At 43.0% G+C, this 121,896-nt stretch overlaps 2 protein-coding genes across 7 annotated transcripts; one reads left to right on the top strand and one right to left on the bottom strand.

Moving 5' to 3' along the window:
- The first annotated feature begins 478 nt into the window (after positions 1-478).
- Positions 479-67,902, top strand: rhobtb1 (Rho related BTB domain containing 1). Of its 6 annotated transcripts, none has more exons than XM_068002599.1 (10): positions 479-601; positions 28,490-28,691; positions 29,554-29,657; positions 39,870-40,055; positions 54,690-55,675; positions 56,898-57,016; positions 59,859-60,009; positions 62,147-62,235; positions 64,793-64,898; positions 66,843-67,902. In XM_068002599.1, exons 2-10 carry the CDS (start codon positions 28,500-28,502, stop codon positions 67,007-67,009), a joined length of 2,100 nt encoding a protein of 699 aa, XP_067858700.1. In that variant the 5' UTR covers positions 479-601; positions 28,490-28,499; the 3' UTR covers positions 67,010-67,902. The 6 variants fall into 6 exon arrangements, with proteins under 6 accessions (XP_067858700.1, XP_067858702.1, XP_067858699.1 ...); XM_068002601.1 differs by lacking the exon at positions 479-601 and adding an exon at positions 13,014-13,264 and having other exon boundaries at positions 66,775-66,860; XM_068002598.1 differs by lacking the exon at positions 479-601 and adding an exon at positions 13,017-13,264.
- An 11,928-nt stretch (positions 67,903-79,830) lies between these two features.
- Positions 79,831-98,149, bottom strand: cdk1 (cyclin dependent kinase 1). Its single transcript, XM_068002765.1, has 9 exons — positions 97,912-98,149; positions 92,490-92,666; positions 89,893-89,956; positions 88,295-88,451; positions 86,631-86,754; positions 84,659-84,829; positions 83,717-83,880; positions 80,987-81,125; positions 79,831-80,203 (listed from the first exon to the last, which is right to left on the bottom strand). Exons 3-9 carry the CDS (start codon positions 89,927-89,929, stop codon positions 80,090-80,092), a joined length of 906 nt encoding a protein of 301 aa, XP_067858866.1. The 5' UTR covers positions 89,930-89,956; positions 92,490-92,666; positions 97,912-98,149; the 3' UTR covers positions 79,831-80,089.
- Positions 98,150-121,896: the final 23,747 nt, after the last annotated feature.

Raw genomic sequence — 121,896 nt, 5'->3', positions numbered from 1 at the left:
TTATCAGCCAATAGTCATTTGAATGATCTGCTTTGTGACTGCAAGCCTAGAAATCGCTTCGAACAAAAATTAAGCAGGCCGCATTTTTGTTGCTGACAGTCAGAAATTGGGCTGCTTCACATCCAGCTGAAGGACACTGAATGTGAGACCTACTAAATTTGCCTGTTGTGCAGCAATATCGAAATAAAACGGCCATCTTTACCTATATTAGAATGGTATGCAGGAGTGCAGTAATCTTTTGAGTGTGAAGTCTAAATGTGCAGGTTTTGCAAGGAGTTGGATAATGGGGATGTGTAGTTACGCGCAGAATCGCTAACTTTTCAGCAGGCTGGTGCAATAATGTAACCTCAGCTTTTTTTTTACCGGCAAATGTCAATTTGTCCTAGGAAAGGTGCAAAAACCCCTCAAACGGGACCCGTTGGTTTTATAGTCAGCAGAGACTAGCTATTGACGTCACTGGAGGAACTGATGTCCCAGACCACATGTGGAGATTATGTCCTCAGCTTCAGGCAAAAGGAGAAATGACAGGACGGAACAGGCTGCACTTAACACAAGATGCTTATCGGGAAGCAAACAAAAAAAACCTACTAACATTTTTCAGGTCTGTTTTTTTTTTGGGGGGGGGGGGTGGAATGTAAATGTTTCCGTTGGAAATAGGGTGAAATTGACATAAATTGGCACACGGCGCAGTGCACTTGCTTATTCATCTCGCAGTATATTCACCTCTCGGCGTATTTTACTGTATTGTTCATGAAGTGTATAGTACAAGAATGAATGAAAAGTAAATATAGAATGAAATGGAAGAGTAAACATTCTTACTGTTTGTTGGTGGAATAAAATATAAATGAACTGTAGGAAGATTTGTGAATATGGGGACATGGTCAGAAACTGACTGAATAATCATTTGCAGCATTTTGGAATATGCTGATTTGCCCTTTTCAGGGTCAGTTTAATGCACAAGAGTATTGTATTTCCAGCGCCACTTACATTTAAATAATTAAGATATCAGCTGTATGTCGAGGAACTTATAAAAGTCCAAAGAACAATTCTCCCAGGGTCTCAAAACAGGCCTGTTCAAGTGAGAAACATTTTGATTTTTAAAATATGTTTTTACACAACTTTCTCTCCTCCTGGGTTACAGTTCCACCCGCTGGGAATCGTCCAGTGTCTCGCCCATAGGGGTTTCATTTTCCATGCGTGAGGTTAGACCGAACGCTATTCAAACCTGACAGGGGCAGGCGAGCTTGCCGTTATCCACACTCACTCTTTTACAAGGAAAGCTGCAGGAGGGAGACTGGGATGGGGGAAGGCAAACCTGGCTGATTTTCGCTTTTCCTAGTCCTGGGGCTGATTGAAGCGCCACTTTCACGGCTCCATGCTGGGATCGAACCTGTGGCTTAGTACCACATCGGGCAGATGCATTTATCACTGAGCTCCTAGCGTAGCTTCTCCCCCAATGTCATGTCTTTTTGATTAGATCAATAAGGGTGGCACTAGGTTGCCCCAGTGTCATTAACAGAAAATCACTTCTACAAGGACCCCCTCATCTGAGGTGGCACCACTAATATAGTATAATAATTTAAACATGAAGTCTAACTAAACTAAAACAAACTTATAATTCTAAATTGTAATATTATTATCCATGTCAATTAGATATTCTATGCCCTGGGGTGCCCACCGGGCACGGAAGGTCCCTAGTGTACCGGAGGGCACCGCATGCCCCCTCACCAGGGCCACCCGGGCACGGACAAAAGATAGGCAGCCAGACCGACCCTCCCCGTGGGCCGCGCCCATCCTGGACCTGGACGGCTGCTTTAGCCGGGACCAGGAGCTGACCCATGAGAAGGCCCTCCGATTTACCCGCCCGCGTCTGTGGCCAAAGATCAGAAGTGTGGGGCTGAAATTCAGCCAAAAAATTGAGGAGGGCCCCCTCGCCTCATGTGATTTCTCATTAAAAGGATGATCTCATCCTACCCAAGTAATTGGACCAGAATCCTTCAGTGCACTGGGACTTCCAACAGACCAGGGTTTGGTACAGTGAGATCAAATATTGGATGGCATTATGTATTTGCACTTTTTTTTTGAATATCCAAATTTTTGTTAAAGTATTAGCTACCTGATATTGTGGTTCACACTGGTACTTGTTTTGACAGAGGAAATAGCTTGGAGTTATATTGTCCCGCCTGCATCATTCTCTGGTCAGGGAAGAGAGGTCCATCAGCTGTTTTCTGACATTAAACACCCCTCTGCCTCTCCAGTAGAATTTTAAAAATCAGGTTTGCTATGGTTGTAGTTAAATGGCAGCTGGTTAAGGCTACATCACTTGAAGATGGTCTCTCATTGCTCCTGATAAGCAATCTTAGCATTAATTGATTTGATAAAGATTGGATTTGTGCTATAAATTCTGAGACGGTGCGATGTGAAACTTGCATTGACTCCATGCAAAATATGTAGTAAAACTAACCCATAAATGCACATCAAAATAAGGTTAATAGTGGATGTATTCCACTGACTCCTGTATAACTTACACCTATACTTTTATCTCACTGCCTTCAATAACATCAAATTCCACTTATAAAGTACCTTTCATGTAACAAATGTCCCAAGGCACTTTACAGGAGATCAGAGGACACCAAGCAGGAAATTCAGTGAGAAATTACAACAGGTAACTGAGGATGCAGTTGAAGTGGTAGCTTTCTAGGAGGCTTTTGTCTTCAGTCCCCGCCACAAACTCCGTTCCTTAGCTACCGACTCCATCTCTCTCCCTGGCCACTGTCTAAGTTTGAACCAGATTGTTCGCAACCTTGGCGTCCTGTTTGACCCTGAGCTGAGATTCCAACCCCATATCTACTCCATCACCAAGATCGCCTACTTCCACCTCCGTAACATCGCCCCGTCTCCGCCCCTGCCTCAGCTCAACTGCTGCTGAAACCCTCATCCATGCCTTTGTTACTTTTCGACTTGACTATTCCAATGCTCTCCTGCCCGGCATCCATCTTGCACCCTCCATAAACCTGAGCTCATCCAAAACTCTGCTGCCCGTATCCTAACTCGCACCAAGCCCTGTTCACCCATCACCCCTGTGCTCACTGACCTACATTGGCTCCTGGTCCGGCAATGTCTCGATTTTAAAATTCTCATCCTTGTTTTCACATCCCTCCATGGCCTCACCCCTCCCAATCTCTGTAATCTCCTCCAGCCCTGCAACCCTCTGAGATCTCTGCACTCTTCCAATTCTGGCCTCTTGCGCATCCCCGATTTTCTTCGCTCCACCATCGGCGACTGTGCCTTCAGCTGCCTAGACCCTAAGCTCTGGAATTCACTCCCTAAACCTTTCCGCCTCTCCACCTCTCTCTCCTCTTATAAGACCTCTTTAAAACCTACCTCTTTAATCAAGCTTTTGGTCACCTGTCCTAATATCTCCTTATGTGGCTTGGTGTCAAATTATATTTGATAATCGCTCCAGTGAAGCATCTTGGGATATTTTACTACTTTAAAGACGCTATATAAATGCAAATTGTTGTTGTTTTGAAGATTGGGAAAGAAGTGGCAAGATAGAGGGGGTGAGGGAGAGAGTTCCAGAGTGTTGGGGCATGTTGGCTGAAGGCTCTGTGAATGGATTGGAAGTTGGGATGCAGGGGGAACAAGGTAGACCAGAGTCAGAAGAACAGAGGGTGCATGCTGGATTGTAGGTCTGGAGAAGGTAGCTGAGGTAGGGTACAGCAAAGCCATGGAGGGATTTGGAAACTTGGATTAGACTTTTAAAGTTGATGCAATGGGGGGGTGGAGAGCCAATGAAGGTCAGTGAGAACATGGGCGATAGGTCTGGGCATTGTGTATATGTAGCAGAGTTCTGGATGAATTGTTTCTCCACGTTGGAATTCCCTGCCTAACCCCTCCGCCTCTCCACCTTTTTCTCCTCCTCAAAAGTCATCTCTTCTACCACACTTTGGGTCATTCATCTTAATTTCTCTTTCATAGCTCAGCATTAAGGGCATTGTATAAATAGAAGCTGTTGTTTGTGTAGGATGGAGCTTAGGAGGACAGCATGAGAGAAATCAGGAGAAGCCACCTCCCATAACTTCTCTCCTACTCTCTTGCTAGGTGTCCTTCAGCCTCCTGTAAAGTGAGTTGGGACATTTGCTACGTAAGAGGGTGCAGTGTAGTGTGGATGAGGGTTTCAGTAGCAATGGGGTTAAATAGAGATATAGGCAGGCGATATGACACAGGTGACACAGGCGGAAGTAGGCGATCTTGATGATGGACCCAAAAGGTAGGGCTGAAGCTCAGCTCAGGGTTGAACAGAGCTGAACAGAATGTCTTGCACATTGCCAAAAAATGCAAAGTAGTTATTTATGCTGCATGCATCGTTTGAGTTTTTGTTATGGTGCGAGAGCCAGATTCCACCAACGATTTTTACAGTGAGATCTGCTTGATGCTTAGTTCCATAAAGTCTTTCTAGTGTTGGCCTTCAATCATCATATTTTCAAAGAATCAAGACATGATAATATATTGCTTTAATTAGGTATGGACATGTTTAGTTCCAAACAATGTAACCTCAGTACATTATTTTGACTGGCATTTAAATGGCAAGATACCATTTCCATCTGTTCATATTTGATACGTCTCAGTTCATCGTATGAAAAGAAAGGAGCACGTTCATTTATATAGTGTTTTTCATCACGATAGGCTTGGAGAACTGGGTCTTTTTACTATAGAAAAGTGTAGAATTTGGGGAGATTTGATTGAGGTCTTTAAAATAATAAAAGGGACTAGATTGTGTCCATTTTGATAGAGTATTTGAATTGGATAAGTAAGGGAGAACCATGCGACATACATATAAATTACATAAATATTGAACGAGAAGGTTTTCCTTTTCACAGAGGGTCATAGACCTTTGGAACAAGTTGCTGGCTTGTACAGTGAGTGCAGATTCACGGGAAATGTTCAAAAAGGAGCTGGAAGAGTTCCTGGCTACGGCTGATAACACAAAAGGTTCGCAGAGTATTGGGTGATGTGATTCATGGACTCTGTGGAACTCATTTTGATCGCCTACGGAGAGCTCGGAGAAGAATTTCCCAGATTTTTACCCCCTGAATTGGCCTAGGTTTTTTTAATCTCATTTTTGCCTCTCCCGGGAGATTACAGCATTAGCTATGGCTCAGTGGTAGCACTCTCGTCTCTGAGTCAGAGGGTTGTGGGTTCAATCCTCACTCCAGGGACTTGAGTACATATTCCAGGCTGACACTTCAGTGCAGTACTGAGGGAGCGCTCCACTGTCAGAGGTGCCATGTTTCAGATGAGAAGTTAAACTGAGGCCCCGTCTGCCCTCTGAGGTGGACGTAAAAGATCCCATGGCATTATTTGAAGAAGAGCAAGGATTGCACTAGAGTAAGAAATAGTACAGTATTAGGTGGGATCAGACTAAGAGAGAATACGAGAAGGTCTAAGATAGGTTTAAAGTGCATGTATGTAAATGCATGAAGCGTGGTAAATAAGGTTGATGAGGTGCAGGCCACATGGGAATATGATGTAGTGGTGGTAACGGAGACCTGGCTCAAAAAAAGGGCAGGATTGGGTACTAAATATTCCTGAATACTAGGTGTTCAGGAAAGATGGGGAAGGAAAAAAAGGAGGTGGGGTGGCAGCATTGATTAAGGAGAATATTGCAGTGCTGGAAAGAGAGGATTTCTTTGAGGGGTCAAGGACAGAGTCTATTTGGTTAGAGTTAAGAAACAATAGAGGTGCCATTACACTACTGGGTGTATTCTATAGACCACCAACTAGTGGGAAGGATATCGAGGAGCAAATTTGCAAGGAAATTACAAAGAGGTGCAAGAATTATAGAGTAGTAATAAAGGGGGACTTCAACTATCCCAATATAGACTGGATAGTAATAGTATAAAGGGCAAAAAGAGGAGGAATTTCTGAAGTGTGTTCAGGAGAACTTTCTTGATCAGTATGTTTCCAGCTCAACGAAGAAGGAGGCATTGCTGGATCTGGTTCTGGAGAATTAGAGGGTTGATGAGGGCTAATGTGGTTGATGTTGTGTATATGGACCTTCAAAAGGCGTTTGATAAAGTGCCGCATAATAGGCTTGTCAGCAAAACTGAAGCCCATGGAATAAAAGGGGCAGTGGCAGCATGGATACAAAATTGGCTAAGTGACAGGAAACAGAGAGCAGTGGTGAACAGTTGTTTTTTGGACTGGAGAAAGGTATACAGTGTTATTCCCCAGGGGTTGGTACGAGGACCACTGCTTTTTTTGATATAAATTAATGACTTGGACTTGGGTGTACAGGACAAAATTTCAAAATTTGCAGATGACACAAAACTTGGAAGTGTAGTAAACAGTGAGGAGGATAGTGATAGACTTCAAGACGACAAAGACGAGCTGGTGGAATGGGCGGACACATGGCAGATGAAATTTAATGCAGAGATTTGCGAAGTGATACATTTTGGCAGGAAGAACGAGGAGAGGCAATATAAACTAAATACTACAACTCTAAAGAGGGTGCAGGAACAGAGAGACCTGGGGGTATATGTGCACAAATCTTTGAAAGTGGCAGGACAGGTTGAGAAAGCAGTTAAAAAAGCATATTGGATCCTGGACTTTATTAATAGAAGCATAGAGTACAAAAGCAAGGAAGTTATGTTGAACCTTTATAAAACACTGGTTCGGCCACAACTGGTGTATTGTGTCCAATTCTGGGTACCGCACTTTAGGAAGGATGTGAAGGCCCTTAGAGAGGATGCAGAAAAGATCTACTGGAATGATGCCAGGGTTGAGGGACTTCAGTAACGTGGATAGACTGGAGAAGCTGGTATTGTTCTCCTTAGAGTAGAGAAGGTTGAGAGGAGATTTGAAAGAAGTGTTCAAAATCATGAAGGATTTAGATAAAGTAAATAAAGAGAAACTATTCCCATTGGTGGAAGGGTCGAGAACTAGAGGACACAGATTTAAGGTGATTGGCAAAAGAACCAAAGGTGACATGAGGAAAAGTAGTTATGATCTGGAATGCATTGCCTGAAAGGGTAGTGGATGCAGATTCAATTGTGGCTTTCAAAAAGGAATTGGATAAATAGTTGAAGGGAAAAAAATTGCAGGGCTACGGGGTAAGAGCGGGGGAATTGAACTAACTGGATTGCTCCTACAAAGAGCCGGCAGAGGCTCTGTGGGCCAGATGGTCTCCTTTTGTGCTGTAACGATTCTATGATTCTATGATTCTAACATTTATCCCTCAAAAAACACCTAAAAGAGATTATCTGGTCATTTATCTCATTGCTGTTTGTGGGAGCTTGCTGTGCACAAATTGGCTGCCGCATTTCCTACATTACAACAGAGACTACACTTCAAAAGTAATTCATTGGCTGTAAAGCGCTTTGGGACATCCGAGGTTGTGAAAGGCGCTGGACAAATGCAAGTCTATCTTTACATGGCTGCTGGTGGGTGCATTTGTGGGGGAATCCAAAACTAGAGGTCATAAATATAAGATAGTCGCTAATAAATCCAAGAAGGAATTCAGGAGAAACCTCCTTACCCAGAGTGGTTAGAATGTGGAACTTGCTACCACATGGAGTAGTTGAGGCGAATAGCATGGATGCACTTAAGGGGAAGTTGGATAAGTACATGAGAGAGAAAGGAATGAAAGGATCTGCTGTTAGGGTTAAATAAAGTAGGGTAGGAGGAGGCTCATGTGGAGCATAAACACCAGCATAGACTAGTTGAGCTGAATGGCCTGTATCCGTGCTGTAAGTTCGATGTATTTCTATGTAAAATTCTGAAGCATCAGCCTAGATTATTTGCTTAAACCCTGGAATGGGGCTTAGAACCCAGGATCTTCTAGCCCAGATGCATGAATGCCACCACCAAGCCAAGCTGCCACTTAAGGGTTAATCGTATTAGGGCTTGAATTGTATGGAAGAAATTCAACCGTAACTATATCAAGAGGATTATTGAGTATAAGCAGGTCGTCTACACTAAGCCGATTACACCACACATTTTATATCATTTTGCAGGTTGTCGATAATGACTGGCCCTTCAGCTCTCCACTAACATTAACATTTGGCAGGTATTTGGATGGCAGCCCGCAGAGCTCCACTTGCACAGAGCTCTATTTCCCCTAGCCAGAGATTGACACAGGACAGTATACCTCGGCTCAAACAAAACAAAGTTTTCTGATAAAATAAAGAAAGCTCTTCAATTTATATAGCGCGCCCCAAAGTGCCTCATATGCAATGATGTACTTTTTTTTGAAGTGTAATCACTGTTGTAATGTAGGAAACACAGCAGCCAATTTGCACACAGCAAGCTTCCACAAACAGCAATAAATAAAAATGACCAGATTATCTGTTTTTAGATGTTGGTTGAGAGATAAATGTTGGCCAGGACACCAGGAGAACTCCCCTACTATTCTTCCAATAGTACCATGGGATCTTTTATGTCCACCTGAGAGGGCAGATGGAACCTTGGTTTAATGTCTCATCCAAAAGAGGGCACGCCCTGAATTTCTTGAGTGCATTCTAGATAGTTTTCTGGAGCAATATGTTCTAGAACCAACGAGAGGGCAGGTCATATTAGATTTAGTAACGAGTAATGAGCCAGACTTAGTTAATAATCTAACAGTAAGGGAATATTTATCTAACAGTGATCATAATATGATTGAATTCAATGTTAGGTTTGAAATGGAGAAACTTAACAGTTACTAAGATTCTAGATTTTGGTAAGGCTAATTTTAACGGGATGAGACAGAGACTGACGACAGCAAACTCGTCAAAACTGTTATTGGGTAAAACTACAGATGAACAGTGGGAGGTGTTCAAAAAAGAATTGAGGTTAATACAGGATCAGTCTATACCCCTAAGGGACAAGAGCTCTACTTACCAAATAAAACAGCCATGGTCAACAAAAGAGGTGAGAGATAACATAAAGCTAAAGGAAACAGCATTCAAAACTGGAAAGAATAGTGTAGATCCAGGGGACTGGAGAGATATAAGGAACAGCAAAGCAAGACAAAAAAGATAGTAAGAGCTGCAAAAAGGGAATATGAAAAGAAACTTGTGAGGGATATCAAGATTAACACAAAAAGTTTTCACAATGATATTATTCAAGGATAATGTGGGCCCTTTAAAAACAGATGTGGGTAATATTGCAAATGAAAATAAGGAAATGGCAGACTTGTTGAATAATTATTTTGTATCAGTTTTCACAGTAGAGGAAGAGATATACCTGACATTCCAGGGAAACTAATAATGAATCAAGGACCGGAATGCACTAAAGTTAATGTAAGCAAGAAAACAGTATTAGAAAATATGGTGGCACTAAAGGCTGACAAACCCCCAGGACCTGATGGTTTCCACCCCAGGATTTTAAAGGAAGTAGGTGAGGAAATTGCAGATGCTTTAGCCATAATCTTCCAAAGCTCTCTCGATTCAGGAATTGTCCCTTTAGATTGGAAAATTGCAAATGTAATTCCATTATTTAAGAAAGGTGAGAGAGAGAAACCAGGAAACTACACACCTTTAGTCTAACAGGTGTGTAATTTGTTGTGGGGCAGTTATTGGAATCTATAATTAAGGAAAGTGTGACTGAGCACTTAGAGAAATTTGAGCTGATTAGTGAGAGCCAACATGAATTCGGGTAGGTCCATGTGTAGGTCATGTCTGACAAACCTAATTGAATTTTTTGAGGAACTAACTAAAGTAGTAGACTGGGGAATGTCTATGGATGTAGTTTATATGGACTTCCAGGAGGCATTCGATAAAGTTCCACATAAGAGACTGTTAGCTAAAATTAAAGCTCATGGAATTGAAGGCAAATTATTGACCTGGTTAGGAGGTTGGTTGGGCGGTAGAAGATAGAGAGTAGGGATAATGGGTATGTACTTGAATTGGAAGGAAGCGACTAGTGGTGTCCCACGAGGATCTGTGCTGGGGGCTCAACTACTCACTATATTTATTAATGACTAAGATAACAAAATAGAGAGCCATATATCCAAGTTTGCCGATGACACAAAGATTGGTGGCATAGTAAGTAGTGTAGATGGGAGCATAAAATTACAAAGAGACATTGATAGATTAAATGAGTGGGCAAAACTGTGGCAGATGGATTTCAACGCAGGTAAGTGTGAGGTCATCCACTTTGGACCAAAAAAGGAAAAATCCGAGTATTTTTTAAGTGATGAAAAAGCTAGGAACAGTGGAGGTCCAAAGAGATTTAGGGGATAATGTACACAGATCACTAAAATGTAGTAGTCAGGTATAAAAAATAATCAAAAAGGCTAATGGAATGTTAGCCTTTACAACTAGAGGGCTAGAATATAAAGGGGAGGAAGTTTTGCTACAGCTATACAAAGCTCGGATTAGACCACATCTGGGATATTGTGCACAGTTCTGGGCACCACATCTTAGAAAGGGTATATTGGCCTTGGAAGGAGTGCGTCGCAGATTCATCAGAATGTTACCAGGGCTCCAAGGGCTAGATCATGAGGAGAGATTATATAAACTAGGCTTGTATTCCCTGGAATATACAAGGTTAAGAGGTGATTTGTTTGAGACTTTTAGGATTTTGAAAAGGTAGATAGAAACTTTTTCTGCTGATGGGGGAGTCTAGGACAAGGGGACATAACCTTAAAATCAGAGCCAGGCCATTCAGGAGAGAAGTTAGGAAACACTTCTTCACGCAAAGGATGGTTGAAGTGTGGAACTCTCTCCCACAAGAAGCAGTAGATGTTAGCTCAATTAATAATTTTAAATCTGAGATCGATAGATTTTTGCTAGCCAAGGGTATTAAAGGATATGGAGCTGACGCGGGTGGTTGGAGTTAGGATACAGATCAGCCATGATCTCATTGAATGGAGGAACAGGCTCGAGGGGCTGAACGGCCTACTCCTGTTCCTATGTTCGCTCAGTACCGTGCGGGAATGTCAGCCTGGATTATGTGTTCAAGTCTCTGGAGTGGGGCTTAACCCTTGACGTTCCAGACTATTGACGCCTGAATGATTAACATGAAATGACTTGACCTGGAAATACTTCTCTTTTTAGAACTAACCAACAAGAGATGAGATACTGAATGAATTAGCAATTCCAATGAATCAGAATCACTCCGTGTAGCTGTCTAACAGGAGAACAAATCTAAACATTTGTGGGGAAACAAACTAGCAGTTTATGCGGAAACGGTGTCAGTCCCACATCTATTTTGTAAGCACAATGGATTCAGGGAGGAAAACAGGTCACTGCTCAAATATTTAAGCAGTTTATAAATAAAATATATGTGCAGTCTGAAGAATAGTTGATTAGATGGTGTCACTTAATCTTTGTGAAGCTTTGATAAAATGTGCAAACTTTGACCCGTTTTAGTGACACTGCCATTTGATAATTGCTTTAAGATTTAATTTTTGCCCTGGGGCGTTAATAATTATTTTTTTAACCTGGATTTGTTTAACATGGGACAGCTTCACCTGCATTCGAAACCCGGGTCTTTTGCAAAGTAAATCTATAAAGCATTTGGACAGTTACATGGGGAAGATGGGTATCGAGGGATATGGGCCAAGTGCAGGCAATTGGGACTAGCTTAGTGGTATAAACTGGGCGACATGGACATGTTGGGCCGAAGGGCCTGTTTCCATGTTGTAACTTCTATGATTCTATGATTCTATGATTCTATAAAGTGCGCTGGAAGAAATCGCATTTACAAAAACTAATCATAAAAGGTGGTGATATCAGTAACAAACTGAAAGAGGTAACAATTAATGGGTGGATCGTGATAAATGAAACCTATACTCGACTTTCAATCCAGTCGAAAGACTTAACTGAGGAAACACTAATCCTTTTAATGCCTGTGGGTGACAGACGTGCTTCGACGAGTCCAGTCCATGACTGCAGACAGAACTTTGCTTCCTAATGAAACTCGACATTAACAGCCTTTGGTGAAAAGGGTGACTCTTGGATATTGGCATAAGTGAATGAAAAAGTGGATTGCCATGGGATAGTAGCGTGACTGCACAGAAGGGACAATAGCTTGGGCACTGCTTACTGAAATGTAGCTGCATGCATCGTGCACATTTATTCCCACCCCGCTCCCGCAAATAAAACACTTCACATTTGCTTTACTTTTGAGCAATGCTCAATTGCCCTAGGGCGTGCTGATCAGACTGGGAGCGTCTCGATTTGATTCTCTTCTAAATTGGTACAGTCTGATGGTAAATGTCACAAATTATTAACGCAGAGTAAAATGACAAATCCAATGCAACGTTCCTCCTATTTATTAGTAATCTACGTGGATAAAGTCACTCAGTTTACCCAAAAATAACAGCCCCGTTCGGCTAACTGGACCTAAACAAAATGCAACTTTCCACATTAATTTAGAATATATTCATTTGCAACAAATGCGGAAAGTACCAAAGGAACCTGGCTTTTGAGTACACCTTTGAAAAAAAGCCCTGAATAACAATATATTGCGTTTGATAAGGATGGATGTTGATGTTTCTTCTGCTTTTCAGGACCAGCGATGCTGGAAAATAACGCCCAAAATTCCCCCGATTTATGCACTTGCATTTGTGCACTATTATAAATGCACTATTGTTAATCTGTAGGTATTGTTAGACCCGATGGCTTCACTTCATTGGGTCTAACAAGTCCTGCCGATTAACAGTCATCTGCACTTTATTAGCACGCAATGCACAAATGTGAGAGCGTAAATCAGGGAAATTTCGGGCTTTGTATTGTCCAACACCGCTTGTTCTAAACAGCAGAAGCAGCGTCACCTATCTGGTGCAATATACTGTCACATTCATGCCTTGTCACAGCCACTCGCCACCCCACAGCAGACCTGCTGCACGCACGCTTTTCATGAATGGAGCGAGATGGCGGGTTAGAAACAAGAAGGTGGCGGGCACTGACGTCACAAATAGTCGCGCGTCTGGCGCTTGGTGCTGAGTGACGGCAGAAGCCGCGTGCGCCGGGTCGCGCGGGGGGGGGGGGGGGGGGGCTGGAGCTCGTTCTCCCACACCCGCGCGCCCCTCCCCCCTCCCCTCACAGAGCCGACAGGACAACAGCTCGCGGAAGCCAACCGTCCACCTCTCACTTTACAGCGGCTGAGGGGTGGGTGGGAGGCAGGCAGGGCAGGGCAGGCAGGCAGGCGAAGGGAATCGAGAGTGGAGGTGGCGGAATGAGCAGGACACGCTGACTTGACACCCACCCGCTCGTTACCGTGCTGTGGTCCGAAGCGGGGTGAAGAGAGCGCGTCGCGGACTGAGGAGACGACGGTAAGGCGGGAGTGAGGTAGGGGAGCGGCCGCCTGCCGAGAGGGGGGCGGGAAACCCGCCGGCAGCTACTCGACTGAGAGAGAGAGAGAGGGGGGGTGGGGGGTGTTTGATTGTAAAAATTGTTCAAAGTTTGTGCTGTTGCTCGAAGCAGTGACTGAGCCGCGGAGTCCTCCCGGTAAACTTGTTGCTGTACGGGATTCGAGAGGCAGCGCTTCAAGAGCCCTCTTCACCCCCCCCCCCCCCAATGGGACTCGGGTGGCCGGCAGGTCGGCCGGAGAGGCGCGCGCTCTGTTGTGCGTTACTGTGGCAACCGCCGCCGGGCAGCGGTCGCCATCCGTCCTGCAAGCTGGGCTGCTGCAGCCCTGGACCACAGCTGGGCGGGTGCATTGCAAGCGCTGCCTGCCCAGTTTGGCCGTGTCTTGTTCGGGTTGTCATTGCGAAGGGGAGATCGCGGGCATTGTGTGTGATCGGCCTGTTTGAGTTGACGGACACTGTCCGGGGTAAAGCCCAAGGCGATTTCAATAAGTTGTAGATAGTTTTTTAATTTTATCTCTTGGTTTATTAACCACTGGGTTGTCGGCAGATGCAGGGAAATTCTAGTCGATTCAGACCAGCCACTTTTTAAACTTTTCAGCTGGCACGCTGACCTTTAAATAAACACTTCTTCCAGCAACGAAGTTTCTTAAATCAGGTATAACTTGTTATTGTAAGCATATGTAACTGAAATCATTTTAAACACTTCTGCTACCCCTTTCTATTTTTCCTTGATATCTAATGTAGCTATTCTATCTATTTTCTTAAAAACAATCAGCTTAAAATATTGGAGTTACTTTTTTCTGATCCTATGGGATCCCGCTGTCCATTTTGGAAGTGGCAGCAACTTTTTGGGAAAAAGTAAAGACCGGATGCAAAGGTCCAATTGCATTTGTCAATTTGTGGCGAGGTGACCCATGGTACACCAAGAGTTAAATTAAACTGCAGATAATATTAAAGTTGCATTCCCCTAAAGGAACTCTAGAAAATAACCAGCCTCTGGGAAAAAAATTGTGACAATATTCCTTCTCGCTCTTTGAGTAAAACCCGTGGGGAAAAAAAATCCACCGGGTTGACCCAGTGTCGAGAACCCCAAAAATCCGTATTCCTTCTCAAGTCATGTGCTATGTTTAATATAGTGAAGATAGTTGGAGGTAATTCTGCAAGACATTGTTTACAAAGAAAGATTATTACAAACCAAATCAAATACTTAATGGAAAGCAGACCTACAGTTTTTTTTAAATGAAGGCTACAAATGCCTATATTAAAGGTGAATTTGTTAACTTGAGAGTTTTCATTTGAATCTCACTTTATATTTTTAGAGTTTAAAGTTCAAATCGGTTTTGCTGTAATAGACACACAAATGTGATGTTGGTCAAACCATAGTTTTTTTTAAGTAAAATTGTTGTGATTAATATGTTGGTCTTGAAGTTACTGTGGGATGATGATTGCGAGTGTTTGGCGTATTTGAAATTCCTCTTGCTATTTTAGCAGCGACGTTAATCCATTTTTTAAAAAATGGGTTAATGCCTCCACTAAAGTTGAGAGAGGAATTTCAGAAGAACATGTTGAGTGTCTGCACCCATTGCCCTGCAGCATAATTTAAAGGCCATTGATTTTTTTTTTGGTGATATTTTTTCCTACTGTGGAGTCTGTACTGCAAGTGGCAGAAGTTGAAACAAAATGGTCCAAACTTAAACTGCAAAAACCTTCTAGCAGTACTGGTGGGTATAGATTAGCCCTTGCAAAACTTGGGGCTGATGGAAAATCAGCAAAGTCAAACAATAACGTTCATGAGAAACAAAACATGGGATTACAGTTGGTGTTAAGTGTGACACCTGTGCTATTGGTGGGTTATTGAGCAGTAAATTTGGGAGTGCTGTGTATCACACACTTTCCATCTATTGTTTTTCTGTCAACTTGCTCTTCAGGGGAAGTGTGTTATGTGCAGTTCACCAATAAAGGTTTCCATTAGGGTAATCAAATGTTATTACTGACATAATGGTTAAAGTTGAAAGCAAGCCATATTCAAGTGCTAATGCATCACACCTTTGGTGCATTGCTAGCCCTTATGTGACTAGTGTTGCTGCAGAGGCTGTAGTCAGTTTACTTGACTGATTACTGAAAGACAAGCCCAAACCTACACTTTTTTTGGATGCAACGGGAATTGGATTCAGTGCTCCATTAGCACTGCAACTGTCGAAGCATCAAGAGTAGGAAATGACTGCGCGTGATGTCAGGTGGCAATCCAGTGTACAGTTTGCTCCTGTCGGTATACAACACCAGGTGCAGTTACTTGGGAATAAAGGAGCAATGCCTCGATCAAGGCTGAGGCTTAGCAAGGAGCTGTGTCATCTCATTTAGGAGGACCCATGAACAAGATGTAACATCAAATGACACTGCTAGTTACTGTTAAAATCACTGGCTATCGATGTTTGTGTCTGCTAGTTCTAAGGATATCTGCAGCGTTGACCAGTTTGCTGTCCACAGAAGATCAGGGAGGTGACAGATGCATTATTCAGCATAGCCACCAACCTCATCACTATCACAACTGTCCAACAGCAGCAATGCGGTGGGGCAAACACATTCCAACAGATCTTTCTCAGAGCTAGGTGATCATCAATTGCACCCATTTTGCCATTGCCCTATATGTACTAAAAATGATTTTATTCTGTGTCCAGCTGGCATATGACCACTAACACGTCATACAGGAACTCTCTCAAAACGTTTTTTAAGGAAATCATCTGTGTTACCCTTATTTGAAGGGGAGGAAAGAGTGGAAGCATGGCTTTTGGGAGACCAAGACTACTTTCTGCAGCTACCGCTTATGATACTTTTACATCAACCATGGACAGAGACAGAACGTAGGTAAAATAAGGCTGATACTACAAACAGAATGATTATTGAACGTGCCGATGGGATCTTAAAGCAGAGCTTGAGATGTCTTGACTGAGCAGTATAGCCTCTCCAGGGCCTCGAATGATTGTCATCTGCTGCTTACTCCATAACATCGCCCTACAGAGGCCTCATCCTGCATGTCAAAGAACAGGGTGGTTAACTTATGGTTGAGCAAGAGAATGAAAGTGACCATGAGGAGTTAGCTTCTGAACCAGCAATGATGCACAAAGACTGGTGAGCCTTTTGATAAGTGCCACAGCTATTTCTTAAAGCTGCAAACCATTATTGCAAAGTAAAGTACCCAAACCACCACCTCCTACGCTATCCTGTGCAGTTCCTCAAATGCTATCTATTTCCATCTTTTGTTGGGCTCCTGCTTTTATTCTAACCAATAACACATAAATATTCAGTACAATGTTCAAATCTAGTATAGGGCTTTATTTCATCCATTGTAGTCATCTAATATAGTCAGCATGATTTTCAATGATGCTTCCCCTTTCTGTTTGTGCATTGATTTAGTCGTATGACCTAATTTACTCCTTGCAGAATACTGTGGTGCTTCTTCTTGCAGATGATATTGTGTTGGGGATCTAGTGTGCTCTATCCACCATCTTGAGCAACGGGCTAAACAGTGGGATATGGCTGCGGGCACCGGCGAGTACTGTACTATAGTCTTGCATGACTTGAGAGGGTCTTAAAAGTTATTGGTTGTAAGATTCATGGGGCACTAGTCTTAACTGAGAATTCATTTTGATACCTAGTGGATGCCTGGACACGGTCCTCTGGGATTTGGGAGGTGAATGAGTGGAGGACACTTATGGCATTTCCTTCAGTAAAAGTTTCAGTGCAGGTTAAGTTTGTGGCATATAAAATGTGTCCAGACTTTTCTCCTTCATGATTCAGAACTTGAAGGCATGCAACAGAAGAGCCCATGAATGAGATCCAGGACCAAAGATTTGGGGAAAGGGGAAGCAGTTGTAGGGAAGAAGACCTCTGGCCTACAACAATCTGTCACCAAGTATCCTGGAGAGGGAGAACATCCTCACAGTGAGCACGCCTTTTTGCCAAAACAGTTCATGAAGACCTGTGTTAAGAAAATAGTGATAAGTAAAGCTGGTATGCACTGCTAGAATTGGACATCCAGAACATTGAAGTGGCTGGCACAACACAAGCTGCCTGAAGGTAAATGTCCATCATATAGCCAATGAGGAAACTCTGAGGCTTGGGGGCGATAGCTGCTGGAAGCGGCCAGGTATGAGAACATGCGCTTTTATATCTAAGGCTTGACATCTGCCATGACTGGGTCGCAGAGAGGCAAGTGGATGCAGCCACAGCACCACACTTCCAACTGGTAGAACCACCGTTCAACAGGGCATGGTTTGTGCCCTTTCCTGTAGTCAGGAGTGGCAACATACGCTCACATTTTATGGTTAGTTGTACTGCACAGCATATGACTCATGAGGAGCTCCTACTACCTGCTGATCACTTAGTAAGAGCATGTCAGTTGTCTAATGACCAACTAGTAACCCTCCCCCTTGGGAGGCAGGTAGCTGTTTCTGTTTGGGGTGAAGGTGACTCCAAGGTGAAGCTTGGCAATAGAACTTGAAATCTAAGTCAAACCTGCATGGCTTCAATTGCTTTGGGCCATATCTGTTCTCGCTGGTTGAAGGCCATTTTGTCCTGCTAGTAGAAAAATAATACGGAGGTGTTGAAAGTACAATGGCAGTGCCATATGGACACATGTCTTTGGAGGCATACTGCATTGTATAGATTGAAAATTTATATTCCTTGTGTGAAACTCCTTTAAGAATTGTTGTACACGTTGGTTGCCATATGCTCTTGATAATTGTAGCCATATATTCTCAGTCTGCCCATTCAAACCATTTATGTATTACCCTTGTTCTATTATAACACCAACTTGCATTTATATAGTGCCTTTAATGTACAAAAATGTCCCAAGTTTCATAGAGATGTAATCAGACAAAAATGGACACCGAGCCAAAGAAAGAGGTCGAATGGGAGGTGCCCAGGTGGGAGATCGGTGGGGGGGGGGGTTTAGGGCTGGAGGAGATTACAGACATAGGGAGGGTCAAGGCAGTGAAGGAATATAAACACGAGTGAGCATTTTGAATTGGAGGTGCTGGGGGGCCGGGAGCTAATGTAGGTCAGTAAGGACACGGATGATGGGTGAGCAGGACTTGATGCAGCCTAGGATATTGGCAGTGGGTAAGCTACTGAGCATGGAGGATGGATGGTTGGCCAAAAGAAAATTGCAATAGTTGAGTCTGGAGGTGACAAAGACATGGATGAGGGTTTCAGCAGCATATAGGCTGAGGCAGGGACGGAGGCAGGCGATATTACGGAGGTGGAAGTAGGCAGTCTTTATGGTGGAGAGGTTACAGGGTTGGAAGCTCAGCTCGGGGTCTACCAGAACATCGAGGTTGTGTGGTTTACCTGAGATAGGGGAAGGGGATGGAATTGGTGGCGAGACAACAGAGTTTAAAGCAGGTGCAGATAACAATGGCCTCATCATTCCCTGTGTTTAAATGAGGAAGAAGAGGGGGCCATGGATAGATCTTTGACGGACTCCTGAGGAAATGAGGCAGAAGCCGAAAGAGAAGCCATTGCTGGTAATGTTCTGGTTACGATTGGATAAGTAAGAGTGGAACCAAGGGAGGGCAGTCCCACTGAGCTGGACAACAGAGGAGAAATGTAGGAGAAGGATGGTGTGGTCAACAATGTCGCAGGCTGCAGAGAGGTTGAGGAGCACAAGGAGAGAAAATACACCATGGTGAGAGTCACAGAGGATGTCATTTGTGACTTTGATCAGGGCCGTTTCAATGCTGTGGCAGGGCAGAAACCTGATTGGAGAGATTCATACCTGAAGTTGTGGGAAAGTTGAGCACAGATTTGGACGGTGACATGTTCAAGGACCTTAAAGAGGAAAGGGATGCTGGCGATGAGTTTGTAGTTTGGCAAGGACTGAGAGGCCGAGGGTGGATCTTTTGAAGAGGGAGTGACGATGGCTGGTTTGAAAGAGAAGGGGATGGAATCTGAGGAGAGGGAATCATCTATAACGTCAGCTAGCATGGGGAGCCAGGAAAGGAAATTGGTGATCAGTAGTTTAGTGAGAATGGGGTCAAGAGCAGGAGATGGGGCTCATGGACAGAATGGGCTCAATTTTGAAATGGTGGCAGGTTGGCAGCGGGGAGGTGAAGGTGCACGTGGCAAACCCAAATTTTAAAAAAACTTGCCATTTCTGACGCGATTGCAATGTAATTTATAGTGATTAATGTTCTTTCCGGGTTTTGCGCCAGGTGCTGCAACACCGAGGGGGCGGGGGGGAAGAGAAAGAGAGAGAGCGAGACGTCATCCGCGCTGGAACAGAAGATCGGTGGGGGGGGAAGAGAGAGGGGAAGATCGTGGTGGGGGGGGGAGGGAATGAGAGGGGAAGATCGTGGTGGGGGGGGAATGAGAGGGGAAGATCATGGTGGGGGGGGAGAGAGGGGAAGATCATGGTGGGGGGGGAGAGAGGGGAAGATCATGGTGGGGAGGGGAGAGAGGGGAAGATCATGGTGGGGGGGGAGAGAGGGGAAGATCATGGTGGGGGGGGAATGAGAGGGGAAGATCATGGTGGGGGGGAGAGAGGGGAAGATCATGGTGGGGGGAGAGAGAGAGGGGAAGATCGTGGTGGGGGGGAGAGAGAGGGGAAGATCGTGGTGGGGGGGGGAGAGAGGGGAAGATCGTGGTGAGGGGGGGAGAGAGGGGAAGATCGTGGTGGGCGGGAGAGAGAGGGGAAGATCGTGGTGGGGGCGAGAGAGAGGGGAAGATCGTGGTGGGGGCGAGAGAGAGGGGAAGATCGTGGTGGGGGGGAGAGAGAGGGGAAGATCGTGGTGGGGGGGAGAGAGAGGGGAAGATCGTGGTGGGGGGGAGAGAGAGGGGAAGATCGTGATGGGGGGAGAGAGAGAGTGGAAGATCTTGGTGGGGGGGGAGAGAGAGTGGGGAAGATCTTGGTGGGGGGGGAGAGAGAGAGGGGAAGATCTTGGTGGGGGGGGAGAGAGAGAGGGGAAGATCTTGGTGGGGGGGGAGAGAGAGAGGGGAAGATCTTGGTGGGGGGGGAGAGAGAGAGGGGAAGATCTTGGTGGGGGGGAGAGAGAGAGGGGAAGATCTTGGTGGGGGGGAGAGAGAGAGGGGAAGATCTTGGTGGGGGGGGAGAGAGAGAGGGGAAGATCTTGGTGGGGGGGAGAGAGAGGGGAAGATCTTGGTGGGGGGGAGAGAGAGAGGGGAAGATCTTGGTGGGGGGGAGAGAGAGAGGGGAAGATCTTGGTGGGGGGGAGAGAGAGAGGGGAAGATCGTGGTGGGGGGGAGAGAGGGGAAGATCGTGGTGGGGGGGAGAGAGGGGAAGATCGTGGTGGGGGGGGGGGAGAGAGGGGAAGATCGTGGTGGGGGGGGGAGAGGGGAAGATCGTGGTGGGGGGGAGAGAGAGGGGAAGATCGTGGTGGGGGGGAGAGAGAGGGGAAGATCGTGGTGGGGGGGGAGAGAGAGGGGAAGATCGTGGTGGGGGGGGAGAGAGAGGGGAAGATCGTGGTGGGGGGGAATGAGAGGGGAAGATCGTGGTGGGGGGGGAATGAGAGGGGAAGATCGTGGTGGGGGGAGAGAGAGGGGAAGATCGTGGGGCGGAGGGGAAGATCAGGGGGGAAGATCGGGGGTGAGAGGGACATCGGTGGTGGGGGGGGAAGAGGGGGAGATCGGAGAGGGAGACATCAGAGCAGGGTCGAAAGGTAGGTTAATTTTGTGTTTTAATTTTTGCTATGGTTTGTTATTTAATTTATTTCGGTTTTTTGCCCGATCCGGCCCTTCATGCCTTAAGTACCTCAATGAGGTACATTTGGTTCTTTAACTATCATCCCGACTTCCGGATTCAGGACGATCCCGCGCACAGAGGTGTGTCTGCGGGAAACTCTGAAGTCGGCGGGTTGGAGCCCTCAACGCCCCCAACGCACCTGCAATTTAAATTTAAAATTGAGCCCAGTGAGTCCAGAGAGGGCATATCGGAGAAAAACACCCGGCTTTGGCTTGAGCAAGGGGGAGCCTAGGGGGAGGTTTGTCTTGGTGGGCAAGGGGAAGAGGGGTGGAAGCAGCAGAGACAGCTGAAGGGGGGACAGTCTCAATCTTACTGACTGGACTGTAACCTACTTTACTGCTTAGCATTTTCCAGCATTAAAGGATTAAACTGTTAGCAATTTTCTTGCACCTGTACCTGGGACAGTTGCTTATCAAGTAAAACGGTATTGCTGGCTTACCTTGGTCCGATGTCTGGTCAGCTCCTGTAGATCCTGGTCACTGCATTCACTCTTTCTGTTACCTCTTCCCATGTATAGTGAATCAGACTTTTCTTTGAGGGTGGGAGGAGATGGACATCAGTCCCATAAAGTGTATCCATCCCTCCCTGATTCCTTCCAGTAGGGTTTCCAGCACCTGGATAGTAAACCTGGCTTTCCTTATTCTAAGCTGCTCCATTCTTTAGTAATATTGTTCAATAAACAGCTGCTGTGGCATTATTTCAGCAGTTAAATGGCTCATAATTGCAGTTCACAGCTGATTGTCACGAAAATTGTTTCAGCCACTTTGTTGAATGGCTTGCTGTCAGATGTTAAAGTGCATGTTTTAGTTTAACTCTGAAATGCATTTACACTACAACTGTAGTCTCTGTCCAAAGTGGTTCCAATTTGCACCCGCACTACAGCTATAGTGTAAGTGCAACCTGAATCTGGAGTTGGGGCCCAATCTGACACACAGAAAGCAGAATGAGACTCCTAGAGGAGTGGGATCTCACTCCATTTTGCTTTGTTGTAAGTTTGGGCCTTAACAGATTTATATCACACAAGTTTAGCATCAGCGTGAAGCCACCTAACTTGTGGCGTGAATGTACCCTAAAATACCTCTTGACATAACAAGTCATTTCTATTCTTAGAAAACTATAGCCTGGAAATTAATAAGTGATATTGCACTGTGTGAGATTTCTTTCTCCGATATTTTAATGGAAGTGCGAACTGATTTATTTAAATACATTAATACTTCCTAAAATAGAGGAAGTTTATGTAATAACATCTCTCACAATAACTTGCAGGTTTGCAAATTGTTTAAACGAGAGATTAGTCTTTTACAAGATTAATAGAATTTTGGAGTTCTGAAGACTGAACTGAGTCTCAATCATGCAGTTTATGACCCCGGAGTACTTGTGTGTGCTGTAAATCTGTAACGATACCCTCATCCATAGTTTATACTTTGTGTAACATGATCATATTAAACCCAGAGGATTTTTCAAAGATGACCTGTCAATTATTAACAATGCAGATTATGCTGATATTGTTGTGCTGCATGACCTAGTCAGAAATAGCTTTCATCAGAGAGAATTTTCCAGAAGCTACTTGGTAGGTATATATGCACAGAGGAGATTTTTATATGATCAGAAAATTTTAAAGGCAGTAAAATGACTGTACTATGCTAACTGATTCTAATAGTGATACATTTGAGCACAGCACACAATACTAGGCTGATGTCTCTATTTAGGACATAGAAGCTACTTTCTGTGGCAATACTCTGGAGGGGAAAAGACTATTTGTGGCAGTGGGAATGTAATGAGACTTTCATTGTGTGAAACAATTTCTACCTAGTTATGTCATATTGGAAATATATTGAGACTGTAAGTGAATCAATTTATTGTTTGCTTGCATGGAAATTCTGTGATGCAGGTTTTAAAATTTATTGCCAGCAATTATTGAAAGAATTTAACGTTATTGTGCCAAATATTTTATTCAGGGAGGGAGCAAAGTGGTGATGAACCATTTTGGCACCCTAACATGCCTGCATTCTTTTGCACCTTCAAATATTCCATTATAGAGCAATATTTGCAGAATCCAGTGAGCAGGTCACTTGCTTATTTAAAGCATTACATAATCAAAATTCTTTCTAGAAGAATTTTAGTGTGTTTTTTTAATCAGATACTATGCTTAATTTTTTTTTAGTGTTGCCAGGGTTGTAAGCTGTTAAATGTCATGTGTAGTGTTTTTTTAACATAGTTATCTCTTTTTTGAAATTGTCAAATCCCTTGCCATCAAATTGTGACATCCAGGGACCAAAACTTTGCAATGCCCTTGAAACAGAAAATGTATGTCATGAAAATCCTCAGAATTAATACCCAGTGACAGTTCCCAGTAAAACACAAAATGAAGCAACTTTGTTAACTTAGAAACAATGAATTCTGGCAATGAAAGAGCAGAACTGTATTCTCACGGTTGGCATTGGCCATGGTACTAACTCAAGTTTCACAGCCATACAGACCTAAAACCACTTTATGCCAGTGTCCCTCAGTGTTATGCGCAAATAATTCATGTAATCTGTTGGCTAGTTAGCAAGTAACCTTTTTTTCATTGTTTTCTTCCCTCTTCTACTAAATGACTTGTGCAGGAATACAGTTCTGTGGGTACTACGACCCTTGTAATACTATGTCTAAGCAGCTAAGCTAGTGAGTGTCTGCAGAATATTCAATTGTAGGGGCATAGCAGCCAAGCCTGATGCTGTTCTTTCACCTGCAGTTTCTAGAAGAGGTCACTGGATAATAACTAGGAGTGGGAAGTCTGCACAATTTTTACCCCCTTCCCAAGCCACGTGACCCAAAATCAATCATATAGCACCTCACTGGTGTTCTGGCTGAGTTTGGCTGAGCCAGCAGAGAGCAGGGATTGAACCTGGCTAAGTGCCACACCATGGAATACATTTACCCACTCAACTGCTGGTTCCTGTTTACACCATTACTGCCAACTCCTTCCTGTTGGAGCTATGACTAGACCACCTGCCCACAATTAAACAGGCCATTTTTGAAAAGGAACAGAGGTCTACCGTGATTTGGGCATTTGCAGACATTCATTAACTTAGTTACTTAGACATGGTACTGCAGGGGTCGTAGTACCCACAGAACTGTACCCCTGCACAAGTCATTACCTTTAGTAGAAGACGGAAGAAAACAATTAAAAAAAAATCATTAGCCAACAGATTACATGAATGGGGTTTCTTATTGCACAATTTAAGGAACAAGTTCTGGGTAGCCAAACATGGCAATAGTAGTGTAACTTCTGTTGCTGGTTTTAAGATGGATTTATCAGTGCTATCGGGCTGAGTCTATGCAGTAGCAGGAGAAAAAAAAATCAAAGAATTTGCGTTGCTTCTGCATCACATGAATATAAATTTGCCTGTTCCTTCTTGGGGTAAGGAAGAAGGGAATTATGATTTTGCATGATGCTAAATTGTACTGCTAGGACACACTAACATGCCCTCTATTTTGCATTGGTACAACTGGAACACAGACTTGCTCACATATCTTCTACACCCACTACTCCTTAAGAAAATTTGCATTATTAGTAACCAGGGGATGGAACACACTGGCAGAAAACTTATTGGTTCCTAAGAGTCATGTGTCAGCCTTGGCTTAATGGTTACACTCTCTCTCCTGAGTCAGAAGGTTGTGGGTTTAAGCCCCACTCCATAGACTTGAGCACATAATCTAGGCTGACTCTCCAATGTAGTACTGAGGGCATGCTGCACTGTTGGAGGTGCTGTCTTTTGGATGGTGCATTAAACAGAGAACTTGTTTGCCCTCTCAGATGGATGTAAAAGATTCCATGTCGCCATTTGAAGAAGAACAGAAGAGTTCTTCTGGTGCCCTGACCAATGTTTATCCTTCAACCAACATCACCAAAACAGATTATCTGGTCATTATCTTATTGCTGTTTGTGGATATTGCTGTTTGCAAATTGGCTGTTGCATTTGTATAGATTACAACAGTGACTGCTCTTAAAAAGTACATCACTGGCTGTGAAGTACTTTGTGATGTCCCGAAGATGTGCTGGGTGCTATATTAGTTTAGGTTCTTTTTTTCTTTACTGTGTGTGTAACAGGCTATTTTGCAAAATTATGGGCCTGCATTATGGGTCTTTTATCCCATGTATTGATCAACAGTGAGATTTTATAAGCGCCAATAATAAGGCTAATTGCAAATACAGAATGATTACGCTAATAAAAATCTGCCCTGATATTTTCATTTTATTATCATTTAGCTGCCTTTCTCTATTACTGTTACTATTAGTTACTGACAATTACCAGTTGCAAGTTGACCTTTTCACAGTTGTACCCAGAACAGATGTATGATTTAATCACCGCAAAATCAACAGTGCTTGCAGATGGGGAGCACTGAGCTCTGTGCCCAATCTTAATCCAAGCTCCCTTCCATTCACCAAGGTTTGGTGCCGGGAGTGGAACCTAGTGAAATCTACCCATGAGTATGAAGTATTTAGCTCTGAAGCTCTTTTTAAAAAAAAAGTCCTCGAAACCAAGAAGAAAAGCTTATCAAAGAGCAATTAGGCTTTGAAATTATGTACTCTTTTTGCCAAGTTAAATTGTAAATAGATTTATATGTCTGATACTACAAAGGACATTTTAATAGCAAGAGGTTTGCAATTTTCTTTGCCTGTAGTGAGACCCAGTAACGTCCTAGTAACCAGTTTGCAATCATAGCCTTAGTGGCAGATTTAAAATTAGTACAGGATAGGAACCAATGATTTGCTGGGAATTGAACCACCCAAAAGATTATACAATAACTCTGTTGCAGCCCAAATGAGTTATTGGCTGAACTCTGTGTAGTTTCAACCCTGGTAAACCATTGCTTCCAGTCATGTTTCTTATTTATACCACACACACAACTGTTGTTTGTTTTTTGTTGGTGATTTTTTTTTTGTACTATTCAAGGTGAGGGTGTTAGGGAAAGGATCACTTTTTCCATTGAATCTGGGTTAGTACAACTTCCTTTCACCACCTGCAACTTGGCCTCATACCCAGCCCAGTCTGATGAGAGTAAATGGGCAAATAAATTATTTTTTAATCCTATACTTACCAATGTATCTCAGTCACTCCTTGTTATCCTATTATTATGCTCTGGAACTGTTGGGTCAGTTAGCTTGGGAAATATTTTGTTGTAGCATTTCTCCTGCTGTGACATCATAAAGCTCATTTTGGTGACATCATAGATGATGATTGCTGCCGTATTCACTGTTCCCATTGGTGATGTCACTGGAACAGAACTTCATGCTGTCACAGCTAGAGGAATTGTGCACAAAATGTCCACTCGTGCAGCCTCTAACTAGCAGTAAATCTACAGTTATCTTCCATTACATTTAAGATTATGGGGACATTTTAGCAGATAAAGCAATTCATAAAATGCATACAAATACTTAATGCTCTTCATAATCAGGGAAACAATTTTAGTGGGTCATTTTTGGAAATTGCTTGAATTTCAGCTCTGATCTGACTCTGTGTGTCTCTCTCTCTCTCTCTCTCTCTCTCAAGGAGATGCTTTGCTACACTTGACCTATGTGCAAATTTAGCATCACACTGGCATCTAATTGTCTGAAATTTCATATTCACCAATAGCAACAAATTGTGGAAGGCAGTATACCAGTTAGACGAGGGCAAAACAGGTAGCTAAATTTCCAATGAAAAACAAAGCATATATAAAAACAACCAATAACAATGACAAAAGCTCCTAGTTTATATTATAAAAGGAGATCCAAAGAAATCGCTCAAATTATGTTTTGAAATTTTTTTTTTGGCTGCCTTCTCATGAAGATTTACTATTGTAACATATTGTAACATAATAAAGAAATAAAAATGAGAAAACGTACAAGAAAATGATTAAAAATACCTATGCAATAGTATTTTCTGTTTTCTTTTAAATGTCTCTCACATTCTATTCCAGCAGAGGCCTGTGCCTGACTAACAAATTTGAATTTTCAATACTTGGGGTTTCCCAAAGCCATCACCCTCAGCTGAAGAGACTCAACAGGATAGCAAGCTATTGTTCTCAGCATGCATTGTCTTGTTTTTTTTCATGATTCACAGTAAGACTGGCCTTTCAAAGTGTGCTAGCACTTCTAGTTTGTAAACCCATCCCTCCCTTGGGATGGACTATTACTGACAATACAAAGACATATACAAATCATATCTTTGGGACTTTTGAAAGTAAATTTGTTGTACAGAAATATCAGGATGGTGGGAAGCATGAACATTTTATGAGGCAGTTTTTGACACAGAACAGTGAACATGCAAAGAGGCTATTTATTCATGAAATTTTGAGCATTCAAAGAGTTGCTCTTTGTAAGACGAGCCCTTTCCCCCCATTCCCCTCCATCACATTCTCCCTTTTCATGTTACCACAAATTATTGGCAGCACAAAAACAGCCATTTTCGAGGCCTTTCTTGGCGAGGGGAAAGGGGAAATCTTGGCAGAGGTCCTGAATGAGTCAGCAGCGGGCTGGAAATATTTAGGGGCCCAGAAGGAGCAGAAGTGCTCCTGGGACCAGCAAAATAGAAAATTAAAAGTTTACTGGGCTGTTTTTTGAACAGCCTCCAGTGGTCTCATTAAGGACCGTTGGTTTGGCTGCTCAACACCTGGTACAAATGGGCAGAGTATGCACAGTGCACACTTTGCCAATTTGTACCTGAAAGTTGCCTACTTAAGCAGCGGTGGGCTGTTCTACCATTTACAGGCCTGCTTGAAAATTGCATCAATTGGGCCTTGGCCCTTGGGCATCAATAGCCAAGGTGCCCCCTCCCCTCTGTTTAATGCTGGCCGCCCATTTTTCAGGCGAGAAATAGGAAAGTGACAGTTGAAAATTACCCCCTACCCCCATTTGAAAGTACACATGATTAAAGCCACAGATAGTTGCCATTGACATGGTCACAGGTTCTGATTATTACACTGTGGGTCTTTAACATGAGAGTTCTTGAATATAAGACCAGCTAAGAGATTTTCCCTTCTGTGTTGTGGTGTTTCCATTCCCAACACAAAATCATAAAATTTGTAGACTGATATAAACAGAGATGACAGGTTTTGGTCAGTAGGATGTGGTTGGAACCTATATCTATCTGGCTTTTTCCACTTCCAGGATGGCAACTAATCCAGCCTAGTTAAACAGTGGAGTTTTGTTTATGTATGACAGGCTTGTTTTTGTAAAGACTAAAGGATACTGGCAGGATTTGGCTTGAATGCACTGAAAAATACCAGAGTAGTTGCAACATTTGCCTATGGATTAATATGAGCCACAGTATAAATGGATGAGGTATACTCAGCTCCAAATTAGATCACATTTGCTGTGCTCTGGTCGTTTTGCTGAATGAAGTAGCTTTTGTTCAAACGTAGTTATGTAAGTACTCGACATTCTTTTGTTTGTTCCAATGCAGTTTACTGTAAATGGACACTGCTATGGATTATGAAAGGCCGAATGTTGAAACTATCAAGTGTGTTGTTGTCGGAGACAATGCTGTGGGAAAGACACGACTCATTTGTGCGAGAGCATGCAACACCACCTTGACACAGTACCAGCTGCTGTCCACCCACGTTCCCACTGTCTGGGCAATTGATCAGTATCGTGTTTGCCAAGAGGTAAGAATATTTTCCTGCTCCAAAAATGTGACTTAATAAACTCCTTGACTTTAAAATATTAAATATACATTATACATAAAATCCCACATTGAATGTACTCCAATGGAAGTATTATTTATTTAATTTTACTTGGTTCTATGATTAATCCAGAGAGCCCATACAACATAACTGTCATCCAAAAAAAGGTTTATTTAATTGAACAGTGCAATTGGTTGGAAACAGCATGCATGCACTTCATATTTTTTCAAACAGTAGGTCTTAATGTCATGTTTAGACTCACTTGTAGAAGTAATGGACTTCTGAACATGAATTTAATAAAACATTTTTAAAACCATATAGCGTGTAATTAATTTTGAACTGAATAAATTCAGCTTTGGATACAAATTGAAAAAACTGGAATTGAAAATCCATTGGAAGAAAAAGTTTGCTTTTCAATTTTTTTTTAAGGATTTGAATATTTTTTAATTTAAGTTTTATGATGAGACACGAGCTGAACTATTTGAAGATACTGCCGTGATCTGACTAATATCTTTACAGCTACCTTGAGGTTCTCAAAAAAAACATCTGTTAATCCATGTAGTTGATAAATTGTTGGTTGCGCTGCATTTAAGATATTATGCAGACTGGAGCAATCGAGCTGCAAATTCTAACCTCAAATGTAATGAATTCTGTTCTCTTTGCTCAGTTACAACTATAGCATTGTAATTATGTTCCCTGTGTTTGGTGAAGTGCAGCATGATATGTTTGAGTTACTCTCTCTGAGAGCGACATTAATGTAACACACTCAAGTTTGGTGCTGAAAATACCATAATTGTACTTTTAATTGTTTCAATCTATTATATTAAATGTTGCTTTCATTTAGGTGCTCGAACGTTCCCGTGATGTTGTAGATGAAGTTAGCATATCACTCAGGCTGTGGGATACGTTTGGTGACCACCATAAGGACAGGCGTTTTGCATATGGCAGGTAAAAAAAAATACAAGTGGAAGAAAGAAGCCACATGCACAACATACGTGTGTGTGTGTGTTTTATATATTTCTCAATCTTACAGTAAAATAATATTGAAAAGACCAAGTGTAAGATTGTACGATTGTACGAGTGGCCAGATGTACCAGTACTAAAAATTTGAATGTCCAAGTTTAGTTTCAGTAAACTTTGCAAAGGAATACAGATATATTACAAAATGAGAACATGCTGTTTGGTTTCTAGAAACAGCTTTTCAGTAGGACTGGCGTGCTGCTGCAGATTTAACATAGAATGTTGGCAATCAGCAGAAAATTGTTAGATCTTTTATTGTATAACTTTTGATTCTATAAACCAACAGTCTTTTAATAAGCTGTCAATAATATATGAATTACTTAATGTTCTTTTTCCTGGTCAAAAACCAATAGCTTTTGACTTGGCTTTTAGGATAGATGTAGTACCATCATGTGGTTGCTAATTGCTTATTGGGGCAGACATAAGCCTTAATTTCCAACCCCTTTTTGCTTGCCTGTGCTGTCTAATATTTTAGTTGATAGTTGCCAACATTTTTGTGGGATTAAGATGTAAGTAATGCTGGTGGGTGGAAAGCAGAGCAATGATTCCCTATAACCCCCTCCTAAATTACACAGCTGCATTTTGAAAAATATTTTCTTGGGGATTTAAAAAAATTAAAATGATTGTTGGGAATCATAGGCAGACATGGGTGGGAGATGGGAGGAGGTGAAGCTCATTGCTCCCCAGAAAACACACCAATGATGTGATTTCATAGTATGTTTCTAGATTTTAAATCTAAAGTGTTGTGCAGCTGAAGTTTTAGCGTCCATGTTGCCAGTTCTCCAAACATGGAGATGTCTGTAATATCAATACAAAAAATGCATGGCAAGTCATTCAGCACCTGTAAATAGATTAAATGAGAAGGTGGAAGAGCCCCTTTAGAAGACTGAACAGAGGAAAGAGTCGAACAATAGGTAAATACAAGTATAAAAATAGCCTATGAAGAGATTTTTTTCTTTTTTAAAATGTTGGAAAAAGATGAAAAGTGCTTGATGATATACAAAGGTCTTCCAGTCGGGCAGTGAAAAGGAGCAAAGTGGAATGTGAATGGGGGAATTGGCAGGAAATGGGGGAGATAGCTAGGGTCTGAAGTTGCAAAAGTCAGTTATTCAGACTAGAAGACTGCAGCGAGGCCAGTAGGAAGAAAGATAAGAGTTCCCATTACAGCGAGGAGCTTCATCCACTGGCAGCGCCAATTTGGACAAGCATTGCCTGTGATTGCGAACCAAATGGTTAATAAAAAAAAAAGGGCAGTTCAAATACCAAAATTCCAATTTGAGTCAGGGTTTGTGAAACTTCTCGTTGGCATCCAAACTTGTAAAATTACTGTTCCTGGAGGTTTTTGCGTTGCCCTGGCACAGGTCAGGAGACCGAAGAGGGAAAGGTCGGAGTGGGACTGAGGAGCGGCAGAGACGGAATAAAAAAACTGAAGTGTTGGATTTAGTTGTTGTTCAGAAAAAGCTGAAATAATTATGACCCTATAGGTTGTGAGTAATTAGTATTAAATCAAAGCAATGTGTATCGGATTTTCAATTCAGTTCAAATATTTATGAATAAGATACCTCCATCTATTTTATGGTTTTCACTGGAAGGACTATATATTATGTGTGTATCTTATTTGTTAAATCCATCTCTGCTGCCAGCTTACTTCCATGCAGTTCCCCTTGAAAAATGAGGGTGGAACCATCTGGGCTGTGACTTCTCCAGAGCAATACTGCTAACTGACAGGAGCTGTGTGTTGCAGGGCTGAATATTATATGATAGCTCCTGCTGGTATTTATTTTGTTCGTTCCATCTAACATCTCAATAAAATGTCATACTTGCTTATAGCTGAGCTAGGCCCAAATTTGTAAGATTGGCAAACTATTTGCATTTAACTTGCTCCTTTTTTGAAGTGTGTGTGTGTGTGTGTGTGTGTGTGTGTGTGTTTAAACTGATTCAGAATTTGTGTATATGCATGTCTGAAGGATACTAAATAGCTTACTACAGAATGCTACTTCTTAAAATCCCATAAATGCAGAAGACTGAATAATTAGGTCAATCTGAGAGTCAACCTATGAATCACAGTTACTTGTGACAATTTACTCCTTAAAGCTGTTGCCAGTGTAACAAGACCTACATCATGGGTTGATTTGGACAAGTAGCAGTAAACCTACAGGCAGCCACGAGCCACCAAAATCCCCATTGCCTCCGCACCATGGTGCAACAAGCAAATTCCTCCATTCCATCTAATACATGCTTACTCCTTTTTAGCTCATTTGCACTACCTTCATAGAATCATAGAAAATTTACGGCACAGAAGGAGGCCATTCGGCCATCGTGTCTGCGCCGGCAGAAAATAAGCCACCCAGCCTAATCCCACATACCAGCACTTGGTCCGTAGCCTTGTAGATCGCGGCACTTCAGGTACACATCCAGATACTTTTTAAATGAGTTGAGGGCTTCTGCCATTACCACCCTTTCAGGCAGTGAGTTCCAGACCCCTACCACCCTCTGGGTTAAAAAGTTTTTCCTCAGCTCCCCTCTAATCCTCCTACGCTCTCTGGTTATTGACCTCTCTACTAAGAGAAATAGGTCCTTCCTATCCACTCTCTCCAGGCCCCTCATAATTTTGTTCAGCTCAATTAAATCACCCCTCAGCCTCCTTTGTTCCAAAGAGAACAACCCCAGCCTATCCCATCTTTCCTCATAGCTAAAATTCTCCAGTTCTGGCAACATCCTCGTAAATCTCCTGTGTACCCTCTCTACTGCAATTACATCTTTCCTGTAATGTGGTGACCAGAACTGTACACAGTACTCAAGCTGTGGCCTAACCAGTGTTTTATACAGTTCCAGCCTCACCTCCCTGATCTTTTTTCTATGCCTCAGCTAATAAAGGAAAGTATTCCATATGCCTTCATAACCACCTTATCTTCCTGACCTGCTACCTTCAGGGATCTGTGGACATGCACTCCAAGGTCCCTCACTTCCTCTATACCTTTCAGTATCTTCCCATTTATTGTGTACTCCCTTGCCTTGTTTGCCCTCCCCAAATGCATTACCTCACACTTCTCCAGATTGAATTCCATTTGCCACTTTTCTGCCCACCTCACCAGTCCATTGATATCTTCCTGCAGTCTACAGCTTCCCTCCTCACTATCAACCACACGGCCAATTTTTGTATCACCTGCAAACTTCTTAATCATGCCCCCTACATTTAAGTCTAAATCACTAATATATACCACAAAAAGCAAGGGACCTAGTACTGAGCCCTGCGGAGCCCCACTGGAGCCTTCCAGTCACAAAAACACCCCATCGACCACCAACCTTTACTTCCAGCCACAGAGCCAATTTTGCATCCAAATTGCCACTCTCCCTTGGATCCCATGGGCTTGTATTTTTTTGACCAGTCTGCCATGTGGGACATTGTCAAAAGCCTTGCTAAAATCTACGTAGACTACATCAAACGCACTACCCTCATCGACCCTCCTTGTTACCTCCTCAAAAAATTGAATCAATTTAGTCAGACACGACCTTCCCTTAACAAATCTATGCTGACTCTCCTTGATTACTCCGTGCCTTTCTAAGTGACGGTTTATCCTGTCCCTCAGAATTGGTTCCAATAATTTGCCCACCACCGAGGTTAGACTGACTGGCCTGTAATTACTCGGTCTATCCCTCGCTCCCTTTTTAAACAATGGTACAACGTTAGCAGTCCTCCAATCATCCGGCACCATGCCTGTATCCAGTGAGGATTGGAAAATGATGGTCAGAGCTCCGCTATTTCCTCCCTTGCTGCTTTTAACAGCCTGGGATACATTTCATCCGGCCCTGGTGATTTATCTACTTTCAAAGATGCTAATCTCCTTAATACTTCCTCTCACTAAGTTTATCCCATCCAATATTTCTCACTCCTCCTCCTTAACTACAATATCTGCAACATCCCTCTCTTTTGTGAAGACAGATGCAAAGTGTTCATTAAGCACCATACCAACATCTTCTGCTTTCATACATAGGATACCTTTTTGGTCTCTAATAGGCCCTACTCTTTCCTTAATTATCCTCTTGCTCTTAATTTATTTATAAAACATCTTTGGGTTTTCCTTGATTTCACCAGACTACTAGCCAAGATTATCACATTAAAATAAAAATATTTTTTCCTTGATCATTTTTTTTTCTCTCAGCCCCCTCCTCTCCTGAATCATGAGCACTAACACGAATTGTAGCCTTTTTACTGCTACTCAGCTGAAGTTGGCTAAATCAGCACAGGATCAAACCTGGAACCTTCCTGATTTGTATGGCTTAATGAATGTATATGCATTTTTGTTTCAAATATTTTTAAAATTGTGGATATGTCAAACCAAGATCTCACAAGATAATCAAGGCAGATCCATCTAGTTGCAGATTCAGCAGATCTCAGTACAACCACAGAGCTGATAACACTGCGATACCTAACTAGTGTCAAATTGGCTCAGTGGTAGCACTCTTGCCTCGGAGTAGGAATATGGTAGGTCAAGCCCCACTCCTAGGACTTGAGTGCATAATCAATACTGATACTTCAGTGCAGTACTGAGGGAGAGCTGCATTGTCAGAGGTGCAGCCTATTTGATGAGACGTTAAACCAAAGCTCCATCAGTTCAGGTGGAGCAGAGGCATTTCTGCTGGTGTCCTGACCAACGTCCATCCCTCAAGAACCACCACCAAAGAAAGCCGAGAAAGAACTTGCATTTATATAGCGCCTTTCACAATCTCATGACATCCCAAACACTTCACAGCTAATGAAGTACTTCTGAAGTATAGTCACTGTTGTAGGGAAAGGCAGCAGCCAAATTGCGCATAGCAAGATCCCGCAAACAGCAGTGAGATAAATGAGCAGATAATCTGCTTTAGTAGTTGAGGGATAAATGTTGGCCAGGACACTGGGAGAACTCCCCTGCTCTTCTTCGAATAGTACCATGTGATCTTTTACACCCACCTAAGAGGGCAGACAGAGCCTTTGTTTAACATCTCATCCGAAAGACGGATTAACTGGTCTTTTATCTAATTTGTTTGCAAAATTGGCTGCTGCATTCGCCCACATAACAACGACTACACTTCAGAAGTAATTAATTGGCTGGGAAACACTTCGGAAATTCCTGAGGATGTGAAATACGCTATATAAATGCAAGCTCTTCCTCCTAACTACAAGAGTGAAATCTGGTGAACTGTTAGACGACACGCAATGAAATTAAATGTTGAATGACAACAATGTCATTTAAACTAATCAAATATGGTACTTCAAATTGTATTAGGTGCTAATCGTGGGATAAACTGAAATGCACCAACAGTTCACACGGACAGTATATATACAGTCTATGCCCTTAAACTAACAAAGTCTTGGATATCACTACAGCATATTCATTATGCTCTGGTACTACCTCAGTACTTTTCTTTCTTCCTTCCCTGAAGTAATGTTTTTACTAAAAAAAACATAGTAACTTACCCTCAGGTAAAGAAAGCGAACTCGTTACTTTAAATGAGTAGTGAAAATAATACTTAAGAAAAAGGATGCTATCAAAGACTTTGAAAGGTACAAGTCTCTTTTAAAAGTGAGTTTGACTTTTAAAAGCACTTGTTCATCTTTCCAAATCAGTTATAATTGAAGGTTTGATTTTACAACATATATGTATTCCTAGAGACAAAATCGTACAAAATAACCCATCCTTGCAAGTTATTTGCTTAATTTGCAGCAAGCTGCTGTGAAGCCTTTCATACAACTTCCTTGGATATCACTTGACTTCTACTGACCTGCAAGGTTTTAATTGAATTGCTTACTATAAATAAACTGGGACACAATCTGCAACCCATGGAGGAGAACAGAAAATAAGAGGATTCAGTCATATGCCTCTGGTTTCAGGAGTTTGGATGCTTGCCCAAAATTGTAGATAAAAATATCAATGGTGAATTTGTGCCTAGGCTGCAGATAACCAAATGTGTGACACAAGTCTGCAGGAAATAAGAAGCCCTAAAGCAGATAACTGCTGGTAACTGCAGATCTTGATTTGATTATTAAAACAACTGACACTGATAGTTGCCGGTGGGTGCTGATGACTTTGAATGCAATCAACTTTATCAAACCTAAAATACCCCTCAAGCATTGCTCTGCCATGACCATTTACTGAGTGATGATGGGCGTCTAAGGTATATTTCTTGGGCCATACATACAACTGCACTAGACACAACAGATGACAATGACTTCATGTCCTTTTCATATATAGTTTAATATTTCACAGAGCTGGCTCTGAATATTGTAATATACATCAACAATAATAGTGTACAATTTTGCACAGCAGTATACAGTGGGTCCTCACTACAATACTATCTGAGATGTAGCATTCCACTTTTATAGATCCCATTTCACCTCATGTAAACATGTGAAATGTATCTCCAAGGGGAAACTAAAGTTTTAGATATAGTTTTTTCACTGTCAGTCATACTAAAATGTCTTGCGATACGCAATATCCCACACCAATCAAGTCCGAGAAATAAGCATTCTTAATGACTAGTGTGTCTGAAGTAATTGCTCTCACATAAAAACTCCTTAATTCCAGTCTTATTTTTAATTTTTTTCTTTTTTTTTAAGTTATTGTAGTGGATGTGGGACTGTGAACAAGGTACAGTGGGGACTGAGAGATGCTAGGAAGTAAACCAGAACTGAAAGAATAGTTAAATAAGGTGAAAAGGGGCAGTTGTGAGCCTGAACTGAAGATCATTGTGCCACCGTGGGAGTCATTGTACCGTACAATGTGAAATTAAGTTGATTGGTGCTAAAGCTGTTAGATAACTAAAGGCACTTATAAGTTTTTATCTTTAGTGTTAGTTAGGGTAACTTCATGTAACCCTCCCCCTTTTTACAGTTGATGGAGGGTGCTGGTCTCCACAGGCTCGGGTTCCACTATGTGTCCAGCATGCAAGAAGTTTGACTGTTTGTCCTTCTCTAGTGGACTTTCAGTACTGAGGCTCCACCAGTCTTCCTGATGAGGCCATTCTTCTAATTGAGGTCAAAATAAGGGGCATGGAATCTGTTTTTGAAACCTACCATAATTCACATATTAGCAGACCAGAGCCAGATTTGTTTCTGTAGGATCATATAACGAGAGTGCTTACCCATATTTACTCTGCTGATCTCAAAGTGACAGCAAACTCAAAGACCCATTCTTTCCTGCTATCGATTCCTTGCAGCTTCCACTGTTTGCATCCGGAGTTCAGCTGATGGTACAGAACCACACATCTACAGTTGGGTGCACTCCTGTAATATAACAGCGCGTGACATTTCAAACTAGGCAGCTAATGCAGTCTACCAAATTGACTCATTGTATATCGTGTGAAATGTACTTCAGTTTTTTTTTCAGCTCAACGTGTAGTCAGCAGCCACTTCTAATAAGGAATGATCTTTAACTCCTATGGGCAAAATCTTACAAAGTAACACAATCGTTGAGAGCAACAGTTCCACCTTGGAGTTTAGGTGACATTTCTAAGCCTCTGAAAGTTTACTATTGCTGTTTTACAATTTCAGGGGAGTCTCTTGATGCAATTACTTCCGTCTAACTTTAACTCCCTTTTTATATATAATTGAACCATTCCCAATGGATTCGACATAATGTTGAAATACGAGCATGTGACTTTAACCAGTTTGGCCAGAATATTCCCTGATGTTGAGGGAATGAACTACACTGGGAAGCAGAGAGGCCAGATGCAAAATGGCAACCAATGCTGAGTTCCACCAGCATGCACTATTTACCTGTCCCCTATCACATTCAGTCGGAAGTCTCCGGTAAAAATCCAGAAATGTTTTGCTGCCTGCAATTCATGCTACAAGGCAATCGAGTAGAATAAAGGGAGCTTTCATTTAAATCAACGCCTCTCTACTGTTCATTTTAAGTCAATTTTAGCAGATTTGCATGTCACAAACTTAATATTCAAGGGGAGTTTTACTTCAGATTTGTAAAACAAATTTTCTTTTCTTCTACTTTTAGTCCATTTTGAAAATTAATTTCAATGAGAAACATAATGGATTCTTAATTTTTTCCCTCATTTATATGTCGCACCTATCTGAACAAACATTTTGCATGAATTTATCGCTGAACTGTAAAATAAATTGTCTGTCATTTTGTCAACAATCTGTAGCGTTTGTTGTCCCTGTTTTTGTTTATAGGGTTTCCTCTGACCCACATTCAAGATATGGCAAATGAAACACTGTAAGTTATGCAGTCATGGTAGATTTCATGAGTCATCGGGGTAAATTTTAACATCAAATGGGGGATTTCTGGATGGGAAACCTGGAAGGATGGGTTTCCCGGATGTCCATACGATTTTGGCATCAGTTTTTTTTTCAGTAGGCTTCCCGCCCAACAGCCAGCCAGATTGACAGGCTGGCCGTCAGTTGGACAGGAGCGGATGCCAGCAGGTAAGTCTTAGATTGTGGGGGGTAGGCCGGAGATTGTGAGGGTCGGGGGGCGTGGTCAGCCGATCGCGTTCGTGGGATTGCGGCAGGTAATCTCGTTGGGCCTGGAGGAAACAATCCTGCTCCTCCTGATCCACAAGCAGTGCAATAAACGCACTTACTTGTTGATCCAGGCCTTCTCGCCTCCTCTTACGTGGCGTGAAGCAGAAGGCCCAGGAATCCCAGCCCCCAGGAGTTAAAAATAAAAATGCTGTTAAAATGCAGGCCTGTAGCCTCCTTAGAAGATTTTACTGACCGACCCACCTTATGAGAGCGGGTTGGTCGCCCACCCCTCGACCCGCCTCTGTTAAAACCGGAAGCGAGCAGGTTGGAGGCGAGTTGGGGTCGCATTTTACTTTTTTACAATTTTTACCTTCCCACCCGCCCCCAACCCACCCGCTCTTGGGGTTAAAATTTACCCCATAGTCTCTTGCATTTTGGATTTTTTTTTTAAAAAAGAAACATTTTGAAGCAGTATTAAAGAGACAGTATCGTTTTTTTCGGGGAGGGGGAATAGTTAGGTTTTAGTATCTGAAACTTTAAATCTGATTTTTGTGCAAGTTTAAAGTGAGTTAAAATGGGACACTTCTCACTGAAGCGCTCGCAGGTCACACATGGTGCAGAGCTTCCCCAACACTGCCCAGACAACATCCCTTACCCAGATCCTTAGATGCACACTTGCTATTGCACAGGAACATCATCTCAATCTCCCTCACTGTCCAGCATTATGGATTTTCTGAGCGAGCTTGCACAATTAGTGTTGAATTATGGGCAGTTGTGTTTGTGTGGACTCATGGTCACTGGAAAATGGATTGAGAGCCATGACTAGCATCAGGTCATCACGTCTGTCTAGGCAAGTGTTGAACACAGGTCACAAAGGTGAAGTTTGTTAACCTATTAAGCTATACTATGTCACCTTAACACATTTTTACCTGTGTTTTGTTCAAGATAACTGATTTCAGAAGTGAAACTTTGGAAGGGCATTTAAAAAGTGAAAAAGAAAGCTTCTTGCTTCTGATTGTATCTTTAGGTCATCAAAAATGATACTGACCCTTTAAAAACTAAGAGTTTTTATGTTGAAGCCTTGTTTTAAATGTATTTATTTTATTATATACATGACATATTTTATCCAGTTCATATAACATTTGATTAGCTTTGAGTGGCTTAAGAGTATGATTGTTATTATATGCTTTTAATCTTACAGAAAAGTATTTAACTAAAATGTACTCCCCAAAATAGTAGAAGGCTGAGATAGAATTGGTATCCAGAAGATGTATTAAAATATCCTTAACATGTAAAAAGTATTTTCTTCAAACTAAAATTAAATATTCATTTTCAAAACCAAAAATATAATCAAAACATTTGTTTTTATTAACGCTTGTACAGAGAATGAGACCCAAAGTAAATACTGCCTCCGGGAAACTAACTCATACCAGCATTGTGAAAATACCACATGAGGTAATGTAGCAAAGTTAGTTCTGGTACTACCAGGAGGAAGTGCATGACTAGATATTTATGTTTCAGTATTATTTTCTGCTCACATGCGGTATGCCACCAATTTTGCATGGAAGGAAATGTTATGCACTGCTGAAAGAAAAATGTGAATGATTTTAATGATAAAGTGAAGAACTGTGTATAAACATCCAAAATAACCTTTTGTAATCTTTTTCATTTTTCAGGTCTGATGTGGTGGTCCTGTGCTTCTCAATTGCTAACCCTAATTCCCTTAACCATGTAAGAACAATGTGGTTTCCTGAAATCAAGCACTTTTGTCCACGAACACCTGTTGTCTTAGTTGGCTGTCAGTTGGACTTGCGTTATGCTGATCTTGAGGCTGTAAATCGTGCACGACGGCCCTTAGCAAGGTACTATATGACATCCATGCAGTAAATAGTTTAATAAAAAGCATGTGTATCTCTGTACAAGTGCACATAGTTTAATTATAATCTTGATGTAATATTCTGGCACATACAAGTTGTTACACGTGCAAGTGAGTTTTGTTCCTTTATTTAGTCACTGGTGTATCGTCAACCATACTTTATAAAACTCTGGTTCCAATTGTTACTATATACCTAAATTTGAATCTTCCAAGTTGTCTATGGAAAGATTGTGGGCAGATTTTGACCGATTTTGGGAGGAAAGGATAATCTATCCACCTGCCTTTCTTTGCTGTGTCTTTCAACACAAACCTGTATTTCTGATGGCAGAAAAATATGATGCAGAATCAGAATACCAGCCAGATGGCCTGTGTGGGTGGTTTTTTGCCATTTGTAAGTTGGCAAAGGGCAGAGAATGTGTGTCTGTATTAAGTGCCAAAGGAACCCAAAGTTTTCCAATGTCTCACTGAAAATACCTGTTTGTGAACTATCAAGATTTATTCTGGGCACCAAACCCCAGCTATCAACTAATGAAACCCATTAAAAAGATGGGTGTACTGCTGCTGCAAAGAAAGCTAATGTTAGTGGAACACCTGAAGATTGTAGGAAGCGCAACAACTTACAACAAATGTCCAGGCCAAAAAAAGATTGAGTTTAATAACAATAGACTACTTTGAAAGACCCAGCCTTGGGCAAAGAGGGAAGAAAATGGCCCGTGCAGCACTGAAGGTGGCCCAACAATTGCATCCCGTAGAATAAGGAGCTGCCCCATGTGACACCTCTGATTCTGGTAAGTTTTTAATTTTATTTTTAATAGCTCTACCTCTATCACTTGACATGTTGCTGTTTTAACCATTATCAGTACATATTGTAAAACACGCATCCCAATAATGTATAATGCTAGTTAATGTCTAATAATCATTTAACTAGTTATTGAGTATTTTTCTTTTTTGTTCCTTTTCATTTTCCATATAGTCCATCAAGAATTCAACATCATTGTTTTTGCATTTCCACATATGAATCATCCATGTCTTCACCTTGGAGCAAGAGCAAGCCATTGTGATGTAGGAGCTGGTCTCTGCCCAACACGAGGATACTGGTGTAGCTAAGGGAGGCTTCAAAGCAGAAGATGTGCAACAACATCCTTGGAAAAAGACCCTCGCATGCAAGTATCCTCCACAGGGCCATAACAGATGAGACGGACTCGTCTGCCACAGTCCACAGACTGTGTCCCTGGATGTAACTTTCCCCTCCCAAGCCTCACTTTACAGGGGAATATGAGCCTTATACATCACAGGGTTGGTACACTTTTGGGATCATTCTGCACATGTCTTCAACCAAGTGCATAGGGATACAAGAATGCACAGGACTGGAAAAGACTATCATGGTACATCAAGCCAGTCTCATCATTCAAAAATTACCACATAATACTCTACCTCCCCTCAATTACATCTTTCACCATAAACCTTTCCAGCACCCTCTTAAGTTTATTAATACTACTGGCCTGTATGTTTCCCCTTCAGGCTTTTCCACAAAGGTAAGTACAGGGCATGATCGCCCATCTAGCTCATCCTTTCATAGAAACCTACAGTTCCCACATCAAAAGTATTCAACTGTCTCTTTAATGATTCCATATTTTGACACCACTTCTCTACTGGGAAGACCCCATTCCAGCTATAGATCACCTCTTGCATCGAAGTACTTCCTGACCTCAGTCCCGAGCTTGCCTTTTACCTGCTAGTACCTATGTCCCCTCGTTCTGCACTCGTGGTTTAACTGAAGTAGTGCTCCATAAGATTTTGCTCTCATCAGGTTCCTCTCGAGGCTAAAGAGTCCAAGCTTTTCGAGACTGTTCTTGTAACTCAGTTCTCTGACTCTAGGGATCAGTCTTGTGGAAAATCTCTGCACCTCCTCCAGGACTTGGTTGTTTCCCTTAGTATCATAGTAGGTACTGCACAGAAGGAGGCCATTCGTGCCTGTGCCTGTTTGAAAGAGCTATCTAATTATTCCCACTCCCCTGCTCTTTCCCCAAAGCCCCTGTAATTTTTATCCCTTCAAGTATTCATCCAATTCCCTTTTGAAAGTTATTATTGAATCTGTGTCCACCACCCTTTCAGGCAGTGCATTCCAGATCATAACAACTCACTGCATAAAAAAAATGTTTCCTTATTTCGCCTGTGGTTCTTTTGCCAATCACCGTAAATCTGTATCCTCTAGTTACTGACCCTTCTGCCACTGGAAACAGTTTTTCCTTATTCACGCAATCAAAACCGTTCATGACTTTGAACACCCGTATCAAATCTCCTCTTAACCTTCTCTGCTCTAAGGAGAACAACCCCAGCTTCTCCAGTCTCTCCGCATAACTGAAGTCCCTCATCCCTGGTACCATTCTAGTAAATCTCTGCATCCTCTCAAAGGCCTTGACATCCTTCGTAAAGTGTGGTACCCGGAATTGAACACAAAACTCCAGCTGAGATCTAACCTGTGTTTTTTAAAGGATTAGCATAACTTCCTTGCTTTTGTACTCTATGCCTCTATTAATAAAGCCCAGGATCCCATATATCCCATATACTTTTTTAACAGCCTTCTCAACTTGTCCTGTCACCTTCAAAGATTTGTGTACATACACTCCCCAGGTCTCGCTGTTCCTGCACTCCCTTTAAAATTGTACCATTTTAGTTTATATTGCCTGTCCTCATTCTTCCTACCAAAATGTATCACTTCACACTGTTCTGTGTTAAATTTCATCTGCCAGGTATCTGTCCACTTCACCAATATGTCTGTCCTCCTGGAGCCAGTTACTATCCTCCACATTGTTTACTACATTTCCGAGTTTTGTGTCATCTGCAGTCTTTGAAATTATGCCCTGTATACCAAGTCCAGGACATTAATATATATCAAAAAGAGCAGTGGTCTTAATACCGACCCCTGGGGAACACCACTGTATACTTCCCCCCCAGTCTGAAAAACAAAAGTTCACCACTACTCTCTGCTTTCTGTCCCTTAGCCAATTTTGTATCCACACTGCCACTGTCCCTTTAATCCCATGGGCTTTAATGTTGCTAACATGTCTCTTATGTGGTACCTTATCAAATGTCTTTTGAAAGTCCATATACAGAACATCAAGCGCACTACCCTCATCAGCCTTCTCTGATGCTTCATCAAAGAACTCAATCAAGTGAGTCAAACATGATTTTCCTTTAACAACTCCGTGCTGATTTTCATTTATTAGCCCATACTTTTCCAAGTGCCAATTAATTTTGTCCCGATCGTGGTCTATAAACGTTTCCCCACCACCGACGTTAAGCTGACTGGCCTGTAATTGCCCGGTTTAACCCTTTTTTGAGTAGGGGTGTAACATTTGCAATCCTTCAGTCCTCTGGCACCACTCACGTATCTAAGGAGGATTGGAAGATTGTGGCCAGAGCCTCCACAATTTCCACCCTTACTTCCCTCAGTAACCTAGGATGCATCCCATCTGCACCGGGTGACTTTTCTGCTTTGAGTACTGCCAACCTTTTAAGTATCTCTTCTCTATCTATTTTTATCGTCTTAAATATCACTACTACCTGCTTTACTGCTACAGTGGCAGCGTCCTCTTCACTATTGAAGATTGATGCGAAGTATTCATTTATTACCTCAGCCATACCCTTTGCCTCCACAAGATCTCCTTTTTTGTCCCTAATTAGCCCCACCCTTCCTTTGACTACCCTTTTACTATTTATATGTTTATAAAAGACTTTTGGGTTCCCTTTTATGTTGGCCACTAATCTATTCTCATATTCTCTCTTTGCCCCTCATTTCCTTTTTTAAATCTCCTCCTCTGTACTTTCTGTATTCAGTTTGGATCTCTACTGTATTATGAACCTTACATTTGTCATAAGCCTCCTTTTTCTGTTTCATTTTAATCTCTATATCTTTAGTCACCCAAGGAGCTCTAGCTTTGGATGCCCTTCCTTTCCCCCTGTGGAAATTGTCTACTCTGTACCCAAACCATCTCCTTGAAGGCCTCCCATTGTTCAATTACTGCTTTGTTCCACAATTTCTGATCCAATCCACCTGGGTAAGATCCCTTTTTAACTCACTGAAATTAGCCCTCCTCCAGTGAAGTATTTTTACGCTTGATTGTTCCTTGTCTTTTTCCATAACTATTCTAAACCTGATGATATTATGATCACTATTCCCTAAATGCTGCACTTGCCCCACTTCATTCCCCAGAACTAGATTCAGCACTGCTTCCTTCCTCGTTGGGATGGAAACACACTTATCAAGAAAGTTCTCTTGTACACATTTCAGGAATTCCTCCCCCTCTTTGCACTTTACACTGTTACTATCCAGTCTATATTGGCCCTTATGCCTTGGTCAGAACTCAATGCAGGATTCCATAGCAATGTACAGCTTCAGCATGGTGGCCTCAAACATGTATTCTACTGACTTGTTGCCGTAACCCTGCCTTCTGTTAGCTTCAATAATCTGCCTTTTTTTCTTTTCAGATGCTGTCAGATCTGTTAGCTTCAATAATTCCTGCTTTGCATTGTCTGGACAAGCTAGGGGCAGTTTTATGACATTGTACTTCCGGCAGGGAACGTCACTTGTATATCGGAAATTAGGCCATGTGCTGAGCACAATTTTCCAACATAACCCCCTGGCAGGTAAGGTGAGATTGGGTGCATAAAGTTTCAAAAATTCCCTGTTAAGTGTTGAGTCTATTGTTACTCCAAAATTCCTTTCAAGCTCCCCCTAATTAGTTTAACACCATTGACTGAGCAAGAACATCTCCCATTCTTTGTTGCAATGTGTAATATCTTGCAAATAAAAACAGATTATGCTGGAAATATACAGCAGATCTGACAGCATCTGAAAAGAAAAAAAGGCAGATTAATGTTTCAGGCATAGACTCTTCATCAGAATTGGAAACTAGAAGACAAGCGAGCACCTTTGTCAGACTGAACAAAATGAAGAGGAGGGGAGAGAATAACAGAGTGGCAGTTAATGGCTGTGTTGTCGCCCATCCGTGCCCATCTTTCCCGCAACTCCATGTTTGAATTCCTCTAATCAGGTTTCTGCCCCTGCCCCAGTACTGAAACGGCCCTTATCAAAATCACAAATGACATCTTGTGTGACTGTGACGATGGTAAACTATCCTTCTCGAACTGTCTGCAGCCTTTGACATGGTTGACCACAGCATCCTCCACCAACGTCTCCCCTCCATTGTCCAGCTGGGTGGGACTGCGCTCACCTGGTTCCATTCTTATCAGTCGTAGCCAGCGAATTACTTGCAGTGGCTTCTCTTCTCACTCCCGCACTGTTACCTCTGGAGTCCCCCAGGATCTATCCTTGGCCCCCTCCTAATTCTCATCTACATGCTGCCCCTCGGCGACATCATCCGAAAACACGTCAGATTCCACGTGTACGCTGACGACACTCCACTCTACGTCACAACTACCTCCCTCGACCCCTCCACTGTCTCTCGTTTGTCACGTTGCTTGTCCGACATCCAGTACTAGATGAGCAAAAATTTCCTCCAACTAAATATTGGGAAGACCGAAGCCATTGTCTTTGGTCCCCGCTGCAAACTCCGTTCCCTAGCCACCAACTCCATCTCTCTCCGAGGCTGAACCAGACCGGTTCGCAACCTTGGCGTCCTTTTTGACCCTGAGATCAGCTTCCGACCACATAACCGCTCCATCATCAAGACCGCCTACTTCCACCTCCGTAACGTCGCATGCCTCTGCCCCTGCCTCAGCTCATCTGCTGCTGAAACCTTCATTCATGTCTTTGTTACCTCCAGTCTGGACTATTCCAGTGATCATCTGGCTGGCCTCCCATCTTCCACCCTCCATAAACTTGAGCTTATTCAAAACTCTGCTGCCTGCATCCTAACTTGCACCAAGCCCCGTTCTCCCATCACCCCTGTGCTCACTGACCTACATTGGCACCCAGACTGGGAAAGCTTTGATTTTAAAATTCTCATCCTTGTTTTCAAATCCCTCCATGGCCTCGCCCCTCCCTATCTCTGTAACCTCCTCCAGCCCTACAACCCTCCGAGATCTCTGTGTTGCTCCAATTCTTGCCTCTTGGGCATCCCTGGTTTTAATTGCTCCACCATTGCCTTCAGCTGCCTAGGCCCTGAGCTCTGGAATTTCCTCCCTAAATCTCTCCACCTCTCTACCTCTCTCGTAGAATAGAATCATAGAATCGTTACAGCACAGAAGAAGGCAGTTTGGACGATCGTGCCTGTGCCAGCTTTTTGTAAGAGCAACCCAGTTAGTCTCATTCCCCCGCTTTTTCCCTGTAGCCCTGCAAATTTTTTCTCTGCAAATATTTATCCAGTTCCTTTTTGAAAGCCACGATTGAATCTGCTTCCACCATCCTTTCAGGCTGCACATTCCAGATCATAACTACTCACCGCGTAAAGTTTTTCCTCATGTTGCCTTTGGCTCTTCTGCCAATCACCTTAAATCTGTGTCCTCTGGTTCTCGACCCTTCCACCAATGGGAACAGTTTCTCTTTATTTACCTTATCTAAACCCGTCATGATTTTGAACACTCCTATCAAATCTCCTCTTAACCTTCTCTGCTCTAAGGAGAACAACCCCAGCTTCTCCAGTCTGTCCACGTAACTGAAGTCTCTCATCCCTGGAACCATTCTAGTAAATCTTTTCTGCACCCTCTCTAAGGCTTTCACATCCTTCTTAAAATTCGGTGCCCAGAATTGGACACACTGCTTCAGTTGTGGCCAAACCAGTGTTTTATAAAGGTTCAACATAACTTCCTTGCTTTTGTACTCTATGCCTCTATTTATAAAGCCCAGGATCCTGTATGGTTTTTTAACCACTTTCTCAACGTGTCCTGCCACCTTCAAAGATTCGTGCACGTATACCCCCAGGTCTCTCTGTTCCTGCACCCCCTTTAGAATTATACCATTTTGTTTATATTGCCTCTCCTCGATCTTCCTGCCAAAATGTATCACTTTGCACTTCTCTGCGTTAAATTTAATTTGCCATGTGTCCACCCATTCCATCAGCCTGTCTATGTCCTCTTGAAGTCTATTACTATCCTCCTCACTGTTTATTACACTTCCAAGTTTTGTGTCATCTGCAGATTTTGAAATTGTGCTCTGTAAACCGAAGTCCAAGTCATTAATATATATCAAAAAGAGCAGTGGTCCTAGTACCAAACCCTGGGGAACACCACTGTATACCTTCCTCCAGTCCAAAAAACAACCATTAACCACTACTCTCTGTTTCCTGTCACTTAGCCAATTTCGTATCCATGCTGCCACTGCCCCTTTTATTCCACGGGCTTCAATTTTGCTGAGCACTTTATCAAACGCCTTTTGAAAGTCCATACATATAACATCAACCGCATTGCCCTCATCAACCCTCTCTGTTACCTCATCAAAAAACTCAATCAGGTTAGTTAAACACAATTTGCCTTTAACGAATCCTTGCTGGCTTTCCTTTATTAATCCACTCTTGTCCAAATGACTATTAATTTTGTCCCGGATTATTGTTTCTAAAAGCTTCCCCACCGCTGAGGTTAAGCTGACTGACCTGTAGTTGCCAGGTTTATCCTTACACCCTTTTTTGAACAAGGGTGTAACATTTGCAATTCTCCAGTCCTCTGGCACCACCCCCCCCTCCCCCGTATCTAAGGAGAATTGGAAGATTATGGCCAGCAGCTCCGCAATTTCCACCTTTACTTCCTTCAGCAACCTAGGATGCATCCCATCTGGACTTGGTGACTTATCTACTTTAAGTACAGCAGTCTTTCTAGTACCTTCTTGTTTTCAATTTTCACCCTATCCAGTATCTCAACTACCTCCCTTTTTACTGTGACTTTGGCAGCATCTTCTCTCCTCCTTTAAGGCGCTCCTTAAAACCTACCTCCATGACCAAGCTTTTAGTCATCTGTCCTAATACCTCCTTATGTGGCTCGGTGTGAAATTTTGTTTGATAACGCTCCTGTGAAGCGCATTGGGACGTTTCACTACATTAAAGGTGCTATATACTTACAAGTTGTTGTTGTACATACAGATTTTTATAAAAAGCTAAAAAGAAATGGGGAAAGCTGTTGGATGACATAGAATGGTCATCTCAGTCAGGCAGTAAAAATGCATTAAAAAAACAAAGATGGGATGAGAATAACAAAGTAAAGCAGTGAAAGATGAGCACAAAGAAAAACTCTAAAATGGAAATGAGCTAAGTTGAAGGAGGATAGGAGAAATCGGCAAGAAAACAGGAGCTGCTGTGTGACGATAATTGTATTCTGTTTGATTGGAAGAATGTGGGAGGTCAAAGTTGGAAAGCTCAGTGGGAAAACCACGGGTTTTATCACCTTCTCCGAATAGTGACACTGTTTTTGTAGTCATTTAACACCGCAATCTGACCGTGTTCCTGCTCCAGTAGCTACCTTCCAGAGTTCTGTAACCCATAAATTCTACTCTGCTAAATCATATTCTGGACAGTTTATTTAAGGGATGATTCCCCAATTGGATGTGCCAATAGCACAGATGAGCTAGAGAAAGAATTGGAAGTCTGTTTTGAATATGATGTTCATGGTATGACATTTTTCCACTAGGTCCACTTTTCAGCACGGAGGACGATTGAATATTTCATGTGATGGCCTCATTTAAGGCCTCCAAAATTATTTATTCGTATAAAGTATCTGCTGTCATCATTTCCTGATTTTCTTTTTGTCTTGAAATGTGCTGAAGACGTTGAGCACTCATTCTAAAATGTCTGCCCTGCCCATTTAAAATGGGTGCTGGAGAGAAGCATAGGTCTGCTGTTTTGGTGAGTGAGTGCATTAATGCCTAAGATGGAGTGCCCACTCCCATCTGTGCCCAATCTCCCATGCATACAGACTAAGATGGGGCTACCTAGACTTGTTAGATGAGATCTGCCTTCACCGTTGCCACTTCATAGCGACAGTCAATGAAATTATACCGTCACCTTGAGCGCGACCTACAAATAAGTCCTATAACAAGTACGACTCAGTTGGCAGCTGTCAAGGTAAACTTCTGGGTCCTTTCAAGCAACAGCAAATATCTGAAACAGCAGTTTATTAATACTACACTAGGCAGCTTGCCGATCGGTGGGGAGGGAGGCCGAGATCTGGCTGCTCCACAGTGGAGCTGAGCTGGAAATAAGCCTTTAAGTGGGAGGGAGGCAGTCCTGGAGAGCCCACTGAGCACCCAGCAGTGGGTGGGAAGATTTTGTAGGGGTAGGAGGAGCATTCATGTTTTTTGTGTTGGGGGTCATAGAAACTGTGTGGAACCCCAATTTTAAATATTTTAGTAAGGCTTCCTGTTTGTTTCGAATCGGGCGGCCAGTGCGCATTAAGTTTTTAAAAAATTTTCATCTGCCTACTGCTCTATTTTTAGTTGTGAACTGGACAGTAGGAAGTTAATGCTACTGCAGTGCAGGTATGCCTATACTTTAGTGAATGAATGAGTAAGTTGGAGGAGAAAGAATAATGAATAAAAGAAGGCACTAGCTCTGAACTTGAGGGATTCCTCTGACCTCCAACCCCAGAACTGGAGGGCAGTCACACATAGCGAGCTATTGGGCAATAGTTGGAAGGCCAACTATTGCCCAACTTTCACTCCAGTCCACTGTTGATCTCACCTGTTACGTGCAGCCTTTTCCTGTAAGCAGATACAAAATGTGCGTCTGCTGGAATTTGGAAGAGCAGAGAGAACCAAATGCCCAGCCAATGTGCCACCTTTAATGAATATACAACAGGTAATTACCTTCTGTTTGGCAGCATGCCTGGTCTTTCTAGCATGCAGATTTATATGCAAGATTAGAAGCCTTTTTTTCTGTGCCAGAAACAAAGTCTGTCGTGCTCCAAGAGGGGCATGCATGTGCATGTGTCAAAGAGCTGAAACGTTGCTTGACTGCTTTGCATGCTGCCGTGGTGAAACTTGATTGAAAGTAAACTTGGTGACTTTCATTCAAAAATGGACAAACTCTTAGCATAGCAATCTTTGCAAGTCCAGAAAACTTCCTTTTCATTTGCTCCCACAATCCATGGAAGTGTTCTCAAAGCTCTCAGATCCTGTGACAAGACTGGCCATCTGAGACTGCCGAAATCATCGCTGCCAACTGCATTCTGCACTTGACTAACTCAACAAGCAGCCCTGGTAACTCCACGCTCAACAGCGAGTGCTGATCCCCCTGGCGCTGGCAGCATAGCCATGCTGCCCGTGAACCGCAGCTTCCAATCAATTAGGAACCTCATCCATTAACAGTCTCCACTGTACCACTTGTCTGCCCCCTTCCACCCTGAACACACCCGTACTAAGTGTAAATAACAAGATCTCTTCCACGCACCTGCTGACTAATGGACACAGACAAACACAGCAAGCTCAATTTTGACCTCTGTACAATATTCCAAACAAGAAAACTCCTTAAAATAAAACCAACATCTCTGAGCATTATCCTCTAGTACATCTTTTTAACTCTTATTTGGGAGAAATTGGCATCTGTGCACTTGCTGTGGAATACTCAAACGCGCACAGTGTCCTTATACTGTTACTTCAACACTGGAATTGTAGATTACTCTGACTACTGAAGCCAGGAGGTGTGAGGCCATCTCTTGTAGGTAGTCTCACATTGATAGGGTTTCACACCAGTGGACTGATTTTCCAAATGCATACTACTGGCGGAGAGCCACTAAAATGAATGAACAGAGGATCGCAGGCAGCAAGCCCTTGATTTTCTGATAGGCCCAGCAGGCAGGATATGCTCCCTGCCAGTAGTAAACATTTGTAAAATCAGCCCTTCGATGTAGCAGCTACTTCCAGCTCCATGCAAAACCATCTTGAAAAGTGCACAGGGGATCTGTTGGCAGAGGAGTGATGCTCTGCAGTTTCCTAATGTTAAAAATTAACCAGCCAGAGAGCAGAGCACTGGACATTTTTGATACCATGCATACTGTGGCTGGCTTTAATTCTCCTGAGGAAAGATTGTAGAGAGAGGATTTCAGAGAACTTATAGATGCCCATGGTTCTTTGCCCTCACGCTTCATTAGGTTGTTGGGTGGACATGCCCTCCTGCAATGGGATGCACGGAGAAGCAGTGCGTTGGCGTTGATTGGCGCTTATGCTGGTGGCGGTTCAGTGCCACCACAAAATTGTTTTTCAATGAGGGGTCAGCTTGTGCACCATCTGGTAGCACTGTAGTTAATGTGTCTCTTCACCTGGTGGGTGACTGGAGATTGTTTTTTAACATGGCGATATGTAACCTTTGTAAATACTGCACTTGAAACATAACAAAACGTCAGTGAAACTAGATAAGTTATATGTCTCACCTCTGTGCTTGTTGACCATCACTGGTTTCCCGTACTCCAATGCATTAACTCCAAATACTCCATTTCCTTGCGTCTAGACTTTTATTCATTCCCCCTCCTTTCTCCCCACTATTGGCAGCAAAGCCTTCATCCACCTTTGTCCTGCTCCCTAGATCTCTCCATCTCTCTCCACTTTTAAATACCTTCTCAAAACTCACCAATCAATATTTCTATCAGCTCTCCTAATTTCTCTCTTCCTGGTTTGGTGTCCAGTTTTTGCATTTCCTACACCCATCTTGGCACATTCCTTATGTTAAAAGTGTCAGCCTTGGCTCAGTGGTAGCACTCTTGCCTCTGAGTCAGAAGATTTTGCTTGTTCAGGCCCCATTTCAGAGACTGGAGCACATAATCTAGGCTGATACTTGACTGCAGTACTGAAGGAGTGCTGCATTGTTGGAGATGCTGCCTTTTAGAATGAAATGTTAGAGCGAGGCCCATCTGTCCTCTCAAGTAAAGCCAATGGAAAGGAAAATTGGGGTGTATAACGGGTGGGGCGTATAAACGGGTGGCCGATCCGCAACTGCCCATTTTCTGCCACTGCCAAAAATGAAAATCTACTGTCTCGTTAAATAGGCAGTGCAAAGCAGGGTACTGAGGATCGCAGCACTACTGCCTTAATGTTTATCTGCCTTTGACGTTGAAGCAAGCTCATCTGAAGATCAAATGGATTTCTCTCAATAGTAAGGCAGTTAAGATGTTTAACCATTTCTATTAATAGAAATGGGTACGAACAGCAGTCTCTTGACCTTCTGGTGCCTTGATTGTTTTTGCCAGCTGACCATAATAGAAGCTATTCTTAATGTTGTTTAGTGTCTCCGAATAAAATACCCTTGTTTCCTTCCGGACATTACTAATTCAATTATTCCCTTAAAATAAAATTACTGTATCCTGGATGACTTGCAACCTGCCTGCTCTCACATAAACAACTGGCCTCAGAGAAACTGAATGTTATCTGGACAGTTTCATGTATTGGCTACTCCCGGGTCACAAAAGAATTCCTTTAAAGATACAGCTAACCAAAGCCAATTTTTCATTTGGAATTCTCTGCCCATCTAAAATCATATAAAAAAAGATATTGGGGCTGATTTGCATCTTGCTACTGCCACGTTTTTCGGTGGGAATAGTGCTGTAGCGAGACGAAAATTGCAAAATAAAAACTTCCTGCCGACTTCCCACTATTTTTGCTTCCGCTGCAATTTTGGAGGGGGCCTTGAAATGGGCGGGCAGTGCTCCAACAGACATAGGCAGGATCCTCATCAATATGCTCAAATCGGGGTCCTATTATGTCCTTAGGACCCTTTGCAATTTTGACGTATAAATGCATGGCGCCCACGCAATGCAAGCGTCGACAACTCGCACTGAATGGTATGTGACCAATCCTTTAAAGGGATCATTGCAGGCTGCCCAGCCAAGGCCAAAAAAAACAAGTTTGTGATAGATTTTTTGGGAAGCAGGAGGAGCATTAATGTGTATTCCACTGATGTGAGGCCTACACTGGTGAGACTCCACTAGTCCTTATCTTTACTGCACCAGGACGTCATGATTCAGACGTCCACAGTCAGGTAAAGCTCACTAATGAAAATCTTCAGATGGAAACATGACTGATTCTGTGCTGATAGTAACCCTGTTAAGGGCATCTTCATTGAGGAATCCTCTTAATGCTACTTTGTGTGATATCTGTAAATAAATTTATAAAATGTACATTTGTGGCAGTCTGACTTCCACAGTGTTATTATTTTGTTTTGTTTTTTATACAAGCTACTTTTATGCTTAAAGGCTCATATTTCAACTTTGATTAGTAGAGTAATTTTAACACTTAAAATGTATTTGTGGATATGCATATGTGTTTTAAGGTTATTGGTTATATAGCGAATATAGCTTCATTTGACTTTCACACAATTTCTAATCCAAATATATTACCACTTGTCATAACACTTCTCTCTGTTTGGAATAAGTCTTTGTCTTGTGTCTCTTTTTCTTGAGTATGATTGCTTTTTCTTCCCATTTAATTTATAGACTGTGCATTAGCCCCCAATGCTACAGTGCAATCTGAAATGTTTTTGAAGAGCTTCCAGAATCATTTGTCCCATGTGCACGTCTTTATCTTGTGATTCTCCCTTCACCTAAATATTAATGTAGCATGTGTTTTGGATTGTATATTTCACTAATAAATATACACTACTTGTCATAAGCTTATATTTCCACAACTATGCTTTACGAAAATATGCTCTTTGCATTATGCAATAGTACCTGCATAGTTTATATTATAAGATTGTAAAATTCAACAATGCGGACCAGATTTATTGCTTTGCCACTGTAAAAATGTACAGTTATTTCCGTGTTGTAATTTCTATGTAATTCTGCTTTGCAGGCAATAATAATTTTTACATATATTCTGACTTGGTCTAAATTCCATACATGATACCCAATAGCACTGATTTTTGATGAGATTGAATCCAATCCCCTATAATTAGCTAAATTGGTAGATTTTGTGACCGTAAGAAATACTTTTTCATCCAATTTAACGTGGGTTGACTCTCAGCCAAAACCTAATTCTTTGCCCAATTTCCAATTTCATGCTTGGTAGAAACAGATTTTTAAAAAAATCTGAGTCTGATATCGGCTGATGCCTTTCTCCACTGTGCTCTCCTGCAAGCACAAAGTTAATTCTGGGCTATTACATCAGTATTCTGCTGGCTCATAATGTACCCAGCACAAGACAAGACCAGATGAAACTACTCCTTAGTGGTGGAGTCCTTTCTGCTGACACGATAGTGTGGGGATGGCACCGGGACTATTATTCACATTTCATGTCAGATTTTGGCTGATCCGGGCAGAGTTCTGACTGTAAAGGTATTCTCTGTTTATATTAGATCTGTGAGGTTCGTTGTTAGTGCTAGATAATGATACACTCTTCTGGCACAGTCGGTCTGCCAGTGTCCAACAATGCACAATGACTTCCCAACAAAGCCATATATTTTTCACAAGATCATTACCTCATCTGACACCTTATAACTGTGGCATAGTGAAATGGCTTTCCAATAGTTTTGAGATGCACTTAGTTTCCATTAATGAAGCAGGTGTCTACTATTATCAGTAAGTTTGTGTCATTGTAAAGACAAGAAAGATTTGTAATTTACATAGCCCCTTATCATATCTCAAACGTCTCAAACACTTCACACAAATTACTCTGAAACGCAGTCACTGTTATGTTGGCAAATGTACTTTATTTCAAGTAGTTTACTTTGTTGTATTTATACCCTAGACCAATAAGACCTAATGACATTTTACCTCCTGAAAAAGGCCGAGAGGTAGCCAAAGAACTTGGGATCCCGTATTACGAAACAAGCGTGTTTGATCAGTTTGGCATCAAGGATGTATTTGATAATGCCGTCAGAGGTGCACTGATTTCTAGGCGACACCTTCAGTTCTGGAAATCTCATTTAAAGAAGGTACAGAAGCCTTTACTCCAGGCACCATTCCTACCACCTAAGCCACCGCCTCCAGTAATGAAAGTTCCTGATAGTCCTGTGAGTGCTTTTAGACCTAGTCATCTGCTCGACAATCCACTGTGTACTGATGTTATGTTTGTACTTCAGAACCAGGTTAAAATCTATGCTCACAAGGTATACCTGGCTACCTCATCCTCAAAATTTTATGACCTGTTTTTGTTGGATCTAACTGCTGAATCTCAGACAGGTGGTGGGAAAAGTGAGAAACAGAAGAAACCGGGTCGAGACCATTTGATGAGAACTTTGAGCCTCGACACAGATGATGACAGCAGTGAAATCAGCATCAGTTCAATACACTGCACTCTAAGAACATCCAAGAGTAATAGCATTTTGAAAATGACTATGCACGAGGATGAATCTTCAATAGTGAATGGAGCACGAGCAGGAAGACCGCTGTCTTCATGGAGCAAGGCCTTTAATCGTATTCACGAAGAAGTCCTGGAGAACCCTGTAACAAAGAGGACGGGTCTCATGACAGTAGTTAGGATGGACCATTCAATCCAGCCAGGGCCTTTTGAAGCTGTATTACGATTTCTCTACACAGGAGAACTGGACGAAAATGAGAAAGATCTGATGAGAATTGCACAAATAGCAGAGATTTTGGAAGTTTTTGACTTGCGTATGATGGTTGAAAATATTCAAAATAAGGAAGCCTTTATGAATCAAGAGATCACAAAAGCATTTCATGTCAGGAAAGCAAACCGAATAAAGGAATGTTTAGCGAAGGGAACATTTTCTGGTAAGTTTTTCAACTTCTAATTTCATTGCATATTTTCTTGTAACAATCCTTTTTTAATTCGTACAGTCTACCCCTAATCCAAAATCAGTTAATTCAAATCAGTTTTTTTCAGTGCATGTAACAACTTTGAGCATGACTACATTAACTGTATTAATAATAAATAACTTAATCTCAGACATACAGGCATCAAGAAACTGTACAATTTGATTTGAAAGAGAATCAGTTTGGGAAGAATCTAACGTAATTTATAATTTTACCAGCTGCATTTGCATTTAGGTATCCCAATTCTTACCCTTCTGAGTAAACAGAGGCACTGTGTAGTGAGGTACGACAAGATGCCGTGACTGGCATTGGAAAGGTTAAAGAGCGCCAATACCAACTTCATTGTTTTGCTCTTAGCCAGTAACAGAGTGTGTGAAGCTTTAATTTTTTTCTTTTTGTATATCTCACAAGATTTTTGTTCTTGCTGTTCCTTGGCATGTTTTCCATCTGATTCCCCTAAAGAATTGTGCTCTCTGACAGTGCATTCACATTCCAAGCTTGGCATTGCAGCACAGTAGTTTCGAATTGACTCCAAAGTGAAGTGGAGTGAGACTCCCTCCTGCAGTCTCACTCTGCTTCGTTCTGATGTCAGATCAGGTCTTGACTCCTGATTCGGCTGCATTGATATCTTAACAGCAGCATCAATGCAGAGCAAAACTGCTTGGCATCAACACTGCAGCTATGGTGTAAATACTCCCAGAGGTTTGTAACAATTAGTTTGACATATTTGTTTCCTGTGGACAGTCTCTTCCTTTGATAAGAGGATTTGAGCAGTTTATGACTATTTGGATCCAACAAGGCATTAGCGGGGACTGAACATACCAGATGAAACCATGCCAACACTGTTGACCTTTCATAAAATAAACTGTTCAGTTATCAGAACACCTGTATATATGTAAAATGACATTTCTCACGTATTAAGCATAGTATCAGATAACAGTCACAATAATAGATGGAATGTTGAGAGGGTAATTTATTTAAATAATTTTATTCTTGGTGCCATGTTGTCTGAGGACCAACAATCTGAAGTATTTATAGCATGTAACAGATGCAGAATTCAATTATCTCCTGTCACCACTGCTTAGAAGAAAGTAATTAGTATGTGGTTACAGTGCTGTTTTACATTTGGATTTTTACAGTTACGATATTACCAACATTTTTTTCTACTTTTCAATGGCAGATGTAATGCTTCAGTTAGAAGATGGGAGTATTAATGGCCATAAGTCTTTGTTGATTTCTAGCTGTGAGTGGATGGCAGCTATGTTTGGAGGGTCTTTCCTGGAGAGTTCAAATAAAGAGGTTGGTGCAATAAGCTTCATATTCTTAGAGAAATTAGATTGTTATGAATGATATTGTAAGTTATTGCAAATGTAATGTCTATGACTCGTCTGATGGATCACCTGATTAACACAGTGAGCACCTGAGCCATATAGATCAAGAAGGTCGAGGTCTTCTCTGAAATAGCTGATCTCCTCTGGGGCAGTGGTGGGCGTGTGTACAATTATCCTTTACGCCTCTATGGTGGGGAGGACCAGGAATCCCTTTCCTGACCGATACACGATGGCCCCTTCTGTAAGTGTAAGTGTGTAGACGTCGGGTGAAGATGGGGCCTGGCTTGGCTGTGGTGCACTTGCAGCTAAGTATCTTCCCGACACACAGGGCTGGATTTTCCCTCTTTTTTTCCCTGTTTTCGGGTGGTGTTGGGGTGCTGAAAACAGTCAAATGGGGCAGAATGATCTTACTGCTGCAATACTGCCCCAAACAATTGGCACCAAAATTCTCCTCATTAAAACCCAGTAGTCTAGAGTACCATCCGCTCTGAGCCTCCCCCACCCCCACATGTAAATGGGGGTAGCTGGACATGGCCTCAATCTGCATGCAGTTTTCCCTAATTAACCGCCCTTACCCCGATCTCTGAGGACACCGCCACTGTACGAGCAGCGGAACGGGTATCACGTGGAAGAGGCCATTTTGGATTTCCTGACCGGAGCTTCCAGAAACTGCCTGCACAGTGATTTTTGGTTGATTCTTGCTCAAGAACTCCTGAAGACTACTCCTGATTGGTTTTACTGAGTACTTGAGAAAGTAATTTCCTGAGCTGGGGAAATGGATTTCCGGATGAAAATCCCTCTATTCATGTGCTTTGAAGAGGAAGATGAAGAGGATATGGAAGTGGCTAGATTGGAGGCTTCTAGAGTAAGGAATCACAAAAGAGTTTTGTTTCCTACATGTCAATACCCTCAGCACAGGGGTTTCAGACCTAGAAGGTCTTATAGATTTCAGTGCTTCAGAAGGTTTCACTTCCCCCAGAGTTATGTCAGCTGCTGGCTGAATACCTGCAGCTCCCTTCCACCAGGAGAACAACATTGTGTGTAACAGGGAAAGTAACCACTGCCGTGATTGTTTATTTCTGTCACTGAATCCTTCCAGGCAGCCTCAGGTGACTTTTGCCACATTAGTCAGACACCTGTGCACCCTTGTATAAAGGTCACTGCTCTATTCAGGCGGGCATCCCGGTTTATTACCTTGCCCATGGAACCTGTGAAACAGTATAGTGAGAAGTCTACATCAATAGATTGGCAGGGTTCCCACAGGTTCAAGGAGCAATTGACGGAACATGTGTAGCATTGAGAGCCCTGTTCAACAACCACTTGGGTAAGGCTTTCATTCAATAGATGTGCAGGTAGTGTGTGATTTCAGTCATCTTGTCATGCATGTTAATGTCCACTGGAAGCTATCAGGATGCTTCTTTATACACCAATCCATCATATCAGCCCTCATTACTCAGAACTTTGTTTCAGGAAGATTCATTGGTGATCAGTGTTATCCCCTAGTCATGGCTTATGATTCCAGTTAGACATCTGCAGAGGGGAAGAACAAATGCAGTGAGGCCCATGGGACTATATGAATTTCAATAGAGCTGACCATAGGCATCCTGAAGTCTCCTTTCGGATACCTGGATAAATCTGGGGTAGTCCTGCAGTACAGCCCAGCCAGAGTCATGGTAGCTTGCTGCATCCTACATAATATCGCACGGCATAAAGAGTTGCTACTTCCTGAAGCTGAAGGAGATGACCATGATGAAGAAGATTGGAGAGGGCTGTCCATCCCATCAGGAGATGGGGGCACAGGAAGGAGAGGAGGTGGAACAGGCGAGCTCTCTGCCTGCAGCCAGAGAAAGGAAGCAGCAACTTATAATAACTCAGAGCTTTAATTTGAGAAAATGAATAAAATTTCTCCCCTCCTTCCCCTTGCCTCATTCACAACTGCCTCACAAAGACCTGCATTCCCAGAGGTTTCTGCATCTTGTCTCCAAAATACATTCTCATACGTCATCAGCCAAGCCCACCAAACTGCAAATATCCTCTGACGTCTATGTGCTTTACTTTCCAGAACAAAATTCAACAAAAAGGTTCCAAGGCACAACATAACAACAACAACAACTTGCATTTATATAGCACCTTTAATGTAGTAAAACGTCCCACAGCACAGGCTTAGATGCGCTGCAGGTTGGTGTTATTACAAACTGAATACACTCAGTTAAGTCCTGGAAGCTCTGAAAGCATTGTGTTCAGACTGACCCTCTAAACACCTGTTGAAGCAGTGGTAGTTGTCGCTTCAAGAGTCACTGATGTCCTCAGGATCTTTTCCTGTGATTGCCACAGAAGTCTTCTGGACTGTCACTCTCTGGAGTGTTCTGCATGTCATGAGAAACTTTCTGCAAAGTGTTGCAGATACGTGTAGTTCTCCATCATTTCAACCATATGTATGGGAACCATTTCAACTGCCTGCATAAAAGATCTATGCTCCTGAATCATGAATATCAGTTCCTATCTTCCTTTTTCTTACAATTGTTTCCTAAACATTGGTGATTTTTTTTTGTATCAAATGAAACCAAGTTGGTGAATGTAATAAAGTAGGAGTATTAAATGTTTCATGGAGCAGAATAGATTTATTATAGTCTCTTGCCATGACCATCCAAATTTAGATTAAAGTGATTTTAATTCACATTTTGGGAACAGAATTGCATGTATGCACATTTATATTAATATTTAATAACTTTTTTCTTAGCTATGAATAGATTATACAGCATTTGAAAACTAGTTCTGGTCATTTAATAGTACTTTGTCTTTACTTACAGGTCTACTTCCCCACCACAAGCAAGGCTTGCATGCAAGCAGTTCTGGAGTACCTGTACACCAGCCAATTCTCATTCAATTCAAAGCTTGATCCAATTGAGCTGATTGTCCTGGCAAACAGGCTGTGCCTTCCACGTTTTGTGGCTCTGACAGGTCAGTGTTAAAAAAGGGACCTGAGGCCGTGTAGCTCATCAGCCAAAAATAATCCTGACTAGAAAAGCAAATATTTTACCACTAGTTTTCTAAAAGGAAATTAAGTAAGACCCTGTGTTGTTTCTGAAAATATTGCAAAAAATCTCTGAAGATTAAAGAAATGATATTGCTCTGGCTGTGTGACCAATTGTTAATGCATCACAACAGAGGTCTAGGATCAACTTATTCCATCTCAAAATATAACACAAGGGAGTGGTTCTCTGGTGAATGGAGCACCATATTACTGTGTACTATGAAAAACTGTTTGCTTACAAATTTGATGCATGGTGTGGCTTGACAATCCACCAGTGCCAGTATTTTTTTTCTATACAACTCCCAGAATGCAACTTAAAGCAGCTACCCTTCTGCATCTAGTGAACATCGTCACATTTTGGAGCTGAGCAGCAGGTGCATAACGTAACAGGGTTTTGTTTATAATTGACAAAAAGACTGGCCTTTCACTGAGCATGCCAAGACTTGCTGTTTGTAAGCACTATCCCTGCCTCTCATCCAGTGGCGAAAAAGACCTGAGATGTGACAGCAGTAAAGGTCAGGGCAGCCATTATTAGGACTATGACGGTAACTGAGTTTGATTTGTTTTATATGAAAATATCAAAACTTGTAAAGCATAAACTTTTGAACTTTATCTCCGGTAACTGACAGGAAACCAATGTAACTAACTATATACAAGGAGTTGTTCATTTATGCAATGACAGCACGTCACATACACAGAATGGTTTATTTATGTAACCATGTATGAAGGGATCAAAGTTATTTGTTTCCTACCTGCAATGGGTGAGGTATCACTTTTGATTTAGTACTCAATCTATTTTTAATTTTTTTTTTAAATCAATGAGCAATTCCATGGGAGATCCATACACATAAAAGTCTCTCAACTGGCATGTGTTCATCACCTGTACAGTGCGTTAATTGTATCCAGGTGGTTTATATCAATTAGTGTTAATTATATTCAGGTGGTGAGTATCAATTGCGGACTTTCTTGTATCCATTTATAGGAGGGAGCTTATCTATGGCGTGCACAATGTGTAAGGGTGATCTCTGAATAAAGGCTTGGAAGCAACTGAAGACCAGGATCTAGTATTCTATCCTTCACAACCTGGCTATCCGACTTTTTATACAGCGTCCATTATACAACACAATCCCGACTGGTTGAAATTTCCAAGCAACCAATCAAAAACATTCATTTTACAGTATCCCAGCACAGCTCGCACAAATTCCTTTCCAGATCCTTTCAGTGGCCTAGTGCATCCCACCCTCACCCTCACTTGCAACAGTGTAACCTCTAATTCGCCAAGAGCAACGCCACTGCATATTCCCTAATTTAACTCTAAAGCATTGCCCAGTGACACTTTGAGTTGTGCTGCTGAACTTTTCACTAATGCTTTTGTGATTCGCAGGCACTTGGGCCACAGTTTTTGTCCTATAATAGGTAGGAGCAGATTTGCCCCCAAACTGAATTTATACGATACAGTGGCCCATTTTTCTGGGTCATGAGGGCATTGAGAAGCAGTGGGGGTAATTTTGACTTTGGGCAACAGTGTAAAATGGGCGATATCGGATCATCTGCCTTTTATACATCTCTCCCGATTTCCACCAAAGTCAGTGGAAATGAAAATCGGGAGAGATGCCTAGCGCCCATTTTACACTATCATCCAAAGTCAAAATTGCTTCTAGAGAATGTTAATTCCACCCATGTAATAAATATTTTTGTTTTTTTAATTTGAAATGAAAGTTACGAAATTACAACTTTTTCAGCAGACGCGACCGAGTCATGTCCTAGAGAGGAAGTTATTCCAGCCTGTAATCATGTGTCATTCATTTGGAAAGCTCAATGCTTTGGTGGTGGTGCAGATAAGGCCTGGTTCTGTTTGGTCTTACCTCCTCACTATTAGTCTCAGAGCATGTGGGAACATTTCAGAACTAAATTACTTCCTTAATATCATGAGCCAGATGGAGCATTCCAGATTATTTTGATGAAAGGAATTTAGGCACATTGTATTTAATCTTAATCTATGGATAATTTTGTGTTTGTTTTCCATTTCCTTATTACGTAATTGTGCACATTGCTCCTTTACAGAACAATATGCTGTGCAGGAGTTGTTGAAAGCAGTAAAAGAAGGTGTTGATATTGATGGAGAAGTGTTGACGTACCTGGAACTTGCCCAAGTAAGTCATTTCCATAATGATGATATACATTAATGTTTCCAATAAGCTATGGGCTGACAGATGGCATAAAATACCTTATGAATTGGTATGTAAACCAGTATGAAACCATTTATGATGCATGTGTAACTTTAACAATTTTTTCCTGGCCTGTTTCTTAATAATACAATTAGATGGCAAAATGAATAAGGACACTATATGGGATTTATTAGCAATGGGTGTATTACTTTGTGGAATTAAGAGGGTAGTGCTGCACTGTTGGAGGTGCTGTCTTTCGACTTTGAACCGATGCTCTGTCTGCTCTCTCAGGTAGATGTGAAAGATCCCATCACACTATTCGACGAAGAGCAGGGCAGTTCTCCCAGTGTCCTAGTGAATATTTATTTCTCAACCAACATAATGGATCATTATCTCATCGTTGTTTGTGGGACATTGCTGTGCTCAAATTGGCTGCCGCAGTCCTTATATTACAACAGTGAAGACACTTCAAAAAGAACTTAATTGGCTGTAAAGGGCTTTACAATGTCCTGAGGTCATGAAAGGTGCTATATAAATGCAAGTCCTTTCCTTTAATATTTGGGTGTTTCCTTAGTGACAGCGGTCGTGAAATCCTTCAGGGGCTCCGCAGTCTCCTGCCAGGGGAACAGCCACAGAAAGTCAGGGCCACTGTGTTGCAACAATTACATTAGGGGGGCGAAAAGCACCAGAAACGTGCGTGATTTATGTGCCCCAAATTTCCTTTGATTTTTAATTGCAAAATTTGAGTAGGGTTGAGGAATTTGGGGTGGATGCCTGTTCCACCGACTTGATGCAAAATTCCAATTGGTGGGGAAAGGGGCAGGCCCATCTCTCTACCCCGCCCATCCTCTGCCCTTCTGGTCCTGAGGTCATTGGAAGAAGCAGGACTGGCAGGAATCAGCAGAATTCCTGTCCATTCCTCCAATCCTGCAGCCAGTGTACAGTATGCCAGTATAATGCAGGCTTACTTACCATGCATGAGGTGTAAGTGGGGCTCTCTGTCATTTTCCAATGGCAAACAGTCTCAGAGCGATCGATTGGCATGAACAAAGTTACAACAGAACACCTGAGGAGTTTTTAAGGCTTAGAAGAAAGCTATGACCCGCCAGCTTCTGGCAGAGTGGCAAGGTGCCTCCCGATTATTCAGCCCCCATACCCTCCATGAGGTAGATGCCCAAGAAGCACAATGAATGGCGTGGGCACATGCCCCCTTTATGTTAATGTTCCCATCCTTGGGATTTTGTGGGCAATGCCAATGCTGGAGCCGCTGGTGGGTGGAAGCTCTGCCCTGCCCTGCCATGCCACACTTCAGATGGTGCGGCACCTGGACAGGAATTTTCAGGGCTACAATCTTTAACAGCAGTAAGAATAAGCGGAAGAGCAATAGCAGTTTTCCACAAGTGAAAGAATCCGCATTGCACATTGGCAGTGGTACATTGTCCTGTTTATTGTGCAGCTGTGTTTCGAAATGTGTTGTAGAACAGGTTCTGCAACAAGTGGTAACTGTAGAAAGACACCATTCATGTTTACTCTGCAGCTATTATGTTCCTTGGCAATTAAAGTATTGCCTATACCTTATAGTAAGTGGTATTTTTTCCGTCAAGTGAATGCTGAGTTTATTTTAGAATAACACATTGACCCATCAGTGTTCTGACACTATATTCGTGCAGAATTACTTAAAAGACTGTCAAAAAAAAATATTTGGCAAGATTTTGCTCAAAATACAATTGCTCTGTGTTCCCTTGGTTTCGTAGAGAATAGCATTGCCATCTTTTTTAAACACTTACATTTTCAGTCATTCTCAAAGGTCAATAGAAGTGACCGCCAGCAGTATCCTCACATGTACATCTTTAGTCAACAATAGTTCTATAGTTTTAGTATGCAAGATTATAGAAGTAAGATTCAGTGCTTGTTTTGCTACACTGCACATGTTGTTAAGTAATTAGACATGTTTCCTGCACACGATCTAATTTTTTTAATTATGTGGATGATCTGGGAGTTGTGGCTTTAACCCCCCCACCCCCCACCCAATGATGACGTCAGTTGAGTGGACTAGAACTTTTTCTTATTGGCCTCTCAGCTCTTACAGCTGCTGCAGATGTTGCGATTCAAAATAGTCTTGTCCATCAGTGAGACTGCTGCATTGTTCATTCGAAGCTGAATGAAACAACTGGTGAAGTAAAATATAAATTAGTTTAAATGTAAAGATTTAAGATTGGCCCTGAGTGGTAACAGAGACTTTCTCTGGCAAACAGTTAAATAAGTTGTCACGGAGTTAGTTTAAATTTCTGATTGGCTTGTTAACATTTTTTTGAAATACTTTACAGATTGTGGCCTTACTGGTGCTGTCACCACTTTAGTTCCACATATTCAGCAACTGAGGGATGGCCATCATTCATGGGAAAGCTCCTGTAATTCATTTGTGACCATTACAGGCCTTTCATGTTTCTGATATAAGCATAGTGAAGCACTATTCTATAGGTATCCTATATAATACACACATTATAGCAGATCTAAAAAAACTCTTTTTCTCCACTTGTAGTTTCATAATGCACATCAACTGTCAGCTTGGTGTTTGCATCACATCTGTACAAGCTACAACAGTGTTTGCTGCAAGTTCAGGAAAGAGATAAAGGCAAAATCTCCTGGTAAGAAACTAAATATTTACTCTGGTTTACTCATATAACATTATTAAACCTCAGAGACATGGTAATGCAGTGGATTAGCATTCCCTCTTCCATCTCTGGGGCCTGTATTTGAATCCAGCCCAGACTGATGAAATTTTAAAAATCTTCTCTTTCTGCTGGTCATAAGAAGCTTGCATGTAGACAGTATAAACCCTAAATGTCAAAAGTCTACAGCACAAAATTATCACTGAGTGCCAAGACAATGACTGACGTGGGATTGCTATGGCAGGGACACTATTCTAAGCTTGTTGCAGCATTTTTGAGGTTGAGTTAGCACAATGTTGGATCTTAGTCGAGAGGAACTTTACTCAGCATCTGGTATGTGCTATACCTTACCTAGGGATGTTCAATGTTGCTATGGGGTGCCTGAAATTGGAAAGTATTCCACGTCTCAGTATCTTGATTTATATGAAACATTCACAAAAAAATAGTGATTTAAAAAAAAACGCAAAATTAAAAGGCGGGCATTAGAGTTTCAAGAATTAATTAAACCTGTCACCACACTAACAGCACATTGGTCATTGAGTGGCAGGATACCTCAGAATATCCCTCAGCTATTCACACCATCACCCCATCAGACTCATCTCCTCCATGAGACCCATTGCCTGTCCCTTAGGAGCCAGCTCCCGACCACACGTGTAAAATAATATATATTCAGGAAAAAGTATTAAAGTAATTTGGATGGCAACACTATTGGTACTAGGGTTCTGATGAGAGCAGAGAAAGACTTTAGCACGTGGTAATTAAGTTATTCTGGGCTTCTCGCTCGCACTTTGTAGCATTGGGCTCAAGAGCAACTCTGGTAGAGGGTTCAAAGTCTGTCTGCTCCTTGCTGCCTCACCTAAGTCATGGTTCACAGAATACGAGGAGGGAAGAAGTTCTGTTAAATAGGGTGACAATATCTTCAGTATATTTGAAGTAATGCACGCCCAGACTAAAAGCAAATGGCTGATAAATGTTTGAGTTCCTGCACAAAGCCACAACTTCCCTGTAAAATCTAGTGGACAAGTACTACCTTAAATGTAACATTTGTTTTAATGACCTTCGAACCTGGCATTACAATAGCATGAGTGACCTTTTACTGTTCACATGCTTTTACAGTTAAACAGTAAGTAGAAGTGATACTTTTAGAAAAGCTGGCAGCTGTACCTTTCTATACTGGGCTCATGTTTATTTGACTGAAATTTTAATTACCTGGAAGCTGAAGTTGCCTGAGGCACCTGCAAAGGATCATTTTATGCATTTTTGAATGGTTACCCTGGAGATGATCTCTCTTTTGTTGGTCGATGTGTCTTATATCAACAATCCAATGTACACTATAGACTTGTCATTGTTTAACTGGATTTAATTGTTTTCTGTAAATTCAACTGCAGCAGTCAACTGCCTCATTCACAAGTGGACCAACAGGAGATATGGTCTAATCTTCTTCTTTCAAAATTGGTTCATTTGAATTATTTGCTACTTTGGATTGAAATCATGCAAAAAAAAAAAGCCTCCTGTGCTGATTCATTAAAATTACTTAATTTGTACTTCTGGATAATTTTTTTTGAGCAAGAAATGACTGAATTAACAGTAGACTGTAATTTGTAGTGCTGAAACAACCTATCTGTCTTCAGTTTTCATCAAAATTTATTGCTAAGTAGGCTTTTTAAAGAAGTGTTATTCAACCTAGATTATTTAGACTGACAGCAATGCTCTGGCTTCCAGTAATTTTTGTGTGCAAAAGCTGTAAAGATTTACACTATTTAAAGTTGTACTTGTAGTTTGCTTTCTCATCAGCTTGTCTTTTAAAAACTTGTGTTTTTTTTAATCTTTTAAATTGATTGGTATATTCTAGAACATGAGGAAATCTTAAATGTGGAGAGCGACTGTTCAGAGTTGTAACTCTACCGTTTTAATTACTAGAAAACCAAGAGTATTTTGAAAAGCACCGTTGGCCACCTGTGTGGTACCTTAAAGAAGAGGACCATTACCAGCGAGTGAAAAAGGAACGCGAGAAGGATGAGGTTGCTCTTCACAAGCATCACTCGAAACGCAGGTGGTGTTTCTGGCACCATTCTGCTGTTGTCTAAAACCTCCGTGAACAGTAAACAGCCAGAACATCCTGTGCATTATTAGGTAGATTAAAAACCCACAAACGTATTTGTCTTAACTCTGTTTACTGTAAAAATGGCTGACTGTCTTGGGATAATCTGCCGTGTGTATTTAAACAATCATTGTTGCATTTGAAGCACAACCCTCTTGTCCAAAAAAAAATGCTTGCTGTAACAAACTGGTCCCCCGTGTGGTGCCTATAGATTGGTTTAAAATACTGTTAATATAGATTAACTGTCAACAGTGGCATTTCTTTTGTTGTGGAAAGAATTGCCCCTGTTACATTTTAATTGAAAATAAAATATTTAATTATTTTTGTACCAGTGTTGGCTATATACCTTTGTTGTAACCAAAGTAAAGTCAAAGAAGTAATTTAGTTTTTAGGAAACTTATATAATTAGAAGGGCTTAGTAACTAATCCATGAAAGAGGTAACTTACTTCTATATGGACCTAAACATACACAAGTAACTAGGAGCAGTTTATTGCTCTCTCTATGTATCTTTCTAGTCACACTGCTTGATCTTACTATAGTTAACATTATTACTGCACAGTTACTGTATACCCCAAATGTTAGCTTACAAAAATAAAATTGAAGCTATGTGTTATTTAACAGTAAAGTTTTGAAGTGTTAGAGATTGATTCAATTGGGTTATTTTGGGAAAGCAATGTACTAAAGTTGTGTTCAATCCTATTTTTGCCAAAAGTTTTCTGCATGTAATTATATTTCGGTACATAACGTAACATCAATCTACTGTGACTGTCAGCTGCTGACACCAAGTGGCTGGTTCATTTGGTTGCAGTTTCTTTAGCCTTCGGTCTTTGTGCTCATTACTTTTCATTTTTTGCATCAATAAAATTAAATAAATGTTGTGCCTGTGTCATGGTAGAATTATAAGGGGACATAACACACACTTCTTTCAAAAGTTGTCAGTTTTTTTCCTTACTTTTATGGTAGTTTCCTTACTATATATGTACGATGTATGCCACAATAGTAGCATTTGTTCAGTAGTTTCTCTGACTTGAAAAAATGAACCAGATACATGTGAATTTTCACTAGGGTTTACATGTAAACAGGCTTCAGAAGTAAAGTACTTTACAACTAGTTAGGATAATCTGTTTTAATGTCAAAAATAACTGTGTATCTGCAATCAATTAATTTTGACAGGTTAATTGTAGACCCAACCACTTATTGATATACTTATTGAATTTCAACATGCTTTGATTGTATTGCTCAACAGACACGATGACAGTGGCCAACTAAGCAAACAACATATGTTTATATATTCGTTTTGTTATTTATACAATAGCAGTTGGCATCTGTAGATCGTGATCTGAAATACTGGATGTGTTATATCATACTAAAGTGGGTCAGCCTTGGCTCAGTTGGTTGCACGCTCGCCTCTTGAGGCAGGAGGTCGTGGGTTCAAGTCCTACTACAGGGCTTGACCACAGAATCTGGGTTGACATTTCAGCGTACCACTGAGGAGATGTTGCATTGTTGGAGATGCTGTCCCTGTAATTCGGCAGCAGTTCTCCCAGTCTCCTGCTGTAACTCTAGTACCCCACAAAATGGGACAGCTGGGTCCCTGCCATTTCTGGGAAGGGGTGGGGGTACGATGAGTGACCGGGAGAACCCCTGCAGAATTTCAGGGGTGATCTCTTTAAGGTGAGACATTACATCCACCTGAAGAGGCCTTGATTTAATCATACCACAGTAAAAAGAAAGAACTTGCCTTTCATGACCTGAGGATGTCCCTAGGCGCTTTACAGCCGGTGAAGTACTTTTGAAGTGTAACCACTGTTGTAATGTAGGATACATGGCAGCCAATATACACACATCAAGGCCACACAAAAGCAATAAGATAAGTGACCAGGTATTCTATTTTTGATGGTGTTGATTGAAGGAAAAATGCTGGCCCGGATAACTCTTTGCTCTTCAAATAGTACTATGGCATTATTTTTACATCCATCTGAGAAGACAGAAAGGGCCTCCGGTTAACGACTCATCTGAATGATGGCACCTCCGACAATGCAGCATTCACTCAGTACTGTACTGAAGTGTCAGCCTGGATTATATATTCAAGAGTCTGGAGTTCAAGTGACCTTCTTAGTCAAGAGTGCTACCACTGAGCTATGGCTGACCCCATATCACCTAGGGTACCATTTGAAAAAGAGCAGGGAGTTTTCCTGGTGTTCAGGCCAACATTTAAGAACAAAAACATAAGAAATAGGAGCAGGAGTACGGCTATATGGCTCCTCGAGCCTGCTCCGCCATTCAATAAGATCATGGCTGATCTCCAGCCTCAACTCCACTTTCTCGCCCGATCCCCATATCCCTTGATTCCCTTAGCGTCCAAAAATCTATCTCAGCCTTGAATATACTCAACAACTGAGCAAGCACAGCCCTCTGGGATAGAGAATTCCAAAGATTTACAACCCTCTGAGTGAAGAAATTCCTCCTTGTTCTCAGTCTTAAATGTCCGACCCCTTGTCCGGAGACTATGCCCCCTAGATTTAGACTCTCCAGCCAGAGGATTTCTCCCTGAACCACCACTGCTTCATCTCATTTGTTCATTTGTGGGATGTTGCTGTGCACAAATTAGCCACTACATTTGTCTACAAAACAGTGATTACACTTCAAAAGAAATGCTTAGTTACGGTTTGAGGTGGATTCTTTGTGATTTTAATCACTTCTCTCATGGATAATAAAAAATTGAGTGAATACACAATGTCATTCTTATAACTGTCCTCCCTCAGGCCCTCTATTAAAAAAAAAGCAGACCACAGACTCTCAAGATTTCCAGCAACACCTCTCAAAAACCAAAGCTTCATAGATCTCAGATCTCCCCATAACAACCAGACAACACTACAGAATTCACAGAATAGAAAACAAAAAGCAATGGAAAGCTGTCCCAGATACAGTGGAACTGATACTTACAATCCCAGATTAGATCCTTGGTCTTTGCTGATTTTAGCCAAAATGTTTGGCTTAGAAGAAAAATTAGTTGGGGTTTGGGCTCTGTTGTGATGTACCCACAGTCAAGTAACCTGGTGACACACTCATTGTTCAGCTTATATAAAGAATGTTATTTTGCATTAGGTACCAGAGGGTCCCCGACACCCATAGGACCAACTACCCGGCAAAAAGTCAGCACTTTCAGGAGAGGAGGGGTGAAAAGTGAAGAATGAGGGAGCATTCAAAGTCAGCAACAAATGATATGCAGCAAACTGACAGTATCCTGCTGACTTAAAAAAAACAAAACTACACTTCGGAAAAAATAACAAATATTCACAGGAATCACAAAGCAATGCTTAAATTACAAAATCCTAAAGAGACAGGCACTCTGTGAACATCAGCATGTTAATAGCAAATTCTACACGAGACCGACAGCCAGCAAATAAATTCCCCACAGCATTATTGGTATGAAACGCAAACACAAAACAGGGTCTGCAGAGCCACCATCATCACCGAACACCCGAAGGAAGGGAGCTGTGGACAAGGTTTGTAAGCTTTGGGCCAGATAGCGGTAATTGAGTGGTCGGGAGCTGGCTCCAGAGGGTGTTAAGGGGCAGGCGATAGGTCTCATGGAGGAGATGAGTCTGATGGATGTGTGTGAATAGCTGTGGGGTTTTCTGGGGCTGGGGTAGAAGGAGCCTATGGTGAAGTGGTGGTGGTGGAGGGGGCTTTCATCAACCATGTTAGACCCAGCCCACTGTAAATCTGTAAAAATTATATAATGTAAATACTGTGACTTGTTAATAACATTGAGGCGATAATACAATTTTAACTCAAATAAAAATAACTATATAATTTTTTAATATAGGAACATGTATGATTCATTCAATATTTTCATCTAAGTTTGAATGGGTCTGTGATACCTCTATGTACATGGAATTATTTGGGTCATATCTTACAGATTTATATTACAGGAGAATTGACAGGACAAGTTAGAATGGAAGTATACAAATGCATTTATTAAATAACAGCACTGTCATAATATTTCGTAGTCAATCAGACTTGATTCAACTGTAGGATAAAAAAGAAGCTCTGCGTAAATTCAGAACTCCGACTGAAACAAAAACAGCTTTCAGCTGGAAATTTACTGCCAAAAACAAATCTTTCCCCTTGGAAATAGATTGTTTCCTTAAGCAAAATTAAGACAGCAGTAAAACATGTTGGGAACCAGGGGGCAGTGGAATGCAGATTCAATCCCCTGACTTGACTGTCTCTGAACCCGGACATTGGTTCGTTGATGCTCCAAGCAGGCTCTACCCTGTCTATGAATCAACTTCATCCAAACACAGGACCTCAGACTTTAACTCTGGATTCTCATATTGCGTGCTCCCTATCCTCTGTTTACGACGAAGACATGTCCCTCCTGATCACGGCCCAAGTAACCTGAATTCTCTTACTGTGTCAGTTTGTGTGATCATTTTGGCTGCCGCTCTCCAAAGGACCCAACAAGGTACCTGTTGCTGCCTCCTTATGGGGCAACCCCAACTGCTCTGACTTTCTTTCTCACCAATCTTATCACCCTCTGCATCCTCTGGGGGGGCTAATCTTGCCAACCTCCGACCTGTCCAGCTCACCCCCACTCACCTCTGCCCCTCAAACTCTGCCAATGGATCAACAATCACCGCCCCTCCGCGTTTCTCACCAGAATGTCTGCTCACTCGCGAAGAATGCCCTTGACATCCATGACCTTATTGTGGATGATTGCATTGACATCCTGGCTTTGACTGAAACTTGGCTCATGGGTGGATATACCTTGTCCCTTACTGAAGCCTCCCCACCTGGCTATACTTTCTAGCACCTACCCCGCCCAAACTGCTACGGTGGTGGTGTGGCCCTCATCACCAAATCACACATTTGTCTCTCCCCCTATTCCTATGGTATCTTCTCCTCCTTCGAGCACTTCACCTTGTTCCACTCCTCGCCTCCTTTAAGATCCTCATTCTTTACCACTCCTTAAGCCCTAACCCGAATTTCTGCCTGAGAGATCCTCCCTCAGATTCAGGCACTGAGCGACTCCTCAACCTTGATGGTTTAAAGGCAATCTCTGACCACTTCTTTATATCCCTCACCACTCACAAGCCCATCCCCTTCCAAATCCACTTCCGCCCCGGTAAGAAACTCTCCCCCAAGTAACTTACAAATGCACTTTCAAGCTGCCAACTGCCGAGCCTTTGGCCCGACATTCACCATGACATTTCTGCATCTGCTCAAGGACTCAACCTCAATCTTTGATGCCATCGTCCCCAATAAAATCTTTACTTTCTTCCAGCCTGGTCGTTCCTCCTGGTATAACTACTAACTTCGCTCCCTCAAGTCCAACTGGTTTAACCATTAATCATCCAAATCTGTCAGGACCACATAAATCACTATCAGGCCTCACTCTCCCCACTTGGCCACAGCCCCAGCATCTTGGAAAGCAAAGATAACCCTTGGCTTTTTTTCCCCGATACCGACTGTCTCCTTACATCCCAGTCTCCCCCCCTCCACTCACCTCCAACAAGTGCGAGAAGCTCATAGACTTCTTTGTCACTAAGTTTGAGACCATCCATTCAGCTGACTGCTGTTTTGGAGCCTACTTGACCCTGAGATGATCATCCAACCCCATATCTTCTCCATCACAAAGACCCCCTACTTCCACCTCTGTAACATCACCCGCCTTCATCTCTGCCTAAGCCCATCTGGTGCTAAAACCCTCATCCATGTCTTTGTCACCTCCAGACCCAACTATTCCAGTGCTCTCCTGACCGGCCTTCCAGCCTTCATAAACTTCAACTCATCCAAGTCGCTGCTGCCCATATCTCTGCCAATCACATGAGGACCTGTATCAAGCGATTAGTAACAAGTAAGCCTGGTACACAGGCATTGGAATGGAATGTCTAAAACATCAAGGTGGTTGGCACATTGCAAGCAGTCCTGCACAGGTCATTCCACCACTCTGAAGGCAGATGTTGCTTGTAGACAATGAGGAAACTGTGACTTAGAAAGACAGCTACTGGAAACTGTTAATTGGAGGCTGGTATAAGAGAACATGCTCATATATGTAGCTTTCAATACCTACCATGATTGGGTAGCAGAGAGGCAAGTAGATGCTACTAAAGTTCCACCCACCAACTGCTGGAAACACTGTTCCATGGGCTATGGTTCAGCTCTACTGTGGTCAAGAGGATGGTGCAACGCACTCATACAATTTATGGCAAGTTGCGCTACTCACTATGCCTATCGTGAGGAGTTCCTGGTACCTGCTGTCCACCTATTTAAGGCTTAAGCTTGTCAGTTGCCTAATGACCAGCTAGTGACTTAGGGAGAGGAAAACATGGTCTCTTGGGTTGAGATGGCTCCAAGATGACAATAGAAGAAACAGTCAACTCTCTTGTGGCACTCAGTAATTCGATATCTCCACAGTACTCCTGGGTATTGTTTATGATTGAACAGCCAGCCTAGCTCATTAATGGAACCTGGAGGAGTAGGCCTATTACTAGGGCTGGGATTCTTCCCATTTGGCTCCAGGCAACTCTGCAAGCCAATCCCCAATGGGTACAGTAGTCCTGCCTGCACAAGCAATGGGAAGCTCTGTGCTAGTGGTGTGGTATCAACTACTTCAACTCCACCAGTAATGCTGCAAACACTTGGAAGTCCATTAGCCATGGCTCTTGTCAACCTGCGTCCATGCTGACTGAACTTAGATAAGTAGGATGCAAGCCTACATGGAGAGTTTGTGCACTCCATATGAGGCAAACAGAAACTCTCAGTAGTTTGGTTTGGAGACTCTTCACATATTGATGGGTTTCCACATCTAGACATGTGACTGACCAATGACCTGCAAATGGATTTGCTAGAAAATTGGATTGAGGTGAAAAATTGGTTGATGTACTAAGATCATCGCAACAAGTGAAAAGGCATAAAAAGAGTGAACAGGCATGAAAGCAGCTCAGTAACACAGCGGAATGGCTTGAGAAAGACATAAGAACATAAGAAATAGGAGCAGCAATAGGCCATACGGCCCCTCGAGCCTGCTCCACCATTCAATAAGATCATGGCTGATCTTCTACCTCAACTCCACTTTCCCACCCTATCCTCATATCCCTTCATTCCCTTGGTGTCCAAAAATCTATCGATCTCAGTCTTGAATATACTCGTAATGTGGAGATGCCGGTGATGGACTGGGGTTGACAATTGTAAACAATTTTACAACACCAAGTTATAGTCCAACAATTTTATTTTTAATCCCACAAGCTTTCGGGGGCTTCCCCCTTCCTCAGGCGGGGGAAGCCCCCGAAAGCTTGTGGGATTAAAAATAAAATTGTTGGACTATAACTTGGTGTTGTAAAATTGTTTACAATTGAATATACTCAATCAGCATCCACAGCCCTCTGGAAAAGAGAATTCCAAGACAAGACAAAAAAGGATGCATAATTTCCAAAGAGGGGTATCAACTGAAATTTGGAAGGGCAAAACAGACAGAAAAGTGGGCTAAACAGCCAAGGTCTCAAGTTACTAAAGTCACAGATCAAAGGACTGCAAGGTGCCCAGGAGGAAATACTGTACCTGAAGTTTGCATCAAGTTTGACTGGGACAATGTGGGAGACCAAAGATAGAAAGGTCAGAGTGGAATAAGGAGTTGAAATGGCAATATATTGTGAAGTCAGGATCACATTTGCGAACAAAAAGAGAGATAATCTCCAAATAAGGTTGCCACTCCTCAAGGGCTGTCCTGGATGCTCCAGCAATTAAAGATCAATCTCCTGGAAACTGCTGTGAACAACTCGAGAAAAATTCTTGGGGCATTAACTTTTTTTTTCATTTTCTTTTAACACTTTCATTTATTATTTATAACAATATTGAAGATGGTGGGAGGGGGGGGGGATGTCTGTTTGATTGGACACGGCCGGTTGGAGGCGGAAGGTCATGTGATGAAATTTCCAGAAATACATCCAACCAGGGTTGGCAACCTTATCACCAATGTGAAGGAGACTGTACTGTGAGCAGCAAACACCATATACTGGATTGAAGGAAGGACATGTACATTGCTGTCTTACACAGGACTGTTTAAGACAGCAATGTCTGGACAGGCCCTGCGAATACACAGGGTCTGCTCAGACGAGGAGGAACGCGATGGACACCTACAGATGCTGAAAGACGCCCTAGTAAGAACGGGATATGACGCTCGACTCATCGATCGACAGTTCCGACGGGCCACAGCAAAAAATCGCATAGACCTCCTCAGGAGACTAACACGGGACGCAACCAACAGAGTACCCTTTGTCGTCCAGTACTTCCCCGGAGCGGAGAAACTACGCCATGTTCTCCGCAGCCTTCAACATGTCATCAATGAGGACAAACACCTCGCTATGGCCATCCCCACACCTCCACTACTCGCCTTTAAACAGCTACCCAACCTCAAACAGACCATCGTTCGCAGCAAATTACCTAGCTTTCAAGAGAACAGCGTCCACGACGCCACACAACCCTGCCACGGTAACCTCTGCAAGACATGCCAGATCATCGACACAGATACCACCATCACACGAGAGGACACCACCCACCAGGTGCATGGTTCATACTCCTGTGACTCGGCCAACGTTGTCTACCTCATACGTTGCAGGAAAGGATGCCCCAGAGCATGGTACATTGGCGAGACCATGCAGACGCTGCGACAACGGATGAACGGACACCGCGCAACAATCGCCAAACAGGAGGGTTCCCTCCCAGTCGGGGAACACTTCAGCAGTCATGGACATTCATCCACCGACCTTCGGGTAAGCGTACTCCAAGGCGGCCTTCGAGACACACGACAACGCAAAATCGTCGAGCAGAAATTGATAGCCAAGTTCCGCACCCATGAGGACGGCCTCAACCGGGATCTTGGGTTCATGTCACGCTACACGTTACCCCACCAGCGAACAAATGTTATCTGTTTTTAATATAATGGGTCATTTGCTGGCTTTCTCTGCCTTCCGGATGTTTCTGCCTCTCTCTGTTTTTTTTCTCTTTTTTTTCCCTGTTTGTTTTTTTGTTGAATGTGTATCCGGGGGTTCTGCAGGTGACACCTCTCTGTCTGAACACGGTGATTGCCTTGGCAACGGGCAGTTGCAGGGGCAGTCTGTAAACACCATGTATTGTTCTATATGTATAAATGCGTAGGCTTCAAGGAGCTCCTGAACATTTACCTGAGGAAGGAGGAAGTCTCCGAAAGCTTGTGAATTTAAAATAAAATTGCTGGACTATAACTTGGTGTTGTAAAATTGTTTACAATTACACAGGACTGTTTAAGGTCCTGAACAGTGGTTGTATCTGCCGTGGTTGCTTGGGAAGGGTAGCCAGAATTGTGGGCAATGGAAGAGTGACAAGTGTATATAGAACCATGGAAATTTACGGCATAGAGGGAGGCCATTCGGCCCATCTTGTCTGTGCCGGCCAAAAAAGAGCCATCCAGCCTAATCCTACTTTCCAGCTCTTGGTCCATAGCCTTGTAGGTTACGGCACTTCAAGTGTGATGAGAGTTTCTACTTATATCACTCTTTCAGGCAGTGAGTTCCAGACCCCCACCACCATCTTGGTGAAAAAATTTCTCCTCGCCTCCCCTCTAATCCTTCTACCAATTACTTTAAATCTATGCCCCATGGTTTTTGACTTCTCTGCTAAGGGAAATAGGTCCTTCCTATCCACTTTATCTAGGCCCGTCATAATTTTATATACCTTAATTAAATCTCCCCTCAGCCTCCTCTGTTCCAAAGAAAACAACACCAGTCTATCCAATCTTTCCTCATAGTTAAAATTCTCCAGTCCTGACAACATCCTCATAAATCTCCTCTATAGCCTCTGGAGCAATCACATCTTTTCTGTAATGTGGTAACCAGAATGGTACACGGTACTCTAGCTGTGGCCTAACTAGTGTTTTATACAGATCTAGCATAACCTCCCTGGCTCTTATATTCTACACCTTGGCTAATAAAGTCAGGATAATGTCAGGATCAAAACCGAGTGAGGAAGGAGGTCTGAGGGAAATAGATTAGTGTAAGTGCAGTGGAGAAACTCAGGAAGGGAGGCAGTCAGTGGGGAAAATGAGCCAGTACCACAGCATTATATTTCTCATTAAATTAGATCCTAATCCCAGATTTTGACTCATTTTTTGCAACACTTAGGGCATAAACTGCAGCCTGTCTCATACTTTAATTGGTGGCATAACTTGAACCCTTGGATTTAATTGGAAAATGGAAAAATAAATCCACTCTAATTCAGACTAACAGCTCAGGTATTCACTCATATTTGAGCTTCATCTCATTTTTTTCCCCTTTCAATATAGTTTTAAACTACTTGGGAGGAAAGCACAATTAAAAACCAACAGCTTCAGCTCCTATAAAAAGTGTGAGAACTGCCTTTCTCCAAGGACTATTTGTGAAATTATGGTATGAGAGCATTTGAAAACTCAAGTTTGGACAAGAGCTTAAGTGTTTATCATTGTAAATACAAGCATCTTGAAAAGTACCGACCACTACAATGGAGGCTGAAGTCCTAGCACACTAGAAAGGATAAACCAGTGAAATAAAAATAACTTTTTGGATGCGCTATTAATTACCAAATCACATTCAGTCTTCAGAACAGTCAAGTTAACATATTCCCTTCTTCAACGTACTGGCTGTTACTTCATGTACCTTAGTTTGGTGGAAGTGGCAGAAAAGACGAGTTGATAATGAAGCTGATGGGCTACATCCTAGGATTTTAAAAGAGGTGGCTGCAGAGATAGTGGATGCATTGGTTTTGATCTTCCAGAATTCCCTAGATTCTAGAACGGTCTCTGTGTTTTGGTAGGTAGCAAATATAACCTCACAATTCAAGCAGAGAAAACAAGGAACTATAGATAGGGGAAACCAGCGGACGTAATAGATTTAAAAAAGGCATTTGATAAGGTGCCACACAAAAGGTTATTACACAAGATTAGGGCTCGTGGGATTGGGAGTAATATATTACCATGGATTGAGGATTGGTTAATGGACAGAAAACAGAGTAGGAATAATCGGGCCATTTTCGGGTTGGCAGGTTGTAACTAGTGGGGTGCCGTAAAGATCAATGCTTGGGCCTCAGCTGTTTACATTACATATCAATAACTAAGATGAGTGGACCGAGTGCAATGTATTCAAGTTTACTGACAAAAAGCTAGGTGGGAAAATAAGCTGTGAAGAGGACACAGAAGCAGCAAAGGGATATAGACAAGTTGAGTGAGTGGGCAAGAAAGTGGCAGATGGAGTATAATGTGGGAAAATGTGAAATTATCCACCTTGGTAGGAAGATTAGAAAAGCAGTCTCACCTTTTCTAAAAAATTCTAAGAAATGTTGATATTCAGAGGGATTTGGGTGTCCTTGTACACAAATCACAAAGTTAACATGCAATACACCAAGCAATTAGAAAGGCAAATGGTATGTTAGCCTTTATTGCAAGGAGGTTAGAGTATAATGGTTAGGAGGACTTGCTGCAATTATATAGGGCTCTGGTGAGACCACACCTGGAGTACTGTGTACAGTTTTGGTCTCCTTACCTAAGGAAGGATATACTTTCCTTAGAGGGGGTGCAATGAATGTTCACTAGATTGATTCCTGGGATGAGAGGGTTGTCTTATGAGGAGATATTGAGCCAATAGCCTGGAGTTTAAAAGAATAAGGGGCACTCTCATTGAAACATAAAATTCTTGAGCTTAATAGGATAAATGCTGAGACTGTTGCCCCTGGCTGGAGAGTCCAGAACTGGGGGTCAGAGTCTCAAGGGGTCAGCCATTTAGAACAGAGATGAGGAAACATTTCTTCTGAGGGTTGTGAATCTTTGGAATTCTCTACCCCAGAGAACTGTCGTCGAGTATATTCAAGATTGAGATATACTACGGGAATCAAGGGATATAGGGATCGGGCGGGAAAAGTGAAGTTGAGGTAGATCAGCCATGATCTTATTGAATGGCAGAGTAGGCTCAAGGGACCGTCTGGCCTACTCCTATTTCTTATCTTCACCCCCCACAAAGGAGGGGGAAAGAGGGTAGGACTTAGGGAGCATTGTACATTTGACCATGAACTATGCTCAGCTGAGGACCACATCAAAAAATGGGCAATCTAGCATTCTTTCTGCTTTGTTCATCCACCACCCACAAATATAGCAGATAGACACACAAGGCATCAAGGGGTATGGGGAGAGAGCAGGAATATGGTATTGAGATAGAAGATCAGCCATGATCATATTGAATGGCGGAGCAGGCTCGAAGGGCGAATGGCCTACTCCTGCTCCTATTTTCTATAGTGGCTGGATGGGATGTAGGTTCAATTCTCTTAGCACTGCTAAATTCCCAATCTTGGTCACATCATTGCACAGAAAGACCAAGTAGAGGCCAGGTGCAGCCCCACTGATGAAGCAGTATCGAACAGCAAAGATCACATGGGCTGTAGCTTCTAATGTTATGAGGGATTCCGACAACCAGTTTTATCTCAGCTGCTTGCTTTATTAGTTTGTTTAAAAAGGAAATTTTACATTGTTCCCAGATTTCTGGTCCATATGACCAGTGAATGGCACTGCTCTATTATACAAGGGGCTACTTTAGCATGATCCTCACTGCACAAGTCACATAGTGGTAACAACACTAATACGGTACAAATCATTTCATATTTAAAAAATCTGCTTAAGGACAACCAATTTCAAAAAAACAGCTGCCAAGTTAGGAAATTCTCACCTCTGACCAGCTTACAAATTCATGTACCTCAACCACAATTAGTGTCTTGATTCAAAAACTTAGTCATCAGCAATATGGGTGTACATTAGGCCTTTATTCATATTTACAAGTTATACAGGTACAAAAACACAAATTCAGCATTGTGCAACTATGTAGTATAGTCAGAAGGAAAGAAATACATTGATATGAACAGACACATCTACAGAACTTTAATACAGAAATGGTTGCAACCAGATTTTTAAAAAAAAAGTTGGTGGAAAAAAATGGTCTTGGTGTGTTTAGTGATTGCCCAAAGCTTCACTGCCAAGCAGAGGCAATCACCTTCCAACAAGCATTAATTCCTTTGCACATTGGCCGGGAGACTGGACTTATCCAAGTCATCAAAATACGGGTGATGCAAAGCTTCCTTTGCTGAGATTCTTCTGGCAGGATCATAAACCAATGTTTTCTGGTAAAAGATAAACACTACATTAGAAAAAATATTCTGAGGTCATACTGTTGCATTATTTCTCACAGCAGGTATAACAAACCGCCCAGGTCATAAAATTTAATGGGAATATACGAGCCAAATCATAAAAATGCAAGGCCTGCAAGAAATATTATAAATGTAAAAAATTCTAACATGTAAATCCTTCACTGCAAAGATTCAGAGGTAATATTTGACACTATTTATCTATGAATTTCACAAGTACAATGTACTCTGGAACAATACCAGCTGAGTGCAGTAGTTGGCATTCCTGAACATGTGCTTGCTCTGTTCTTGGTAGCTATTTTGTATCTGATTAGGGTTACATCAACACAAGCTTTACTCTTCATTGTATTTGATGGCACTAGAAGCAGTCTACTCATTTCAATGCAAATTGGTTTTATTCAATTTGCTGATTAATTGGAGCTTGGAGCAAAAATGACTCCAAATTAACAGGAGTAGTCTGTACAATGCAAGCTTATTTGGAATGCAGAAAAGTACTGCAAATTAGTATTGACAGCCCAATTGCAGCAGTGAGCTGTTAAAAGCTGAAACCATTGCCATAGGGCATAAAAAAAGGGCTAGAAACAAATATAGTTCAGAGCTAGTTAGCATCAGGAATTTTATATACTCCTGCTCCTATTTGTTATGTTCTTATATAAAGATCTGGCTGATATTACTGCTCTGCAGGATGAATGAATTCACATTTCCAAATCCCAAACAGTGGAAGAAAGCAGAGAGACATTATTTGCAAAATCCACTTACTGCTAGCAGGTCAAGGCCATTGGCATCTACGTTCTTCACTTGTGACAAGCTACCTGCTTTCCACTTGGGGAAGGTATTCTTGTAATCTGGCAAAGTCTCAACCTCTGGCCAAACATCATTGTTTGGTGTGCCTAGGGTCCTGTAAGGAGGAAAGACAAGTTATTGATTTCAATAAGATTCCTCACTGCTCCCTGGCATGTGAATCTTAAGCTACATCAATGGTTAAAAACCCTCAACAGGAGAATGGAGTAATGTTAAAATGCATGCTATTGATAATAAGTAGTGCACACACCGAGACAATTTCAGTGATGCTCCCTAATCCTCAACATGAAAACTTTTAAATGTCCACAAGTGCAGAATGAGATTGGAGAGATTTATATGGTTTACCATTTCACCCAGTACAAATTCTCAAAGCTTTGTTCAAGAAAATTGGCCCCTTCTATAAAGGTCCTGGTTACAGCGCAGAATACAGGAAAACCACGTCCAGTTTCAGAGAACTAAAAGTCTCCACATGGGGAACGGGAATCTCTGAAGTGGGAACGTTCAAACTCAGGTCAGGTCATGGAAAGCCCCAGTTAATAAATCCATAGCTGACGAGGTTTCAATTGCTTTCTGTCAGATGTCCAGAGAAAGCCCAACTTCACCGGCAGCACCAGAAAGGCAGTCAAGTGCATTAAGCTAAAGACAGCTTCTGCAGGTTCCTCTAAAGTGAACTGTGCAATGGTTTCCATCAGTTCCCAGTCATTAATTAGCATAAAACTTTACAGTCAAATTCCTGCTAGTGGTTGGGGTTGGGAGGAGGGGGAAAATGGGGATGACCGCTTTTGTCAATCCGAATACCTAATTCATTCATTGATTCAAGAATTAACTCAAAGAAAATTCCTTAGTGGAAAATCAGGGCTTCAATTCCTGACCCTTTGTTTCCATAGCCATTCAATAAGAATGAATATATATTCATTCCAAACCCCCAAATCTTAAACCTTTTGTCAAGTAACAGATGAGCTATTAATGAGGAATAATGCTTTTAATTTAAAAATTAGCAAATCATTTCTAGTTAATAAAAAGGGAAAAAAATTTAACTGTTGCAAGGAGAAAAATATTTAATACATTTTCATAACTAGCTCAAATGAAGTCCCCATTGTCAAACAGTGTATGTGAACCCTGGTCAATTGCACACAGGGATTCTTCCCCATTTACCATTATGGGGATTTTTCATTTTATTATATTAAGGAGACTCTGGAGCTGGAGAACCAGGCCTGAGCAATATAACAATGAAAGAGCGCGCGAAAATGAGAAAGCGACCACTGCTTCTTTCGATGTATATTAATGATTTGGACTTGGGTATACAGAGCATAATTTCAAAGTTTGCAGATGACATGAAACTTGGAAATGTAGTAACAGGATAGTAACAGACTCCAGGAGGATATAGACAGACTGGTGAAATGGGCAGACACATGGCAGATCAAATTTAGTGCAGAGATGTGAGAAGAAATTAATTTTGGAAGGAAGAGGAGAGGCAAAATAAACTAAATGGTACAATTTGGGGGGGGGGGGGGGGGGGAAAAAAGAGCGCAGGAATAGAGACACCTGGGGGTGTATGTGCACAAGTCTTTGAAGGTGGCAGGACAAGTTGAGAAGACTGTTAAAAAGGCATACGGGATCCTTGGCTTTATAAAACACTGGTTAGGCCTCAGCTGGAGTACTGTGGCTAATTCTGGGCAACATACTTTAGGAAAGATGTCAAAGTCTTAGAGAGCGCAGAGGAGATTTACTAGAATGGGACCAGGAATGAAAGACTTCAGTTATGTGTAGAGACTAGAGAAATTACTGTTCTCCTTAGAGCAGAGAGACAGTTAAGGGAAGATTTGATAGAGGTGTTCAAAATCATGAAGGGTTTTAATAGAGTAAATAAGGAGAAACTGTTTCTGCTAGCAGGTGATCAGTAACCAGAGGACACAGATTTAAGGTAATTGGCAAAAGAGCCAGAGGTGACACGAGGAAAACATTTTTTATGCAGCAAGTTATGACGACCTGGAATACACTGCCTGAAAGGCTGGTGGAAGCAGATTTAATAATAACTTTCAAAAATGAATTGGATAAATACTTGAAGGGTAAAATTTGCAGGGCTTTGGGGAAAGACCAGGGGAATGGGACTAATTGGATAGCTCTTAGAATTGTACAGAATCATAGAATGATATAGCACAGAAGGAACACGGTTTCATGGAGTTAAAGTCCTAAAGAAATTCCCTTCAGAGCACAGGCTGGATCCAGTGAATTCAGTCACCCCTGAACAACACTGTTTAGAGGACTGATCTGAGAAATCCAGCAGCATTTGTAGGGACTTTCCTGGCCCACACCGCAGTAAAGCATTCCTGAAATCTAGTGCCCCAGTTCCATAGACTGCACCCAGAAAGACACTGCACACTGTCACGTTGTTTTGCAGAGATTGATTTCTTTGTGGCATTGCGAACATCAGAATTTTTTAAAATTAAAGGTGGCAGCATTTGCCCTCTGCAGTACCAGAAATCAGAGAACACTCCTGGAGCAAAAAATCTGGAGATCAGAGCTGTGAAGCTCAAGCTAGGCAGCATGGAAGCAGATAGCTTAAACAGCAAGAATGATAGGCAAAACATTTTAATACACCAAGTTGTTTTGGGCACATCCTGGGGTTTACTGTAGAGACCAAGTGCATTTTTTTTGTTATTGAGTGCATACTATGAATGGATATACCTGAAAATCCTGAAGAGTTGATCAATCTCAGAGTCCCCGTGGAATAGAGGTCTCTTGGTAGCCATTTCAGCAAATATTGTGCCAATACTCCAGATATCCACAGGAGTAGAGTACCGAGCAGAACCCAGGAGTACCTCAGGAGCTCTGTACCACAGTGTCACAACCTTTGAAAGAAAATCACACCTGCAATTAGTTATTGACTTTTAAAGTCTGTCATAGCTGATGGAACCCCAAATTTGCAATTAAAAAGTTGATTGTTTTACTCTCATGACCAACTGCATGTTACAGACCAACAATTCAGTATCTAAACCCAGTCAGGAATATAACGTAATCTAAATTTTTTTTTAACGCAAGCTTCAAATTGAGACATTTTCTACGTGGCTGCTACTGGTCCATAAGGATCACTGATCATGTGCTGTTCTTAAAATATGATTCGTGAAAGTTTTAAAGTTTACAAGCATCTGTCCAGTACCAGTAAGTGAAAGAACATTCAAATGTAGGCTCCAGGAAGTCATTTTCTAACTTTCACTGTCCTATCAGAGTTGAAGGTGAGCTCAACACAAACTCCCAATTTAAATTTCATCGAAGACGAGGTCATTCTTGTGTCAAAGTGGTTTTACAACTAGCTGCACCATCACCTGTTAAGGCCATATAGAGAATTCTAGTAGAGCAAGGAGCAGGGAAAGAGTCACAGCTCGTGGTCTAATGGCAGGTGCTGAGGCATCGTACCAAAACATCTTATCTTCCCTAGGAAGAAGGTAATGCAGAAAATCAGGACCTCAACAAGCCAACCAAATGGTAAATGAATGCTAGTAAAATGGGTATTTTACTAAGACTTAAAACTACCAGTCTTAACACAGGGAAAGCACCAACATTACAACAACTCTATGATAAATATCACAGTCACATCTTTGAACAAACAAAATGTACAGCTGGACTTACTTCATGAGTATAAACTCTGACGGGGACGCCAAAGGCACGAGCAAGTCCGAAGTCGGCCAATTTAATAACGCCTTTACTATCGATCAGCAAGTTCTGAGGTTTTAAGTCTCTGTGCAGAACTCTTCTTGAGTGACAGAAAGCAATCCCCTGTGTAATCTGGTACAGGTAACTCTGGGAGAGAAAGGAAAAACATGAAATACTGTCATTGGTTGTACCTGCCAGGTAGTAGATTTGTTCAATCCATAGAGGACACTGAGACTAAGATTCTTCCTTCAAAACTGATCAATTGTGTAGTGGATTAGCTAGTCAAGGACAAATACAGACTTTTAAAAATATAATTGGGAGGGGGCAGTGTGAAAGCTGAGCATTAATGTCCACTCACTGCAGTTTAACTCACTTTTCATGTTAATTTATTACCTGTATATCAATCATGGTTTAGTACTCCATTTTACTGGCTTTTGAGACCTGGATCAAAGACAATCCTTGTTCCATTTGGACTAACTTTGGTAGTTTGGAGCAATTACACTAGCAATTGTGGGTGGGTGCAGGATTTCACACCATTTAATGCATGATTAATTCTTTTTTTAAATTGAGAAACCAAGGTGAGGGGACAAACTCCATTTTGCAGGATAAGATAAACTAGGAAGCAATGAACAGGTCTGAAGATTGTAGGAGAAATGGGAGATCCTAAGAATGAATTAAAGCAAGAGACTTGTGTATTGATTCAACACAGTAGAGATGTAAAGAAAAACATGTATAACAGGATATTTGGAGCTTAGATGAAATCTGACCACAACAGTTAAAATAGAGACATGAAAGATTGATAGAGAGCAATAGCACACTTCTGGCAGGGGTGGGGGGCTAGAGGTGAAAGATGAATCACATTTAAGACAATTTTTTTCTGGTATCCTGCCCAGAAGTATGAGAAAGGTGTTAGAAGCACCTTAGAACTTATGGAATAGAAGAAGTATTTGGTACAAAAAAGGAAAGAGACCTTCTTGGAGGTAACTTTAGCAGTGGAGGAGATATAGGCTGTTATTTGAACTCAAAAGCTAGCAATGCCAGGAATGCTGATGGAGGGAAAACTAGGGGTGGAACCAAATAATAAAATTGGTAGTTAAATTAGAATAGAGGTACAACACAACTGTATGTGAAGAACTGAAAGAAAAATGTTTTTCACTGCATTATTCAAAGGCATGAAGGTGTATATATATGTGGAATTGTCAGCAGAACAACACATTGGGATGGCTAAGTAGAGGAGCTCATCGGTATAAGAAAGAGTAGGAAAGAGGACAAAGCCCCAGAGAACCTGAGTTAACGAAAAGAGTCAGATGCTCAGCCGTTAACTAAAGCTCGGATAGAGCAATTTAGGAAAGACGAGTACGTAACTTTGGTGGGAGACTGCAAAGATAATTTGTTTAGAAGTGCACAGTGCTGGACTGTCAAAAGCTTTGGCGGTACCTAAGACAATGAGTTGATTCAAAAGCATTCAATAGCCGATTTCCAGGGAATCTTAACACAGGTAACAAGATCACCTGTTGTACAGCTATAACAAAACCCCTACTGGCAATCTCGAGCAAATGCTGAATTGTCAAGGTATTGGACAATGAAAGCAATGTCCAGAAGTTTAGAAAGCAACATAGGACAAAAAGGAATTTTTAATTTGACATTCATCTACTCAATTGCTACGTAACCCTAGATATTAAAAGGGAGATATCCATAGATGCCTCAATTTTCCTGTATATTTTTCCAAATCACTGCTCCAATTACAATATACATTGTAATTTTCCCTTGAATTTACATGTTCTCTGCATAGTGGCAGAATTTTTAGAAAAGCTCAACACTAATTTGTCTATTCAGAAAACAGATGCGATAATGCTTGGACGTGCTACTTTAAATGGAAACACTAGAATGATTTTCAAATCTCTCCACCCAACGAAGGCTTTAAGTTAGCAATTAATATTGCAGATACCTTAACTAGCATTTGGTCCATCATCTGACGAGTAGGTAAAGAATCCAAATATTTTTTCAGATCCATTGAAAGGAATTCAAATATAAGGTACAGCCTTGCATCTTGCATTAGTACATCTTGAAGACTAAAGAGAAAGAGAAAAATGCTGAACACTCAGTGCCACAAATTGTTCGGTTATCAAACTTGCTTCCACCTCCTCCACAACCCCCCCCACCCCCGACCAAATTCTCTTCCCTCTCCTAGAGACACTGACTTGGACTCAAGTACAGTTCTATAGGTGCCAGCAACCCTCCTGCCTCCTGCTGTGAGCCGAGACACCAAGTGCTGGCTGGCTATTTCAAAATGGGGGCACCAAGCCTGATCTGGTCATCCTAACATTCTCTTGCACTCAAAGAAAGACTTGCATTTATATAGCACCTTTCAAGCCCCAAAACGCTTTACAATCAATCAATGAAGTACTTTTGAAGTGTAGTCGCTGTTGTAATATAGGAAACACGGCAGCCAGGGTCCCACAAACAGCAATGAAATAAACGACCAGACAATTTGTAGTGGTTGAGGTATAAATATTGGTCAGGACACTGGGAGAACTCCCCTGCTTTTCTTTGAATAGTGCCATGGGATCTTTTACATTCATCTGAGGTGACACACACTTTCCAGACAAGAATCACTGGACAGTGATCAGCAGTTAGGAATACTGGCACATTTCTAACCGTTCTATGCTGAAGGACATGAGGCTGACCGTGGTGGCCCAGCCATGATCAGCTAAGTCTTCACTAACCAGCAGTCAAATCTACAACTTTTCTCATCTGAATGGCTCAGTTCCGCACTGGACGGTGCATTTATCATCTGGGCCTTAATGGGCCCCCAATTATCATCCATTCAACTAATCTATGTTCAATGTGGTTATATAAAAATATAACACATCCAGTTAAATGAAGATCAGTTGTTTAATTTCTACAAATACTATACCCACTCGTTGCCACTAGGAGTCAATATTTAATTGGATAAATTGACTTTGTTCTCTCCCACCAGTAAACAAATCATGCTATACCACACACATCAGGACTCAATAGTCACTGGGATATGCCCCATTAGTTATCCTTCCCCCACCAAAATGCCATCTAAGATGTATCCAAGCTGATAGATGCTTTGGGATACAAAGCTTATAAAACATGTAAAAAAATGTGGATTTAAAATGAACGATCACATTGGTGAAATTGCAGCATTACATAGCTACATCTATCATAGCGCACTTTACCCAGAAAATGCTCGTTATCCAGATTGCCAGTCCTCCGCAACGTAGTTTGGCCAGCTTTAAACACCAATTGACACAGACCTTGCCGTAACGTCATTTGGACCCCCCAATTATTTCACAATCAATTAATTATATGTGAAGTGCAGCCACTTATGTAGATAAATATGGACAGTAACAGAATAATTAGCCATGTACTACTGCCTCATTCACTCTTGAAAAGCACTCAAATTAGGACCTGACCTTGTGGACTCCCTCAAAGTGCAGGAAATTAAAATGTTCAGAGTTAGGAAATGTTAAGCAGGCCACCAAGAACCATTCCTGTTATCTTAAGAGGTTATTCTAATTTTAATTAAGCTCAGTACAGTGAATACAAAATTTGTTGCATCCAAGTTTAACCAAGTGCACCCACCATACTACATTAGGATGTTGTAGTTCCTTTAAAAGGGAAATCTCCCTGATCGCAGTGCTGGGGACACCTTCCTCTTCACTCTCCAATCGGATTTTCTTCATGGCTACAATCTGCTGAGTAGTTTTATGACGTCCTTTGTAAACAACCCCATAGGTACCTGAAAAAAAGTTAACATTTCTTTCTTAAACGAATATTATTTAACTCAGCATAACAACACAACTATCAGTGAACTCAGAAGGACACAAGCTCCTGTAATTTCTAGACTGATGAGCTGTTAATCCAGTCGTCTTACTGGTTTACTTTCACAATTGTTTCGGAGCCCTCAACAAATTGCACTTTTATAGCACCCTTACCACAACAACTTGCATTTATATAGTGCCTTTAACATAGTAAAACATCCCAAGGCGCTTGACAGGAGAGTTACCATACAAAATTTGACACCGAGCCACATAAGGAGATATTAGGACAGGTGAGGTAGGTTTTAAGGAGCATCTTAAAAAAGGAGGGGTGGAGGGGTTTAGGAATGGAATTCTAGAACTTCCTAGGCAGCTGAAGGCACAGCCACCAATGGTGGACGATGGAAATCAGGATGCACTAGAGGCCAGAAATGGGGGAGTGCAGAGATCTCGGAGAGTTGTAGGGCTGCAGGAGGTTAGAGAGAGATGGGGGCGAAGCCATGGAGGGAAGGAGTGGGGGAAAGAGACCAGAAAACTAAAGCAGTTAACACAATAAAGTGTCTGAAAGTGCTCATTTTAGTATATTTACCTTGTGTGCAAAGGGCCATATTCCTAGTCCTATAATTGGAATTTTTTTCCCCCTCGGGAGTGGAAGATACTCAATGTTGAGTTATTGGTGCATCGTAGTGCAAACATCACATCACAATAATGCAAACATTAACCCCTTTGCACCAGCAGGGATAGAAATAATACTAGGAGGCTTTGGTGACCTAGCAGATAAAGCCAGATAGTGGCTGAGTTAGGGAACAAGCTGGGCATTGGCAATTGGCATCAACAGCCCTGGGCTAGAAGGGGGAAACTCAGCCAGGTTCCTTCCCTTCATTGCATTCCAGTAACCTCTGCTGGTAAGTGAATGGGCAAGAACATTGGGCATGTGATACCCACCATGGTCAAATAGCCCACCAAAACTCACCATCTTGGCTTACATAGCAAGAATGGTATCAGAAGACTACTGGCACCTGTAGAAGTGTGTCTCAGTAAGAGTCAATGCCTTTGGAGAGGAAAGAAATTGGAAAAGATACTGCAAAGGAAAAGAATATTAAAAACCAGAGATAAGAAACATTGAATTGATGAATTTATGTTTGGGCACAGTTCAGAAACTGGTTCTTTGCTAGACAAAGCAAATCAAAATTCAACCCTTGCAGGTTTTAGGCAAAGTATTGGATAATAACTTAGGGCAGGGGAGGAAAGAAGAGAGGAGTGGGGGGAAAAGGCCATAAAACTAAAGCATTTGATACCTAAAGGGGGCAAGCTTATACGGTAACTCATCTAAATATCTCAACTTTAGCCAAATCAAGCTCAATTATATTGCAGATCGAGGGTCAGCCGAAAGATTAAACTTTGCAAAAAAAAATTGCTCACCTTCACCAATTTTCTCTATCTTCACATAATCATCCATGCTAGCGTTCACACTTCAGCCTGCAAACTGGACAGATATTAGAGCATCAGATTTCTCTGCACAAAACAAAAGTAGAGGCTCCAAATTTTAACATTTTTTCAATTTTAACACCATAGCCTTTGGATTGTACAGCCCAGTTCAAAATGTGAAATCTTTGACTACAGTAATGACAAATTTCTTTCAGAAAATAACATTTTGGGATACAGTACATGAGCAATTTGAGACATGGCATGTGGTAATGATAGCATGCTTGGAATAGGTGATCTTGGACCTATGGTTCCCAAAGCTCTGCACCACTGATCGTTTCTTCATGTCTGGGTCTGGTGTCGACTAGTTGATAGAGATTGATTGATATGATTAGTCAACAATTCCATTATCGTCTAGTAATTCCTATGATCCTAAATTGCCTGCTTAATGAAGCAAGTCAAAAGTACTCCAAAGATTCAACTTTGAGGGAAGGGAATTAATTTCAAAAAGTCACTCAGAATTATATTGCTTTTGTTAAAGGAAATAAAAGGTGAATTGAGTCTACTCTGGTCATTTAGAGCTACAAACTGTACTTAAATATGAGTCAGGCAATTTCATGCCACCAATTGAAGTGCTGAGGAGTGACATATATAGCATTTCTCTAACAAGGGACAAGAATTTTATGAAGTGCCCGGAAGTTGAAGTTCAGATTGTCTGTGCATCCCAAGTTCGAACAGGAGTGGGAAATAAGCAGAATATTGATACCTCTTTTGCAATATATAAAGTAACGTAGTCTACGTTGACCAAGTTGAATGAAAGGGATGAGGTATAACTGTTCAAAGTGAGCAGTGATGCATGGGAATAGCATGCATCATGTTTTAATACGAATATTTCCTTTGGTTCAGTATATCTGGCCACTATCGTGAGCAGACCTTGCATCTCCTGTAAGTTCAGTATCTTTTTCTACCCAATATCGAGCTAAACGATAGTGAGACCCAGGGAACATAAGAGAGCCCTTACGCTATACCCCAGCTACTGGAACACATGTACTACCATATAGTTGTTTCCTTCAAAAGCCAGAAGGATTTAAACAGTAGTATCCCCCAGGGGCCAGTGTTCTCAAAATAATTACACAGATCTCCCTTGGCATAACACAGTGAGTCAGAGGATTCATTATTTTATAATGAAGGTGCATGTGCCAGGGACAACACAAGGGCCACTGATTTAGTGACTGAACAAATCAAATTCCATTTTTATTACGTGCTCTTCTGGGATTTTTACTGGTGGCTTGGGCATTGATTTCCAGGATTGTCCATTATTCTGTGAAAACTGCAAATGAATGGCCTTCATTTTGTATATATTCCTTTATATCATAGAATCATAGATTGAACTTTTATCCTTGACCATCTTTAAAGCTGAGAATATACAGCAATTTGCATCATTGGAGGCAGATATCTGCTATTTAGTAATACTTGGGAAGAGGGTGCACTTTGGTAGCAACAGGGTCTGTCCTGGGCTTTGGCAGAACTGGGGAAGGGGGTTCTGGAGTTTGGGAACATGGGGAGAGGGGGGCAGGGTCTGGTCATCTGACAGTAAAGGTGAGCCTGCAATTTGGTTTCCCTGTTGTCTGCCAACAGCACGGAGAGGGGTAGAGTATGAGCCGGACAGCATTAACTGGGGGAGGGGGAAATGAAGTTGGGGGTGGTAGTAGAAGAGGCGATTCAGTCTGGCAGCACTAATTAACGACCTTGCAAATGGTAACTGCTGTAATATTTTCTGCATACAATCTATTTACAGCACTAAGGAGCTGTTTGGTACTAGATTGTAGGTGAATTCATTGTTTTGGTAACTCATTTTCACACAAGAAGTGCTTCCATATACAAAAAAATGGTCACTGCTCACTTTGAACAGTTATACCTCATCCCTTTCATTCAACTTGGTCAACGTAGACTACGTTACTGAACAGAACTTAAATGACCCCTCCCCCCCGTCACTCCAATTTTCACTTAACCTATCCTGAACCACGCTGGAGTATGCCTCCACAGGCACCAGCAGCCTGCAGGTACACTGCAGGTATGTGCACTGTGCATATGTACAAATTGTTTCCCTTTGGGGCAGCAAATCAGTTATTGCAGCGTGCCACGGAATCATACCAGCCTCATTCTTTACCTCTTTTCCCCCCCCCCCACCCCGCCTCTGGCAGGATTGGAGCAGGTGGCTTTACAGTCCACAGTCTGCAATTCCTGACTCAGTCTGTGGTGCCACCAATCATTGAATGAAGTATAAAGTGACTGACAATGCAGCAGTCGGGATTACCACAATAAGCAGACAGAACATTGAAGGAAACATGTTTGACTTCATGCAAATTTTGTTTTGCACACTCACTGCTGGTTTGCCCTTTACTATTCCATCTCACTGCCATTGTACTGAATACAGGATTGTTTGTGATTTAAAAAAATTAACTTAGGCACCATCTTGGGACTCCAGGTGTTCCCTCCTTCCCAGTTGAAGGAGAAAGTGCAGCAATGGCAGGTAAGAGGCGAGGAATTTAAAAGGAAACAATGGGTAAAATGCCAAAGATCTGAAAGCCTACCCGTATTAAAAGGTCAAAGCTGTGAGATAAATCTTTCAGGAAATAATTTAGTCCAAGGTAACTGTTCCAGGGAGCTTTAGGGCAAGCGATGATCAGGTTGGTCTGTTGAATATAGATAAACCCAAACGTAATCGATTTCTCCTATAACTTGACTTAATTTGTAGATTTGTTTAAAATCTGTGAAATTATAAAGGAAATTGTAAAGTTAAACAATGTAGCATTTTTAATATCAAAATCAGAATTTCTCCAGAGATAAGCCCTAGAGTCTCCCAGTAATACATACTCACCCACCCCCAAATACGACAGGTTTGATTTTCTGCCTACACTCCTGCTTCAGCTACTCACTAGTTATTCGCCACAATTGAGCCTCAATGAGTGCCAATAAGCTGATCAGCTATGATGGGCATCACTGGCACTGGGAAGCTGCTATGATGACCTGCCAGGTACCACACCAGACATCCACTTTCCAGCACAGGTCACTGCAGCAACCAGGAGCAGGAACTAGCCCGATTTGTCTCCTCCATACTTCAGGACCACTCCAGCCATTACAACTCACTCCACTGTCCTGAACAAGATTAGCAAGAATAGAATTGAACAAAAATGGCCTACTCCTGCTCCTATTTTCTATCTTTCTAAAAAGGCAAAGTACTGGAGCTGCTGGAAATCAAACATAGAATCATAAAGGTTACAGCACAGAAGGCAACCATTCAGCTCATCGAGTCCACGCCGGCTCTATGCAAGAGCAATACAACTAGTCTCACTCCCCTGCCCTAACCCGTAACCCTACAAATTTTTTCCTTTCAAGTACTTATCCCGTTCCCTTTTGAAGGCCATGATTGAATCTGCCTCCACCACCTCGGGCAGTGCATTTCAGCCAACGTCCCACTCTTCCATCACCATCCCTGGGAATGTCCTGTCCCACCAGAGGTGGCGGTACAGTGATATACAGTCAGGAGGGAGAGGCCTGGGAATCCTCAACATTGACTGCGGACCCCATGAAATCAGGTCAAACATGGGCACGGAAACTTCCTGCTAATTCCCACCTACCGCCCTCCCTCAGCTGATGAATCAGTCCTCCTCCATGTTGAGGACCACTTGGAGGAAGCACTGAGGGTAGCAAGGGCACAGAATGCACTCTGGGTGGGAGGCTTCAATGTCCATTACCAAGAGTGGCTCGGTAACACTGACTGAGTCGTGAAGAACACAGCTGCCAGACTTGGCCTGCGGCAGGTGGTGAGCGAACCAACACGAGGGAAAAATCTACTTGACCTCGTCCTCACCAATCTACCTGTCACAGATGCATCTGTCCATGACAGTATTGGTAGGAGTGACCACCACACAGTCCTTGTGGAGAAGAAGTCCTGTCTTCACATTGAGGACACCATCCAACGTGTTGTGTGGCACTACCACGGTGTTAAATGGGAAAGATTCAGAACAGATCTAGCAGCTCAAAACTGGGCATCCATGAGGCACTGTGGGCCATCAGCAGCAGAATTGTATTCAGCATAATCTGTTACCACATCGCCCGGCATATTCTTCACTCTACCATCACCAACAAGCTAGGGGATCAACCCTGGTTCAATGAGAATAGAAGAGCATGCCAGGAGCAGCACCAGGCATACCTAAAAATGAGGTGCCAACCTGGTGAAGCTACAACACAGAACTACATGCTTGCTAAACAGCAGAAGCAACATGCTATAGACAGAGCTAAGCGATTCCACAACCAACGGATCAGATAAAAGCTCTGCAGTCCTGCCACATCCAGTCGTGAATGGTGGTGGACAATTAAACAACTAACGGGACGAGGCGGCTCCGTGAACATCCCCATCCTCAACGATGGCAGAGTCCAGCATATGAGTGCAAAAGACAAGGCTGAAGCGTTTGTGACCATGTTCAGCCAGAAGTGCCGAGTGGATGATCCATCTCGACCTCCTCCAGATATCCCCACCATCACAGAAGTCAGTCTTCAGCCAATTCGATTCACTCCACATGCCATCAAGAAACAGCTGAGTGCACTGGGTACAGCAAAGGCTATGGACCCCGGCAACGCCCCGCCACTTACGCATCAATAACCTGCTCACCGATGCTCAGTTTGGGTTCCGCCAGGACCACTCGGCTGCAGACCTCATTACAGCCTTGGTCCAAACTTGGCAAAAGAGCTGAATTCCAGAGGTGAGGTGAGACGACTGCCCTCGACGTCAAGGCAGCATTTGACCGAGTGTGGCACCAAGGAGCCCTAATAAAATTGAAGTCAATGGGAATCATGGGGAAAACTCTCCAGTGGCTGTTGTCATACCTAGCACAAAGGAAGATGGTAGTGATTGTTGGAGGCCAATCATCTCAGCCCCAGGACACTGCTGCAGGAGTTCCTCAGGGCAGTGTCCTAGGCCCAACCATCTTCAGCTGCTTCATCAATGACCTTCCCTCCAAAATAAGGTCAGAAATGGGGATGCTCACTGATGATTACAGCGTTCAGTTCCATTCGTAACCCCTCAAATAATGAAGCAGTCCATGCTCGCATAAGCAAGACCAGGACAACATCCAGGCTCGAGCTGATAAGTGGCAAGTAACATTCGCGCCAGATAAGTGCCAGGCAATGACCACCTCCCCTTGACATTCAACAGCATTACCATCGCCAAATCCCCCAACCATGAACATCCTGGGGGGGGTCACCATTGACCAGAAACTTAACTAGACCAGCCACATAAATACTGTGGCTACTAGAGCAGGTCAGAGGCTGGGTATTCTGCTGTGAATGACTCACCTCCGGACTCCCCAAAGCCTTTCCAACATCTACAAGGCACAAGTCAGGAGTGTGATGGAACACTCTCCACTTGCCTGGATGAGTGCAGCTCCAACAACACTCAAGAAGCTCGACACTATCCAGGACAAAGCAGCCTACTTGATACCCCACCCGCCACCCTAAACATTGACTCCCTTCACCACCAGCGCACCGTGGCTGCAGTGTGTACCATTAAGAGGATTCACTGCAGCAACTCACCAAGACTTCTTCGACAGCACCTTCCAAACCTGCAACCTCTACCACCTAGAAGGACAATGGCAGCAGGCATACGGGAACAATAGCACCTGCATGGTCCCCTCAAAGTCACACACCATCCCAACTTGGAAATATCACGCCGCTGGGTCAAAATCCTGGAACTGCCTACCTAACAGCACTTGAACCGCTGCAGTCCTTCACCACATGGACTGCAGCAGTTCAAGAAGGCGGCTCATCACCACCTTCTCAAGGGCAATTAGGGATGGGCAATAAACGCTCGCCATGCCAGCGACGCCAAATATTTAAAAAAATTCCAGATCCTAATCTCTCACTGTGTAAAAAGGTTTTTCCTCATGTCACCTCTGGTTCTTTTGCCAATCACCTTAAATCTATGTCCTCTGGTTCTTGACCCTTCCGCCAATGGGAACCGTTTCTCTCAATACCCCGTCTAGACCCTTCATGATTTTGAATACCTCCATCAAATCTCCTATCCACGTAACTAAAATCCCTCATCCCTGGAATCAATCTAGTGAATCTCTTTTGGATCCTCTCTAAGGCCTTCACATTTTTCCTAAAGTGCAGTGCCCAAAACTGGACACAATACTCCAGTTCCAGCTGTTTTATAAAGGAACATCATGACTTACTTTTGTACTCTATGCCTCTATTTATAAAGCCCAGGATCCCATATACTTGTTCAACTGTTTTCTCAACCTGCCCTGCCACCTTCAATGATTTGTGCACATACCCCCAGATCTCTGCTCCTGTAGCACTTTCAGAATTGTGCCCTCTAGTTTATATTGCCTCGCCTCGTTCTTCCTACCGAATCGTATCACTTCGCATTTTTGTGTTAAATTTAATCTGCCACGTCCACCCATGCCACCAACCTGTCTATATCCTCTTGAAGTCTATCACTATCCTCCTCACTGTTCACTACCCTTCCAAGTTTTGAGTCATTTGCAAAATTTGCAAATGTGCCCTGTACACCCAAGTCCAAGTCATTCATATATATCAAGAAAAGTAGTGGTGCCAGCACTGACCCCTGGGGAACACCACTGTACACCTCCCTCCAGTCCAAAAAACAATCATTCACCACTACTCTATTTCCTGTCACTTAGCCAATTTTGTATCCATGTTGCTACTGCCCCCTTTATTCCATGGGCCACAATCTTGGTAAGTCTACCGTTCGGCACTTTATCAAACGTCTTCTGAAAGTCCATGTACATCACATCAACTGCATTGCCCTCATCTACCCTCTGTTACCTCATCAAAAAACTCTATCAGTTTAGTTAAACACGGTTGGCCTTTGACAAATCCGTATTGGCTTTCCCTAATCAATCCACACTCACCCAAGTGACTATTAATTCTGCCCTGTTTCTAAAAGTTTCCCCACCAATGAGGTTAAACATTTTTGTTTAAACAAGCATGTAATATTTGCAATTCTCCAGTCCTCTGGCACCACCCCCGTATCTAAGGATGACTAGAAGATTATGGCCAGCACCTCTGCAATTTCCACCCTTACTTCCCTCAGCAACCTAGGATGCATCCCATCCAGACCAGGTGACATCTATTTTAAGTATAGCCAGCCTTTCGAATACCTCCTCTATCATTTTTTAGCCCATCCAGTATCACAATTAAATCTTTTATTGAGACTCTGGCAGCATCTTCTTCCTTGGTAAAGATAGATGCAAAGTATTCATTTAGTACTTCAGCCATGCCCACTGCCTCCATGAGTAGGTCTCCTTTATGGTCCCTAATCGGCCACATCCCTCCTTATACTACCTTTATTATTGGGGGCCCCCCCACCGGGGGATCCCTCAAGGGCCCGCCCACCCCCCCCCACCGGGGGCTCCCTCAAGGGCCCGGGGGGCCCCCCCCACCGGGGGCTCCCTCAAGGGCCCGGGGGCCCCCCCCCACCGGGGGCTCCCTCAAGGGCCCGGGCCCCCCCCCCACCGGGGGCTCCCTCAAGGGCCCGGGGCCCCCCCCCCCACCGGGGGCTCCCTCAAGGGCCCGGGCCCCCCCCCCCCCACCGGGGGCTCCCTCAAGGGCCCGGGGGCCCCCCCCCCCACCGGGGGCTCCCTCAAGGGCCCGGGGGCCCCCCCCCCACCGGGGGCTCCCTCAAGGGCCCGGGGGGGCCCCATCTCCCCCAATGCCGTAAGGTCCAAGAGGCCCCGAGACGCCGAACGTTGCTACGAACCCCAGCCGTTTAACGGCTCACAGCCGCGGGCTCAATTACACCATCCACCCCAGTGCCCGAAATCAGCCACCCGACAACGAGGAAACCCCAACCGGGGGCCTCCGAATTGTACCACGGGCCCCATCCAACTCCCCACACCGGACCCCGAGGGAGTTGGCCGAGGCTTGGGGGCCTCCAGGAGCCGACCCCTGTTCGGAAGCACCTGCACCTGCCGAGGGTCGGGAACAAACCTGCGGGAAGGAGGAGGAGGAGAGTGGGGTGGTGAGAGAAGGCCGGCCGCCCGGCGGTGACTGAGACTCAGTGTGACGGAGGCCCGGCCGCCGCTCGCGCTCCAGTTTGAATGCCGCCCGCGCGCTCCAACCGTATCCCCGATTCAAACCGCCAGCCAATCAGCGCCACGCATTCAAAGAGACCAATCAGAATAGCTGTTGTCTTGGTTGCCGGGGTGGTCCTTCGCCGCTTTTAGGTGTCCAGAGAGAAGGGCGCGAATAGATGGAGGAAAGCGGCAGCGTTTGGAGGAGGCGGGGCGGGAGGGCGGAGCGTGTGTGTGACGGACGGGTAACGTTTGTGTGGTTGCCGAGGAATTTGTTTTTCTCGTGGTTTCACGCGGTCGGGTGGAGTTTAATTCACATGGAACCACCTGAATTACACACATAACACGCCGAGAATGACGCACTGGAAAAGGCCACCTGGACCATCAAGCCTGCCCCACACTCAAGATTGGCTGGAGCATCATGACTAGATACTTCCCAGAGGAAAACCCAGGGTCAACAAGGGGAAAAATATTCTGGAAAATTCCTCTCCGACTCCCCCCCCCCCCCCCCCCCGCCGACTCAGGCAATGGAAACCAGTCCAGGAGATCACTTCGCCAATTATAATAGAATCATAGAAATATACGGCACAGAAGGAGGCCATTCGGCCCATCGTGTCCGCGCCGACTGAGAAACGAGCCACCCAGCCTAATCCCACTTTTCTGTATTTGGTCCGTAGCCCTGCAGGTCTCAGCTCTTCAGGTGCACATCCAGGTACTTTTTAAATGAGTTGAGGGTTTCTGCTTCTACCATCCTCTCAGGCAGTGAGTTCCAGACCCCCACCACCCTCTGGGTGAAAAAGCTTTTCCTCATTTCTGCTCTAATTCTTCTACCAAACACTTTAAATCTATGCCCTCTGGTTATTGACCCATCCGCTAAGGGAAATAGGTCCTTTCTATTTACTCTATCTCGGCCCCTCATAATTTTGTACACCTCAATCAAATCACCCCTCAGCCTCCTCTGTTCCAAGGAAAACAACCCCAACCTATCCAATTTGTCTTCATAGCTGAAATTCTCCAGTCCTGGCAACATCCTCATATATCTCCTCTGTACCCTCTCTCGTGCAATTACATCCTGTAATGTGACTAGAACTATGCACAATGCTCAAGTTGTGGCCTAACTAGTGTTTTACACAGTTCCAGCATAACCACCCTGCTTTAATATTCTATGCCTCGGCTAATAAGGGAGGAGAGAGAGGTGGAGAGGTTTAGGGAGGGAATTCCAGAGCTTAGGGCCTAGACGGCTGGTGAGACGGCTGCCAATGGTGGGACGAAGGAAATTGCCGGGGGGTGGCCAGAGTTCGAGGAATGCAGAGTTCTCAGAGGGTTGTAGGAGGTTACAGAGATAGAGAGCGGTGAGGCCATGGGGGGATTTGAACATGAGGATGAGAATTTTAAATTTGAGACATTGAAGGACCAGGAGAAAATGTAGGTCAGCGAAACATGGGGTGATGAGTGAACGGGACTTGGTGCGGGTTAGGATACGGGCAACAGACTTTTGGATGAGCTCAAGTTTATATGGGGTGGAAGATGGGAGCCCAGCCAGGAGAGCTTTGGAATAGTCGAGTCTGGAGGTGACAGAAGCGTGGATGAGGGTTTGTTACGGAGGTAGTAGTAGGCGATCTTTGTGATGGAGACGGATAGCAATAGAGGGTAATGTATACTGGAATAGCAATAGAGGGTAATGTATACTGGAATAGCAATAGAGGGTAATGTATACTGGAATAGCAATAGAGGGTAATGTATACTGGAATAGCAATATGGGGTAATGTATACTGGAATAGCAATATGGGGTAATGTATACTGGAATAGCAATATGGGGTAATGTATACTGGAATAGCAATATGGGGTATTGTATACTGGAATAGCAATATGGGGTAATGTATACTGGAATAGCAATATGGGGTAATGTATACTGGAATAGCAATAGGGGGTAATGTATACTGGAATAGCAATATGGGGTAATGTATACTGGAATAGCAATATGGGGTAATGTATACTGGAATAGCAATATGGGGTAATGTATACTGGAATAGCAATATGGGGTAATGTATACTGGAATAGCAATATGGGGTAATGTATACTGGAATAGCAATATGGGGTAATGTATACTGGAATAGCAATAGAGGGTAATGTATACTGGAATAGCAATCGAGGATAAAGATTAATGAATTGCCAGTACACTCCATTAGGTGGCGCACTCACCTCAGCGTTCAAGGCACATTCAGGGTTTGAGTGTATAAACTGCACTGACACTAACTATAGTGCAACAACATCAACAGGAATTTACAATTACATAGCGCCTTTAACGTAGAAAAATAGCCCCAGGTGCTATACAGAGGTGCAAGCAAAAAAGGGACACCACCTAAAAAAGGAAAGATTAGAATGGGTGACCAAAAGTTTGGTCAAAGAGATTGGTTTGAGGAGCAGAGATAGGTGGAGAGGCAGAGAGGCTTAGGGAGGGGATTCCAGAATGTGGGGCCTAGGCTGCTGAAGGTTGAAGGCACAGCCGCCAATGAAGGGGTGAAGAGAGTAGAGTCTGCACAAGAAGCCAGAGTTAAAGGACTGGAGAGTTCAGGTAGGGGTTGTAGGGCTGGAGGAGGTTACAGAGATAGGGAAGAGTGAGGTCATAAAGGGATTTAAACACGAGGATGGGAATTTTAAATTTGAGGTAATGCTGGACCGGGAGCCAATGCAGGTCAGCAAAGACAGGGGTGATGGGTAAGTGGGACTTGGTGCAGGATAGGATACAGGCAGCAGAGTTTTGGATGAGCTGAAGTTTACGGAGGGTGGAGGATGGGAGGGCAGCATTGGAAATGGTGAGTCTGAGGGGTGGAAGAGGGTTTCAGCAGCACGTGGGCTGAGACAGGGGTGGGGTCAGGCAATGTTGCAGAGGTGGAAGTATTTGTACTGAGAGAGTGCTGCACTGTCAGAGATGTCCTTTGGATGAGATGCTAAACCAAGGACCTGTTTGAACTGTAAAAGATCCCGTGGCATAAGCTGTAGAAGAGCAGACTGTCTCAGTGCCTTGGCCAACATACTACCCTTAACCAGAGATCAAAACCAGATGAAGTGGTCGCTCATCCCCTTGCGGTTTGTGGGATATTGCTGTGCACAAAATGGCTACATTACCAGCTAACCTGGTTTATTTAAATCACAAGAGGCATATTGGCTGCTCCCAGTTCAAAGCATCGGCCTCAGTTGGGGGGGGTGGCAACTTTGATTGACAGCTGTTTCTGCGACTAACGGGAGAAGGGACAGGTCATTGATGGTTAGAGCCCCGAGTGATTGGCAGCTCAGTCGGCAGAGACTTCACCTCACAGACTTGAGGTGCCAGTTCCATGAGTGGACTTCCCAGTGTCTTAGCTATTTGCAAGTTCTATTGTTCCTTTAACACTTACTGCCTGTTTGATAGGATCCATTCTATCATCCCTTGCTGTTGTTAACTTCCCTTTTTGTGATTGCGGTATCTTGTTTGCTCGTGTTTTCCTTCCTCCCTTTTTCTGATTCTACTAAAACGCTTGCTCGACTCTCAGTCTTCAGCTCTAAAGAAGGACACTGCCCGAAATGTTAACCTGTCCTTTCTCTCCACCGATGCTGGTGGACCTGTTGAGTGATTCCAGTAATCTCACTTTTTGTTTGTTTCAGATTTCCAGCACCTGCAGTTCTTTTTCCAAATTTTCTCAAGTCTGTCACACAAAGAAAAGGTTAATGGTCTTGGATCATAAAGTTGTCTTTACAACACCATGCTCTGTGATTTGCTGATTTTTTTACTTCGAATTTACAGCACAGAAACAGGCCATTCGGCCCAACAGGTCTATGCCGGTGTTTGTGCTCCACACGAACCTCCTCCCACCCTACTTCATCTCACCCTATCAGCATAACCTTCTACTCCTTTCTCCCTTGTGTGTTTATTTAGCTTCCTCTTAAATGCATCTATGCTCGTCGCCTCAACTATTCCTTGTGGTAGCAAGTTCCACATTCTAACCACCCTCTGGGTAAAGAAGTTTCTCCTGAATTCCTTCTTTGGTTTATTAGTGACTATCTTATATTTATAACCCCTAGTCTCCCCCACAATTTGTTTTAACTGCTTGTTTAAAGTGGACTGCAGCAGCTGTGAATGAATTGAAGTGCAGCGGCAAGGAGTTATAAACTCACCTTCACATTCTCATGAGTTTGAATGAAAAAAATAAGACGAACCTCTGCTCTTTTAAGAGTTTGCAGTGTAAAATCCCAAAGATTGACTGTAATATTGTACATAATTTGTTTATGTGTATTGTTTTTCTTATTTCTACGTTAATATATTTGAAGTCTTGTGCCTCGTGCACACTTCAGTTTGTTGTTCTTTCTGCTTGTCCTATTTCTGTGTCACAATTTGGTCACATCTGGAGAAGGCTTTGAACCGTGAGATGATCACTTACACTTGCCTTTCTGTCTTCTCAACACTAGGCGGCACTGCCCCTTCTCTGAAGCTGCAGGTAAGTTCTGGTCTATTTATTTTGTATTTTATAATGTATTAAACTTTTATTTCCTGCTAGGTATATTTTGTTTTGAGTTTGTTCAAATTTAAAGATTATATTTTGAAGTTTACCCTAATTTTCCCTTTAAGCTTGTTTAAATTTAAATTTTACTTCATTTACTTCAGCCTCCGCCATCTCCATGAACCTCCCCATCACCCCCGACTTGTGAGACCCGAGGGCATCACAGCTGGTATCTATTTTGGCCATTCACCTGCCCCATTCCTCACTGGTCCATGCAAGCACCTTCTTCCTCTCCAAATGTAAGCTAGGAAACTGGACATTTGGGTTTTTTTGAGGTGCTTACAGTGCAATATTTTATTTAAAGCACTATATACTTAAAAAAATAAACAATTTGCCAGTTTGCCAGCTTTGTGCTGAGAAACTGGCTTAAAGGTTCACCTGGTGGGACGGGTCGGAGGGTCAGGCAGAGCAGGAGCAGGGGAGTCAGATCGAGAGGGGGTGAGAGGGGAGTCAGATCGAGAGGGGGTCATGGGGGAGTCAGATCGAGAGGGGGTGAGAGGGGAGTCAGATTGAGAGGGGGTGATGGGGGAGTTGGACCGAGAGGGGGTGATGGGGGAGTCGGACGGAGAGGGGGTGAGAGGGGAGTGAGATCGAGAGGGGGTGAGAGGGGAGTCAGATCGAGAGGGGGTGAGAGGGGAGTGAGATCGAGAGGGGGTGAGAGGGGAGTCAGATCGAGAGGGGGTGAGAGGGGAGTCGGACGGAGAGGGGGTGAGAGGGGAGTGAGATCGAGAGGGGGTGAGAGGGGAGTCGGACCGAGAGGGGGTGAGAGGGGAGTGAGATCGAGAGGGGGTGAGAGGGGAGTCAGATCGAGAGGGGGTGAGAGGGGAGTCAGATCAAGAGGGGTTGAGAGGGGAGTCGGACCGAGAGGGGGTGAGAGGGGAATCGGACGGAGAGGGGGTGAGAGGGGAGTCGGATTGAGAGGGGGTGAGAGGGGAGTCGGATTGAGAGGGGGTGAGAGGGGAGTCGGATGGAGAGGGGAGTCGGACCCAGAGGGCGTGAGAGGGGAATCGGACGGAGAGGGGGTGAGAGGGGAGTCGGATTGAGAGGGGGTGAGAGGGGAGTCGGATTGAGAGGGGGTGAGAGGGGAGTCGGATTGAGAGGGGGTGAGAAGGGAGTCGGATCGAGAGGGGGTGAGAGGGGAGTCGGACCGAGAGGGGGTGAGAGGGGAGTCAGATCGAGAGGGGGTGAGAGGGGAGTCGGACCGAGAGGGGTTGAGAGGGGAGTCGGACCGAGAGGGGGTGAGAGGGGAGTCGGACCGAGAGGGGGTGAGAGGGGAGTCGGATGGAGAGGGGAGTCGGACCCAGAGGGCGTGAGAGGGGAATCGGACGGAGAGGGGAGTCGGATGGAGAGGGGGTGATGTGGGAGTCGGACGGAGAGGGGGTGATGGGGGAGTTGGACCGAGATGGGGTGATGGGGGAGTCGGACGGAGAGGGGGTGATGGGGGAGTAGGACCGAGATGGGGTGAGAGGGGAGTCAGACGGAGAAGGGGTGATGGGGGAGTCGGACGGAGAGGGGGTGATGGGGGAGTTGGACCGAGATGGGGTGATGGGGGAGTCGGACGGAGAGGGGGTGATGGGGGAGTCGGACGGAGAGGGGGTGATAGGGGAGTCAGATCAAGAGGGGGTGAGAGGGGAGTCGGATTGAGAGGGGGTGAGAGGGGAGTCAGATCGAGAGGGGGTGAGAGGGGAGTTGGACCGAGAGGGGGTGAGAGGGGAGTCAGATCGAGAGGGGGTGAGAGGGGAATCGGACGGAGAGGGGGTGATGGAGGAGTCGGACGGAGAGGGGGTGATGGGGGAGTCGGACGGAGAGGGGGTGATGGGGGAGTCGGATGGAGAGGGGGTGATGGGGGAGTCGGACCGAGATGGGGTGATGGGGGAGTCGGACGGAAAGGGGGTGATGGGGGAGTCGGATGGAGAGGGGGTGATGGGGGAGTCGGACGGAGAGGGGGTGATGGGGGAGTCGGACGGAGAGGGGGTGATGGGGGAGTCGGACGGAAAGGGGGTGATGGGGGAGTCGGACGGAGAGGGGGTGATGGGGGAGTCGGACGGAGAGGGGGTGATGGGGGAGTTGGCCTGATTGGGGTGATAGAAGTTCAGGCAGACAGGGAGGTATAGAAGATGAGGCAGAGAGGTGGATAGGAGGGTAAAAAGGAGGGGATTGGGAAAGGAAACAGGGCAGGGAATGGGAGGGAATGGTGAGGTGAAGGGGAAGCTATAGAGGAAGGAAGGAAACTGGGCGGAAGAGAGGGTGTCGGAGGGGAGGAGTTAATGCAAAGGGCAAGTTAGTGGGAGCGAGGGGTGATGGGAAAGGAAATTGGGCCAGTGGGCCATTCATCGGCCCACTGGCCCAATTTATCAAGATCCCGTTGCAATCCTAGATAACCTTCTTCACTGTCCACAATGCCACCAATCTTGGTGTCATCTGCAAACTTACTAACCGTGCCTCCTAAATTCTCATCCAGATCATTGATATAAATAACAAATAACAGCGGACCCAGCACTGATCCCTGAGGCACACCGCTGGTCACAGGCCTCCAGTTTGAAAAACAACCCTCTACAACCACCCTCTGTCTTCTGTCGTCAAGCCAATTTTGTATCCAATTGGCTACCTCACCTTGGATCCCGTGAGATTTAACCTTATGTAACAACCTACCATGCGGTACCTTGTCAAAGGCTTTGCTAAAGTCCGTGTAGACCACGTCTACTGCACAGCCCTCATCTATCTTCTTGGTTACCCCTTCAAAAAACTCAATCAAATTCGTGAGACATGATTTTCCTCTCACAAAACCATGCTGACTGTTCCTAATCAGTCCCTGCCTCTCCAAATGCCTGTAGATCCTGTCTCTCAGAATACTATCTAACAACTTACCCACTACAGATGTCAGGCTCACCGGTCTGTAGTTCCCAGGCTTTTCCCTGCCGCCCTTCTTAAACAAAGGCACAACATTTGCTACCCTCCAATCTTCAGGCACCTCACCTGTAGCTGTCGATGATTCAAATATCTCTGCTAGGGGACCCGCAATTTCCTCCTTAACCTCCCATAACGTCCTGGGATACATTTCATCAGGTCCCGGAGATTTATCTACCCTGATGCGCGTTAAGACTTCCAGCACCTCCCTCTCTGTAATATGTACACTCCTCAAGACATCACTATTTATTTCCCCAAGTTCCCTAATATCCATGCCTTTCTCAACCGTAAATACCGATGTGAAATATTCATTTAGGATCTCACCCATCTCTTGTGGTTCCGCACATAGATGACCTTGTTGATCCTTAAGGGGCCCTACTCTCTCCCTGGTTAGTCTTTTGCCCTTTATGTATTTGTAGAAGCTCTTTGGATTCTCCTTTGCCTTATCTGCCAAAGCAATCTCATGTCCCCTTTTTGCCCTCCTGATTTCTCTCTTAACTCTACTCCGTCAATCTCTATACTCTTCAAGGGATCCACTTGATCCCAGCTGCCTATGCATGTCATATGCCTCCTTCTTCTTTCTGACTAGGGCCACAATCTCCCGAGTCATCCAAGGTTCCCTACTTCTACCAGCCTTGCCCTTCACTTTATAAGGAATGTGCTTACCCTGAACCCTGGTTAACACACTTTTGAAAGCCTCCCACTTACCAGACGTCCCTTTGCCTGCCAACAGACTCTCCCAATCAACTTCTGAAAGTTCCCGTCTAATACCATCAAAATTGGCCTTTCCCCAATTTAGAATTTTAACTTTTGGGCCAGACCTATCATTCTCCATAGCTATCTTAAAACTAATGGAATTATGATCACTGGTCCCAAAGTGATCCCTCACTAACACTTCTGTCACCTGCCCTTCCTCTGTCCTCTGATTATCAACCCTCCAGTCAGTGGGAACAGTTTCTCCCTATCTACACTATCAAAACTCATCATAATTTTGAACACCTCTATTAAATCTTCCCTCCCCTTAGCCTTCTCTGCTCTTAAGGAGAACAAACCCAGCTTCTCTAGTCTCTCCAACCATTCTCTGCTACATGCCAAATCTGCTTGGGCCTTGAGGTACACTCTACGGAAACAGAAGAGAGCGACATTTTAATATTGTAATTAGACGCTAGTGACCACGTGAGTCATTTGTCATGATTCTCCCCTGGAATGTGCTGTAGCTTAAGTTGAACGCTATAGAATTGGCCTTTTGGGGCAGGCACATTCTGAGCTGACAGGAGGTCAACATGTAAAAGGGAGGGGAATCTGCTGTTTTTGGAAAAGAATATCTGAACGTGTAAATTTTCTACAGATTTATGCTAGGTATTATTTTCAATGTTATTTTTGGAGGCCAGGAGTCTTTAGTTGCTAGAATTACAGTTTTTGGAAATGAGGATTCCTCTTTTTCAGTGTTGTTTGGAGGATGAGGAAGAGGATGCTCGGTAGATCAGATCTTGTCAAGGTGGATTGCCTGAACCCACACTTACCCACAGTTACAGTCTGCAGGTTTGTAGCAGTTTAATACGACTGAATGGCTTGCTACGCCTTAACAGAGGGCAGTTAAGTGTCAACCACAGGCAGAGGCACATCTACCTTGGAAAGTTGGAGGGAAACTGCCCTCACGGGCTCTGGTTCATTAGGGAGGCCGTGACAAAATTGTGCTGTCTCCTGGAATCCGACCTCAAGCCAACCTCCACCACATGGACCGTAGTAAACGATGGTGCTCGGACAGCATTGTTCTTTTAAATACAGAACCCCCACCCCCACCCCGCAACCCCCAGTGAGGTCCCAAATCCTTAACTGAGGAAGGACATGTGCTGGTCCCTCAAGTCAGAAGGTTTCTGTTTCTCCGGTGCCTCCAATGCCTGCCCCTGCTCACTTGAGCTCTGATTCACCAGCGAGCCCTTCTCAACCCATTATCTAAATCCCCTAGGGTAGACGTACTTGTGTTGGTGTTTGCAATCGATGGAACGAGTGACAGTGAATGCTGTGAGGTGCTGGCTTAGCGGCTGCCACTTGGCTCTGTTGCTTGTTTTGGGGGCAGCCTAAACAACCAGAAGCAGGACATATGTTGCAATGGTGGCTGAAAAATGTCCCCTGAAAACAGAGTTCACAGAGCGTGTGTCTCGCCTTAAAGTATGTGTGTGAGTGAGTGTAGGAAGAATAACAAGAAAAGGGTGGTCATGCCCTGAGCTCCAGGGAGTCCTTTGGTTCCATCACTTTCTCTCTGTTCTCAGGTACCAACATGGCCTGTATTGTTCCAGGGATCTGAAGTGAGGGGGCCCCTCCTCCAGTTCGGGTCTGCTCCCTTCTATTAAGTGCCGTCTTGTTCTCCAAACAGAGGAGTAGCACCGAGACATTGGAACTTTGAAGAGCGTGTAGTCAATTGATAATCGAGCGGCCACCCAGCATCCCAGCTAGCGGGTGAGTAAATGAACACGCATCGCGCAGGGTAGTTAGATGATGAGCTTTCCTTGGGCGGACAATTTTTCCAAACGGTCTTACGACAGTTTGAAATGGCAGACATAAGAACAACAATCATTTATATAGTGTCTTTAATGTAGTAAAACGTCCCAGGACGCTTCACCGCTACGTTATCAGATGAAATTTGACAACGAGCCACATCATAGTATCGTAGTAGGTTCAGCACAGGGGGAGGCCATTCAGCCCATCGTGCCTGAGCCGGCTCTTTGAAAGAGCTATCCAATCAATCCCATTCCCCTGCTCTTTCCCCATAGCCCTGTAAATTTTTTCACTTCAAGTATTTATCCAATTCCCTTTTGAAAGTTATTATTGAATCTGCTTCCACCACTCTTTCAGGCAGTGCATTCCAGATCATTACAACTCTATACATAAATAAAGGTTTCCTCATATCGCCTTGGCTCTTCTGCCGGTTGCCGTAAATCTGTGTCCCCTGATTACCGACCCTTCTGCCGCTGGAAACAGTTTCTCTTTATTTACTCTATCAAAACCGTTAATGATTTTGAACACTTTGATCAAATCTCCCCTTAACTTCTCTATTCTAGTAAATCTCTTCTGCACCCTCTCTAAGGCCTTGACATCCTTCCTAAAGTGTGATGCCCAGAATTGAACACATGACTCCAGCTGAGGCCCAACCAGTGTTTTATGAAGATTTAGCATAATTTCCTTGCTTTTGTACTCTATGCCTCTATTAATAAAGCCCAGGATCCCATATGCTTTTTTAACAGCCTTCTCAACCTGTCCTGCCACCTTCAAAGATTTGTTTACATATACCCCCCAGGTCTCTCTGTTCCTGCACCCTCTTTAAAATTGTATGATTTAGTTTATATTGCCTCTCCTCATTCTTCCTGTCAAAATGCATCACTTCACACTTCTCTGTGTTAAATTTCATCTGCCATGTGTCTGCCCATAAGGAGATATTAGGACAGGTGACCAAAAGCTTGGTCAAAGAGGTAGGTTTTAAGAGCGTCTTAAAGGAGGAGAGAGAGGTTCAGGGAGGACCTAGAGGGCTGAAGGCTCAGCCGCCAATGGTGGGGTGAAGGAAATCGGGGTGTCCTGCTGCGGATGGGCAGGTATGTGAAGTTGGAAGGAGGTGTTTTCTGAAGGCAGTCTCAGTCAAGGTGTAACAATGTGAAAGGAAACTTTTAGTGGCCTGCATGTTTTGCCCATCTACTTGATACAGCTCCATGGGGGTTAGTATTAGGCTTTCTGAGGCTATTAACCTTTTTCCTCAGCTGCCTCCGGGTCTTCTCACATTTACCTTGGCAGCCACCTCCTGTCAAGCAGCCAATACATTTCTTCTGAGAGGAGGGTGCTAAAGAGGGCAACCTTCCCTTGCTGCATTTCTTCTAACAGGACCTCCAAACATGCATCCAAAAATGGAACAGAATTGCTTTTTCCTGCAGCCGTTTCCCCCTTCTCTGCCCGGCAACAATCTTAAAGGTGCTACATCAATGCTGTAAGCATAGGAAGCCTGGCCCAAACTAGTGCAGCACATGGCCTTCGCACAGCTAGCCAAATAGTTCCACAGAGTACCTCAGGAAAAAAAATTCAGCTTTAGTATTCCATTAATATTTGCCATGCTGAGTGCAGGGAGATTACCCTCTTTCTTTCAAATTTGTCTCAGGATAAGAAACCCAGAGAGCTGCACCTGTCTAGGTAGATTGTAAAACCGGAGGCGCAAACAAGAAAAGATAAGGATGATAAAAGGCAATTTGGCCCATCTTAACTGATCCCTCTCGTATCCACATGCATTTTCAGCACCCCTAATATTTTCCTCTGCATGACCCCAGCCGATCGATTATTCCAAACATTTATTGCTCTTTGAGTAAAGAAGTTCTTTGTAATATCTGTTTTAGATTTACGTTCCACTCGTTTAAATTTATGTCCTCAGGTCCTACCTTCCTGCCTTACTTTGAAGTAAACTAACTGGGGCGGGGGGAGGGAGGACTGCACCTAGTTAACTATCAACATATGATCTTTAGGAACCTGCATTTGACTGCCATTCTTACAAGTCTTGCATGAATTCTCATAGAGAAAGGCATTAAGCCTGCCAGCTCCAGCCAGGATGTGATACTATGGGAACCAGGAGGGGAATAACTGCAGTGGTCATCCTTCATGAACACATCTGGCTTTGACAGTCAGGTAATAGTACTTCATGTTCAGGTCAAACTCTGATTTGATGGAGTTTGTTTGATCCACAAATTAACATATGTTCCGTACTCAGCCAAGAGGTTCGGCATGTGATATAAATGTCTTTAAGATTGTGGGAGCTCAGATCAAAGCATGGGCATTTGTACATCCAGTTACATCGAAACTACAGCACAGACACAGGCCATTCGGCCCAACTGGTCTATGCCGACGTTTATGCCCCACACGAGCCTCTTCCCATCTCTCTTCATCTAATCCTGTCAGGATACCCTTCTATTCCTTTCTCCCTCATGTGCTTATCGAGCTTCCCTTTAAATGCATCTATGCTATTTGCCTCAACTACTCCTTGTGGTAGCGAGTTCCACATTCTAGCCACTCTCTGGGTAAAGAAGTTTCTCCTGAATTCCCTATTGGATTTATTAGCGACTATTTTATATTTATGACCTCTAGTTTTGGACTTCCCCACAAGTGGAAACATTTTCTGTACGTCTACCCTATCAAACCCTATAATTATCTTAAAGACCTCTATCAGATCACCCCTCAGCCTTCTCTTTCATGGAAAAAAGAGCCCCATTTGTTCAGCCTTTCCTGATAAGTATATCCTCTCAGTTCTGGTATCATCCTTGTCAATCTTTTTTGCACCGTCTCCAAAACGTCTATATCCTTCCTATAATATGGAGCCCACAACTGTGCACTTTACTCCAAGTGTGGTCTAACTAAGGTTCGAAACAAGTTTAACATAACTTCTGTGCTTTTCAATTCTATCCCTGTAGAAATGAACCCCTGTGCTTGGTTTGCTTTTTAATGGCCTTATTAACCTGTGTCGCTACTTTTAACGATTTGTGTAACTGTCCCCCGAGATCCTTTTGCTCCTTTACCCCATTTAGACTCTTACTATCCAAGCAGTACGTGGCCTTATTATTTTTCCTACCAAAATGTAACACCTCACACTTATCTATATTGAAATTCATTTGCCAATTACACGTCCATTCTGCAAGTTTATTAACGTCTTTTTGTATTTTGTCGCAGTCTCCCTCAGTATTAACTACAACCCTCCAATTTGGTGTCATCCGCAAAGACCTTGGAACTGGCTTTGAAACAGGAAACTCAAGCACCCTGAGCACATCTGTCTACACTACTTACAAGGGAAGCCCAGCTTCCTTGAATTATAAATCCTGATTATAATACCAATCTATAATATGGACTGAGCATTGACAGCAGGAATGGGTAACCAGCCCCTCTTGAGGTGCGTTCGGCTCTTCGTGGCTCTTTGCACTGATCTCCGTGCAGACTCCCCCCGCCGCCCCCCCCACCCCCGTAAAAGCCCCAATGGCTGACTCTGCATGCCGCAATCGTGGCTGACCTACCCCCCCAAGCCCTGATCTCTTGCTCCCTCCTGATTGCTGGGGACCGTCCGCAAGGGTCCCCCGGCTGCTGGTGTTCCCGCCCGGCAGCCGGCTAGCTTGTCAAAATTATAACGAGGTCTTGCTGTTAAATTCGGCAGGACCTCCGCACCTCCGGCCTTGCCGGGTTTTCCCTGAGCTACCGTGCAACCCCACACCCACCCCATAAATATCGGGGTCCTTATGTTTGTGGAGCAAACTCTTACTACAAACTTATGCATGACAGAGACTCGTGCGTTCACAATGTATCAGTGATCATTCTTGCTATGATTGATGTGTCTGCCAGGTACAGTGCCATCATACTATCACTGCCGTGTCAACACAAACGAGTTAGTCTAACTTGTGAAACACATTCAGATCTGACTCCTGAGTGCACTGAAGTCAAGAGGTGTGATGTGTTTAGATACTCTGACACTACTTGAACTTTGCACCGAATGTAGTGCAACTCCAATAAAGTCACGTTGTAAAAATACCCTAGAATGTATGTGGAGCTCCTGGGCACCTTTTGGACTTTGTGTAGAATTGTTTTTTTTTTACATAACTGAATCTTTTAGGGACCTAAAGGTTTTTCAAATTTGCATTCAATCACAAACCCCAAGCTCTTTTCAGGCCTCTCTCCTGGTGGATGGGTTTGAGGGATTCATTACACATCTAAAAAGTTGTGTGTATCATGGACACAGCCTCCTGCTTGACCAGTTCCATTTCTCGTTCAGCAAACCTGGGCTTCTTAGCTTTCCTCTCCTCCATGGGATGTTGCCATTATTTTCCAATCAGCACAAGTGACTATGCTACCACTTCATCTCCAGCTCCTTCAGATAATTACTAGTAATTACTGGTAATTACTGGTGATGCCGAAAGACTGAGTAACTTAACCTGCCACTCGTGGTAAGGTGTGGCTGATTGAAACAATCAGTGTTAGCAACTTGACAATAAATGTATGTATTCAATTCTAACAAAACTGTCTAAAGTTCCTTTATGCCCAACAGAAATATGTCCCCAGGTTCTTAGAGTTTATTAAATAATAACAATTGACATTATTTATACATCTATTAATGGGTCGGGGTGAGCTATGTCTCTCATTTCAATGGGGGGCAGCCAAACTAAGATCATTTCCCACTTTTCAAATAGTAATGTTCTTCTTTCAACACAAACAAACAGAAACCTGAATAAGAGTTGTTTAGACAGGGATAAAATGATAAATAATCCCCCACAGGCTTAATTTGGCAGCCAGTAACACTAACCAGAACAGAATCGAATATACTTCATTTGAAGTCTGCAGCTACTCACCAGCCAAAAATATTATGAACGTGCTAACAAAGCTTTAGAAAACAAATTCCCAGTAACTGGATCATTGGCTTAAAGGGGAACATTTGTACAGCAGTAATTATTTAAATGTGATGTTTTCAAATCCCCTTGTTGGTTCAGTGTGTTCATCTGGTCAGTAGCTGAGCTAGATAAACCAGGAAAGTCCCAGATTTGATCCTTGAACTGTGCTGAGTTAGCTGATCCCAGCCAAAGGGACCATAGAGTTTCTACAGTTGACCTTAGTGCCCTTAGGTGAGGGAGGGGGAAAGTGGGCTGGAGTTCTTGCTGTAGCTGATCACAGGCTCTAGCCCCTTTGTGTCAGCCGTGGCTCAGTGGGTAGCACTCTCGCCTCTGAGTCAGAAGGTTGTGGGTTCAAGCTCCACTCCAGATATTTGAGCACGAAATCTAGGCTGACACTCCAGCGCAGTGCTGCACTGTTGGAGGTGCTGTCTTTCGGCTGAGATGTTAAACTGAGACTCAATCTGCCCTTTCAGGTGGACGTAAAAGATCCCATGGACAGGTGAAAGAGAGAAACCAGGAAATTATAGAGCTGTTAGTCTAACATCTGTTGTGAGGAAATTATTGGAATCTATAATTAAGGAAAGAGTGACTGAGCAGTTAGAGAAATTTGAACTGATTAGAGAGAACCAATGTGGATTTGCAACGGGTAGGTCATGTCTAACGAACCCAATTGAAATTTTTGAGGAAGGAACTAAAGTAGTAAGCAGGGAAATGTCTATAGATGTAGTTTATATGGATTTCCAGAAGGCATTCAGTAAGGTTCCACATAAGAGACTGTTAGCTAAAATTAAAGCTCATGGAGTTGAAGGCAAATTATTGACCTGTTTAGGAGATTGGTTGGGCGGTAGAAGATAGAGAGTAGGGATAATGGGTATGTACTCGAATTGGAAGAAAGTGACTAGTTGTGTCCCACAAGGATCTGCTGGGGTCTCAACCATTCACTATATTGATTAATTACTTAGATAACACAATAGAGAGCCATATATCCGAGTTTGCTGATGACACAAAGATTGGTGGCATAGTAAGTAGTGTACATGGGAGCATAAAATTACAAAGAGACATTGATAAATTAAGTGAGTGGGCAAAACTATGGCAGATGGATTTCAACACATGTAAGTGTGAGGTCATCCATTTTGGACCAAAAAAGGATAGATCCGAGTATTTTTTAAATGGTGCAAAGCTAGGAACGGTGGAGGTCCAAAGAGATTTAGAGGTCTGTATACACAGATCACTAAAATGTAGTCAGGTGCAAAAGATAATCACAAAGGCTAATGGAATGTTAACCTTTATAACTAGAGGGCTACAATATAAAGGGGAGGAAGTTTTGCTACAGCTATACAAAGCCCTGGTTAGACCACATCTGGAGTATTGTGTATAGTTCTGGGCACCGCACCTTAGACATGATATATTGGCCATAGAAGGAGTGCAGCACGGATTCATCAGAATGTTACCAGGGCTCCAAGAATTAGATTATGAGGAGAGATTACATAAACTAGGCTTGTATTCCCTGGAAGGTTAAGGAGTGATTTGATTGAGGTTTTTAGGATTTTGAAAGGAATTGATAGGATAGATAGAGAGAAACTATTTCCACTGGTGGGGGAGTCTAGGACAAGGGGACATAACCTTGAAATCAGAGTCAGGGCATTCAGGAGAGAAGTTAGGAAACACTTCTTCAAGCAAAGAGTGGTAGAAGTGTGGAACTCTCGCCCACAAAAAGTAGATGTTAGCTCAATTAATAATTTTAAATCTGAGATTGATAGATTTTTTACTAGCCAAAGGCATTAAGGGATATGGCACCAAGGCGGGTGGATGGAGTTAGGATACAGATCAGCCATGATCTCATTGAATGGCGGAACAGGCTCAAGGGGCTGAATGGCCCACTCCTGTTCCCATGTTCCTATTTCGAAGAAGATCAGGGGAGTTCTCCCCAGTGTCCTATAATATATATCCCTCAACCAACATCACTAAAACAGATTTTCTGGTCATTGTCACATTGCTGTATGTGGGATCTTGCTATGCGCAAATTGTATGCCGCATTTCCTACATTGCAAACAGTATTTAACCAGGAAAATTGCTAACTTCAGTATTTTTCATCCCAAAAGTTCTCTGGATCTGGTGTTAAACTTCAAAAGTACTTCATTGGCTGTAGTTCTTTGGGATGTTGTGAAAAACACTATATAAATACAAGCTCTTTCTTTAACATAAACAGATTCTTTTAAATCCACGCACATTTGAAAACATGACTAAAATGAAAATTAAAACACAACTTTCCAAATTAATAATATTGATGTTAAACACGTGGTTGTTTACTTTGAGACATTTTCAAATGGGGAAAGAAATCCTGTTTCTTCTCCCTCACCTGAGCCATGTTATTTAACCTTTGGTTGAAAAGAACAGAAGATGGCCAGATTACAGGTTAAAGAAAAAGCAGAAAGTTGCTGGAAATCGGAAACAAAACCAGGAAATGGTGGAAACACTCAGCAGAACGGTTAACATTTGTGAAGAGAACAGACAAGTTAATTTTTCAGGTGTCAGACAAATGAGCTCATCAAGTTGTAATGAAGGGTCCCAATCCCAAACATTAACTCATCCCTTCTCTCCACAGATGCTGACTGACCTGCTGAATGATTCCCGCATTTCCTGCTTTTGTTTTGAGGTAATCACGAGCACTGATTGACACTGGGAAATAAAACACTGTCCTTTCACCTCTGGCACCTGGATTCATATCCTGCCCAGAATGGAGGGATGAAGTTGTGATTGCCTCTGCTAAAATGAAGCCCACACATAAAGTGATTTGGGCCATTTCAACAATAACTTGCATCAATATAGCCCCTCTCACGTATTAAAACGTCCCGAGGTCCTTCACAGGAGCATAATCAGACAAAAAATTGACTCCAAGCCAAAGAAGGAGAAATTAGGACAGGTGACCAAAAGCTTGGTCATAGAGGTAGGTTTTAAGGAGGGTCTTAAAGGAGGAGAGAGAGGTAGAGAGGCGGAGAGGTTTAGGGAGGGAATTCCAGAGCTTGGGGCCTAGATGGCTGAAGGCATGTCTGCCAATGGTGGGGTGAAGGAAGTGGGGGACGGACAACCCAGTTCCTAGTGAGTATAGGTCCACAGTACAAAATTACACAAAATTTGAAAGTCAATTAGTAATCTTACTCAGACATCATTAGGGTGACTGTGTGGGAAATTAAATATTTGCACAGCTGCAGTAGGGGGAGCTCTTCCGAGCTTGGGAGTAAACGGCATTATTGGTACAGAGTAGACTGTGATTTACTCTATTTACCTGAACTGAATACTTAATGCTGACACCAAGTGGAAAAATTCCATTTATCAACACATTCTCCTATTCCAAAATTATTTTCAAAAACAATGGCTACGGGTACTGTAGGGTGGTGGCTATGGCCCTGATTTAGTAACCTAAGAGATTGTGAGTTCACAATCCCACCAAGGCAAGTTGTCAAACTGCTAATTTGTGGGCTAACGCCAAGGAAAATGCCAACAACAACTTGCATTTATATAGTGCCTTTACCGTAGTAAAATGCCCCAAGGCGCTTCACAGCAGCGACTATCAAACAAAATTTGACACCGAGCCACATATTAGGACAAGTGACCAAAAGCTTGGTCAAAGAGATAAATTTTAAGGAGCGTCTTAAAGGAGGAGAGGGGGAGAGGTTTTGGGAGGGAATTCAAAACACCTGGGTTGTTGTAAAAACCCAACTGGTTCATTAATATCCTCCAGGTAAAGGAATCCTTACCTAATCTGACCTACATGACTGATTCACACTATATGGTTGACTCTTAATGCCCTCTCAAGTGGCCTAGCAATCCTCTCAGTTGTACAGATCACTAAGAAGTCCCACGGCCATCTTCTCAGGATAATATTGTCCAATAGAAATTGCTGACTAGCCACAGACGTTGCTACGGTGACACTGTTTTAGCCACAGCACTAATTTTAGTAGAAAACGCTGTACTCACAATACAGGTAATTATACTTCACGTGTATATTTACTTAAGCATCTAGCACCATTCAGTAACCATGGAAGTAAAGCACTCACTGCTTTTAGCTTTGCCATTATGCCAACAAACGCACAAAGTGGTTAAATTTCACATGCATATGCCGTGCGAATACGAGTATTGAGATCACATGCCCAACGATGGTGTCTATTACCCATTTTTTATTTACTAATCAGAAATGCAATTAGCCACTTCTGGATTCCTAATTAGCCAAATATGGCTAGTGGCTAACCTATTGGACAACACGGAACTAGGGGATGGGCAACAAATGGAGCTTTGCCAAGAACAAATTAAGAAAAAAAATCTTTAATTTTTCCTTTGGAATTTCTGATTTAGCTTAATGAATTTGTCCTTCACCTATAACTTGGAATAGGAAATACTAACGGAAAAGGACAGCGATCTACCCTTGCGTACCGATACACATAAGACAAAAACGGTGAGAAAAGACCATCAGGCTCAGTGATACCCGCCCTTTCCATTAGATCAGGCAAGCTCCGTGCATCACCCTTCCTGGATGAAAGTCATACCCTTATCACTCCAGCAACTCCAACAATTCGATTCCCGCTAGACTATCAGGATGAAAGTTATTCAAAGTTGCTGTTTGTGGGGGAAGAGACAGAAGAATTGTGTTTTTAAAAATCTGTATTAAGCAAAAGTTTTAGTGGGATGGGAAGAGGTAATTAGAATGAGAGGAGGCTCGTGTGGAGTATAAACACCAGCATAGTATAAACAAGCCGGCTTGTTTCTGTGCTGTAGATTCTATGTAATTCATTGGTTGCATTCACACTGTAATTGATGCAGGGCAGAGTGGGCTGTGTGTCACCAGTGGCAAAGCAGAAGCAGTGCGATCCCACCTCCTCAAGGTGGCCTCGAACCCAATGCGAAATGCAGAACTGATGCCAGTTCAGCTGTAATTATACTGTAATTCTTGCATTTCTGGGAAGCAGAAACTGTTTTGAAGTGACGCGACATATGCAGTGTAACTTCTTCACTAGACTCTGGATCTGTTCCACAATGGGAACACATGCTTTACAACAGGCATTAGGCCCCTCATTAACATTTTCACGTAGCTTAATGCCTGTTTTAGGCGGCGGCATGGGAACGCCTAAAAATTGGGCCTGACGAATGTAGCAGTGGGCCCAATGCCTGTGCAGATTGAGCGCAGGCCATCCCACTGCTAAATTGGTACGCTTTGCACCTGTTTTACACCTGAAAAACCGACACAATGCATACCAATTTCTACCCCTTTAACTTAGAGTCAAATACATCCCTTTTTCTTAAAAAACATGTCAGCAGTTTCAAGGCTTTAGTAGGTTCCAGCTGCTAGGAGTTTAACTTGCATAAGTAAATTAGGTGTATGGAGCAACAGGTGTAAACAAAGGGTCTGATGAAGGGTCATCGACCTGAAACATTAACTCTGTTTCTTTCTCCACAGAAGCTGCCTGACTTGCTGAGTATTTCCAGCATTTTCTGTTTTTATTTCAGATTTCCAGCATCTGGAATCGGTGTACTTTCTGTGTGAGAGGTGTGAGGTGCCTCACAGGTCTCAACTGTGCCATGTTTCGGTTGCTGGAGTATCGAAGCCTTTTTATTGACAGCTGAAAATGTTTATCCAGTCACCACTGACTCTTTGACTCACCATAACCAGCAACAGTTATTGTTCCAAGGACTTGGATAGTTAAAGGAATAAAACACAAATCTTTGAAGGTGGCCGTTATAAAAGCATACGGGATCCTTAGTTTTATTAATGGAGGCATGGAGTACAAAAGCAAGGAAGCGATGCTAAACCTTTATAAATCACTGGTTAGGCCCCAGCTGGAGTATTATCATAGACTCTCACAGCACAGAAAGAGACCATTCGGCCTGTCATGCCTGTGCTGGCTCTTTGAAAGAGCTGTCCAATGTAGTCCCACACCCCAGCATTTCTCCATAACCCTGCAAATTAGTCCTCTTCAAGTACATGTCCAATTGCCTTTTGAAAGTTCCTATGGAATCTGATTCCACCTCCCTTTCAGGTAGTGCGTTCCAGATCTTAACAACCCTCTGTGTGAAAAAATATTCTCATCATTTCCCCTCTAGTTCTTTTGCCAATTATTTTAATTGTGTGACCTTTGGTTACCGACCCACTTGCCAGAGGAAACAGTTTCTCCCTACTTGCTCTATCAAAACCCTTCATAATTTTGAATACCTCTATTAGGTCTCCTCTTAACCTTCTTTGCTGTAAGGAGAACAATCCCAGCTTCTCCAATCTCTCCACATAACTGAAGTTCCTCATCCCTGGTATCATCCTGGTAAACTTCCTCTGTACCCTCTCCAAGGCCTTGACATCCTTCCTAAAGTGTGGTGCCCAGAATTGTATACAATACTCCAGCTGAGGCCTAACCAGTGATTTGTAAAGGTTTAGCATGACTTCTTGTTTTTGTATTTAATACCCCTATTTACAGAGCCAAGTATCCCATTTCACCAGTCTGTCCATGTCCTCCAATTTGTGTCCAATTCTGGGCACTACACTTTAGGATGGATGTCAAGGCCTTGGAAAGGGTACAGAGGAGATTTACTAGAATGGCACCAGGGATGAGAGACTTTAGTCATGTGGAGGGATTGGAGAAGCTGGGATTGTCCTCCCTAGAACAGAGAAGGCTAAGAGGAGGTTTCATAGAATCATAGAAGTTTACAACATGGAAACAGGCCCTTCGGCCCAACATGTCCATGTCGCCCAGTTTATACCACCAAGCTAGTCCCAATTGCCTGCACTTGGCCCATATCCCTCTATACCCATCTTACCCATGTAACTGTCCAAATGCTTTTTAAAAGACAAAATTGTACCTGCCTCTACTACTGCCTCTGGCAGCTCGTTCCAGACACTCACCACCCTTTGAGTGAAAAAATTGCCCCTCTGGACCCTTATCTCTCCCCTCTCACCTTAAATCTATGTCCCCTCGTTATAGACTCCCCTACCTTTGGGAAAAGATTTTGACTATCTACCTTATCTATGCCCCTCATTATTTTATAGACTTCTATAAGATCACCCCTCAACCTCCTACTCTCCAGGGAAAAAAGTCCCAGTCTATCTAACCTCTCCCTATAAGTCAAACCATCAAGTCCCGGTAGCATCCTAATAAATCTTTTCTGCACTCTTTCTAGTTTAATAATATCCTTTCTATAATAGGGTGACCAGAACTGTACACAGTATTCCAAGTGTGGCCTTACCAATGTCCTGTACAACTTCAACAAGACATCCCAACTCCTGTATTCAATGTTCTGACCAATGAAACCAAGCATGCCGAATGCCTTCTTCACCACCCTATTCACCACCTGTGACTCCACTTTCAAGGAGCTATGAACCTGTACTCCTAGATCTCTTTGTTCTATACCTCTCCTCAACGCCCTACCATTAACGGAGTAGGTCCAGGCCCGATTCGATCTACCAAAATGCATTACCTCACATTTATCTAAATTAAACTCCATCTGCCATTCATCGGCCCACTGGCCTAATTTATCAAGATCCCGTTGCAATCCTAGGTAACCTTCTTCACTGTCCACAATGCCACCAATCTTGGTATCATCTGCAAACTTACTAACCATGCCTCCTAAATTCTCATCCAAATCATTAATATAAATAACAAATAACAGCGGACCCAGCACCAATCCCTGAGGCACACCGCTGGTCACAGGCCTCCAGTTTGAAAAACAACCCTCTACAACCACCCTCTGTCTTCTGTCGTCAAGCCAATTTTGTATCCAATTGGCTACCTCACCTTGGATCCCGTGAGATTTAACCTTATGTAACAACCTACCATGCGGTACCTTGTCAAAGGCTTTGCTGAAGTCCATGTAGACCACGTCTACTGCACAGCCCTCATCTATCTTCTTGGTTACCCCTTCAAAAAACTCAATCAAATTCGTGAGACATGATTTTCCTCTCACAAAACCATGCTGACTGTTCCTAATCAGTCCCTGCCTCTCCAAATGCCTGTAGATCCTGTCTTTCAGAATACCCTCTAACAACTTATCCACTACAGATGTCAGACTCACCGGTCTGTAGTTCCCAGGCTTTTCCCTGCCGCCCTTCTTAAACAAAGGCACAACATTTGCTACCCTCCAATCTTCAGGCACCTCACCTGTAGCTGTCGATGATTCAAATATCTCTGCTAGGGGACCCGCAATTTCCTCCCTAACCTCCCATAACGTCCTGGGATACATTTCATCAGGTCCCGGAGATTTATCTACCCTGATGCGCGTTAAGACTTCCAGCACCTCCCTTTCTGTAATATGTAAACTCCTCAAGACATCACTATTTATTTCCCCAAGTTCCCTAACATCCATGCCTTTCTCAACCGTAAATACCGATGTGAAATATTCATTCAGGATCTCACCCATCTCTTGTAGTTCCGCACATAGATGACCTTGTTGATCCTTAAGAGGCCCTACTCTCTCCCTAGTTAGTCTTTTGCCCTTTATGTATTTGTAGAAGCTCTTTGGCTTCTCCTTTGCCTTATCTGCCAAAGCAATCTCATGTCCCCTTTTTGCCCTCCTGATTTCTCTCTTAACTCTACTCCGTCAATCTCTATACTCTTCAAGGGATCCACTTGATCCCAGCTGCCTATGCATGTCATATGCCTCCTTCTTCTTTTTGACTAGGGCCTCAATCTTCCGAGTCATCCAAGGTTCCCTACTTCTACCAGCTTTGCCCTTCACTTTATAAGGAATGTGCTTACTCTGAACCCTGGTTAACACACTTTTGAAAGCCTCCCACTTACCAGACATCCCTTTGCCTGCCAACAGACTCTCTCAATCAACTTCTGAAAGTTCCTGTCTAATACCATCAAAATTGGCCTTTCCCCAATTTAGAATTTTAACTTTTGGGCCCGACCTATCATTCTCCATAGCTATCTTAAAACTAATGGAATTATGATCACTGGTCCCAAAGTGATCCCTCACTAACACTTCTGTCACCTGCCCTTCCTTATTTCCCAAGAGGAGGTCAAGTTTTGCCCCCTCTCTAGTCGGGCCATCCACATACTGAATGAGAAATTCCTCCTG

Source organism: Heptranchias perlo, chromosome 21 (genome assembly GCF_035084215.1).
Source record: "Heptranchias perlo isolate sHepPer1 chromosome 21, sHepPer1.hap1, whole genome shotgun sequence".
NCBI lineage: Eukaryota > Metazoa > Chordata > Chondrichthyes > Hexanchiformes > Hexanchidae > Heptranchias > Heptranchias perlo.
Note: the sequence above shows the minus strand (reverse complement) of the source record. Positions and strands in the feature narration are given on the sequence as shown.

Coding starts and splice junctions, on each gene's coding strand:
- rhobtb1 (XM_068002599.1), top strand. CDS start 28,500: ATGGACACTGCTATGGATTATGAAAGGCCGAATGTTGAAACTATCAAG. Junction 28,692..29,553: donor AGTATCGTGTTTGCCAAGAG/GTAAGAATATTT, acceptor GCTTTCATTTAG/GTGCTCGAACGTTCCCGTGA. Junction 57,017..59,858: donor TGGAGAGTTCAAATAAAGAG/GTTGGTGCAATA, acceptor CTTTACTTACAG/GTCTACTTCCCCACCACAAG.
- cdk1 (XM_068002765.1), bottom strand. CDS start 89,929: ATGGATGATTATGTGAAGATAGAGAAAATTGGTGAAG. Junction 83,881..84,658: donor TCAGAGTTTATACTCATGAA/GTAAGTCCAGCT, acceptor TTTCTTTCAAAG/GTTGTGACACTGTGGTACAG. Junction 81,126..83,716: donor CAACTCTTCAGGATTTTCAG/GTATATCCATTC, acceptor TCCTCCTTACAG/GACCCTAGGCACACCAAACA.